Raw genomic sequence first — 138,145 nt, 5'->3', positions numbered from 1 at the left:
TTTACCAACAAAAATATATCTTTTCAGGTTACGAAATGTAATTTTCAGCTCAAGGGCCTTGACAACACTTGATATCGGTATGCTAATGCGTTGAACGACGTACCGCCAACCGCTTGGTCTTCTAAATGATCTTTATATTTTTAAATATCATTTTATAGTAAAAATGGATTGCAACCACACGAACAGCTTCAGCCGAATAATGTTCAAATTTTAGCCCTGTTAATGATGTTTTATTGGTAGGCAGGGGCAAATGTATTGACACATGTCCGTCCAACAGTAGTGCCCGAACTGCACACCATGAAATAAGGGTCATGCTGTCTGTGCATTTGCCGCCGGCTCGTAAGTAGTTGTCTTATGAGAATTAATTAAAATGTTTATAAACTATCATAGATTTCTCACAGATGGCGCGTGTGGCAAAAAGTCGTTAATACTAAAAACAAAGCTCTGCAGCAAGCATGTAGAAAAATTCGTGAGATCTGCTGGTTCGTTTCGAAGTTAGGTTGGGAGTGCGTCAGTCACGGTATAGTGAAGGCGCTGGTTTGAGTGCAGCCAGCGAATATTTTCGTGTGTTCGATTTTTGTATTAATAATCAATAGTTACAATTAAAATATTATTTTGGTTAAGTATTTACAAAAACCAAAAGTCACACTGCATCTGTACTTGTGAATATTCTACACGCACATCCCTATGTCGCTGCTTTTAATAAACCGGCTTCTGATTTTTACCAAATTGACGTGACAGGTGCAATAATTCTTCCAATAACCCTATATTAATGTCAAGGCAGCAAATAAACCAACAAAAGCAGATTCCATATGTATCAGAGTAGCTCAACTCAAACAAATGAATCTAAACTTTATACCTTTCATGTTATGCTCTTTAATCGATTGAATTATTTTTTTAATTTCAGATGAGCGCTATTAACCAAATACCTTATTACTACAGCATAAAGTTTAAATTCTCCATGATCAATTTATGGTACCTACTTCGTAGTTTTATATTGTCTTTAGTAGTTGTATTTGAAATCACTGTGCCTTATTTCTAAACCAATAAGTTCTAAATTGGCGCCTATGAGATCATGAATGCGACCACCAACAAACTCACAGTGTGCAATTAGTCGCCCGAACGCAGTGCTTTTAATGTCTTTATGAACCCTCTTATCCTTAGGGCGGCAATTAAAATACCAATTGAGTTCTCTTTTCACCAATTTGGTATTTTAGGCCTTTGTCGTCTACCTGCAGTTTAATTGACTGTTTGACGATTTTCTATCAATTTTATCATCATTGACCCATTTATACGTCCCGCTGCTGGACACGGGACTCTTCTCAAGAGAGGATGTAGGCCATAGTCAAGTAGAAAGCAGGCGGTGGACTTTACACGTTTTCCGAAGGTTGTGAACCTTCTTCGACGTGCAGGTTTCATCAGGATATTTTCCATCGCCGAAAAGGTCATGGTAAACTTCAAATATTTTATTATTTTATTACATTTGGCGAACTGGTAAAGAAAAAGTATATCATGCAAGATTTTATTTTATAATAAAAAAATCGAGTGACGGGATGAGCAAGGCGTGTGGCTGGTGGAAAGCTACACTGTGCCTGTTTCACTGGAGCTGAATTAGATTCCTTGCAGATAATTATCTAAATTGACGAACGAAAAAAACGAGGCTCATTTGGGAGGTAAAATATCCAATGTGGATTTAGCAAACGTACTGTGTGTTCGTTAGTTGTATCCTTTCCATTCACATCGTTAGCATCTTGAGCCGTTTGCAATATTATAAAAATTTTAGCGTTTGTCATGTTTGATTTCACAGTTATTGTAAAATGAACCAAAGCGAACATAAATGAATTAAGACATAATGTTAAATTTAGGAGTCCTTAAGATTTTATTTAAAAAAATTCATATTTAAATCTTACAGTAAAAATAATTTATTTCATTACTAATTGACAAGAATTTTAGAATGGCATTTTCTTGCCTTAACACGTGATGAAAATGTTGTTACCATTTTAAATAGTGTTATTTGATCCTGATTGACTTTACTGTTTTTTCCCTTCTCGACTACGAGAAAACAACTATCAGAAAAAATCCCAAAGGCAGCCAGCCATAAGTATTGTTTAAAGGTCGTTTCTACTTTTCTTCCCATTCGTTTTTTTGTGAGTGAACATTAATTTTATTTCAGAAAGGCCGTTTTATCTCAATCTCACCTGACGGAAAGTGTTGATGAGAGCTGGGATACTTGCATATAAGATACCTATCGCGTTCTTAGGTTTTCGCGAATTTTACACATTAGAAATTATACTACTTTTTTCGGAACTAAATCGCGTATTATTCTTACCCTTGGTATAAGGGTACATGTGACCAAATATTACGTCCATAAGTCCATATAAATAATACGACCCACATGAAATGTGGGTCTATGTACATAAATATGTCCTATTTAAGCATGAAAAGTTATACTAATTCCGTTCTCAGACTCAACAAACCTCTCTCCTGCAATGTCGTCAATTTACAGATATGGCCTTGTGGCACCAAGGGAGCGATTTGTTTTTTCAAACAAACCAACGACGGGACCTTTACAGTTCCCATAGCTGATCGACTTTAAGAAAAAAAGAATATAAGCGATTTACATCGTATAAGATTGTATAAGTTATCAACCTGTTCTCTTTGCTCTTGGATCTAAGTATCTCTGACCTTGGATCTGATTGGCATGTCTCTGATTGTTGGGTATGCTTTTTTCATGATACTCGGTAACGGGATGAACAAGTCGTGCGTCTGGTAGTAAAAGACGCGACTGCTGCTTCAGAGCTTTGAATCGCAAAGATTTGAGGAACACTGTCACTGCCTCCGTCACCCTGAAACATAAGTTGGAAAGTCCTATGTGGCTGTAATTTGTATTTAATTGTTATACGTGTTACTTTGATTGACTATAACTATCATACCAAATAGGCTATCATACCAAAGGTACGAATTGTACTTTTGGTATGACAAAAGCCAAATCGTCAAACGTGCTCTTATCACACGAAAGTCATAAAATCAATGCCAACTACATGAAATAAATCATGTAATATGTGAAATTGTACAACTTCTAGTTAAGCGTAAAAAATCGACTAATTTCGTTTGTAGAATCTTTTAGCCTTTCTCCTCAAAAGTGGTAATTTCAGATAGGCTTTTATTGCAAGGGTGTGATATGGTTCAAGAATTAATGTTACATCTGTAAAAAGGTAAGTAATGAATGAATTTAAGAGCCGTGATGATATGGCAATATTCTTCGCGCTCAGGTAGGACACACGATGCGTAAATGGGGTATTAGGGATGCTAGTCTAACCCAATGTGACTGCGGTGCCTCAACACAGTCCGTGCAGCACTTCCTGTTGTGCCCTTTGTGTCCTAATACCTGTACGAGGGAAGATCTCTAGGCAGCTACGGATAGCGCAGTCAAGGTAGGGACGTACTATTCAGGGTCAATATAGTCCTAAAATAAAAGAAATATCGACAGTATAAGAACAATGGCAATATTTCAATAAAATAAGAATATTCCCCACATACATGAATGTGAATGCCCCTATATCCTATGCAAATAAACCCCAGCTGATGTGTCCTTATTACACCTATGATGCGAATTATTTTTTTTAAACTTAATTTAAGGGGCGTTACTAAATGGCCACGTTGCTCCATAAAGTTATGACACCTATGAAGAATTCAAAGTACTTACGTATGATTGTATGAGTATTTACATTAAATTTCGTAACATTTGTGCTACTTTCGACGAAGTAACAACCAATACACTGCCACAACAGACAGTTTAGTACATTAGTAGAACAAAATCAAACTACGTAAATTATTTTCAAGTACATATTTATTTCATATGTAAATTAATGCATTTCTTTTAATATAACTACACGCACTTAGTTTAATATCACTTTATATTTCTTAGACATTATTTATAGACGGCAAATTAAATTATGTAAAACTAGATAAATAAAAAAGCTAGATAAATGTGCGTAATAAGTACTATTATACATGAATATGAAATGAGTTGCAAAAGTGCATTACATGGATACAGGATGCGCACTTACGCAATTAATTACACATTTAGAAAAAACTTGTGAAAGTATATGAATATATATTTACTTTGTACAATATGAATTACACACAAGGCCCATCCGTGTGACATAGTTAAAATTAATTACTCTGTACTTATGGGACATTAAAAGTAAAATATACTTAATATAAATGATAAAATTACTGTCCAAGTATGGTAACTGGCTATGGAAGACTGCGACTTCTGGTTTTAATGGTAACAAAAGCTGTTGCTCGCTTATTTTTATTATCATAAGAATGTTTAAAAAAGAAATAATTGAAAAAAGGAACGTGGATGTAAATGACTACAGAAATACATATTATGTACTCACAAAATACACAAAAATATTCATTGTTTCGTAAAAAATAAATTAGGTAATTTGATGCGAAAGATTTCTCTCTTTACACAAAGACTGGACAAAAAAACATATTTAAAAAAACAACGTGGCTATATGTGACTACAGAAATACATATTAAGTACTCGTAATATACACAAAAATATTATTGTTTGGTAGAAAATAAATAAGGTAAGTAGATGCGAATGATTATCTTAAAACAAAGACTGTATTCATCTTCAAATAATATCATCAAACATTTAAAACCTCACCTAACTTAAAACCTTCTTAAAATTAAAAGGAAGACTAAGGATTTTGCTGTATAAGGCACAAAGAATTCTTTATCTCTATTTATACTTTCTTTCATATTACAACAAGTATACATTACCTATAATATGAATTTCAAATTATATATTTACACAAGCGAAAATCTAAATGGAAGTTACATGGTGACTCTAGGTAGTTAAAATGAACTCTACATGGCACTAAGTCCTAAAAGAAATTAATATAATTTATTTCATTACAATTATATACTGTAATAATTATTGGACATTGTCCATTTACAAAACATAGTATACAATACTGCCTCAGATGTCATACGTAAAATGTACATGAATCTTACATAAAAGTAACTTAGAGCTAGGGCAGAAAACACACATAAAATAACCTCAAACAATACATCTTCTCCTTACCAAAAGTTTGTCTGGAAGAAATCATCACTTAACTGTAAAACCACCTGTTTTATTGTATTTGTTTGCTTGTGATTTGCCGGATTTTGCCGGTTTCTATTATAAAATGTATTTAAAGTAATTTAATTGAAAAGACATATTACAAAATTGAAGACTACTTGTTAGATAAAGATGTATAGAAAGACGACATGGCTCTAGATTCCACACCTTGATTCAAAGTGCGTCGCATTTAAGATTATTTGAAAAGAGCAACCCATAGAGTTTCTTGCTCGTTATTCTCAGGGAAGTCAACGCAGTGAATGAGCAGTAGGTTGAAAAATTACGTTTTCAATTACGTGTAAAATTATTTTGCCTATTTTATATTTTTTTTTTTTTTTTTTCGACTTTGAAATACGATATTGGGGACCCTTATGGCCCACAGTATGCAAAGTGGGCGCAGGATAAGGATGTCTAGAGTTTGATTCCCGGGATCACCAATTTGGGAAATGAACTTTTCTGAATTGATTCTGATTTGGGTGGTCTGATCACTGGTCAGTGACTAGGTCTGGCACATTATTACTATTGTGTTATTATTCAGTTTGCCTGCTTGATACTTGAGTGTTTACCGCTGCTGGACACGGTGAATGGCATATGTGTTTTCCACCTAAACGTAATGGAAACCTTTCTCTTAATAATATTTATATCACACATTTAAATGTACTGACCACGCATCATCTCCTATATATCCATGTATACCTGTTTACAATTTATAACTACGCTAGGAACTTCAAATACTCTGTTAGCATTAGACAGCGACATTAATCTATATCACAGATTCCTTATAGAGGAATGGAGAAGTCGTCACCAAGGCCTCCAGGGTTTATCCTCTGGTGGTTGCTTTCTAGTCACTAAGGCGAGAGGGGCGGGCTCGTCTGAAGGTGGAGGTGGGGTGCCCCACCCTGAACTCGCAGGAGAATAACACCTAGGTTCTGATGATGAAGAAGAGGATGCGTCCCGAGGAGAAAGAGGGACGAGCGTGGGGACTGTTCCTAACGTGCTAGCATTAACTCCAGCAGGCAGCACAAGAGCAATGTCGCCGTTGGATAACCTTGTTGGGACCAGACGCACTCCTGAACCGGGACCTGCTGGGAAATAAGCTTTCGTTAGCTATTACGTCAATTACTGGACTATCCCAAAAACAATATACAGAAACTTTTAAACAATATGTTTAGTTTAAAAAAAACAAAAACGCCTCTTGTAATACATTTAGCATTAGGTAGGTGCTGACCAAAAGTATCAAAATGCAGTACCTAACAAGTAAGTATAGTAAAAGAAACATAATATCACACACGTAACGTATCCTTAACACATACGTACCAGATATAAAGATAGTCGAATGCTGACTGGGTGGCTGTACGTCTTCATTATCGGACGGTGGCGTAGGTGCCCCGGCAGGTCTTCCCTGCGTATTCACACAGGCTTCTAGGTGTCTCACCAATCGCCTTTTCAATCCAGCCTCTAATCCTTGATACTTGGAAACTTCCGATACGCAATGTCGGTACCCAGCTCGAAAACGGTCAGGAGACCCAGCGCTTTCTGATCTTAGGCCTTCTAGGTGTTTCACCGTCATTTCTAGTATGTCAGCTTTTTCGAGTTTCGAGTGGCGAGCCGGCTGCAATAGGAAAAACTGTTGTAGGATCTTACACCTTAATAATTACTACTTTTTTTTACAAAAAAAAAAACAACCTCAAAAGTTTGTGGAGTTACATCTATTTGCCAAGTTTTGTTGAAATCTGTTAACGGAAAGTGGGTGAAATCCAATAAATTTTAATCCCCTAATTTGCACTCTTGGAAGTGGAATATTTTCTTCAAATTTGAATGGGACCACTATTGAAGTACCCCCTTTCCAATAAAGAAATAATCCTCGAAATCCGTTCACAAATATCGGAGCAATCGTGTAACATACACACAAAAAAAATACAGTCGGATTGAGAACCTTGGCCTTTTTTTGAAGTCGGTTAAAAAGTTGTTTATAGTCTTTATTTTTTTTTGTTGTTTTATTTTCTAATATACTGTATCAAAAGTATGAAATATAATTTACTGTCCATTTCGCAGACTTTCTTTTTTATGATAAGTACAAAGTGACGATATGACAAAGTCGTGCGCCTGGTGGTAAACGACACGCATGTCCATAACAGTTGGAATGCCACTCAGAGCTTTAAATCGCAAAGATCTGAGGCGCGCTGCCCGTCATCCTGAGCCATAAGTTGAGAATACCCGTGTGCCTTTAATTTCACCAGCACCTAGAGCGTTTCTGAGAAATGACGGTTCAAAATGTCACATCATTTTATCTCTAGGTACAAGCGATATTTGTATTTCCTCGCATTCGAATCGGATTTAGTGCTGAAGCGACATTCGAAGCAGGTCCGAGTTTTCTAGATTTATATAGTCTCGCATTTGAAACGAATACGAATAGGATGCACTGCGCGAACATGCTACCCGTCAAAACCTAAATGCAGCAATGCTCACATTCCCGCTTGGCGGCAGAAATTGGTAAGACTTTATTTTTATAAATTATAACAAAAAAGTGAGCATTCTTGTTTAAAATCTTTAAGCAATACCCGATTGACGCACTACAGTTAAATACTATACAATTAGGTAATCATCACACTTGTCGATAAGGAATCGCACTAAGCTCGCTTTACCTCTACAATAAGAGCAGAAAAGACGTCGTGCGTTTAACATAAGTGGCATGGACATAAAGCTTTTTGTGACCAACTCAAGCAGATTTTGCATTACTATGTGTTGACTTATTGTTTTAATGATGTTGCTATTTCAAAATCATGTCTATACTGACACATAATGTAATAAAACAAGTCCAATTGAGATACAGATTTTTTTGTAGCACTTACGTCTTTCTTCATAGCGTCAAGGATTAGCGCCTTGAGCTCGTTGAGGCAATTGTTGATGCGCGCGCGCCGTCGCTTCTCCATTATAGGCTTATTGCTCTGTAACAAAAAAAACGGTCGATAATTTTTTCAATTACTTTCATGTGTTGACTTTGCAAGGCATAGAATGTTTGTCTCTTTGTTGCAATATGGTCGTTCAAAAGGTTTGTTACGTTAAGTATTTTATACTAAGTATTGCTTCTCTAGTATTTCAAACACTGGAAATACGACCCTAATGGCAGGGACTTGAGTATGATTTCGAGTGCTTTAAACCATACTCAAATACTGACTTGAACATTGAGTAGAGTTCTAGAATACGACCCTTAGATTCCAGTTTCCGAATGTTAAATACTCCACGGACGAGAATAATTAATATACGAGTACACTAAACGATAGATTTTGCTACACATTCAATAACATTTTCTATAAGTGTCTATGTAACACAAAAACAAAATACTACGTATCGGCTTCTCGTATATATCCTTGACTTTAAAGTCCCTGCTCAAGGAGCCAATTTGTAGATACGCAATAAACAAAAGAGCATCGTTAACAGTTCCATTAGAGGCGGAACTGGAAACAACAAAAAAGCATCAGCCACATTGTCACGTGCAAACACATGACATCATGGACCTGTGTCGCGTAGCTAGTGTCTGCTAGGGCTGCTCTAAAGGTTAACCATGTAGCTTGCTGGCACCGACATTCTGTCTTTGTCTGTTACACTTGAAATTGTTAAATAGTAAGCCGGAAAGCATAGTCAATGCCTGCCTATTAACTCTAGCCTATTCTGGGCCGTATATAAGTAAACGGCCCTTTTGGATATGAGTAATTTTTATATATAAAATTAGAAAATCAGCTATTGACAGTAATACAAGGTGTAAAAAAAATACGTAAACATACAAAAGACATGCGCATCCAACTTCCATTTCACCTGATAGAATAGTACCTACATTGTAAATTAAGGCCAGTAAAGAAGGTATTACGAACGAGGCTCTATTAGAAGTTTCCGACCGAGTGTTTTATTTAGGGCATTACAGTCAAGTTAGCCTGCATGCAATCATACTATTTACGTGCAAGTGTGATGAAAAATAATGATAAGATCGACGATGGAGTATGCACACACATTTTTTTTAGTAATAAAATAACTGCGCATTTGGCTTCCATCTCACCCGATAGAGAGTGACGATGAAGCATGCGCACCAAAACAATACCTATTCACTCCCACCCTGTGCTGGCCCAAGTTATACCGGTCAGGAAATAAGTCTGCAGGCAAAGAATTCCGAATCTTCGAGGAAAGCCGTTCGCCATATAAATGTGGAAGCGTAACGCTTCCTGCGAATCCTTGGAATGTCCACGACATAGGGGTGGAACCCCAATCTACATCTGGTCCTCAGACGATGGAAAGGGTAAAGCGGAAATATATACCTATATAGACTAAAAAGTCGTTGAAAAAACCAAAGACAAAGACACGACGCAAGCACATAGAATTCGTGAGATCCGCTGGTTCGTTCCGTGGCTTAGTAGGAATAGCGTCTGCCACGGTAAGCTAGAAGACGTCGGTTCGAATCCAGCCGGCTCGAAGAATTTTTTCTGTGTGTTCGATCTTTGTATTAATAATTATAACAAACTAATGGAGCAATTTCACAAAAAATAATTGAATATCAATTCAATAAAAATTTTATATACCCACCTATATAATTTAATTTCTACTATAATACGTGTACTGCTTACAAACTTATTTGTATAGTGATTAAACAGGCTAAGATCGCATAACAAACTCTACGGGTAGCTTTGAGTAAATAGGTACATATTTGCTCATAGTTGGAGATATCCTTCATTAGCCAGACTCAAGATCCTTACATCTTCACTTGGCGGGGATCGGTTCAAATCGTATCAGAAATAGATATTTTGCTGCTTGTAAAACGGCATTGATTTAATTAATGCTCTTTTTATTATAGATCCGTCGCATGCGTGCGTCAATGGTTTTAAGCCAATTCTCTAATCTATTTTGGTTTCAAAACCAATCGTGTGTCAGCCCTAAAGCCGGCCGCATAGCCGGCAGCCAGTAATTTGCATCCTCTACACGTGTACGTCCGTCTCAGATCTGCGCAAGAGGAACGACCGCTAATCATCATAATTTGTCCCCGTGCCACTGAATTAATCAGTTTTTTTCTAGCTTAACATCCATTTAATTCAGGTGTTAATATGCTATGTCTCTAATTTCAACATACCTAAATCTAAATAATCTAAAATAAATCCTTATTATAGATTATCGTTTTGTATAAACCAATTAGACTGTTCTAGTTCGCGTTCATTCTAATTAACCGACTACAAAAAAGGAGGAAGTTCTCAATTTGACTGTACGTTTATTGTGTGTTTTTTGAAATATATAAATATATATTAGATAACGTCACTGACGTTGATCTGATCCCAAAACAAGTAGCTAAAGCACTTGTGTTATGGAAATACACTGATCCGGATGGGGATCGAACTCGGGACCTCTGAGATGGCGATACCATGAAAGCCGGTATGCAAGCCACTCGACCACTGAGGTCTCTCTACGGTATTTGTGAACCGATTTTGATTATTCTTTTTTTGTTGGAAAGAGGGTACCTCAGTAGTGGTCCCATTTAACTTTCAAGAAAATATTCCACCTTTAAGGGTGGCAAACTAGGGGATGAATAAACATAAAACTTGGCAATAGATGTAATATCACGAACTTTTGAGGTAGGTTTTTTATATTGAATATTTTTCGTAAGAACTTATGACACTCGTCGATCACCAGAATTAAAAATTATGAAGATTTTTTTTTTTGATAATTATCAAAATACTTATCCGACAATTATATAAGCTGGTGTCTCTTTAATTTATGACTAAAAATGAGAAACATTGAAAAAACTAAATAAACACGAAGAATAATGTTAACGAAAACGATTATGTTTGTGACTTTTTTGAGATTGACATTTAACACTTTTGAGTAAGTCTTTAATATACAAATACATAGCACGCCATTGGTAAAGGTAGCAGTACAGCTCCTTGTGAAAGAGTCGTCCAGGGCAGTACTGCCACCTTACCTATTTCTGTCGCCAAGCAGTAATGTTAACATTACTGTGTCCCGGTTTTGAAGGGTGTTGGTGGATATTACAGGCACATGGGACTTATGAACTTATTTCTCAGGGTGTTTGGCGCAGTGCCCCTCAGATCTTTGCGATTTAAAGGTTTGAGTTTCACTGCAACTGTTATGGAAAGGCGTGTACCTTACCATCAGGCGCACGACTTGTTCGTCCCGTCACATACAAAAAAAAAAGAAAATAAAGCATTTTTTGTTCCAATAAATTTTATAAATAACAAAAAAATTATGATAGTCATTAGTCATGAATGATAATGATCACTTCGAACCCTGCACATGACTCATTTTATTATATTTTTAATTATAGTTCCTAATTTGCGTGCTAGTAGTCAGCACTGTCGCTCGTAAGATGCAGTTGGTTCCACTTGGGTTATCATTTGTCACCAAATAAGACGCAGCGGTAGTCATTAGCTCGTGATACACCGGTGCAAGAGCGTGTGCCGCCCAAGGTGAAGGTCGCGGCGTGATCGCGCACGATGGCGACGTGACGCGTCGTCACGCGTTATGCCACCACGTGACCCTATCACGGTTGCTGCAGCGATACTGTTGTTATACATGTTTTGGTATTTGCCGATATGCTACTCTTATCTTGACACTCTAGTGACTCTAGTGTTATTGCGAGTTTCAAAACATTTATGATGAATTTTCGTAAAGTAAAAAAAAAGATGCGTGGCCTTAAGTGATAATAATAATAATAATAACGCACACACTCAACATAGCCGCGCACTAAGGAAACCCTAAGTCGCGGGTGCATTGGACAACCACAAATTACACCCAAACTCACGAGAGAAATAAATGTCGGCCATACAAATATTTCTCCCGGTCCAGGAATCGAGCCTGGGACTTCTGCGTGGCAGTCCGGCATGGTAACCGATCGGGCACGGAAGCAGTTAATAATAGTTGTATTGATATTTATTGTATTTGTTTATTTTATCTTATAGGGTACAAACAGCTTATAGGTAATACAATTGAAATTAAAACAACAATGGTAAGCTATCCAGCACCGCCCAGACAAGCTGAATTTTAGGATACGATGGAACTGACATGTAAAAGGTGAAGAGTACGTCAAGCTTGTCACTTAAGACTTAAATCCAACTCTATGCCGCTTACGATAAGAACGGTCCAAAGTACAAAGTGTCAAGCTTGATATGATCTGTACATTGTACAAAAGTTCGTAAATAAATAAAGAAAGAAGAAACAGTTCCCCGCTGATAGTTGAATAAAATACGCATTGTTAACACAGTCAGTCAAGACTAATAAAACAAGACTAAAATTAAGATAAAAAACACAAATTCGAAATTCGACACTTCAGACAGTTGATAAGTAGGTAATACATGGTAATACACTAACTACTATACTCTGTCCATCCATTTATTTAACTTTTAACATATGTATGCCACCGAAGTTCCGTAATTATTGACATACAACCATAAACAAAAAAAATGCAATACTTCCTGACTTAGACTATTTATTGGCAAAATAGGCACCTTGACGTCGAGTTGCGGACACCAACCCGTTACACCAAGTATCAAGTAGACTATTTTTTTCTATCCTCTAAGCTTCCTGGACTCTTTAATTTTTAAATTTTAGAAAAGAGACATGCTCTTTAACTCCGATATTTATCGAACCAACAGATTATGTAACGAAAGATTATTCAAGTTGATAAATTTTGGTACCTGTCTAATAAATTATAATTAAATTAAATAAATTAAATTATAAATAATTATAATAAATTCTTATTGTTTATTATAATGAATCGTTGGATTCTTCTCCATATGAACGAGAATCATCTTGAGTACACAAATTGTCAAACGCAACATCACGATCCTAATCAGACAATATCTTCTTTTTTGAACTAGCTCACATGCACGATTAAAAACTTCTTCATAAATAAAATCGATTGTTATAAAAAAAATCAGGGAAACGCATTAGAACATCACTAATTGATTAGAATTCGAGCTGCCAAAACTTAAATAAATCGTTGGACGGAGTATAACTGTATAACTACATAAATATGAAGTGCATGTACCTACAGTCTACAGTAAATATAAAATTTGCAAGAAACTTCTACAATAAGGACTGTGCACTTAAATAACTATAGTCTACCTACAATGTTTCTGTAACACAATTCCGATTATTCGCCTTCAAGCGAGGCGGTGGCGGCGCCAGATCGCTTCGATAGCGTACTCGTACACAGCTTAAGAATAGCATCACTTTAAAAAGAAGGCACATACACACATAGTATAGTGTGCTTTATCATAACCAATGATCGGAATAAGGTGTTCCTAATGAGTAGATAAATGTCTATCTTAAAATAAAAGAAATGATATAGAGTAGCTAAAACCACCAAATGTATTACTTTTCGAATTCCGGATTTTCGGAAACAGTTTTACTGCATCGTAAGTTTTACTCAGGAAGCTGAAGTCGGATTTTAAAATAATGTAGTGTTTAGGTTTAAGTGCCACGTAAAATAAAATCTCCTTGTGAAAGAGTTCGACCAGCGAAGTACTCCCACCTTACCTATTTCTACCGTCGCTAAATTACAGGCACGTGGGACTTGTCAACTTTTGTCTCAGGGCGACGGGCGCAGTGGTAGTGCCCCTCAGAACTTTGCGTTTTAAAGTTCAGAGTTGCACTGCAACTGTTATGGACAGGCGTGTTGCTTAAGATCAGGCCCATGACTTGTTCGTCCCGTCACGTAACAAAGGAAATATTTTTTTAATGAGCTATATATAAACGAAAAAGTAATTAATTAATATTAGATGGTTTTAACCCCTCCAAGTCACTCCTTGTATCTATATATCGACAATTTTATCTACTCATTAAGAATATCATATTCCGATCATTGATCATAACAAAGGTTTTATTTAAGTCATCCTGCATTTTCACACAATGATCGTTTTAATGCAAGAGATGTGCGATGTGCATAATCGGCGGTATCAAGTAAAACAATGGCTGGAAAACTTATCTCGCATTCCCTATTATTCATACATACGTATCTTAATGTCCTAAACCCTTACATGCATACGCAGCCATATTTATTTATTATCATTGGAATAGCGTAGATATCGTATCACGCAAAAAGTCGATGACATCATAAATACAATCCTTAGAGCTGTAATTATATAGCTCTAAGCATCATACAGCTCTATTTAATAAGCTCGAGTAGTTCAAGGCAAATGTTTATTTATTGTGAAACGCCCTAAGAAGTTTCCCAGTCGCACTATAGGGTAGGTACATCTAATCCTGCTACATACCTACACTGAGCTTTATACAACACACAAAAGAAAAGGGTCTACTTTAAGGAAAGTGTGTGGACTCCATTTCGTAGGGCTCTTGTACGTGATAATCTATTAACTCCATAAAATAATTTTATACTGTGGACGGGGTTATTTATAAAATACTAACCATCTCAAAAGACTTCATAAACAACAACCTTTATTCCCTGACTTTTTACAAAATATCTTTTGTTTTTACAAATATACCAAAAATAAAGTTTTAACTTTTTGTTGTGCTATCTGACATTTTTTAGATTTGTATTTGGTATTAATATTAAGTTGAAAAGTGCTAGCGTCCTCCCCGATGATTCCTAGCTCCTGCATTTTGTATTTACGCTAGTGTCTTCTTTTGTTATCGCACAGAGTTATCTATCATCTTTTAAAGCGATCTATTTAAATGTTTTTATTTTTCTACGAAAATAAAATCTGATGAATTGTTAAATACCGTAGAACAAAAGTACTTGTTTGTGAAGTACGAATAACCCTGTATATCTATGTACCTAACAATATTAAGCACGTTTGACGTCCGCTGTCCTCATAAATTCGTATAATGACATCGAAGAGCATTACACCGTCTCGCCATACCGTCGTCTTCACTCTAACTTTACTCCACACTTCGTTTACGTCACATGCCATTTTCACCACACGCTATTTGCGATACACGTCGCCATTTCCTTCGAGGATGAAGGCACGTGGACACGTACATAGGCAGCAACCTTTATTTCATGTTCTACCCACACACACCTACACCTAGAGAGTCGTGGGCTTAATATGTTATGAGAATAAGTACTGACGTCACAGCATATTTAAATTCTAAATCATCCTTGGAAAACCTTAGAACCGAGACTAATATAGGTAATATTAGCAGTAGTCATAGAAAACTAATACAGATACTTGCCTACATTTTAGAGTTTAAAAATTGTATTTGAAATGATGCATTTTTTAAATCTACTTATTTTTTATTGAGGCTTTAGCCACCTTGAGCGACTATGTCAGCCTCATAGGAGGAATACTGGATTCCCTACTCAAGAGACATGTTCAAAAACTTGTACAAGTTTAGAGCTCTAATACATACAGGCTCTCTGAGCCAACAATTAATTTGTCCATTGCTTAAACTTACATTCCCAAATATTGTATCTGTCAGGGTGACATAGGGCAGAGGGAATCCATTGGAGCTTTAGACGCACACTTCTGCGGTGTATGTTGTGGATCAACTGGAGAGCCTCATAGGCTATCGGCATACCTCTATGACCCGAGACACACCGAGCCAAGTGCTGCAGAGTACTCTTTGAGTCAGTTAGAATAACAACTGACTGCTCATTTGACAATTGATCAACTACATACCGTAACGCTTCTTTGATGGCAATAATCTCTGCTCTCGTAATGCGTATGTCATTGTGTGCCCTCCACATGTAAGATGAACTGAGCATCCAGAAGGGCAACTCCAACACCACGTAACGACTTAGAACCGTCTGTATATATCTTATATTTTAGAAACCAGTATAATCTTTTGATAACATAAACAGTGCGGAATTTCTTAGTTGGTAATCATAGGAACTGCGCTTGGTTTCTTTATTGTAACGGGTTTTATCGACAATACAACTATTATCCATGGCAGCAACCCAGAACTCCAGGGAATACATTCCAAGTTTTGGTTCTTCAAAAACTTCTATGTCTCCGAACTCAGTGTAACTTTTGGCAACAATGGAAAAGTTGGTTTCACTGAAGCTATTGCGCCGTGCTATTAAGTTTTGAAAAACCTTTACAATATTTTTATTGGAACCATTATGTAGTCCGGACAAAAACCGACAGCCTAACCAATAACGTTGAACAGATAGGGGCGGCAGAGAGAATTCACTCTCCATAGCGTAGACTGGGATGCTACATATAAATCCTCCGCAGATTCTAAGCGTTTGATTTTGTAATATCTAGCTATCTACTAGATATCTAGCTTTATTAAGTGGGTTTTGGCACAACCACCATATATGAATCCACCAAAATCTTATTTACTTCTAAGAAGAGAAATGTATAGTCTACGTAAACATTGGATTTGGATTCTGAAATAAACAGCCCAATACTCTCTAATATAGTCACCATGAGCTTAATAGCAGATTCCAATTTATCAACTGCATTTAATAAATTACCTTTCTCTACTGTCTTATAGAATACAAAATCATCTGCATATTGAGAAATACTAACATTTTTAATAGTATTTCCAATGTCCATGGTGGCTATATTAAATAGCAAAGGATGAGTAGGGTCTATCTGAGCCAGTCCCCTGTGAGTGTGCCTGATGTAGAGTTCTTTCTCGCCTTTTAAGTTAATTCTACATCTTCTATATGATAAAAAGTTCCATAAACATCTACATATGTTTGAGCTGATACCTACTTGTTTTAAAATATTAACCATAGAATTTACATTTATGTTATAATATGCGTTATCTATGTCCATGAAACAAGATATAGTGGGTTCTTTCTTACTAAATCCTAGCTGAATGACTGATGAAATAACGGCTAAATTATCCAGACAAGACCGGCCACGTCTGAAGCCAGTAGCTGCATCAGGTAATAAACCGCGGCTCTCCACAAACCAGTCAATTCGTCTCATAAGGACCAGCTAAAAGATTTTACAAGGGCAAGACATAAGCGATATAGGACGCAGAGATGATGGAGACCCAGGATCCCTTACCTGACTTAGGAATAGGTATTATAAGAACATCCCTCTATTGTTCTGCAACTACACACTTCTTAAAATTACATTAAATATGTTAACTAGCATTGCTTTAGCAACCATTAGCAAATTAGAAATCATAGAATACGAAATGTTGTGGACAAAAATTCTTTCCATGCCTTAGAAGATGCACATTTGATTAATTGATCGACTTGAGAAATTTTATTTTGCAACATGACAAGGTTATTTGGAGTAGGGTTACGTCTCAATGTGGCTAATGCCAGTCGTATTCAAGTCGTATAGAAAAAAAAAATATAGTTGCAATTATACATTTAACATCCCATGATGTTCGTTACATTACATGACTACGCAGTCAATTCCCAAAATGCTTCGAAATGCTATCGATAACAGCAAAATCTCGTCGGTGTTTTGGGCGAAAAATTAAATTTTAAAAGTTAAACTTAATTAAAACCTAAATTAAATATTAAAACTTAAACTTAATTAAAACTAAAATTTAATTTTAAATCAGGACAAAAATATTTTAAAACTGTCGTGAAAAAGTAAAACATGCTCCCCTGAATTTTTTTTCAAAATAGCGCTTTCGCCCTTTCTACAAACCGACTTTTTGCGCGTGATGTACGGCACTGTAAAGGCCTGGCTGCACAGTGGTACAAACTAATAAACGTGAAACGATGTGTAAGGTAAAACGGAAACGTAAAATAGTAAAACAATTACGCGTCTGGCATCCAATCGCGTGGTTGGCATATTCACTATCAATAAAGTTTGTCTGTGTAGATGAGTCTTTAGTCATCAGTGATGATGTAGATTTTACGTAACGCTTGGCGGACGAATTTGGCGCCTGGCGTCTTATCTACCGCCGTCGGTCGCCACTGGTTTTGATGACACGTGCCCGCTGCGCTTTTCCAACCGGTGACACATTTTCCGACACAACTATCGGTACCGAACACGTATAAAACACATTTACGTAATTTGCAGTGAAATAAGTGGACGATATTGTCAAAGTCGCGGGCCGTAGTTGGATGCGACTAGCATAGAATTGTGGTAGATGCCACAAGCTACGTGTGGTCTATATTCCGCAATGGATTTGTAGTTAGAAGATCAACCTTCAATACAATAATACAATACAAATATACTTTTCACCTTACTAACTCGGAAAGGCTTTCTTTTTCATTAGAAATCTGCGCGCAAAAGCGCTTCTTGCACGCCTAGCGTGGAAGGGAAAGGTTTTTGAAATTCGAAACTGACGATGGAATGTGGTGCACCCTTAGAGGATGCAAAAAAAAACTAAGGTGCTCCTAACTATTTCCTTCGATGAAAAAAAAACATAATGACACGTTCAACCACGCGATTTGTCGTACATTATTAATTAAGTAATTTAGATCCGTTGGTATATTTTATTCTTAATTATGGTTGATATTAAATTGACCACGATAACTAATTATGTTTATTAAATTATTTTAATTCGTCGAAGAATTAAAATAATTTCAATAGTCACTCAAAATTATAACCACAAGTAAGAATAAAAATTGATGAGATGCAAATTCAGAACGCGTCCGAAGATATTTTTTTTTGTTTTGACTAAAAAAAATAGTGGTACGTTCCAAAACGCGATTCGTCTTATACATAAGACGAATCGCATTAAGTATATATATATATATATAATATTAATCCGTTGTTATATTTTATTCTTATTATTATTGACTTTAACTGACAGCGATAACAATCATTTTGTTTTATTGGATTATTTTATTTAATTTGTCGAAGAACTAAAATAATTTCTTTAACCTATCTTTAACTACATAAAATTATAACACAAAGAAGAAGAAAACGTATGTGGTGTAAATTCAGAACACACCCAAAACTAAACTTATTTTTTTCAAATTTTCATTATAACCATTTCAATTCCAATACTTTGGATTGAATTGTACTATAATAAATTGAAAAGAAACAAAACATGAGCGAGTCTAAGTCTAGCGGAGATGAAAAACTGATTTGTTATAGTTAAAATTATTTTTCTTTCATTTACCATTGTCCTCGCTATAGTGAGGTGAAAAGTTGTGTGTTTCGCTCGGCAGCTAAGTTGTTTTGCATCTCGTGCCTTGAAACCCTCACTAACCTCAGGATACAATTTTTTAACCAATTTCAATCTTGGACTCCTTGGCTTGCTCAAGTATCAATACAAACACTCGCGCCAAACAACAACTTTTGCACACAAGAACAAATACACAACAGACAAAGCCAACGAATTAATTTAAAGATATACTATATATATATGTTTTACAGAAAGGGTGTAAGCGCCATTTTGAAAAATTTTTCAGGGGAGTGTGTTTCAGGTTTTCACGTTTTACGTCCCCTTAAAAATTCAATTTTAAACCTTAAACTAAAAACAAGACGTAAATATCTTACAACAGTCGTGAAAATCTAAAACATAAAAAATGGCGCTTTCAACAGAACACCAGCGACGAGGCCGCAAAAAAATGCTGCTAAATACGAACATAAATCACAATATTTTTTAGACGTGTGGGAAAAGCTTAGGTGATCGTCTTTCTCTTTATTGATATTTATTGTGAACGAATGGATTTTATAACTCTGTGTTGTCCGCCGTCTACCCTTTCAGGGCACCATTTAAAAAACCACGTACCCAAATTCCTTATATAGTCACACGTTTTTCGTGATCATTCAAAATGCATGCAGGTGACTTGCTGAATATGGACAATTACAATCTAGCCTTTTATGCTCCCTAAAACGACTTTCATATTAGCAAACAAAGTGCGCTTTTATTCTTTGAATGTCTGTTGATATATATTGTTGTCCTCATTATTATTTACGAAAGTTCAAGGAAAATATTGCGTGCATATAATTCACATCCAATTAGGTGTCGTACCCATGGTAGGGGAACAAGTCCAGACGGTTATTTTCCGCAGCCTGGCACGCGCCCAGCCCTGGTGCCCACATAACTCTCAGGCAGCTGTATGTAAATGCATGCGTTAAATATATACGCTGGTATCTCGTTTGGAGGACATCCACGCCTATCTATGTGCCGTAGCCGCAGCCGCCGCCGCTCCTCGCAATTTGATTAACGAGAATGCGCCCTTTAAATTAAATTACACTCTTCGCATTCCCTTCTATAATTTCCTACATCACAGAGCACGACAACTAGTGATTAGCTTCAATGCTCTACAAGGAAGCATTTATTAGTGATGATAATACGTAAACACCTACACGCGAAAACAACATGCAAACTGATACAAGTTGCCGCTTATCGCTATCGCATCTAGTGGCTACAGTTTATCAATTTCTGTCAAGTGCCACTTCCCAGTAGTTTAGTTGGAAAATACGATTTTATAAGCAAAACAGGGACGTTATGTAACGATGCTAGTTTTGCATGCCAACGAATGTTATAGCTGAGTTAACTATCATGTGTTGTTAAATGGCTACGTAGTTAATTTCCTAAATACTGTGTAATGCAATCGATAATACTAAGATATTAATTTAATGAGGATTCTTAAGGAAATATCATCAGTATAATTTATTAGAGAATATTAGCAAATGTGGCAGTGCGTCTACACACGCGTGGCAGACCGTCGCGGCTCGCGTGGCTTGCCAAAGCGTGGGAGCGGACGGCGCACTTCCGGCACGCGAGCTATCGCACGTGAGCCAATGGATACGGCATTATTATGACTAATCTATTGTAAGAGCGTTTTTGTGTCAGTCCGGCGCGTGATACGATAGTTATCACGTAATCAACAATTACTCTCGTAACAATATAAATTAACACGCACAGTTTAAAACAAGAGCATGTTGTGGGTTGAACAGTCAAGACAATCGTGATTACAGCTCTAGACGTAATTCAAGATATGATTTATCTTGATGATTTCCATATTCGATTGCTAATTGCTTGCCAGCCCACACCGATCGGTGTTCGATCTTTAATCTTAAGACGATAAAGCATCGAGTCTGACGCCTTAGCTGCTGGGTTGTGGGCGCATGAGTGCATGGGCGCTGGCGGCGGCGTGGGCGCGTGGGCGGGTGCCGAACACGCGAGCCGCCGCGACTAATCCGGCGGCAGCGATGTTTATCATTCGATGATGGATCGTCGGCGTCTTAATAGCTTCCTCTAGTCGCCTGCGCCGCACGTTTGTACATTACGGCTTGCACAGACACGAACATTCATCTCTACCTTACGCTTTGCTATCAGGTTTTTACAAGTTTGTATAATTTAGTAAAACTTTGTTTAAGTGACCAATGAGATTATGACTTAGAAGTCTTATACGAAATCTTGTACTATATCGATTCGAATTCGAAGTCAATTACGATTTGCAAAATAACATATCTCGCGTTTGTAACTTTCACCTTGACGATTGTCGATTTTTCCATCATGAGAATGTCAATCATTGCGAACAGATTTTGGTTTGTTGATATCAACAGAACGACATGACTTTGTAACAACGTCGTAATTTCTCTGTCCAGATGTTCCGATTGTAATCAAAACCGCAGCTATTTCGAGCGTTCTAAATTGAAATTCGAGTGTAATTTCAACACGATGGAATTGTTGAGGATCCTCAGGGCGCTCGTGTGGGTGGAGGGGCGCGTTCCCACGACAATTAGCTGGTGCCTACGTTCGCCCACGCGCCCCGCCGCCGCCGGCAGCCATCGTCGCCGCTTGACTCACACCACACCGCTGCCGGTCTACGCAGCGCGTCTAGACTGACAGGGCTGCCAAGCGCTCAATTTAACAAAACAAATAATAACAAAACCCCGACATAATCAACGTCCCATCTAGTCAAAGCGATAATGTCATAAAATCTCGACTTTATTAGCTTTGAAAAGAATTAAAAGTGAATTTCCCTTACATCATCCGTCTCGATATCTCTTAGGTGACTTACAATAATAATCAATGTATTCTTTTTATTTTGATAATGTTACTTTGCACTGAGACTTTTCTATACAAGGATTGGTAGTTTAGTAATTATAAACGGGATTTGTCGACCCTATATTTTGCTACCTACATCCATAATTGTTAAGTGACCACAATCGGTTAGATGGAGCAGTCGCCGCGCCGGCTTGATCCGCGAAGTGGGTGGCAGTTTATTGGACATCATTTGGCATTACTTACTTGCTGACGGCTGTACCACGCCAATTGAAAGTGTTCACTGACTTGGCTGTAGGTATATATACATTGCTTGCTATATACTACTGAGAACATCTTGGCTGCATCAATAGTTAACAAGTCCCATGTCCCTGTTGTTTCATCAGCACTCTTAGCCTTCAAAACCGGAACGCAATAACGCATACATTACTGCTTGGTGACAAGCTGTGAAATAAATACTCTACTTTATGCTGAAATATTGTATGCTTGCCGTCGTAATAAATGGTGTACTGGATTAAGAAAATTTTTTATTAGTATGTCGGTTTTAGTAGCAGTAGAGCTCCTTGTGAAAGAGTTCGTCCGGGGAAGTACCCCTTACCTATTTCTGCCGCCAAGCAGTAATGTGAGCATTACTGTGTTCCGGTTTGGAAGGGAAGGGTGCTGGTGAAATTACAGGTACATGGGACTTGTCAACTTATGTCTCAGGGTGACGGGCGCAGTGGCAGTGCCCATAAGATCTTTGCGATTTAAAGCTCTGACATGGCACTGCAACTGTTATGGATGGACGTGTCGCTTACCACCAGGCGCATGACTTGTTCATCTCGTCGGTTAGTATTACAAAAATTAAAAACAAAAAATCTAAAAACTGACTATAAATAATATACATAATATAGTATCGATGATAATATATGCAATATAACATTTTTCACAACACGTTAAAAGAATTGAAAATGTCTGGCTCAGAAATGCACAAATTGTAAAGATTGTGTTAGTATATTATAAAGGATTTACAAATACACAAGAAGAATTTCTCTCACGCGGACAGAGTCGTGACCGTTGGATTTGGCAAGCCGCTAAATAGTCGGCTCGACGTGGATGCATTATCAGCGATTGTGCTCGTTTCTTTGTAGACTTACATATTATACTGCAAAGTGATCTTTATTGCTCAGATAGTAATAGATATAATGTGTTTGCAATCTACGTATATACTTCTATAGGATAGACACCGTTGTCAAAAACACCTGATTCGTCAAAATGATTTAAAAAAGAAACTGACGCGTATCTGGCGCACACAGACGATTGTACTAAATTAAATCTCTTTTTTTTACATTTTACACAAATTATAATTAAAAAAATAACTAATATGTGTTTAGGTCACATTATTATTGATAGACAACCCTTTTTACACCTTACAAACAAAAAATAATGTCTCAATATTTTTATTCTTTACTATATTACCACGTCTCACAGAAAGGTTATATGCTAACAAAATTATATTCATTTCAATTTGAATTTATACGCAATGTACCTACTTACCGATCGACCGTCACCCGATACATTTCAAAATTTTTCTTACCATCATACGTTCATGGAAAAACGTTGTCTGTGCATACTTGTATTCATTAATGTTGTAGAAAGTAATTAATTTACCTATTTTATGTCATTAGTAGCAAAACAAAATTTAAAAATCTAAAGATATTAATTGCATCGTCGATCGAGTTGCTGCCGTACGTGCGGCTCACTCGTTAATGTCTTTTGTATGAAGAAGAACGCAATTAATTAAAATTTTACTAGAATCATAAATTTGCCAAGATATTTAATTATTTTTAAAAAATGTGTAATATTAAAATAATTATTAAATCGACCGCGGTTACTTCGTTAATCTTAATCTGCTATTTAATTTAATGACTGGGGAACAAAATTAATAATAGTCTCGTAATTACTTGTAAATTATTTATTAGTTTCGATTATGCTAATAAAGGTTAGAAGATAATCTGGTTTAATAATTCAATTAAGTCGGACTTGACAGGTATGGAGGTTGAGAATGAGAACCTATGGTGTCATGATTTTTTTTATATATTTAACCCGGGAACCCCTCATGACGGTCCTCCTAATGGAAAGTATTTCAGTTATCCATAAACATTTGCGATGTTATAAAACTATCTATATTGAGATTTATCTCTTTGCATAGCCATATATGAATAGGAAAAGCATACATAATAGTGGTTTGAATCCAGAACACAATACTTTAGGTACAACACGGTACTTTGCGTTAGAACTTAGAGCGATGGTATTTTTATACCCAGGCGGGTTCTACACAGATAACTCACCGCTATATATCTTTTAAGTCAAATAAAACTAATTGCAGATATTGCGAAAATTGTATACTGCACTGCGCAAGATTTCCCTTAATCTAACCATACAAACAATAAAAGAATATAATCAGCTTACCCTTCGGCTGTCCGCCGGCGGCTTCTTCTCCGGCGCGCTCATATTCGCTCCCGCCTGCGGGCTACCCACACCGGTCACCATGTTAATGCTACACACCTCTTCTGCTAACAGTCACTGCATAATCAACTTCCTAATGTTCAAATAAGTATCTTCACTCACTGTCCAAAAAATACAAAGTATCTTAATTTTTTAATCTTAATATTAAAATTGTTGACGACCTCGAAGCGAAAAAATATAGAGATGAATTTGATTTAGATGTAAATGAGTTTTTCAAATAAATTCGCCTAGCCGGCTCGTAATATTGAGATGTAATAGAGCCCGCGTGTCAGGCGAACGACAGGCGTACGCTGCGGTCGGTAGTCGTCGCGCGACTGTCGCGCGGTCGGCGGCTCGCGTGGCTTGCGGCGGCGCCGCCGCTGCCGCTAGGCCGGGGCGGAGACGCTGTAGCGGCACGCGACCGCATCACGAAGAGGCGGCGGCGGAGGCCTGAAGTGTGCCTCCTATGGGGTTTCCACGCTTGTTCATTTCAGTGCAGACTAGATGAGACACTTCTTTAAATCGCGTTTACACTTTTAGTCATATATCTCTACAATACATCAACAACGAGTTGGAGCAGTTGCGAAATCTGTATATTAGATATGTTTTCGTACGTAAAAAGTACGACCACACTCCCCGGTAATCCATTCCTAAAGAGACAACCTAAAAATTCTGCTTATTGGTCTCCGTAGAAATAATACTCGCGTTCTATGTTTCGTTTATAAAATCCTTTTTCATCCCTCTTTCCCGAATTATCTTTGTGAGCATTTTAAATACCGTCTAGCTATAGGTGACTGCTTCCGCTTCGGCATTAATTTGTTTCTCATCCTTTAGCTTCAAATATGTATGGATAAATAAGTGTATGGATATACATATTACAAATTATATTATTAAATTTATTGTACCACAAAGTAAATTACAAATTTTAAGAAACTATTTAAAATATTAGTATACAAAGTCGAGCTTATCCCGCGAAGGGATTTCTTCTAACTAACCTTTGAAAAACTGAGAGGAAAGTTGGTTTTTGAGGTTGACATTAAAAATTAATAAAGAAATTGAATGCTAATTTGTGTGTATTTAAAGAGAGAAAAAGGGAAAGGACTAAAAATCCTTTGTGATCGTATGGAACGTATTTTATCGCAATTTTGTTACAAAGACAATTAATAACTAAAACAAAACATTAAAAAGAATACAAAATTGAAAGAATAAATAATTACGAATACAAAAGTATATAATATAAATGAAACGCATATTGAATCCTCATCAAAAATAATCATTTGAGAATTCATTGGAAATATACGTGTACCAAGGTTTATTGAAATTGGTCAACGGAAAGTGGGTGAAAATTAATAAATCGCATTCATCCCCAATTTACTCTTAAAAATTGAATATTTTCTTCATATTTGAATGGAACCACTACCCACCCCTTTTCCACCCCAAAAAAGAATCATCGAAATCGGTTCACAAATGTCCGATTAATCGCGTAACATACAAACAAAAGATAATAATTAAAAATACAATCTAATTGAGAACCTCCTTTTTGAAGTCGGTTAAAAAAGTATATCAAAAAGAATGTGCTGCTGCCATATATACCTCAGTACTTTATGTCAGAATAGATTCACAAAATCCATCCTCTAAGCAAAAGTGTCAAAACTCAAAAGATATGTCAATCTGCATTAGGTACCTCAGCACGATAAATTGTGAATAATGCCCTTTTCTTACGGGTAAGTATATGAAATGAATAATAGATTCCTAAAACTGAAAGTCGCATGGCGACCGGCAGCGTCGCCGCCGCTTTATTATTATTCAAATAGCCGCTGACATCACCGCGACGACGACGACGGCGGCTCTAATGTATTGACACTGCGCATAAATTTGCTCGTCTCCTCTCCTCTGTTCTCCGCCGCCGTTCGCGCCGGTACTTCAAAGCAGCGTGTGCTGCTATTAACATTTATGAACGAGTATCACCCGTAGACATGGACACACTATACTGCACCTTATTAAGTGTCGATACTAGCTCAATTCGAATTAAAATTATTCCCAAACCAACACGGTTCAGTTTGCTTGCGTCGAACAGCAGGGACACTGGCTTTATTTTAGAATATATTTTTTTACAAACGAAAGACATTTGAAAAATGTATATCGTGTAGTACACGTGTTCCATATAGTTCAGTTGACATAAAAAAAATCGTTGGTATATATGGGTCAATCAACTTTTACTTGTCCGACGACCAACTCATTGTGTCCCAGACAAAGTGAGACCACTAACAAGAATTCTTTAAAACTATAATTGTTTTATGTATAGTTTTCTTAAAATGAATACTAAAATAAATATATCATTAACCAACATCTTTACTAAATATACAAATTTATCCATTATTTAATGGTTGTCCGAGTGACCCAAAACTTCGATCCATAGTATTAACGTTTGTCCCCAAGTAACGTCGCACCATGGTATTTCATGCCACGAAAAAAATCAATATCCAGCAGGTATTTGTAATTACATATTTAAACATTATGATTATTACTGTTGTCAAAAAAACGTATCGATATTTTTTATTTTATCCATTTTAGGATTTTTTTGCATTCAGTTTTTGTCCCCGTAAAATCTTACGTGGCTTAAGTCTATCGGACAACCGGTAAAAAGTTCTAGCAACAATACAGAGATGGCGCGATAGCTATAATGACAAAAAGCTATTTATACCAGTAAGCGAATAGACTTAGTCGCCATCTTAATTTCGGCGAAACCGTGGCGTCAGTTGATCGAGGTCCGAGTTCGAACGTGGGTGTGTTTATTGCGTGTCCCCCGGACCACCACAAGAAATAGGTAAATAGATTGTTATATTATATTAAATTATAGTGCAACAGATTGTATTTACTCTTGATTTTATTGTGAGAGTGATATAAAAGACACAAAACCTCACTTCTTGCTCAGGTAGCTTAAATTTTAAAAAAAGTCCCTTGGACAACCTGTCGTCTGGACAACCAAATTGGTTGTCCATGGGACATGATTGGTTGTCCGTAGGACCAATTCGTGCAGTTTGATTCTTTGTATAATAAAACTACAAATTTTATTAATTTTCCTAGCTTTACATGTTTAAAATAGTTGTTCTATATGATTTTTGGTATTTATTTTATAGAATGGGAATGTCTGAAAAAGAAAAATCGAGACGCTATAGAGAAAAACTCAAAGCGGACCCAGAAAAATATGCTGAACGAAAAAGAAGAAAGAGAGAAAGCTATCATAAGAACAAAAAATTGATTTCAAATATGCAGCCGAGCGAACAAAAACATTGCAGGACTATTTGGAAATTGCGAAAACAAGAACAAAGAAAACGAATTAAAACAATTGAAAACGTACTTGCCGTTACACCTCCAAGCTCCCCGTCCATTCTGCAGGAAATAAATATACCCCTAGCCCAAAATGTACCCACTCCGCTTCCAAGTCCCGATGTGTTTTCAAATCATAAAAATAAAGAAAACGGAAGAAAAAGGGTTTGTCGAGATAGAACTAAATTATATAAAGAAAACTTACGATTACTGAGCGAAGCTCAGATGTGGAAGAAAAAATATGAAAAATATAAAAAGAGAGCTGCTCGCAAGGAAAAAGAAATACGTAAGATTAAAGAAAAAGAGTCAGAAGAAATAAATGCAGGTATAAGTACTGAAGGATACCACAACAAATATAAAACTTTAACAAATACCATTAGAGAAAGATATAAAAAAATTAAAATCCGAAAAGAGAAAACAATATTGAAAAATATTTTTAAAGACATAAATGCATCTGAAAAGAATAAAATCATAAAAGAGGGTTTAGGTTTACAAGGAAGAATGAGAACAACTAAAAGTGCATGCAGTGGAAATACGGACCTGAAAAATAAGATAGCATGTTTTTTCCAAAGAGATGATGTATTAAGAAATACTGCCGGCAAAAAAGAGACCGTTACCAAAAGCAAAGAGAAGGCACAGAAACGGTTCCTCTTGGACTCCATGAAAAACCTATTTAAAGCGTTTAGGTCCGAGAATCCGGATATCAAATGTTCCTACTACTATTTCACTAAACATCGACCCTTCTATATAGTTAGACCAACAGTGGATGGCAGGGATATGTGTCTCTGTAGAACACACACAAATGCAGCAGTTAAAATAAAAGCTTTAAAAAATAGAAAAGTAATCGATAGCACTAACCTAAGTACACTGATTTTGGAAACTGTTTGTGATATTAATAAACATGATTGCATGTTAGGGATTTGTGAAGACTGTAAGAATAAAAAAATCAAAATAAACGTAGATGCTGTTAAGGATAAAATACAATGGTTTGAGTGGGTGAGAGAAATGGAAACCTACCTGAAAGAAGGGACAAAAATGAAAACTGTCAAGAACGTAAAAAAACTGAAGGAAGACACAGTAGAAAACATGGTGAGGGATTTTAAAGAAGAAATGAAAACTCTAAAGAAACATGTTTTTAATATGAAAACCCAGTACAGGAATTTTCGACAAAGTGTTGATGAGATCCGTTCAAATGAAGCTGTGATTTTAGTCGATCGTTCCATACGTATGCATGCATTGCACAAAGCGACATTGAAGAGGACGGCGAAATCAAAGTGGTATTCTTGAAGTGCGTAAAAGGCGGAAAACTGTTTGTTACAGATGAGAAAGATGTATCATACATAGCGTATGAAGATATAATTAGGAAACTTGATTGTCCAGAAGTACAAGCCAAAAGAGGGGTTGATTACTATAAATTTTTAAATAATATTAATGTTTTTGAAAAATAAGTTTCTTAACGTACACCTATTGATCTCTATTATGCATAAGAAAAAAGAACTATGATAGATTTTTAAGTAAATGTTATTATTAAACTTCAGTACCTGGATATAGTAGTCCGTAATGATTGTAACAATGTGACTGTTTTTTAAAGACTGCAAAGTTTAGTTTGCGTAGAGTAAGTTATTTAAATTAATATTGTTTTTAGCGACGTTGATTATCTTCGAAGTTAGTTTTAATATTATTGATAGCGTAGATTTCATTGCTTCTTATTGTTCTGTTAAAAAGTCTGTTATTATTTTGTTTGACAAGTTTATTGTTTCATGTCTAATTGCTTCTTCATTGCAATGGACTATTGCGCACAATGTTTTCCGTAGTGATAGTTTTAACGAGACTGTTTATTAAAATCTCAAAGCGTTCTTTGCTTAGTCTAAGTTGTGTAGTTGATTATAAGACTAATTGTTTTAAGGATGTTGATTGCTTCTTAAGCACTTAAAAACTTCTATTATTATTTTATGCAAGTCATACTTTGGTTTGTATTAATTTTTAACGTAAATTTTTCTTTTTGTTCCTTATCAATATTCATTTGAAATAACACAAAATGTAGGCATTAGAAGTTAATATTTCCTTTGGACAACCAAACATGTCTATTGGACAACTCGATTGTCCCCATGTTTAACAATAACATTATCCATCTTTTTTTTTATAGAGCACAAAAATTTTCAGTAAGCTTTAAGAGATAAATAGCAAAGTATGAAAAAAATTTGTTTGTTATTTTTTTATAACAAATAATGTTCGATTTACTATTTTAGTGAATAATTCCACTGAGTGATAGGACAATCGTTGTCCAAGAGACACTGTTAATGGTGATATTTCTGAAGTTATGTATCATACCGCTCCAACAAATATAAAAAGTTATAATCTATTACATATTTCATAAAACTGAAGTGTTGGTTTTAATTTTAAATAAAGTTTACATGATTAAAAAATATATTCAACTAGTGGTACAGGGGACAGATGCTATTGGGTTCCTTCGGATTTTTAAGTCAAAAATTATATTTTTTTTGACGATAAGTGCACTGCTAATCGCGGAATCCTATAAAAGAATGAATTACCTAGCGTATAAAATAATAATGTGTATTAAAATCTTCAATCAAATTAAAATTAAAAATTTCATGAACCAGGACACTTAAAAGTTGATTGACCCATATGTAAAATACCTATTGAATACAGCGGTTTTTTTGTAAATGTTTTTTTCAATCGTGAAAATTTTTAAGAATCGTGTCTTCACACCGTATACTAATCAGCTATCCTCAATTGTACACTATATTTTTTCCAAAGCGTTTCACTGTTATGCAGAATCAACCAAAGGCCATTTGAGGTTGTATAGACACTTGAAAGTGTTGATTAGATTGGTTCATTCTTTGTCCGACAATAACATGAAATAAGACTTTAACATCAACTTAGTAGTGTATTGTGTATCGAAGACCTACCTGATAATGTAAGAATACCCTTGCAAAATTGTATTATTTTATTATGAGAGTGCTGGTAGCCAGTGTGAGAAGATTGTTTCTCAATTAAAAGGTCACTGGTTCGAATCCCTGTAGCAGCATGTCCCTATGATTACGTCATTTGTGACTGCTTAAAAGCTTCTTCTAAACATCGTGGTGCAACTTGCTTGTGAAAATATAACTCTTGGAAAACGTGTGAAGTCACCAACCTATTCCTGCCGCCGAGCAGCAAAGTGAGCATTACTCTGCGTTTCAGTTTTGAAGGGCGCTGGTGAAATTACAAGCATATGGGACTTGTCCACTTATGCCTCAGAGTGACGGACACAGTGGCTGTGCCCGCCAGGTGTTTGTGATTTAAAGCTGTCGCTTAACACCAGGCGCACGACTTGTTCGTCCCGTCGCTTGGTATCTTAAAAAAACCTGCATTAAGCTCCGAGGCCACATCCTTTCCTTTTTTAAATATTACAAATTAAAATATTATAAATATTTTACTAAGTTCATGTCATCGAATATTTCTCGGATGCTTTAATTCTTTTATTGCTTATGATAAAAAAATACCATTGCTAAGTTTTAAAATTATAAATAATATAAGGTTGACGTTGTAGAACATGTAAAACTAATTGCACTTCAAGCATTTCACAGACATTTAGTTACACTCGTATTAAAACTTTTTGTAAGTCACAAAAGTCGAAATCAATGATAACGAAGTATTTCGTACATATTAATACGAAATACGTACTCAGGTTGCGGCTCACCATTTTGCATTGTTTAGAGGGATCTATTCAAATTTTCTTTGTACGGACTTCCTTTCTTCATACCGCCGACTTTTCTCGGAACAAATTGCGTGAAACAAACTACGTACTACGTTGTACGTACATGGAAAGTTGAATTTTATATTGAATTTTTGCTTAGCTAGAAATTTCACCAGCACCCTTACCCTTCAAAACCGGAACACAGTAATGCTGAAATTACTGCTCGGCGGCAGAAATAGGCACGGTGACAGTACTGCCCTGGACTAACTCTCTCACAAGGAGCTCTACTGCTACCAAAATTGCCACTTTGTAAATTGTGGTATTGGTGACCTGTACAATAACAGAAAACGAATCATTGTCATTTTGTAGGGATAATTTATTTATAGGACAAAATAAAAAAAAATATAGTAAATAAAAACCGTCAAACGCCAACTTTCAAGTTTTTAGTAAATCACACGTTCTCAACAAAAGACGTATCGTAAAATAATATAAATGTTATTATTAAAAAAGAACTGTACTGTTACAATTAACGGTCTCAATATTTTTTCATCTTTAAAACTATTATGAGTTGTTTCCGCCGCCTAAAAATATATCCCAACAAAGGCATTGCTTTATTTTAGTAATTTTTACGACCCGAAAATAGAGCAAACACCATTGTAAAGTTTTTTCTTTTAAACTGTAACATTTTTTGTTATACTTTATATTTTCCGTTTTTTTCTTTGTTTGACACAAACTAGACTACCGTTATGGTTGCGTTTGGTTTATTTTTTTATTTTTGGACCATCTAAACAATAAATGTATGATATAATTATGACAAACGAATAAATATTGCAAGACAATTAATACTAAGTATATAATCTCCCAGGCCACAAAACTGTAAAGAAAATTTTGAGCTGACAGAAAAGAGATGTCGTAGCTGAGACTACCGAAACTTCCTTTATTTTTTCCATCCTCTAAGAGTAGATACACACGGCGACGTTTAGCAGCGATACAAACGCGCGTTCGTGAGAAGAGCGATTGCATCGCTACAATTGCGATTTATAGGCGATTGCATCGAAGCAAACGCGCGACTGTATATCCATGCAACCACCTATAAATCCCAAGTGTAGCGAAAGCAATCGCGCATTTGTATCGATGCAGTCGCGCGCTTGCATCGCTGTTTAAAACCGCGCGCGTGTATAAAGGTAGACGATTAGCGACTGCATCGCGTTTGCATCGCGTTTGTAACCGCTCTAAGTGTCGTAGGTATATTTTTTTATGACCCATATTTATTATAGGCATAGCCAAAAAAAAGCAGTTCAACAAAAAACTTATCAATATTACACACGAGTGGTCGGACCAGTCTCCGTAGCATGCCTACGCGTGATAGTCGCGAACCGCACGGTAAAATTAAATAAGCGCGCTTTATTGGCTGTCTCAATCAGATCTAATTTAGATAGCCAATAGCGCGCACTTATTTCAGTTTTACCGCGCGCGTCGCGACTATATGCCATGCTACGGGGCCAGAAATCTATTATTTGTACGATATATACAATACATACTTAAACGAAAAACATTGCTGTAAATGACTTAAATGTTTAGGATACTAAACAAACCTAATGAAGACATCTTTAGAAACTGAAAACAATGCTTTAACTTTTGGCGGTTTCACAAAATTCGTCTCCGCAAGGGCGTGTCGGCGTTAACCGCCGTTAATTTCTTTAAAAAAATCTTCACAGTTTCACTCCCGTATTTCGGAGAAACGCCAAAAAGGCGTAAGTTAACTAGTATTACCACTTTCAATTGATCTCTGACACTTAGTGACAACCTTAGCCTTAGACCATTATATCGTTGCAAATACTTATTATATTCCACAATATATGTATATAGGTAATCATGCCGTGCTAAACCCATTATCGCCAAGTGCGATTGCTGTCGCAAAAAATCTTTTTCCTAATATAAACGGAAAACCCTGCTCCTATGTTCTGAAGATATTTATTCCTTAAGCGTCATCTACGAGACTGATCCATCACTCAACTACAAATAAATGACTAACTATTGTTATTTAATACATTACACAGAATTTTAACTACAATGATACGATGATATCAGATATCGTAACAGATATCATATTAAAATGGCCAAAGCAAAGGTATACACAAAGAAACCCTTTTGTCCCTTACGTTTTGGTTTTATAGCTACTGCACCGACGACGACGGACGCTTTGGCGAACCGCTGGTTAATGATGTTTGAACATTAAAATATTTGAAGGATACCTCGAAATTTACTTCTCACAGTCGGAGAAATTTTATACCATGACAAGTTGCGGAGACAATAAAGGTACGTTACAGCTTGAGGTTGTAACTTGCAACAAGAGACACCTTATAAAATAAAGAAGTTGTGTTCTTTACAGTGATTACCGGAGTGAAAAAGGTGTGAGGAAAGTTTTTATCTCAAAATCCATTTTAAGCTTTAAGTAGGTATTTTTGTCTCTCTTATGTATTGCACTCTACAACAAACACGTATTTTTTGTATTCTACATTAAGTCCTAACACATAACTTTTTTATTATTAACTGCCTCCGTGGCCGAACGGCTACCATTGGCCGGAATGCCACGCAGAGGTCCCAAATTCGATTCCCGTGCAGGGAGAAATATGTGTATGGCCTACATATATGTATCTCGTTGGTTTGAATGTAATTTGTGGTTGTCTGTGTGTGTGTCCATGGCACCCGCGATACAGGGTTTCCCTATTGCGGGGCTATATCAAGTGTGTTCGTTATTATTATTATCATTATTGTATCGTCGCAAAGTGTTTTGTAACATGCCTTTTTCTTCCACATTCCTTAAGTTTGAACTAATATAAACGCAAAAGTAGAACTCCGATGCGACAAATATGAATTATATACTTATCTATGTTTCAGAGAAAACATTTTTTGAAAATTTAGTCATTTTCGTCATGATAAAAATAAAAAAATGTACAATTCATCATTTTTTCAGTTTTTTTTATGAAAGTGACGAGATGTGCGAATAGTGGTAAGCAACACGCGTATCGATAACAGTTGCAGTGCCTCTCAGAGCTTTAAACTACCAAAGATAAGGAGCACTGCCACTGCATCCGTCAGTTTGAGACATAAAGTTGACAAGTCGCATGTGCCTATAGTTTCACCAAGACCCATATCCTTCAAAACTGGAACGCAGTAATGCTCACATTACTATTTGGCGGCAGAAACGGGTACGGTGGCAGTACTTTCCTGGACGAACTCTTTCACAAGGAGCTCTACTTCTACGAACCAATACTGCTATTAACCAATAGTCTTCCGATAAAGCCACACGAGCCACGCATTTTAAAGTAATCAGGCACGATATAGCTTTTTTTTATAATATTAAGTGACGGGACGAAAAAGTCGTGCGTCTGATGGTAAGCTACACGCCTGTCCATAGCATTTGTAGTGCCACTCAGAGGTTTAAATCGCAAAGATCTGAGGGGCACTGCCACTGCGTCCATCACCACGAGACATAAGTTGACTAGTCCCACGTGCTGTAATTTCACCAGCACCCTTACCCTTCAAAACCGGAACACAGTAATGTAAGAATTCATTAGATTAGGTTGTTATAGATAGTATAGAGAGTTGATTGTTTTTCTTTTCTCTTTTTTTACTTCAACAAATATCAAATAATCCGCCATATTACTTCGTGATTTGTACACAATACTTTAGTTCGAGTAACCTTCTTCGACAAGTAGGTATAAGAACATAGTCATGTTAACCAGATGCAGATGATGGGGTCTTCACATTATGTTCGTATAGTTTTCAAAAAGAACATTACGTATTTCAAGCAAAATTTTATTAATTATTGTACAAGCCATCTGCTAATTTGGTTTCCCGCAAACAAGAGTGGAATAATAAGAAACAAGACGGCAGGGTACCAACCTGGAATTTTGTCGTAAAATTGTTTTGTGTAGCACCCTGGACTGTCGTAAACACATTGGCGCGGCTTTGTTTAGTTATATTCGCATTACGCCTTTGCTGGCTCGTAAAATGCTATAGGGATCCATGGGTAACACAACTGTTACTACCTATCAAATAACTCACTAAAACTCGGTAGGTATGGTAAAGTGCCACCTAACTAAAAAAGTTCTATTATGTTTATAAGAAAAAGAATGGCACGAAATACTAAGCTATAAGGTAAATGAAATAAGTATTTATGTAGGTATCGAATACTTAGGTTTTCGTGATTGATGTTGAAATGAAACAATTTTTTCAGATCTGAATCGCATATATTTGATTTTTCAAACTAACCAACGTTTTGAGTCCTTTACAGGTTCCATGGTCAAGGTTTACGTCGGCTTGTTTGAAAAAACAAATATACGCAATTTAGATCCGAAAAACTTGTTTCAATTCCTTTAAATATATCCATATCTTCTTCTTATCATATCTATGGCACACACTATATTATTGTGGTCCGGACGTTCTTGGTGCTACTCGCATCACTAGTAGTAGCGGCCATGATGAAGTGTGAGACATGTTTGCCAACGTGATGGAAGGATCTCCAAACGTATAAAGGACATGAGTAGTACCTCATTGCGAGGAGACCTCTTTTGTGCATTTCAGTATCTATATAATATAGATATATTGAGATAAATTCCAACAAAATCAAGGTGGAAGTAAATTACGAAAGGGTAGATTCGCTGAGTTGCAAAGTGTTTACTTCCATTTTGATTAAAATCGATTTCTGCAAAGTAACCTGTTTATAGATCATCATAGTAACATTTGCAAACGGGAATAAACGCGTTTACATACGAATAGGTATTTTTCACACCTACCTACTTTCCCGACGTTTCGGCCAGGTTGCACTGGCCGTGGTCACGGGCTGACTGAACGCGTTTATTTCCGTTTCCAAATGTTAGTACAATGCAACGCGAGTTTAAAAGTATATATCATCGTAGTAACCAATTTACACGATCAAACAATTGGATTGCCGTATTTTTATTAGGGACAATAAGAAAGCATTGTTTTTGGTAGCAAGTGACGGGACGAACAAGTAGAGCGCCTAGTGGTAAGCCACACGCCTGTCCATAGCAGTTGCTGTGTCACTCGTAACTTTAAATCACAAAGATCTGAGGAACACTGCCACTGCGCCGGTCACACAGAGACATAATATGTCCCACATGCCTGTAATTTCAACAACACCCTTCCAAACCGGAACGCAATAATGCTTACATTACTGCTTGGCGGCAGAGATAGGTAAGGTCGCAGACTTCCCTGGACAAACTCTTTCCCAAGAAGCTCTACTGCTACTATTATTTACTACATTATTTGAGCCACAAAATTTAACTGAACCCGAATAAATATTCAAAAGCTTTCTCTTTACAAAGTCTTCTAGTTACCGCTTTTATCCCTTTACGATGGGTTACACGACAATAGCCTAAATATTAGTAAACACGCGCCCGGCGGCGACACTTTGTTCCTAATTGCAAGGGTTTGTTAGCTTGGAACCATTGTCCAACGACGAATTTTACGATCTCGCAGAAAGATATTTTTTAACCACTTTAGTATCGAAATTCGAACGCTCTTTGCAATTTTTATTGCCGTTTTATTGACATAACGGTGAAGCAAAAGAAAGGTTTGCGCAGCCCGCAGCCAATACAATCGAAGTAAAGATAAAACAGTGTAAAATTGCTCGCAATAATACGAAGGCATTTTACAGCACATAATTAGATATTACTTTTAGTGTTTTTAATTAAATACGGATTTTTTATAGGTTTTTGTATAATTGTTTCGATTTTTAGAGCCTTTAGGAATTGAAGTTAAATATGCATATATCTACATACTTCCTATCTATAGTCATCTGACATGTATGTGTACAATAATTGATTTTAACTAATGGTAGGGTTCTCTGCACGGAACCCGCCTGTTGAGGCATCAACACCAGACCTACTGATACACTAAAAAGATAATGTGGATGAAATAAACAAGATGTTGTTCAATAAATATAATAAACGTCAATTCGTTTACACGTCCCACTGCTGGGCACGGGTCTCCTCTCATGGTGAGGGTTTAGGCCATAATCCGCCACGTTTTCTGAGGGTTGTCAACCTTCTTCGACGTGCAGGTTTCATCACGATGTTTTCCTTCACCAAAAAGCTCATGGTAAATTTTTAATTAAATTTCGCACATAAATTCTGAAAACCCAGATGTGCGAGCCGGGATTCAAACCCACGGCCACTGCTTGAGAGGCGGTAGATCAAGCCATGAGGCTACCAAAAGTATTTCGTCGTTTTACTGACGATTAATTTATCTCTAACTCATATGTTACGTGTCTAATATAGTTCGTCACTGTTTAGACATAGGTACACTTAAATATTATACAGCCTAAAGCATACAAACGTGCCATGTCTTATGTCCAATTATCACGACGACGACACCATAGGCACCTGCCCGTTTTTGCCGCGTTAGGTAATCGGCGATCTGGCCGAACATAATTATACGGCATGCCATCTTGTTACCAAAATCCTGCCCAAACCTCTCGGAGGCGAAAACAAATATTAGCATTGGTTGCTCTCACGCTATCTTCCTCTGCATTCTCTTATACAGGGTGAGGCTTTTAGTACACAATTGGTACCACAAGTCCCCTGACCAATGTGGTAAACAGTGCGCACATATTTTAATGTTATCAGACAACATAAGTTTTACCACATCAGGAACCCGAGGACGCAAATAAATGCAGTGTTTTTTTTATTGCAGGATGATACTTAAAAGGCAAAAACGCACCCACATACGTTATTATTTTACGAAGTACACAGATATTTAAGTTGAAAAATTTAAGTTTAACAAAGTTCAACATCAAAACCCACACACACACACACGTATACACTTTCACAAATAACATATGCACTCACACTCAATCAGACACGTAGTTTTATAATATTTTTTCTTTCTTTTTCCCTATTTTATATAATTGTTTCCATAGATTTATAAATATTGATCAGATCTTCTGGAGGTGGAAGCCTGGTGACCTAAAACACCCTAGTGTAGACTCCAGCCTCTATAAATTTTCTTGTATACACTACTATTATGTAACTTGAAATTGTTGCAAATTTGTGAAGAAAATAAAGAATTTACTTACTTACTGCAAGTCGAATTATCATATCTGATATGTTTAGCACACCCTGTACCCAACAACCTGTAATTACGCACCAAGACCGCGGGCGAAGCGTGTCGCCTACAGTGTAAAGATTGCCGCTCAATGTGCACGCACCCTTATTACGATACAACTCATAATAATTTTCTCGCCGAAACGTGAACTTAGGACGCGCAAAAAACTAACCGATAATTATTTTAACACCGTCGATTTTTCGAAAATATTTAAAAACCAAAATATACGCCGCACTAAGTGCAATTTGAATTTTTTGGACGTAAATATTATAACAACCGAAGTTCGTAAAACACACAGTGCTTTGTATATTTTTGTCAAAAATATGGATTCAAATGTAACTATGTAGCAGTATTTGCATACACTGATAACCTCACGCTAAAGCACACAAACTGTTAAAAATATATTGACCATGTAAAAATTCAATGTTATGACGTGTCACATAATGGATTATGTAGTGAATAAACTAGTATCAGCTTTTTTAATTCACCAACATTGACTTTTGCAAGTCAATGTTCACCAATGTGTTTTAGCCCATAAATAATATTTAACATCGAATTATTTTTCGTGTGTACTCACTACTTACCTAGGTATATTATATACCGCCAATCCGTTATTCAACATCGTCATCCACTCATTATACATCCCATTGCTGGACACGTCTATTCCAGCAAGACATGACACATCATTTTTTGAATCTGATTAGTCAGGTAAAAAGTCGCCATTTAGTCGGTTCTAGTCGTAAACAATGAGACTGAGTCGGTCATCCTTTAAATTTTTTTTATAGTGTTTTACTGGAATATGCTTATTCCAACGGCACCATTTCTCAATCTCGAGAACCAAAGCACCTTAGATCTTATTTTACAAAAACCGTTGTAAATTTAGTCGGTTCTAATCGTAAAATTTAAAGTTATCGCACACGAAACCAAACACTATCGTAACTCAAAATTGTGAAATTGAGAGTAATTAGATTTGAAAATTTTAAAAAATACTGAATGAAACCAATGTATATATACTCGTATATAAACAGATAATTAATGTATGTATCATAAATAAAAGTAATCAAATTATTCGCAAGAATATTCATTCAGTACCTACGTATTGTTTTTTTAATTTTTCAAATTGTGTTGAACTCTCTTTTCCGCAATTTTGAGTTACGACAGTATTTGATTACAAGTGCGTTATAAGTACGTTTTACATCCACGCCGGAAAAAGCTTGTTCCGGAGGCACTATTTTTCAATTTTAGCTAAGATCTGATTGCACCCAAAAAGTCATGAATACAGACGGTTCTAGTCGCAAAATTATATAATTACCAAGTCGCCTTCACAAGTTTTTCAAGAGTTGTGAATCTTGAATTGTTAACTCTTAAAATCGCGATGTTTTCCTTCACTGTTTTAGCGAGAGATACAGATGGGAAAAACTGCTTATAACTTTTAAAAGTACAAGAAGCTTACAAAATCGTTTAGATAAACGTTTAAGGCCATAGACTTTTTGTAAAAAAAATGCTTCTAACATTGTGTTGTTAGTTAAGAGCGAGAGTAATAACCACTAAAGGTTTTCAGATTAAGTAAGTTTATTTGTAAAGCACGGGTTTTACTTTTATTTATATTCACATTGACGAATTAATTTACTTAGAAAACATTAATGGCGGGACTTCACACTAGACACGTTATTGTATAGGTAACGCTTACTTTAAGCTTGCTTGTGTGCTTATACTAAAAAGCTTACTTCTGTGTGCATTTCGTTGAAAAGCCGACCTCCAGCAAGAGGTATTGCTATTAACACACAAAGTACCGAATAGTACATTCGAACTATCCAAATAGAGAATCAATCGTTCTCGCAATTAGCTATCTCCATGGAAGAATGAAAACAATGGAAGTGCCCTAAGCCTCGTGACCTCGATTAATATTAGAACCGATGTCGCCAAAACTCACACATTCTTAATTTGAATCTGCGAAATCTTGATAATCATTGGTCGTGGTTTCAAATTAAGAAGAAATAACAAATTCTGGATTGTTAATATAATTTAAACTTTACCCTGTTTGCATATCGTTTACAGTCCAATACCATCAATACCTATTATTGCAAGTCACGACATTTGATATTATATTGAAATTTCAATCAATGTGCTGCCATCTAACGGTTAATTGCTGAACGACGACGAATTAGAGTTATTTATTCAGTTCTTCAAAAAAGGAGGTACCATATTTTGTTTCTTGTAACAAAAAAATTGTTTCGATAACCAGAAAATAGAAAATCCACCACGGTAATATTTTTGGTGCGGCTACCATTTTTGCACTCCAAAACAGCACAATAACGCCTTTTTTTTACGATTTTAGGGAATTTACGCGAAGGATTTGACACAACTATTCCGTACGAAACCAAAAATGGCGGACTGAACTCAGGTAGGTCTAACAAGGCCCACTGTTGGCATGCGTGAGACGCTAACCACTTCTACTGTATTTTATTTTTGTATTTATTGTTCTGTGGCTATCATAATATATTATAGTATTATTTATGTAAAAAGTGATTTCAATGCAAAAACATTGTACGCCTGTTCGTGCCTAATACAATACGAGTAAAAGAAAGCACATTCACATTATTAAAAGGTTTATTTTCACTTGCTACAAAAATATAATTGATGATAACTTACTTTAAATATACATAATGTACAAAATAAGCGTACCTAGGAACGATACTGGAAGGTTTAGATTACCTAAAGCAATAATGGCGTATAACTCCTTAGAATAATAACGCATAGAAACCTAGTCCGCAAACGCTAAGTGAGGCAAATTGAAGCGCGCCCAAAGGGCCTACACGAGCGGGCGGGCCTTCAGTGTTCAAGGTCAACTTGCACCGCGAACAGATCAAGAATTTTAGCTAAAAATGACGAAATGTGCGGTAAATGAGTGAAAAAATACGTCAGACAAACATAAAATAGATACTAACATCACATTCCACAAGGAAATAACGCGTTTCAACTTGTATTTTTATATAAATATTCACTAAAACCGAAAATTAACCTACTACTAAAACTAGTCTACATGAATTTAATTTTTGCCTCACTTGTAACAGTTCCTTTGATATGAAACTATCATTCTATGCGTTATTATTCTAAGTATAACTCAATAATAGTTTATTATTGTATAATACATGATATTTTGTAAAAAATCACAGGAAGATAAACAAATATTTAAATAATCATGTAAGAAAAAACAAAATGTTTTTTCATGTTGTTAGGTACGCTTTATAATAGAAATAATGAAACAAGAAAAAATAAATTATATTTCTTAAAATAATATTCTTTTAAGTTCAATGTACCGGACCAGGCATAAAGCACCAGCAATACAGTACGTAACCTAGTTAGTGAATGATGCCTAGTATTTTTACCTTTAGCTTTTGCTGAGGAGGCATCAATAAAAGCAACAGTATAGTGACAAGGCACTGTTGCAGTATTTCCAAACTAGGTTAGAGTCAAACAAACAAACATGCATTGATTTATCTTCACAATTCATTTACAATTCAATTCAATTCAGTACTTTTAACAAATTATTTAATTTTTTCTTATTATTAAAATAAAAGAGAGAAAAGAAGAGATTCAAATAACTGCATATGGAGTATACGAAATAGTACAAGATGTTGTTAGTGTACGGAGTAAACGTATCTCTAGGCTCAGTTTAAATTGTCGCGGAATAGAATTAAAGCGATTTTTTGTATTTTGTCAATTGTTTAACGTACGAATTAGATACAAGCTAAAGAGAATATTCGCGCATTGCTACCATATCGTATCTAGTTTCTACATTACACAACTGTGTAATGACATAAATTGCATTATGCTACGTACAATTTCGTTACTAATATTCCCTTTCGTTCCGTTCCACTGCAATGTAAATTGAACCTTAGGATAGATAAACATTTCAGGAGACACAGGACGTTAACTAAACACGGTTTTTTTTTATCAAATCTCTGTGACTGTAGCTGCCGCGTTACATATATGTATCTGCATTCATCTGTCTAATTCAATTGACTAAGTGTGGCAACGTCAAACCCAGCGCCGGCGCTAGCCCATGTAGCGCCCGGGTGCAATCAATACCCTGGCGCCCTTTTGTAAGCAAGCGATCAAAATGGAATACTTATACAGTCACTTACAGTTCCCTTTTCCCCAATTATCGAAAATTCGGGTGCAAATGATGCAATTATAAATTATGTTGAAAAGCCCATTTACTTCGCGAGACTTGCGAGCGGTTCTCGCCGCCCCGTAAAGGCCGGCGCAGAGTGACGTCGCGGCATGGCACGGCACGGCAAAGGATTTTATTTTTGATCAAGTTATTTTTATCCTTATTTCAACGAGGTTAGAATTCATATTACTTTATTTCGATACAATTATACCGCGGCATGTCGTGGCATGCCGTTTCATTCCACAGACGTCCCGCAAGTCACGTCGGTCACAGAATTATGACAATTAAACTAATTGAAATAAGGTTTGAAACTAGTGCGGCGGCGATTTCGGCGAATGGCGCGCAGCGAATGTGCCGCGGCATGCCGCAACGCGCTTCGGCATGCCGCGACGCGCTTCGACATGCCGCGGCATGCCGTGCCGTGCCGCGACGTCAGTCTGCGCCGGCCTTAAGACTCTGAGCCTGAATGCGCCGCCCACCCTGCACCGTAGGTAATGCCGGCACTAGTCAAATCGATGACGTTAGTATTTTTCGTTAGTAAGGCGTTTCGCGCGTAGCTGTCACGGTAGCCTTAAAAAATCAAAACCAAAATAGTCTACATATTACACTGAAATCGTCACATTGGTTAAACTCTACCGCTCATTCGTAAGGTAGATTCCCCTGAGAAGAATGAGCAAGAACCTCTATGGGTTGCTCTTTGTAAATAAACATGTGTTATGCTATCGCGGCGCGCGTTGCCACTCATATCTTATTGTTACAGGCGTGGTGGCATGGTCTCTGTTGAGATAAAATCCCAAGATCTCGAAATAACTGCCAACTAGAATTTGACAGATCGATGTAGATATATATAACAATCAAAGCAATCCTACGGCTACTAGTCTAAATATGGTATCTAATTTGTACATTACAAAATTGACATAAGTTCATTATGCTATGTACAATTTTGTTACAAAAATTCCTTTTATTTCCGTTCCGCCGCAATGTAAATTGAGCCCAAAGAGACGTGTCCCTCCTTATTATAACAACCTGTATAGTTTTAAACATTGTTTTGTACATTTTTATCTTAAACAATTTAACGCAACAGAATATTAGGAGCTGTTCTAAAACACTTTTTAATTACAGAATAAGATTATAATTAACATCAAAATAAAACATGCTCAACGTTTAAAAAAAATGATCACATATCGAATACTGGTTTCATCCATAAAGTTTCACGTTATGAGTAATTGCCATTATAAATTTGCGATCACAAGACACTTAGCAAATAGCACTGCACAAGTTGAAAATTAGATGATTTTTACTTTTGAAGTAATAAATAAATAATCAATAATAAAGCGCAAGATATAAAGAGATGTAGCCCTAACAGGTTGCCAGTGACGACAGGAGAGGGACAATATGAGTTACTACCAAAACCTCAACCAAAAAATTTGCTCTCAAATGAAATTTCAATCGATGCACTGTTAAATTCGGCTTAATTAGTTTGCCGAGCACTGATATAAAGATACAGGAATGTAAATAGTGTGTAGGTATGAATGAAAATAGTTAAAATGTAGAATTTATTATAGAACGTTATAAATGTAATTAATATATTTGGCCCCAAATATCTTATCAATTATTTTCCGCATTGCTTTTTCAACAGCGGGGATCGAAATTTATAAGATCACAAAAATATCCAATATATTGTGAAATGAAACCATTTTTTTGGATCTAAATCGAGTATTATTTTTTTATCAAACAAACCAATCCAACATATGTGCATGGAACCTGTAAACTTCCCGAAACGCTGGTTTGTTTGCAAAAACAAATATACGCCATTTAGAACCGAAAAAACTTTCATTTACAATGTGTAACAATCACGAAAACCTAAGAATACAAAAATATATTATCATTTAACAAAACCTTTGCATTGGTAACAGATACACAGCGAATTTTATCGCTGCGTCATACTAATAACGGCGATATCCATAGCTTCTTGTCCAAATTAGTGCGGGTAATCAGAGTTTCTTTTATACAAATAATCTATTTGAAGTTGATCCCTTACTTTAATAACAATAACATTCTACAGATCTAAAATACTTCTACACTTACTTATTATAAAAAAACTATATTTATTCAACTTTCTGTTTTTAAATGATGTGCCAAACTTTTTTAGTGTACATTAAACTAACAGAGTTTTTTTTTAAACAATGGCGGACACGGCACTCTAATATGTTGACGTCGGTATCGACTTTGTAAGTAAAAAAAGAAATCTCTAAAATTCTAAATGTAACAATGCGATGTTAAGTATGTCCGCTGCGTGGTGGGCTTTGGATCTCGTTTTTCTAGCACATATTGCACCTCCAGTGAAACACAGACTCAACGACAAAAAGATCTAAAAATAACTATTTTATAATTGCAAATGCAAATTTTTAGTCAGAAACATGCATTCCTTCATTTTTCCATAGAGGGCGTAATATGTAAATAGAGGCATAATAATATGGTTGGTTCGTGTATCATTTGTAGTTTGGTATAAAAATGTTAACCGGAATTTCTATCAAAATAAATAGAATATAAGTGTGCGGTGGGTTAAATTATATATTTAATTAGAAACTGCATACTGCGGTGTCTACAGCGATGAATATTATATACAAGGTGAAGCCTGAAAACCAGCAAATTGCTGAGGCTGTTACCTTTTCTTCAACACACCCATTTATTTTAAGCCACTATTTTAATTTTTTTATGTATCGTAGTGTTGAATGATAGTTTTTTATATTATTTTTTATTTATAATAATTATTGAAATAGTACAACATTGAAAAGCTCTTAAAAAGTTGCTCAGTAGCCGCATTTTCTGTCACTATTTCACCAAAGTAGCGATATGTAGGCTCGATGAAAGTTGATGACTTCAATTGTCTTAAGAGTTATAACATTTTCCCCAAAAGCGACCTGTGCCTAATGGGACATATACGTGATGATTAGTAGATAGGGCCTTCACATAACTGACCTCCTTATCATAACTAACGTAATCGACATTTTTAGCTAAATTGAGTTATAAAACACTGGAATCAGCGAAACGAGGTCTATACCCCCCTATAAGCGGTTTTTTTATATCTTAATTATTTTAAGTTTATTGTTAAGCAAAATTGCCGTAATTGACATTTTTTAAAGAAAAGAAAATACTAGGTGCCAATAATCAAAATGCACTGTTCTGTGTACGTATTTTTCTAATAACAAACCATAGTTATGGTTTATGGATATACGTACGTACAGTACGTACTTACCAAACTTATAAGTAAATAATTGATATGACCGAAAGATAGTACGAATGTATACATTTTTATTTTAATGATATCAATCGATAATAACTACGTTACGTACTTATTTCTTAATAAGTAATCACAGTCCATATAATTTTTTTTATCTACGCAATACAGTTCTTGTTCTCTTTATACAGACAAACTACAACACAGCCATTCTACCGCCATTAGTTGAAAGGGCGCTTGTGACATAAATTCAAAACCGAGAATATAATGTTTAAAGAAATTAAATTTAAAGAATATAGACATTTATCTAGCACTAACTTCATGCGTTATCTACGAAAAAATAAAAATATAGACAGATTGTGAGAATATAGACTTTTTTTACTTATCAAGGTAGTAGGTACACATAATATTTTTTTGAAAATATGTCACACGCGCCCTTTAATTAACGGCGGCAGCATTCTTAGCCCAATACATGATTGCTTTTTTTTATAAGTACTCCGATAACGACTGCAGGACGTTCATAAAGTAGTAGTAAAATGTTGTCGTCTGTTGGGACAGCCTTAGGGCGCCTTCAAATAAGACGCTTATAGAAGTGCTACAGTAGTGCCACAGAGGCGCTGCAGCCGCGCCACTACTAGTTTTCATATAACATTTAAAAGCGCAGTTTCGTGTCACGCGCGCGCCACTTCTGCAGACCCAATTAGTGAACTAAAAATAATTATTGAAACCCTACAGATATGCGGCTGACCTGCCACAGTCGCGCCACTTCAACAAGTGTCCAATTTGAAGGCGGATTTGCCAGATCTTAGATTAAATTTTTGTTCGGGCATTGTAGATATCAAATGTACAAACGTCTGCATTTTTTTTTATAACTCCTATACTCCGTCCAACCATTTATTAACTTTTGACATAATCATGCCTCTGAAGTTCCGTAATTATTGACATACAACTATAGACAACAAAATCCTGGATCTTATGTTTTAATTTTAATGAAGAGATTTAATTTTAATTTTAATTTTAATGAGACGTGCTATTTAGCTCCGATATTTATCGAGCCAACAGATTATGTAGCGAAGATTATTCAAGTTGATATATTTTGGTACCCGTGTAATAAATTATAATGAAATTAAATAATTATAATATATTCTTATTGTTTATTATAATGAATAGTCGGATTCTTCTTCGTATGAACGGGAATCATCAATGTAATCCTCATATTCATTATTAAATCCCAATCAGACAATATTTTCTTTTTTGAACCCGCTCACATTCACGATTAAAACGTCTTCATAAATAAAATCGATTGTTATAAAAAATCGAATCGGAAACGTTTTAGGACATAACTAATTGATTGGAATTCGAACTGTCAAAAGTTAAATAAATGGTTAGACGGAATATAACAATGTCACACTATCCACTTGGCTCCCGAACGCCAGTTAATTTAGTGTACAATTTCGGAATTTTTAAAATGATATTGGCCTATGAAATGCAATCTTTAAAATAAATGAGATTTATTTTTGTCATAATAATCTTTGGCCATATGTCACATAGCTGCACTCGTAACAGCACTTTGTCCTAAGCGCCGTTGCAAAGTTCTCAAACTTTAAACCCATTTATAGATGTTATGTAATTTTTATTTTTTTGCCACTGGTTAAGAAAAGTTTGACGACATTTCTGATTGTTAAATTCTCATATGACATCTCTAACGTCGCATTTCTTTTATTTCTTTTGATAACTTTTTGTCTAAAATTATAAACACTTTTAAACTACGTTGATACCATTCTTACATATAGCTTATGTAATTAAATTTTGGTTTCTAACTGGTAAAAGCTGTATGGTATACAAAATGTTTTGACAATTTTGAACAACACAGAATGCAACATAAACAAGTAAAGCGAGGAGTTATCGTATTGTTTTGTATAGAGTTCGAATTGAACAAAACACTGGGCAAAGCACTTCCGTAATTTTGCACTAAAATATGCCTTTTTACTTTTGCCGTGTTACGAGCTATTATTGTCGGTTTAGCACCTCACTTTTATCTACCAGTTTGTGCATCATAGATAATTTAAGACTACTTGTTTGTATTATACAGAGCAAAATTCTTGTGACAGAAATGTTAGGCAATGTTTGAGTAGCTTAACATTAATGTGTATTTCTTTTCATTATTAACTTCTTTGGCGAAGCAAACAATACCTTTTTTTTATTATTATTCCGTGGTTACTTGCATTGAGTTCAAAAATTGTTCTTTTAGCATTATATTCACTACGCAATTGTAATATGTATTTAGAAAATATTAAATAAAACTTAGTTCAATTATAATAAATCTCTTTGTGAAAATGTTTGTGTTAAGTTGTGTGTCTGTTTTTTTTTTTCAATCGCCCATGTTTGTTTACCTTTTTGGCCTAATCGAAAATTACCTAAAATAGTAAGTTTGAAGACTTTTCTCTAAAAATGATTATTTTAAAGACAGTCAATTAGACTATAAGCCATATATTAAATTTCAATGGTTACGACTCGTTATAGAGAATACTTTCAACTGGAGCGTCTGCGTCTAATGATCCGTCGTCGGGCTGCGACCAGTCCTGAGAAAAATACATTGGAATGTTTAAATTAAAATTCATTTCTTTCTTTAACATATTTTATCACAGGTGAAACACATATGATTCACTATGACCCGCCTTGGGGCACACAATGTTTTCGTAATTTTTGAGTGTTCGAAGTAATCAAGATTTCTTTTGAGAATTATCGCGATAATTATCTGATAATAATCCGATAATTATCCATTTTGATTCATAGTTTTGTCCCTTTAATTTTTGACTAAAAATTACAAACAGTGAGAAAACTAAATAAACACGAATATAAAAGTTTGGGAAAACATTCGACACGTTTGGATGCGGCTCTAATACAAACACTTGACACGACATTGCTAGCGGCAGCGATTTGTTGTTCCAAGGCAATAAAAATAATTATCATGAAAATTATCAATGATAATCATCACTTCGGACCTTGTAATTTTTATGTAGATACTCATAAAATCATTTGCACCCTATATTTATGCTGTCGAATAGAATTCAGTCGCGATCCAAGTTCAGTCGGCGGACATTCAGTATTACGTGGCCAAAAACTTCAAAGTTATCACGGACATATAAAAATTGTGTAGAATATTACCTGTTCTTCAGTACTGGCGAAGAATAAGTAGAATAGATTGGCTCCTAGATCGATGGCTGCTGCCAAGTAGAACACCTCGCGCCACTGCCCTAGTGTTTGCTGTAACAAGGGTGTGATGTTTATATTTAGAAAAAGCTTCAATGTATCAGACTTGATCATCATTTGCTCAAAATGTCAACAACTAGTCTATACAACCGCAAATAGCTTTGGCTGATTCCGCATAACTGTGAAAATGTTGAATCAAACACTTTAGAAAAAATATACAATAAAATTGGGGATATCCACTGATTACTACACGGTGTGAAAATATGATTCCTAAAAATTTTCACGATAGGAACAAAGCACAAATTTACCTCGAAATTTTACAATAAAACCGCTGTATTCATTAGGTAGTGTACATATACCAAAAAGTGTTTTTATGTCAACTGAACTAAATAGAACACGTATACTATACAATATACATTTTTCAAATGGCTTTAATTTCGTTGGTAAAAAAATAAATTCTGAAATAAAACTAGTGTCCCTATCGCTCGACCCAAGCAAAATGAACCGTATTAGAACGGGAAAAATTTGAATTCGAGCTGAGGTAGAATCAACTCTTACGGTAACAAGCTATAGAATGAATGAATGTATGAATTAATGAAATAATCGTTATTGCACATTAAAATATCATTACATTGACAACACAGATATGTATGCATCACAAAATAAGTTAATGTACAACAGACGGCCTTATGACTAAATAGTAGATTTCCAGGCAACCTTAGGATAGAAATTTAAAAGCAGGAAAGCAAGGTGCAAATAATATAATACACACACACTTACACACATGTACACTTGTAATGGAAGTGTTTCAAGACTCTGAAGTTCGGTCACGGAGGCAATTTCTATGAAGATGCTAGGCTAGAGTAAGGTGCTAGGGAAGGTAACACAACATCATTGACCCATTATTAGACCCACTGTTGGGCACAGGTCTCTTCTAAGGAGAGGGCTTAAGCCATAGCCTGTCACGCTGGCCAATGTTTAGACCACCTTTTTATATTATTACCTGGTCAGAGCTTATAATACGTCCGATGACGTATGGTGCCATGAAACCGCAAATATTGCTGGCCGCGTTCGTTATGCCGTACATTGTGCCCGCCAGCTGCGGGGACAGGTCGATATGATTCATTTGATACCCTAGAACAATGTTAAGTGAAAATTGTTGGAACATCTTTACATGTATTAGGGCAATGTTCAGTCAAGTAATTAAGTACTACCACCATATCTATTTCTGCCGCCAAGCGTAATGTGAGCAATACCGCGTTACCCTATACTCTTCAAAGGGTTTTGGTGAAAATATAGGCACATGGGGCTTATCAACTTGTCTCAAGAGTGACGGGTGTAGCGGTAGTGCCCCTCAGACGTTTGCGATTTAAAGCTCTGAGTGGCACTGCAACTGTCACGGACGCTTACCAGGCGCACGACTTATTCGTCCCGTCCCTTTGATATCAATTTTTTAACCGACTTCAAAAAAAGGAGGAGGTTCTCAAATCGACTGTTTTTTTTGTATGTACGTACGTACCTACATTACGCGATAACTCCGGCATTGTGAACCGATTTTGATGATTCTCTTGATGATTTTTTTTGAAACAGGGTATCTCAGTAGTGGTCCCACTAAATTTGATGAAAATATTTGAACTCTAAGGGTGGCAAACTAGGGGACGAATCCAGTTTCGCGCACTTTCCCGTAACCGATTTCAATAAAACTTGGCAAATAGATGTAATTCTACAAACTTTGGGGGTCAGTTTATTTAATAAAGAATTTACAAATATTTAATATCCATTGTTCAACCTAGAATAGAGTTTCGGGAGACAGTTTTCGTTCATCAGCTCATTTTAATATCCTATTATCCGAATAATTCGTAAAGTGCAATATAGTTTATATTAGGGGTTAAAGTATGAAATTGCCGTTTTATTGCAATAGGTTCTTTGAATTTTCATAGAATCTTCATGGTTTGAGGTTTTCGAATGAAACTTTTTTCAAATGGTTTCTGTGATTTTTTTTTTTTTTTAAATTTGAAACATTTGAATATCGACTTTCAATTGTTTTTGTTATTCAATTTAGACAAGAAAGATGGATACTGCGAAAATTCGAGTGATTTTTGAATACGAGTTCCGACGCGGAACTAACGCGGCAGAAACAGCCCGCAATATCAATGCTGCGTTTGGAGAGGGGTCTACTAATGAACGCACCGTGCGATTTTGGTTTAAACGCTTTCGTGATGGAAATTTCGACTTAAAGAACGAGCCACGAGGAAGACCGCCCACACAGGTGAATAACGATGAATTAAGAGAGATAGTGGAAGCCGATTCTAGTCAAACTACCCAGGAATTAGCGGCATGGTTTAACGTTACCTTACCCACAATATTGACTCACTTGCGTCAAATCAATAAAATAAAAAAATACGAAAAATGTGTGCCTCATGATTTGACTGATCTGCAGAAAGAAACGCGTGTTGAAACTTGTGTTGCCTTGTTGAACCGGTACAGAAATGAAGGAATATTGGATCGAATTGTAACATGTGATGAAAAGTGGATTCTTTATGATAACCGGAAAAGAAAAATGCAATGGCTGACCCCAGGTCAAATGCCACAACAGTGTCCTAAAGCAAAACTTACCAATAAAAAGGTAATGGTAACTGTTTGGTGGTCTCAGCATGGTGTTATTCACTATAGTTTTCTCCGATCTGGTCAAGCAATAACGGCAGATGTCTATAGTGCCGAACTCCGAACCATGTTGACAAAACTAGCAGTAAAACAGCCCCGACTCATGAATCGATCTTCACCATTATTGCTCCACGACAACGCGAGACCTCACACAGCACGAGAAACCATTTTGACCCTTCAGGAACTGCAGTTAGAAACCATTCGTCATCCTCCGTATTCACCAGACCTTGCTCCAACGGACTACCATTTTTTTCGTGATTTGGACAATTATCTACGTGACAAGAAGTTTTCTTCCCAGGAGGCAGTACAAAATGCTTTCACACAGTTTGTGCAGTCTAGATCGTCGGAGTTCTATCGCAAAGGCATTAATAACCTTCCCATTAGATGGCAGCAATGTATAGATAATAATGGCAACTATTTTGATTAAATAAATTTGTTAAAAATTTAAAAAATAAACAATTTAGATTTTCAGTACAAATCGGCAATTTCATACTTTAACCCCTATTATTTTTATAACCTTGTCTAATATTTAAAAATCTTACCTGAGTAAGCGGCACCGCCGAAGAAGGAGGTAATATTGAGAAGCAGCATGGCGGTCATTCTATCGCAGCCTACCCATGCAATGCCCAGCAACCCGATCGCCGGAACGAACGCCCCTGCAAATAGTACAACTCTTGAAAGTATTTCTCGAGTTCTTAGGTTTTCGCTACACATCGGAAATGAAACAATTTGTTTGGCTCTAGAACCCGTTGACTTGTTCAATTTTATAATGCAAAAATTAATCTTTACTCGTTTTTAAACGCTTAATATGAAGTATGCAATTATGTCACCATGTTTTCTTTTTTACTTTTACTCTGTGCTAGGAGTCAAACCGTAAACCTTCCTAGTGATAACATTAACGATAAAATATAGTGATTTAGTGTTATTGAAAAGATTAATTCAGAGTTTTCTTTGCACCTATAATCCAATTTACAACATTCTTTAGATGTTCCATGGTCACGGCGGAGTCTATTAATATATAGAATACACAAGAATCATATCTTAAAGGACTGTTCACAATAGAGCTGGCCCTGTCTGAATACATGTCGAAAAATATATTTTCTATGTTTAGAAATTAATTCGTAAACCTGTGTGGATATACAGGCTGTCCTATTATTTAGTAGATAAATCGAAGGCGTGAATATTTAGGTCGAAAAGCAACAATTTTTGTTAGTAAAATAAAAAAAAGGATAAAATTTTTATTGAATTGATATTCAATAATTTTTTGTAAAATTACTACTTTTATTATTACTCCATTGTTATAATTATTAATACAAAAAATTCCTTCGATCCGGCCGGATTCGAACCGACGTCTTCTAGAAAACCGTGCCAGACGCTATGCCAACTACGTCACGGAACCCACCAGCGGACCTCACGAATTTTTATATGTGCTTGTTGCTGGATCTTTGTATTTGGTTTTCAACAACTTTATATCCGTAGCGCCATCTATGAGAAATCGCAGAAAGTGTTTCGTCGCCCACTTAGATATCTTTACAGACAGATCGAAGGAATTTTTTCTAAGTGTTCGATCTATGTATTAATAATTATGAAAAAAATTAAGTTCACAAAAAAATTATCAACATATTTATATCAAAGCATCATTACAGTTTATAATATGCACAAATTCCTCACCAACAGTGTTCCAAAGCTTCATACTATTAAGTCGCGAGATATTTCCTCTTGCGAGCAGCCAGTCCGCGAAAATACTGATACCGATACCACCGATCCAGCTTGTTAAATACGGCATGGCTGAATACCATGCATTCTGTAAAAAAAATCAATTTCATGAACTCCCTTTAATCTTCTTCCGCGCGACGGAATTCGTGTTACTTGACCCTTATCGTTATTTTTTTTTATAATACCAAGTGACAAGACGAACAAGTCGTGCTTCGCTTACCACTAGGCAGTGGTAAGCAACGCGCCTATCCATGACAGTTGCAGTGCCACTCAAGAGTTGAAAATCGCGAAAATCTTTTGGGTACTAACCACTGCGCTCCTCACCCTGAGACATACGTTTACAAGTCCCATGTGCCTGTAATTTCACCAGCACCCTTACATCAAGCTACACATTGACCTTGGATTGGATATTTGAACAAAAGTAGAAAAATAATAATGTAGGCTTAAATCGCTGTTGACTGTTACACTATCTATCTAGATTTATTTTAGACAATAAAATTAAAAAGGACAATGAAAAGCAATGAGCGAGTCACTCGACCGCGGAGGTCGTCGAAAATATATGCAAGTGTGACGTCAATTCTGCGTGCAAGCTGTTGTCAAGGAAACACTAATGTTTATAATTTAGTCAAGATTGGCATCATGCACTCACGGATATAATATCAAAGTGTAATATATTGTGCATGTAGGTAGGCAACTCCGTGAGCTGTGTGTAGAATAGCCACGACTGCCCGCACTGTGCGATCAGTATGGCCCATAGAGGTACACATGTTAGGAACCTCAGCCACGGTATGGATACTCCACTTTTGTCCTCCTGAAATTAAAGAACTTTAGTAAATATTAAACGAGACATAATACAAACACGATTTAGATGACCTCAGTGGCCCTGTAGTTAGCGCTTAATGAGTATATCCGTGTTTGATTCTCTGTAGGGCCAATTTATGAAATTTTAAATTGGTTCTCTGAGTTTTCGGGGCAATGCCTCCGGAGTTAAATTCGTTACTCTGGTGTAAAACCAGGTATTTGGTGTAACATTATTATTATAACTTTAACGTCTTTTTCATTAACGCAGAACGAACGCTTGACTATTTTATTCAATGAGACAAGCTGTCATCGTTGAGTTCACTTGCCGTAGTAAAATACTGTCTCTTTCACTCCTCTGAAAAATCGATTGTTAGATATAATAGTAACAATAATTCGTTTATTTGCTTAAAACATGGTATAACAGTTTTCCAGTTTAGTTCTTGGTCAATGGTTACTCCAAGAAATTTTGTGTGGGATATTTCTTGAATTGCATCGATATTTAAATTGAAATTATATTTAGTATGTTTAGATTTATTAAATTGTATATGGTTTGATTTGCTTATCTGTTATTTGAATGTAGCCAATCGATTTTGTCAAGAATTATATTGTTTATGTCTAGTTCATGGTCTCTCATTGTTGTTGTCTTTCTACTAGAAGTTACAATAATAGATATGTCGTCAGCAAATAATATGCTTTGATGTTTTGTTCTGTCTATAATATAATTTATGTACAGCAGGAACAAAATCGGCCCTATCACACTTCCCCGTGGAACTCCATGAGTTTTGATTTTAGGTACTGTCTTGAATTCGAATAATTCATTATTTGTAATTTTGGAGACAACAACGCATTGTTGACGGTTTACAAAAAAAATGGGTCCTCTTATGTGAGTATGTTCCACCACCATGATATTCAATTAATTTTTGTGAAATTACTCCACTCGTTAGTTATAATTATTAATACAAAGATCGAACACATAAATACAAAAAATGCCTTCGATCTGGCCGGATTCGAACCGACGTCTCCTAGCAAACCGTCTCAGGCGTGCCAATAAAGCTACGGAACGAACCAGCGGCCTCACGAATTTTTCTATGTGCTTGTTGTTGGATCTTTGTATTTGGTTTTCAACTTCTTAGTCGTAGCGCTATCTATGAGAAGTCTATGAAAGTATTTCGTCACCCCGTTAGGAACCTTTACAGGTACCAGCCCTGGCTAAACGTAGCTGTAGGTAAATTATCAAGTTCTAGTTATCTTGAATACCAATAATTTTAGAAGCCCGTACATTGCTAGTATATTATACAACCTACGTTTTATAATTCATAATCAACTTCTACTGCCCGATTTTACCCACCGTTAGGTAGCTATATGTCCCTTAGTTTGTAACATTCACCAGGATCCAGTGTCAGTCTCACTTATCAACGCCCAGCGATTTTGATGATGCCATCTGCCCACCTCGTTGCAGGACGTCTATAGCTCACTACGTTATTTGTTTATGTCTGTTTTCGCAAAGTACGATAAGAGCCGAGATCGAAATGCTCAATTGAATAGCGCAACAACGGTGTGCTGTTTTAACTCGAAACCAATGCCAAAAAATTGAACATAAGTCCTTATATTAATAAAAATAGCAGGTGCCATTATGACATTATAAACTAATGAAATAGAAACAATTTCTGTATCATATAAATTATACAGTCAGAGTTTAATCAATACAAATACACACATCTGTGAGATCAGCGCGCGCGTGTATGAATCACCGACACAAATTCACGATAATGTATTCATAATACCTAAATACTGAACTCACTTCTGTGGACAATGCTTGTGAAGTATCTAATGCAAACAAGCTTTATTATTTGCTGCTGTTTTGATGATCTAAACTTTTTTAACATGAAACATTAGTGTCTACAGTCACTTAGTTAGAATACTGAATTCGCATAAATCACTTAGAGGATGGAGTCTAAGATAAATCATCAATCAGATACATCAATGTCATTTGAGCTGTTATTTTCCAAATTTAAAATGGAATAAATAAATAAATTTTAACTAAGTAACTCAACATAAAAATTATTCCAATTTTTATAAAGGCATATTACGTTTGAAAGCATTATAATAATGTAGTAGTAAATATGACAATTTTGACTTTTGTACAACATAACAATTTAAAATAATGTGTATTATATTAACCACTATAAAAGAAAACTACAGACATATTTTAAAAAAATAGCAATCACTTCACGCATTTCAACAACAATAGTAACTCTAAAACGCGCATCTAATTATAAATTCCTTCAAAATCGAACAATACACTTAGTTACCTGAGGTCCAATAGCCAGTGTGATATATTCCACTTCTTTTGGACATATCCTAGGATGACTCTGTGGCGTGTCGTACACTAAAAACATCCATGCTATGAACCATATAATGCCCAGTCCTCCAAACACATAGAAGCAAAGTGGCCAACCATTGTCCAACTGCAGAGTACATAGCCACCCAGACAATGGCAGAGATATTACCGTTCCTATATTTGAACCTGTAATATAAAATGAGTAATAAGTACAACGTGCCTGACAATCACACAAATTAGTCAGTTTGAAACTAAGTCACACTATCACTAGGTACCAGAGTAAATATCTCTAATTGCACCACTTCAGATGCTTATAAATTATGACTCAAAAATGTTTTAACACTTCAATCAGTTTGCATGTATTTCTTGAAATTGATTTTGATTTCTTAACTAACAACGGCAGAGACGTGCTCCGTTCAAGTATGTACGTTGTATAGTTCCGTAAAAGTTGTAATGTCACAAACAAATTTTTGGCAAATATTTTGTCAATACTTTTTGGTTTAAATTAGATGCCTTCAAATTAGACGCTTCTACAAGGGTCTAATTTGAAGGCGCCCTTAGCTTTAATTTCTTTAATTAATTATGAGTATTATTAACTACTGTAAAAAAGACTAAAGTAGATTATAATGGACTTAACAATTGTATGTAGGCATAAATTCAAATAATTTCATAATGCTTTCAATTTATAGTCTTTTTTGAACATGGAGTAAAATGACATTTGTAGGGTTGCCAGTTTTCATAAAATTTTAAGTAGTTATGTAATTGTTGTTGATAGTAATATATTGAATGAAAATTAAAAACTTTAAAATATTGTCTCCATATTGTATTTTTCATAAACATAGTTCTACAGTGCATGTATGTAGAAGCATTCTTTAATTCATCAAAACATCTCTAGAAAAGGTTGGTGTAATCCAACTAGAGGTCTCTCCGTATATAACTAATTTGACTAAAAATCTTACCAGCATAAACATATGCAGCAAATTTAGACCTCTCCAGGGGAGGTATCCATCTGGCCAACATAGCGTGCATAGCTGGATAGGTGACACCTTCTCCTAGGCCTTCTAATGCACGCACAGCAATGAAAAATGTGAAATCAACCCTTGCTGCTATTGGGCTAAGTAGGGTGAACAAAGCTGTCAATAATACTCCTACTCCATAAACTAGTTTGCCTCCAAATAATTCAGCTATTCTGCCACCGGGCACCTGAAAATATTTTTTAATGTGTTCTGCCAATTACAAGAAAATTAGCGAATAACTTTGGAGGTACATGTTATCTGTCAAATTGTAATATGATTATGGTTCTTAGAGAAAAAATATAAGCACTGTGCCCACAATATACATACCTGTGTTAAAACATATCCATAAAAGAATGATCCTAATATTATACTTTGTTGTTCTGCTGTCCAGTTGAATTCACCTGGTCTCTGTAAAGAGGCGACTTGTAAATATATATTTAGGCATTTCATTAAGGTGCTATACCAATATAACACAGTAAAGAAAGCCTATTATCTTAGAGTGTGGACTCTTTTATTATACTACTTTTAAAAGACTGTACAGTCAAGAGCACTTGAAGCTTAATATGTTGGATGTTCTTTTTGTAAGCAGCATAGAGTTGATTTTACCCTGTATCATGAGTGAGTACTCAGAATAATAAATACTTGTTTCCAACAATGTTTTTGGTTCCTGAATCTCTTTGTTAAGATATCAAATGATGGGACCAACAAGTTGTGCCAAGTTGTGTGCTGGTTGTAAGCATGTGCTTACTCATAAGAATTTCAGTGCTACTTATATTTTAACACAAATTTCCGGGGCTAAGCCATTGCACTATAATGGACAAGACCCATGCACATGTAGTTTCATCAGCACCCTTACTCTTCAAAATCAGAACAACATAAGGTATAGTGGCAGTACTCCTCTATGCAGTGAAGTGTATATTATATATTATTGCAGGGATTTCGAAACTTCCAAAACAATTGCCGTGACTATCTTACACTATTATAACTCATACTTACAACAGGTGTAGAACTATTATCCGGAGGACTAACTGGACAGACATCAAGTGGAGTAGCATTAGATGGCAACGGATTATTGCCCGTAGAGTTCACCATAGCTACAATTGCAACAGACAGGTTGACTCGCATTGCATACACGTTTGCAAATCCCAGGAAACCCATAATACCGAGTACAGTGCGGCATTTGATCCATCCTGCTGTTTGTTCAACTAGAAACAAAAGTTATTAATATTTAAAACTTTTTATAATGATAATTCAGCAAAATACAGATGAAGTTCAAAGAAATGTTCTTTGTCAAATAGTGATAACTCAAATTCAAATACTATTGTCACGTCATCCTTTATTTGTTTCATTTAATGACTAAACAGAGAATTTAAAATGTATACTCATGTCTTCCATAAATATTTTACTTTGTGTTTGTTATTTTTTCAACTTAATTAATGTAAAAATGATGATGAATATGAATTTGTATTCAAACAACTCACAAAGTAATAAAATTTACCAACATAATAAACAGAAATGGACAGAACACTTTTATTATTTCTAACAGGAAATAATGGCAAAATCGTTGTTCTCGTAATGCGCTACAGTCCAGAACACCGTTATCTAATATTTTTGTTGTCATGGCCTTCAATGACATTGATAAACAAAACCAACTGGACGCACTGTACTTATATGCTTATATATATAGTACTTGTTACTCACTAGGCTCATTTTCGACGAGGTTCCGAAGATCACTCGTAACATTAGTCTCAATGTCCGAATTGATGATGGGACTCTCCTCCATGCTCGATGACATTATCACTTCACAAGACGTTACGAAAGCACCATACCGTATTCCACTAACTTCACACGAATTCTCATTCAACACACCGTGAAAGAAAGTAACAAGAATAATTCAAATCTCATTAATTTGGGCCATGAATGAGTCACACATTACCTAGTATTTTCGCGTTCAAATAGAGTACCAAAACAAAGAAAAATCCACCTTCCAACAAACCAGCTGGAAATGTCAGTTTGATATTTTCAACTGACAGCTGTCAGATCACATAAATTCGAATACACTTGCAATTGACAATTGTGTCTTGACTCTAGTCACATTATGACGACACAAATTTTAATACGATTTTTAAGGTCGGTCATATTCTAAAACTGTGCTCAATACTCCAGTCAGGACTTGAGTATGATTCAAAGCACTAAAAATCATACTCAAGTCCTTGCCATTAGGGTCGTATTTCCAGTGATTGAAATCATACTCAAGTATAACCAGCAATAACATAAAATTATAATTTGTTCGTCCTGCTTATCATACTTACCTACTAACATTTGTCTATATATATTGTTCTCTGTCCCTTTCAGGTAATTCAACAGCTCTGCAACTTAGATTACTAAGCAGAAAACTCGATACTGGCGAAATCTAAAGGGTAGCGCCATTAAGCAAAAAGAAAATTATGAAGACAACAACAAGTATTTCTATAATACGAATGGTGATAAAACATAGAAATAAAATGATACGATTAATACAGAAACAGTCCTTAATTTTTTTTACTTATAGGTAGACAATTTCGTCAAAGGATAGGCACAGCAGTGCCTAAGGGTATCATGCCTAGAACTCTGGGAACTTTGGATGGGGAAATTTATTATTTAGTGGAAGGAGCTGAAAGCCTTCTATGGACGCTTCAAGGAGGGCATTGACCACTCCTTAGCTTTGATCAAGTTGAATGAACAATGTAGGCATACAAACCCAATGTTTTTTAACTACCAGTATTTCTTATTAACATCTCAAAAATGAAACAATTTTAATTTTATCACTTTATTCAAAAATAATAAATTAATATTTCATTACTATTTTAAGTACTTTTTCTTAACAAAATCTACTAGGTTTTATTATGATATTTATTATTTGATCTTTTAAAAACAACAATTTTGTTTGTGTTGAACATTTTAGAACAGATGCCATAAGCTTCTGCTTATCGTAGGCATAAGCAGGCCCATTACTACAGTTGATATGAGGTTTACACTGTGATTGTCCAAAATACTTCTGCCACTCACATGCACAGTAGTTTGATTTGGATGAGATACTATTTTCCCTTCGGTGTCGAGACCTGCAACCAGAAATCGTGATATAAAAAGATATACTTTTTTCAATCACAAAATAAGAATAGTAAAGTATATTTACCAGAATACTGAAGTGTAGCTCCCATAAAAGAATCTATCAAACTACCCAAAAATCCAGCAAACGCTCCAAACACAATCATCGGCCACTGAGGCGGTGCATACATAAGCATAGTCTTATCAGTAAAGTACAGCATAGTTAAATACTGAGACAACCCAATGACTAGACCTCCAATGGTACTGCACAATGTGCCAATGAGTGTTATCCCTCCATTTGTACCCTTTGGCACTCTCTTGAATGAAGTGACTAGAAATGGATCAGACTTTGACAGAACAGTGCCGAGTTCTGAAGCCCAGGTGTCGCCATTGCAGCATGCAAAAACACCTGTGAAACATAAAATAACTGCTTCATATGCATTGTAATAACAAAGCATATGTCTGAATACTTTAAACATAATATTTCATGAGTTATCATGTAAATTGAAGAGGTAATTGTATCAAACAACAGCTTTGACTATAGGGATATATGTATAAACCTACTGGACAAAAATAACATAACAAAAATAAATAAAAATTATCGAAAATATTGTTAACATTAACTATTTCAGTTAATATTATTATTGACGCAAAGATCAAACAAACAAAAATGCCTACGATCCAGCTGCACTCGACGACTTTTTCGCCATACTGGGGCTATCGGCCATACTGGGGCTATCGGCCTCCCAATGAGCTGTTATTAATTAATTAGCAGACCCTACGAATTTCTCTATGTTCTTGTTACAGATTTTTTACCGTAGCGCCACCAGTGAGAAACCTTTTTCTTCTCTCAGTAAGGGCTCGTGCTCGGCGATATTTCGCGACTGCGGTCGCACCGAATCGCTGCGACTTATTTTAACATGTAGGCTACTTCGAGGGGTCGCGCGGCAACTAAAAAAGTGATCGGCGACTCGGCGATATTTAGGCTATGTTTGAAATAAGAAACGACGATTATAGATGTCTGAGGAATTACAAATTTCATTGGGGATTTTGTGGGGAATGGAGTTGTAAAATAACTCATTTGGGAGTTTGAGTATTTCTATGTGTGGGGAATTGAGGAAATAAGAGAGTTCATATTCCCCAATGTCCAGCAGCAAGCAGAATTGTAGAATTGTTTTCCTTGATTTTTAGGGATTTTATGGTTTGATCGTATATCGACTACTTAACAAACATAAATTGGCGAATTAACTTCGCAAAAGTCTGGCAACACTGCCCGCGACCGGCGACCATTGATTGGTCGTGAGACTTACAGCGATCAGTCGTAGTCATTAATATTCCTATTATTATTAGATTGTTATAATTACATACCTACTATAATTATAATTTTAATTACTTCTGTAAGTAATTAACATTATAATAATAGACCCATTCATTGATGCAGTTCGTAATCGGCGCAGAATATTAATTGGATGCATATTAAATCTTCTTCCTATGACACGGACCCGTAGAACAGAATTTTCCAACAAAAAAGTTCTGATCCATATGTATTTTCTCTGCAAGCACGATATTTATTCGAAAATTCACTAAGCTATGGTCAGTCACTGGTAATGTTACGTCGCTAGTCGCCCGCATGCTGCACGAGCCTTTGGGTACCTTTACAGCTACAATACAGCTAATTATTGCAATTAATAAAGCGCCATCTCCTATCAGCCATTGGTTTGGCGAAAAAGTGACTGGACAAACATTTCTTCGATCTGGCTGAACTTAACAGCAAGACTGAAGAAATTTTTGTGTTTTTACAATGTTTACAAACAAAAATCAATAATAACAAGAAACTATTGGAGTATTTACACACAAAATAATAATTTCATGACATTCAATAAAATAGATATAGTTACTATTATTATTTCATACCAATATGTTTCAAGCTTTTAAGAATATATTAAAACACACTGTTTCACACACAACATTTCAAGATGTGAAATTTGTTTCACACTACATTTATTTCTTAACACTGAGTGAAGAATATTGTTGAATAATTGTCTGGTTCTTGTCATCTCATATCAATATAAGAAAAACCAACAAACAACCTACTCACCAAGCACACTCATAGATAGCCAGGAAGCTCTGTAATCCTTTCCAAAGTCTATTGGTCTCTCAGAAGCTCCAACATCAAGTAAATATAGCAGCCCAATTTGAGTTGCCATTCCACCATTACAAAGAACTTGTAACCAGTTTCTTTGGCCTCCTGAAATATTTAGAAAGGATTGTGTTATTATAAAAAAAAGACAGGTGTGATGGTGTGTACACATATTTGTACTTAGATAGTTTTAATATTAAGTTCATTGAATATCACAATTTTTACAACCATGAAATTCAATAGTTGGCTGGTATCAAACCAGCACCTTCAACATACTGTGGCTGACTCTCTCCCAACTGACCTATGGAATTAACCTGCATATATTACGAATTTTTCCTGTTATTTGTTCCTGATTTTTAACAACTTTTTGCTGTAGCGCCGTTTGTGAGTAATCTATGAAAGTTTTTCTTCAATCAGCCAGGTACCTTTACAGCTATCAGTCGCTGACAAGATATGACTTATGAGATGGTTTAGATAGTTTTTTTTATTGTAGTTGAATCAAAAATCAATTACAAAATTTGAATAACAGTCAGCCAACTTCAAAACAAAAATATACTTTGATAGACACACAGAAACAAAGTCTTTATCTTTAGATGTTTTAAATACATTTGTATGCCTATTTGCATTTCCACTGGTAGCAATCAGTACTCAAGATAACCATTGACTCTACACTGCATTAACCAATATCAACAACATTATTATTAACATTCTTCTCATATAAGCAATTTTGAATACTTGTGAAAAATATTTACTACTGACTACTTTAGTCAACTCATTATTTTAATAAGTTTAAATTTGTTGATGAGTCGGTGTTTTGCTTGAGTAACATTCAAATACAGCTTCATAAAACTTCAATGTAAAAAAATTATGCTGTAAAAACTATAAAAAAATCATATACCTTCTTTAAAATCCTCTTCAATCTTTCTTTTTAAATGTGACCGGAATTTTGTAGCTTTAGAGGAAGACAGGAAGAAGGTGAACAGAGATGCCAAAAAGCTAAAATTGCTCAATGTGAGAACAAATGCAACCAAGATACCCAGTAAAGCACCACTGAGGTTTACGCTGCCTTTTTTATAGCCATAAAAAGCTATTATTACGGGAATAAAGCAGGACGCGAGCCATCGCGCTGGTGAGATTACTACAGGTTCTGAAAAAAATACAAAATCTATCAAAAGTGCAATTAATTAAAACTGATTCTGCTTATTGGTAGGTGTAGAAACAAAGGAAAATATATAATAATGTACTTACCATCAAGGCCTTCATGCTCCATTAAAAACTTTGAATAAATTATATTAATTATCCACAGGGACATGGATAAAGGTATTGCAAGTGCACAAAGTAAGACTGTTACTAACTGATCATTTTTCAAATGCCTCTTTTTATTTATTATGTTCTTCTCCGCTACCATTTTGCGATCTGATTTGAAAATCCAAGGTAAACAAGTTCCGGTTTAAAAGTTGACTCAAAGAATGAGAATATCACACGCCAACATGATTAAAGCAGCCATGTAAAATTCACTTCAAACTTTCATACAAACAAATAGTTTACTTAACGAATGTAACACTATTAACCATAAAATAATATTTCTTATTGTGTCTTTTATTTGAAAAGAAATATGAAAGAATTTACGAAATAAGTACTGCAACTAAAAAACTTTTGTTGTTTTGACATTGACATATATTTTTTTTTAATTTATTGCTGGCCATGGAAGCAAAGTTCTTCAGCCGAAACATTGACATATTTGACTCCAGTGCTGCCAGATCCTTGCGTAGTTAATTCGCCAATTTATCGTGTTACAAAGCTGAAATTCGGCCAAACCATAAAATCCCTAAAAACCAAGGAAAATAATTCTACAATTCTGCTTGCTGCCCATTTCCCACACGTAGAAATACTCAAACTCCCAAATGAGTTATTTTACAACTCCATTTCCCACAAAATCCCCAATCAATTTTGTGATTCCCCCACACATTTTATTAAGTAGCCTAAAATCGCCTTTTCCTATTTCAAACATAGCCTAAATATCGCCGAGTCGTCGATCACTTTCTTCATCGCCGCGCGACCCTTCGAAGTAGCCTAATTGGCGAAAAATCGCCTAATCTGGCAGCACTGTTTGACACCCACCTGATAAAAGCTTTTCTTTATAATTGTTCCGCTAATTATGGATTGAGGATAATTTTTTTATGAATAAATTATATTTAATTTATTAATTTTTAACTATTTTTAACTAATCCTGACAAAAGTTTAGGCGTCAAACATTGGTGTCAAAGGAAATATTTTTCAAATTAATTACACTAACCTCTGTTTAAACTTTCGGATACACAAATATATTGTTTGTTGTAATATAGTTTGTAGCATACTGGCAACATTGAAAATTAGCTGTCAGTTGGAGAAGAGGAAGGTGGAAGTGCGGATTTATTGTTCGGTGGTAGAAAATGTTGTAGACAATTATTTTTCTTATCCCATACTCTTCCAGCTAGCGTGTCTGTAGTGTTCACAATGAAGCCGTTAATTGATTTTGATGAATGTCTCAGAGATTCCCCTAAATTCAGGTAATATTAGAATGAAGGAAAGTTGTGCTTGTTTTTTATGGGTAGAAAGTGAATTTTCGTTCGTGTTGTGTGTTCAATTGTTGTGTAAACGGCCCTTATTCGTTGTAGAGAACAACTGGAGACTGAGGAGGCGAGTATTGACTCGCTGGAACTGAAATTGGATAAAGTTTTGAAGTCATGTTCTTTAATGGTGGAGTCGGGCAAAACGTACATGACTCATAGAGGGTAAGCACTGGTCCACTTTCTTTTTTATTAAACTTCCAAGTTCCTTTTTTTTTGTTTTTATGCCTAGTTAATAACGCATATTATGTGTAGTATTTTTCGTATATGTTTTTTAAGTGCTCGTACATTAAAACCTATGGCTACAGCAAACGGAACAATGGAATAACCGAGTTCTTTTGTATTATTAATAATGAATTAAATTATTTATTCCTCATTGCAATACAACCTGATAAAAATATAAACTTGGATTTAAAATTACTTTATTCCTACTTTAAGGGCTAATATCGGTACATAGGTTCAAAAATATGCACAGTTCGTACATTTGTGAGTGTAGTTGCCTTTAACTCTTAACTTGCTGAAGTTAATTGGCCGTCCATAAGAACCGGAAATAGGTCTGTCTCATATCCACGGTAACCGCAAATTAAGAGTTAATTCTGAAAAAAATGTGTGGTTGATCACATTTTAGTTAGGTCACACATAGAGCATTGGTACAGAAACTGGTAACTCACATTTTAACTTGTTCTTCTTTAAAGCCAAATGGTGATTTTTGTACATTTCTATGAATAATTTATCCAACTTGAACTGCAGCTCCTAAGTCCTTATTCAAACTACATTTCAAATGCACAGTTCTGAACTCAATCATAAATCCATTCAATGAGACTAGACAAAGTTTGAATTAAAATTTATCAGATTTATCAGTTTTTGTTCTGAAGCTCCTCAACTTACCATATACCATGGTATTCTTATTTATCAAATCTCTGTCATTCATAGGCAAGCAAATTTCACCTTGGAATCATGTTTTTGTTGTACTCTACTACTTATTTGAATTAATAAAAAACAGATCAGATGCCTATTTTTTGTATTGTACAAAAAACATACTATTAAGTAAAGTTTTTTATATACCTTAGTTCTTTTTTTTATCACTTTTAACACTTATAAGACATGGGTGGCGTCAGCGTAGTTATGTTTAACCAATTGCCTTTAATTCTACCTCTTAAGTCACAGGATTTAACTCAGTTTGACTATCAAATGTTCTCTGTTGCTTTTGCCATTCAATGTGAGCAAATCTATACCTAGATTGATAATACACCTATATGTAAAATAAAGAAGTCTGCAAGTATTGTTGCAAATCAAAGCACATAGTCGCAGCCATAGTCATGAAAGACTGGTGTGATACTATGTATGACAATTTGTATTCTTTCATGTTCCACTAAAGTGTTAAAAATTTTGTAGCACTTTTGCAAATGCCCTCTGGGACTTAACTGGCAGTTTCTCCGAGGACCCCACTGTGATGGCAGCCTTAAACCGCATGATTCATGCACTGCAGGAGATGAATAAGTACCATTCCATTCTACTGGACCAGGCTTCTAGGACTGTCTTGAAGAATCTCACAGCTTTTATTAAAGTGTAAGTTTTTTCAATGTTGACATAATTTTGTAAAACTCAATCTTCTTTCCTAATCTTATTATTTGCAATAAATGGGCTATAAGTAAATAGCCTTACATAACAATTGCTTTTACTCAGCCATAATAATAATATAGGGTAAATATTAAAATAATGATTACCAGCCTTCATAAACAAAGATTATAATTTGATACTGACTGAATGAGGTAACTGTTGTAGGAATATTAGCGCATGCAAAATTTAACACTAATTGCATACATTTAAAATAGTATCTACTATTGACTTGTCAGTGAAAGGTTTGAAACCATTAACTGAATAAACAACATGAGAATGCTATACATTTTGCACGTGCTCAAAAGTCTATAAATGTTACATCTTTGATCCCCCATTAAATACACATCCACGTCATTAATTATTCCTCATTGTTATATCTCTCACCTTTTGTGTTAGCATACAATAAGCATAATGTTTAGTTTTGAAATACTGTTAATATCACAAAGCATTTATATATTTTTATTTTTACTAAGTAATTTTTTAAGCTTAATATTTATCACTTTGCTGACCATAAGCTGGCTATGGCACAGCAAATCTACAAATTAACTAAACTACAGTATCGGCTGTTTTGAAACTGCAATAGCTGTTGACTACTTTTAAAATATTGAGTTCTTAGGTTTTCGCGATTGTTACACATAGGAAATGAAACTATTTTTCCGGATTTAAATCCAAGTCAACCGTGACCATAGGACCTGTAAAGGGCCCAAAACGTCGGTTTGTTTGAAAATACAAATATACGCGGATTAAATCCGGAAAAATAGTTTCATTTCCCACTTTTAAAATATTAATATAAAGATATTATATAATAATTCTTTTGTTTTGTTGTTTTATATAATTATATAAAATATTTGTAACAATGGAAAATATACTTGTAACATTATAATACTAGCTAATAGCCACAATAATAATGGATGTTTCACCTTATAACTTTTTTATAAAAAACTAAGCTCAAAAGTTTACTTGTCCGCTTTCACTGTGTTCGTTACCGCATATGAAAGTCCCCCGACACGAGGGAGTACTGTCTAAGATACCTACATTGAAAAATTGTTTATTATATGAACCATGGCCCGTCAGGGCGGCAGTTAGAGTGCGAAGCTCTTGCCTTTAGTGTTGGAGAAATTTTCGAGATAAACTGGTGTTGAGCATTGGGAGTGCTTCTCGAACCTGTCTACAAACCATCAGGATTGTCCATGTGCTATTATGGGAAGTTTTTATACCTTTATGGAGGGTTATTCTTGATATGCTGTACACTGTCGAGGGTTTTTCATTTTAATTCATTGAAATTACATCTACTGAAATTGGTTAATGGAAAGTGGGTTAAATTCAATAAATCCCTTATTTGCTACTGTAGAGGTATATTTATTCTTCATATATTTTCTTTTATATCTTATATATAGTTATATTTTCTTCAAAAAAAGAATTATCAAAATTGGTTCTGAAATCGGAGCCCGGAGTAATCATGTAGCAACACACAAAAAAAATTAGTCTAAATGAGAACCTTTTGAGAAGTCAATTAAAAGTACTAATAATTACAATGCCAAATAACGAAAGCAGGATGTTGGTCCCAAATTTGTGGTATTAACACAAATTAATTTATTGCAATAAATAATGATAATGATGTCAAGATTACAAGTCTTTATATATTTATAATTTATATATCTATATATAATTTGTTATAAAAAGTATTACTGATAGCCAGTATAATAAACTAAATAAATTTCTGATAGATTAAATTATTGGAACATGTTTTTTGCCTACAATACAATACAATACAAAAATTCTTTATTGTACACCAAAAAAGGAAACAAATACAATACAATTAAATTAAAAAATAAGCGGTGGTACAATGGGCGGTCTTATCGCTTTAAGCGATTTCTGCCAGACAACCTTTGTATGGAAGTAATTATATAATTCACAGGAAAAAGACGGCGGTGTATGAGGAATTACTAATCAACAGATAAAAATTGATAAATAAATGCAAATAAACATATATTTATAAATAAGTAATGAAACCAATACATATATATGAATATCGTAAACTACTATATATTCTTATACCTATAAATATGAAATATCTAAAACGTAATTTCAAAACATAACAATACCTAAGCAGTCCAAGTCACACTAAATTAAGGTAGTGTATTTTTACCATATTTTTGAATATATTCAATGATTTCGCTTGTTCCTATCTACTACCTACTCTCAAACTCTTAAAATAATATTTACGCAACTTCATGAATGTAAACTATAAATCGAATTTAACAAATTGTCGGGGATAGTGCAATTACGCGTAACTAGCATACGTTATGAAGTTGCCACTTCGGTAAGTTAGTGGTCAAACCAAATCCGCGTAGACGTCGTGCAACCAAATTAGCCTTATTTACTGGAATCTATTATCAGTCCGTAAGTAACTTAAATTAGTGCTTACTGTGCAAAAATGAAGGTCGTAGCCATTGAAATAACAAAGTAATAACGTTTAAACCCTCTCCTGTAAAATTTGATCTCGTGAAGATACGCGCCTTTTGCCAATGCCTCGCGCCTTTGCACTATCCCCGACGAAATAAGTAATAGCTTGCCTGTGACTGAGATTATTAACTAACTAATAACTTTATAAGTAACTTAATTTCAGTGCTGCATGATAATATAAGTTTGGTTTTCTTTTCGACATTCAGTCAGATGGTTCACCTGATAAATAATGGTAACATTGGACATTTGCAATACAAAGAAAGTATCCTTATCATCGCAATAGTATTGCCGGATGTGGCACAATCGGAACACATCAATGCTGCTTGGTGGGGATTTATTTCTACCGCAAATTTCACCACCCTCGATGGCACTTACGTAGGTTCCAGTCCAATAAAATACCAACAACCAAACAAACTGCGTGTAGCAATAATGTGAGCATTAATGCTTTTCGGTTTTGAAGTTTAAGGGTGATGCAGAAATTATAGGCACATGGGACTTGCCAACTTATGTCTCGAAGTGACGGGTGCAGTGGCATTCCCTCTCTGATCTTTGTGATTTAAAACTCTGAACGGCACAGCAACTGCTATGGACAGGCGTGTCGCTTTCCACCAGGCGCACGACTTGTTCGTCCCGTCTCTCGGTAACATAAAAAAACAAAAAAATGATATATTCTGATTTAACAGAAGCATAGTCGTGTGACAGGACAAACAAAAGGTTATATTGGTTGTTTTATCTAGAGAGTGTAATCTGTTTACAAGTTAGGTCAACAATATGAGTCACAATGTACCGAGTACGTACAGACGTGTTTATGACGTCTAAACATAGTGCCATCCATGTTCATGTTTAACCTGAAGCCATATTGTTTTAAGAAATTATAATTAATTCTGCTGGTTAAATGCTTTAGTGCTCATAATCGCTTCAGAAAAAAATACTTTGTAAAATGAATTTTGGTGGCATTGTTACACGTACTTATCAACCTTTGTAAGTAATATTAAATAAATAGAAATTATATATTAACTTAAAGATTATATTGTCATAAGTGTCATTCAGTAGCAGTAGAGCTCCTTGTGAAAGAGTTTGCCCAGGGAAGTAGGTACTGCCACACTCCCTTTCCTGCCATTAAGCAGTAATTTCTGCCATTAGGCAGTTAAGTATGTTTAGATCTCACAAATGAAACCAACGTGACATAGGACACACATTTATCATCATATTGAAAATTGTCGTATGTCAGGATCGTGGCAATTGGAATGCTGTAGTCTTTGCGGCGTGAAGTCTATGTAATATATATAATTCTTCTACAGAAATACTGAATATTCCTAAGTAAGTTACGGCATTTTAACTAGAGATTCCTCACTGGTGTAGATTGCCAAAAATCTTACATTATATCCACTGATAATAATATTCCATAATCACAAGTAGACTAATTAATTTACGAGAGAATAGGGAAAAACATGTAAATATAAAAAGAAAAACAAAGAACATTATTTAATTCAAGTGATCGGCAGCAAAACAATGTTTATGTCATGTAGTTAGATTACAGCGCCCACGGAAGGTGGAGTGGTCATCCACAAAACGATATCGATAATATCGTATCTGCGTCCGAAATGTTTTAAATTTGCTTGCCTGGAATTTTAGTTGCTTTAGTACAGTCAAAAGCACATCAAGCTTGACACTTTGTACTTTGGACCGCGTTCTTATCGTAAGCGGCATAGAGTTGGATTTAAGTCAAGTGTCAAATTTGACGTGCTCTTGACCCTGTACAAGCACTCATAAAACAAACTTGGGAAAATCCAAGGAAAACGTAGTCGAGGCGTAATGAAAACCTTCTGGTTGAAGAATCTGAGAGGCTGGTTCAACCTTAGCACACTTGCCCCTTTCGTGCGGCAGCTTCAAAAATAGGGATTGCCATTATGGTCGCGAACCTTCATAGAAAAGCGCCACACTAAGGTGAAGAAGATGAAGGATACTTAGCACAGTGGTTAAATTCTTAATTTGTTTGTCCCTGGGGTAGTAACCTAAGGACCTCTTAAGATCAAGCGAATATATTACAGACACCTTGTTAAAAAGACTACCAATTAAAGTAGTTTATTGCAATTGAATATGTTAATTATATTTTAAGAAACGTTGGTTTATGGAATAGAATACTAACACTCTTTGTTACACACAAATATAAATTGCAGAGACAATCAAGACCAAGACAAAAGACAATACAATATGCTGCGTAATTGCCTATACATATCTAAGCATTCTTCAGTGATAGGATGGAATAACTTGCGAATCGATAAAGTTACCCACAAACAAACCTTTTACTTTCATGTCTGGTACTCTTCTAACTCTTGTTACGGAAATTTATGATCATTAGGCACGAAATAGAACCGTATTCAAATACAGAAATAGTATATTTCCATTTAAGAGCGGTTACACACGGCTACTTTTAGCAGAAATACAAACGCGTGTTTATGTAACGCGCGGTTGCATCGCGGCACTAGCAATTTATAGGTGGTTGCATCGATGCCTTCGCTTATGTTGAATAACTAAAAACGTGCATCGTATGTGCATCGCGATTGTGTCGGCGATTACCGACGGAATCGCTGGAGACTCGCTGCTGAAAATCGCCGTGTGTAACCGCTCTAACTTTTTTAAACTCACAATTAATTTGTTATTATTTCTTACAGAGACATTAAAGGTGTTAAGGAAAGCAAACATCACTTCGAGAAAATCTCAAATGATCTGGATATAGCTCTAAACAGAAATTCACAGGTAACTTCTGCATAAGTAACAATTTCGACTAAACGAACACTGAGTAGAAGGAATAAATCACGTGCTTTGTTACGTTTAGGGAATTTTTGCGTACATTGCCTTCTAACACGAGGCTTTACCACGCACTTTAATTGAATTAATAGGAATACACGTTACATATGTGCAAAACGATGTACATCTATTACGGCGATGTTGTTTACAAAAAATACTAATTTAGCCTTGACATTATAAGAACTTGTATAAGTATGATATCTGCTGCTCATTTGAGGAAGCCATCTTCATTTATTTTTTCTGTCTAATTTACTTAACTACGTCATCAATGAGTTTTACACTGAGGTCAATGCACTGGCCAGTGTTTAAAGGTAAATAATTTGTAACAGGTGTCTCGTCATAAACCGCAAGATGCGGAGGAAATAGTAAATCTGTTGCTTGCAACGAGGTCATGCTTCCGGCACACGGCGCTCGATCATGTACAGAAGATTACGATGCTACAGGCCCGCAAACGACATGAAATTCTTGCCACTGTAAGTGTAAATATTTTACTGTTTTATACTAATATTTTTTAGTTTTAGTAGTCCCTATTTACCGACCCGAGAGATAGGGTTTTCCGGAGAGACTACGGGCTCGACGGCAAGACCAGGGTACGGTGGGCGTCCGGGCCAAGCCCTCCGCCAATGATACGTCTTCACGGGCGTCTCTGGCGGACCCGGACTTGGGTATGGACTCGCCGGAGTTTGTGGTTAGCTGCAGGGACGAGCACGATCGTCTGCCCCGGTAGATGGAGACCGGGGCGTTCGTCCCGCGCTGGAGCTAGCGCATCTTAGTAGCGGTCTAGTTGAGGGCCTGAGGCGAGGAGACGCGTGAGTTGCCCTTTAAGTCGGTGGCTATGTCCGAACATTGTCGCAGGACACTACCACTTGGCATCTCCAGCACTAGCCCGAAGAGCTAGTAGAGGATGAGCTAGACGTCTTCCGGTCCTTCTGGCCGCATAGGAATTTGGGAACTGGAGAGACGCCGTTCATTCGGCGACGGGAAGTGAGCGTGCCTACAGCTCCGATACCTATCTGGAAAATAGGGAGGGTACTTGTACGTGCACTCGGGGCGACTCACCTAAGGCACTAGCCTTACAGAGAACCGGATGAAGTGCGTGCAAACGTGCTGATCCGGGGTTAGGACCTGACTTAGATGACACAGGGACCCCTGTGCAAGTTCGCTTGTACAGGTCATAGTGCCCTTCCCGCATAACCAAAAGGTTGATAGGGAGGGGCACTATAAACAAAACTTATGTAGAAAGATATAGGACTGTTTTATGCTAGACTGAAAAGAGGCATTAGCTTTGGGTCTTTGGGTGGGTGGGCCATAGAACATTTAACGTTATCATTTAGGAACATTACACAAACTGCACGAATTTGAATTGATAACTAATCACAAACCCCTTGAGGTTTTTGATTTGAAAATAGAATATAATAGAAATTTCTTTATCTCATATTGCACATATACAATATAAACCAAACTAATATTAGAAATGCGAAATTAACTCTGTCTGTTACAAATTCACATCTAAACCACTGAACTACTATTGATGAATTTTGGTACAGAGATACATGTAGAAGACGTGTGTCTAACATTTTTACACATAGACTACAATTTTTCATAAAAATAAATGTTAGAAGGGGTGAAATATGGGATGAAAGTTTGGTTAGGCTATTCGAAGTACTTACTTACAGACGAAGTCGCGGGCACCAGCTAGTTTAATATAAATGCAATACATTAAATATATTGCTAGAAGAATAAGTTAGATAAAACAAAAGTCAAAGACTGAAAACCTCGATCGGACAGGATTGAGTTAAAAAATTAAAAAAAGGGGGCAACATTTTTTTATCTAGTGTACAATATAGAGTATCTGTGTTGTATGAAATCCTAAATTCTAAGTAAAAAACTTTTTAAGCCGTGGTAGTCTAATGGTTGGATCTATCGCCGCTCAAGCAAAAGGCCGTGGGTTCGAGTCCGGGCTTGCAACTCTGAGTTTCGAAATTTATGATGTGCGAGATTTAATTTAAAATTTACCGTGAGTTTTTCGTCGAAGGAAAACGTCGTGAGTAAACCTGCACATTTCTGCAAAGCAATGACTGTGAAGTTCCCAATCTGTATTAGGCCCATTTGGGAACTACAACCCAAACTCTCGTAATGTCAGCTAGCACTAATCTAGAAATAGTTGTAAGTTATCGTTAAATAGTTATGTAAGGTGAATGCTAAAATACGTGATTACGTTGAAAATATTCACTGTACAATAGATTATAAAAAGTGTTCCTAAACACCGGGGCGTAAAATTCGTTATCCTGTGTCGAAATAAATATACTGTTTACGACCAGACCATTACCTTGTCACTACAAAAAATCGTCCGTCATCCTCACTGACCTTAGGGGTGAAGGGGTAACTTATTATTATTATATTACTTACAAGCTTGCTTGCTATAAATTGCTATAAATTTAAAAAAGTAAAACTTCCTTGGATTGTCTGTCAACGAACGAAAATCAAATAAAATATTTACTATAAGTTGTAAAATTAAGTTAGCCGCTTATTTGCACTGGGTATTTGAGCGCTATGTATTAGGTAAAATGTTCAATAAATAATTTTAACATAGTATGCGTGTGCCCAATGCACTATGAAACATAGTTAATATATAAAAAAGTACTCCTGAACAATATACCAAGTAATATGTTTTACAATCATGGCCTTAAATTATTTTTGTGAAATTAAATAAATAAATATAATAAAAAAACATTTACATCACAATCAAATCACAATACTTAAAAAATACTTTACTTAGTATGTTGTAATTTATTATAATTTTGGAAGCACAGACTGACACAGACAAATAATACTTTGACAGTTATTTGAATAACTGTCGCATCTACCATACAGCGGCCAGGATGTTCCCATTGAAACCAAGCAGGTTTAACATAATTATTAGTAGATAGATCGAAGTTTCGTAGACTTCTCACAAGGATGGCGCTACGGAAAAAATGTCGTTAAAATCACAAACAAAGATCTCCATGCAACAAGCAGATAGAGAAATTCGCAAGGTCCAGCCGGATTGAAGGAATGTTTCTTTTTGTTCCATCTTTGTAATAAATAATAATATACCAAGCAAGTTATCAAAAATATCTACTAAATAAAGTGGTCTTCATTTTCGTTAAATTTCCTACGACACCACTAACTTCAGAAACACGTTTTAGGACTCTGAAATTAACTAGTGTAGTGCCTTTGACTTTAGCAGCTTTCCCTCAGTCTGAAATAAATTATAAATAAGTAAAAAAAATACAGCTTGTTTCTACATAGTAAATATTAACATACAGTATTTGTAGTAGTCTACATTTATAACTAAATTCAATACACAGGGTTATTTGTAAAATTCATACAACCTCACAGGACTATAATAGTCCTGCAATATTGCTATCATCATTTATGTAATTGAGAATTGAAATTAAATTAAGATTTGACATTTGGTAATTAGAACTTAGTACATACTGTTAAATTAATTACATTATGTAAATTGTATGCGGTAAAATTGGCAATACGTACTGACACAAATATATTCTTTAAGACCTTGATTGATTGATCATAAACTATAAGTTTTGTTCCATGACTTTTAATATAAATACATTACATTTTACTTTCATTCAAAAATAAAAATATTTAAATAGATCACTTTATACGGCGATAACTGCGTGCGGTAGCAAAAGAAAGCAACCCAACACAAAAATTATTTTAATGACAGTATACGGGGGCGTTGCTAAAAATACAGATCTCAAAATTGTCAGATAGTACAACAAAAACTTAGAATATTTAGCTTCGATAACAAACACACAGGAAAATTCATGAGGCCCGCTGGTTCGTTCCGTGGCTTAGTAGGTATAGCGTCTGGCACGGTATGCTAGAAGACGTTAGTTCAAATCCGGCCGGATCGAAGGAATTTTTTCTGAGTGTTCGGTTTTTGTAGTAATAATTATAAAAAACTTACAAGTTTGTTTTTGGTAAATTTATTTTGTTTTGTAAAAAGTCTTGAAACAGAAATTATTGTTTAAGGTACTGGTAATATTGTCCGACAAAGTTGTTAGTATTTTCCAAATAATCCCGTGAATCGGACCCTCAAAAACATTTCCTCAAATTAAGTAAGCTACTCTGTGTATATATATACTTTCAAGTCGATTGAGTGCTTCCTGTATGCACCAAGCGCAAAGGGCAACTGATTAAAATCCGACGACAGCCAAAACACGAAAACAGTTGTACTGTCCACATTTATACGTACTGTACCTACTTCACTCTTTTCACATTCATATATTGCATACAACTATGCACATGACACAGAATTTAAGTAGTCTTAATAACATTCTCTCAATCGTAACGACGTAATTAGTCACTCGGCCTAATCAGCGCCTCTAGGTTATCAATTAGATTTGCTCAACCTACGAATTAGGGTCTCCTTTTGAAGATCATCAACCCGTTTATACGTCCCACTGCTAGGCACTAGGCTAAGCGTTCAGGCCATAGTCACATTGTCCCAATGCGGGTTGGGGACTTCATACGTTTTCCGAGGCTTGTGAACCTTCTTCGACGTGCAGGTTTCATCACAATGTTTTTCTTCACCGAAAGGCTACCTATCTCAGTCACTTCCATACTCTGCAAGACTATGGAACGTGTACTCAACAACCGTCTCCTGTCATACCTTGAAGACAATGACCTCCTCAGTGATCGCCAGTATGGATTCCGACGAGGGCGATCTACCGGGGATCTTCTTGTGTATGCCGTAGTGTATGTGAGGCTATAGAAAAGCAAGGCGAAGCACTTGCAGTGTCTTTGGACATTTCTAAAGCTTTAACAGGGTCTGGCACGCAAGCCTTTTAAGCAAGCTTCCATGTTATGGGCTTCCCATTAACCCTTGCAATTGGATCTCGGATTTCTTGAGTGAACGTTCCATTCGAGTGGTCTTAGAAGACTAATCTTCCGAACATATGGCGATAGATGCCGAGTTCCTCAGGGTTCCGTACTGTCTGCAACTCTCTTTCTGCTGCATATCAATGATATGGTAATTCCAAATACCTTTGCGTATGCTGATGACAGCACAGTTGAAGATAGGTACTTGACCAATGCAAAGGTCAGAGGAGAGGAAATCCAGTCTTGTCGAGAGTCCATGGTTAGCCGTTTAGATTTGACGCTCAAGGCAGTGTCCGATTGGGGCGATGCCAATCTTGTCAAATTTAACGCTACCAAAACCCATGCGTGTCTAGTCTCTACCAAACGGAGTCCCTTTGAGCTGACTCCGACTTTTCGTGATATATCCATGCCAATAGCCGACCATCTCCAACTACTTGGAATGGACCTGTCGTGCAATCTGAACGTCGGCAGATATATTGAATCCATGGCCAAAAATGCAGCTAGGAAGCTTGGCATCCTTTCCAGGGTGAGGCGTTACTTCACACCGGGACAGTTGCTTCAGCTGTATCAAGCACAAGTCCGGTCGTGTATGTAGGCTCTGCTACATATCAACTGGCCACCTTGAATTCATTTGACAAGCGTGTCAAGAGCCTTATAGGTGACTTGGAATTAGTAGAGTCGAAGCTGCAGAGCCTTGAACACCGCCGTAAAGGTCCTGCTTATCGGGATTTTACAGGATATATGACGGAGAGTGTGCGATGGAATTACACGATTTAATTCCGCCTTCGCCTTTCCATCATTGGGGGACTAGGCGTAGGCATGGCTTCTACCCCTATGTTGTGGATATTCCAAAATTCGCACGAAGCATTACGCTTCCACATTTATATGGCGAACGGCTATGGAGTGGAATTCCCTGCCTGCAGACTTGTTCCCTGAACGTTATAACTTGGACCTTTTCAAGGCGAGAGTGAATAGGCATTATCTAGGTGTGCATGCTCCATCGTCGACCTCATCGTCACTTTCCATCAGGTGAGATGGAGGTCAAATGCACACTTACATTAGAATTTGAAAAAGCTTATGGTAAATTTCAAATTAAATTTCGCATGTGAATTCCGAGAAACTCATAGATTCGACCGAACCCACAGCCTCTCTCTGCTTGAGAAGCGATAGGTCAAATTATTATTAGCCATTAGCCTGGCAGGGCTATATTTGAAGATAAACAATTATACTAAGCTTAGCTGGCATAGCGTCTGGCACGGTTTGCTAGAAGAAGTCGGTTCGAATCCGACCGGATCGAAGGAATTTTTTCTGAGTGTTCGATCTTTGCATTCATAATTATAACAAACTAGTGGAGTAATTATATAAAATAAATTTAATATCAATTCAATACAAATTTAAGTTATTATAGCTGAAGACGCGCGCATATACATACTTAAGTTCACCCGCACATTATTATTATGTAAAACGTTGTATCATCATCCTTAATAGGTGTGGATCGAAATAATGTAAGCCAAACTTACTATTATTTTGTAACTCAAAACGTGGTTCACATTATGATGACGATTTACCCGGTGTAAAGTAATGGCGATCATAGGATATAAGATATTAAGTTTCTTCATTCTCCAATCCGGCACACAGGAGTGTAGTCTTGCGGAAGATATGGTTGTGTACAAATATCATGCATAACGCGCTCTGAATTTGAAATACGGAATCTTGGAAGTCGAACAATCGAGTGGACGAGACAAGTAGATGATTCTAAGTTTTTTGCTCTTGATGTGGTGTGGGGTCTTCAAGTAGTAATAATACCAGCGTCAATTACACCGACTCGATTTCGGCCTTCGCCTTCCTGTGATATATTTGAAGACCCTTAATTTACTACTTCGTTTGGAATACTAAAACATAATGAATTAAACATAATTTTAAAACATAAATTATTACTATGTTTTAAAATTGTTTTGTTATTAAATTTAATTTTATATAAATGTGGATGTAATTATAATACACTTATTATTATATAATATGTACGTATTTATTTATTTATTTTATATCTGACGTTACATCAGGGTATTTCTATTATCGAGATAAATAACTGAGTTTCACGCCTGGGAATATTCAGATATAACGACAACTAATTCTTAATATATATACTGTTAGATGAAGATTGACAGATTCTATTCTATTAGTACTTCTATTCTTACACATCCTTATTCTAATGGGGATTTTTCCCCTTACAAGCCTCCATAACCACCCCTTACAGCTTGCCCGTACCACCATATCGTTTCTTAGTCTCCAGTCATTCCCTCAGAATGAGTGAGGTTCAGTTCTGTTCTGATACGAGTTCTAGTTCTACACTCACCTCCGATTGCTCGATTGGAACTGCCGGAGCTTCTTTCTATACGTTCTAACTTTTCCTCTCTCATCCTACATCTCTTAATAATGTTGATTGGACTTACATGATTCTTATGTTCGATGTCGCTTCTCCGAGTTCATCACTTTTTTCACCTTTAATAAACTTCCGCTCTCCCGCCAGGCACGTGCGCGCTCAAAATTCCGGCTTCTCCTGTCACCGTCAATTTTTTAAATTCACCATTATATGATGTGGCTGCCCACATTGACGTCATTGATTCTGTTCAGAAACTTACCCGATTTCATCGAAACTAGCTTTTGTCGCGACACTATCTTTATGTTTATTTTCGGTTACAAAATCCTAATTTCTACCGTCTTTTTAGTATCTGTTATGTAATTACTCCCATCCGAAGGTTGACTGGCAGAAATCGCTTCAAACTAATTGTTTGACTTTTTACATTGGCATCAATTTCCGTACCGATGGACACTTGCATGCACCATAACTTTGATTAGTTTTTTTAAAATATGTGCATAAGCAAATTTCTAAAAAGTAACTTTTGCTTACAGAGAAGTAGATGTAATTTGTGAGGTTTTTAGACAATTTTGTCAATTCACGCTAACGTAAAGTAAATTTTAAATATTATTTCTTTCTTCCGTTGTCGATAAGAGAGCAGATTTACCCTTAGAAATGTAAGACCAGTTTACACTCCTACTGGAGTATATATAGTATATATATAAACGGATATATTTATATAAATGGAGAACATAATATGACCTTTCCAATTGAAACTGCATCCATGGCCGAACGGTTACCATAGTGGTCTGACACGCAAAGGTCCCGGATTCCATTCCCGGACCGGGATAAATATTTGTATGACCTACATTTATTTCTCTCGTGAGTTTAGGTATAACTTGTTGTTGTGTTGCTTGTCTGTGTGTGTGTCCACCCGCGACACAGGGTTTCCCTAATGTGGGTCCATGAGTGTGTGCGTTATTTTATTATTAATTATATTTTTCCAATTTTTCAAAATAATTTCCACTATTTGAATTTTTTCGGAAATTTTCCCAACAGTAGTGAACACTCGATTTATATGTATTTGTAAAGAGTATATTAGTGTTATAATTGGCAACTCTAAATTTAACCTGACCTTTCCTCACTAATAAGGAAAGAAACAAGTACATGTAACTTAAAATAAGTATAATTTGCATTCGCGCGAATGGATACCGCTAAATCATAAAACTTGTTATGCCTGCCACATTTTCCTATAAAGCTAGTTACCAACACGCACTAGGTATAATTACAGCTGAGTGTCGATGAGAATAACAATAAGCTAGATTAATTGCCGCTACAAGGTAACGCACGACTACTATTGCTATTGCTATTCTGTGGGTATCCATTTACATGGGCCATGAATCCGGTTTCTGATTACACTCCAAAACTAATTAAATCTACACAAAAGGATCAAAATTTTCAAGATAGTTCAAGATTTTCTATAGATCTTAAAAAACCTTAACCCTAGGGAAAATAATAAATTGGAAATAAAAGTATTCCTTTTTTTTTCTATCAAAACAATGTTTCGGGACCTTTACGATCATAATCACGGCTGACTGATACAAATTTTAGTAGCAGCAGATCTCCTTGTGAAAGAGCTCGTCCAGGGAAGTACTGCCACTTATTTCTTACTTATGCTTTCAAAGAGACCAAAACAACATCCTTCGAACTATCAGTGGCGGTACACCAAGAACACTGAAATCCCCAATACCTGGAGATTCCAGCGATTGTAGAAGTGATGGACGTATATAGACGTAAACACAAGGATCGGCTCAATTATTCATTCGAATCCTCTCGCTAAAGCACTGGTTGACGGTGGCAACATTAGGAGACTGAAATGTCAGCACGTGTTCGATGACTAGGAGAGGCTGACACGGTGGCTTCCTCGCTCTCAATCGCCAAAAATCTCTCAATATTTTTTTATTAAATAAAAAAAAAAACCTTACTTATTTCTGCCGCCATGCCGTAATGTGAGCAAGTGGCACATAGAACTTGTCAACTTATGTCTCAGGGTGACGGGTGCCGTGGCAGTGCCATCTTTTTAGTTTAAGCTCTCATTGACACTGTAACTGTTATGGACAGGCGTGTCGCTTACCATCAGATGCACGACTTGTTCATGTGTTCAAACAAATAGTTTTTTTTATATAATATCCCAGTGACCGGACGAACAAGTCGTGCGCCTGATGGCAAGCTACACACCTGTCCGTAACAGTTGCAGTGCCACTCAGTGCCTTAAATCGCAAAGATCTTAGAGGCACTGCCATTGCGCCTGTCACCCTGAGACATAAGTTGACAAGTCCTATGTGCCTGTAATTTCACCCTTACCCTTCAAAACTGGAACGCAGTAATGCTCACACTACTGCTTGGCGGCAGAAATAGGTAAGGTGGCAGTACTTCCCTGAACGACCTCGTTCACAAGGAGCTCTGCTGCTACAAAATAATTTGTCAATCTTTTCGTTACAAAACGAAACGTTAAAACAAGACGCTATAATAACACATTAAACATAACACAATCTTTATAACTGTTGAATAAACCATCGATGCAATCTCAATGCTTCGTGGGAACCACTAGCTTCGTACACTGGTGTTTACCGCTCATTATCGTGAGCAAAAACGTGTCCACGTTACATACGATTTGTTTGTTTACATCCTGTATTGTGTAACGGCATAATAAGACATTGGAACGATGTTAATTGAATTATTTTAAGATAGATTGGAAAAAAGAAATCCTCATAAGACCCAGCAAACTGCAATGGGAAAATCCCTAAACACCCAATGTATATTGAAATGCAGTAAATATAATAACGTAACACTCCTTTTATTGACACTCCTGTTGTGCAGAGGAATTTCTTTCGAAGGAATTGTAATTTTATTTTAATTGGACGTCGTTGTACTTCGACCATTTTTTGTGTTTTTAGTTATACTACTTTATTTTATAATAATTTCATTATTATAATTGCCTCCGTGGCTGAACGGTTACCATGCTGGTCTGCCATGCAGAGGGCCCGGGTTCGATTCCCGGGCCCTCCTGCCGCCAAGCAGTAATGTGTGCATTATTGCGTTTTGGTTTCGAAGGGTGAGGGTGCTGATGAAATTACAGGCACATGGGACTTGTCAACTTGTCTCAGGGTGGCTGGCGATGTGGCAGTGCCCCTCAGATCTTTGTGATTTAAAACTCTGAGTGGCACTGCAATTGTTATGGACAGGCGTGTCTCTTACCATCAGGCGCATGATTTGTTCGTCCCGTCACTTAGTATTTTAAAAAATCCAAATGATACTAAAGTACATAATTATTTTATATTCGGAAGCTATTTTCATATGTAAAGAATTATTTAATCATTAAATTTCTTTTAAAGTAATATATTAGAAAAAAAATTATATGTGAGTTACACCACTTTTGCGCTGATAGCCTCAATTATATATTTAAGCAAAACTTTTAGTTTTGCTTGAACAAAAATCAGTAAAAACAGACTATATAAAAAAATGCGTATGCGAGGAAAACCTCGTAGTGAAAACACTATGCGATCAAAAAACAGAGAAACAAATCGTTTATATGTGTACACTTGGTAACAGTTGGTATACAACCGAAAGGATCTATCTATTAACAGCTATAAACCATAGTCCTACACTAAAGTATAAAAAAAGCGAATACTTTATATTGTTGGCGTAAGGTTGATACGTGGGCAATTTTTGTTCACGATCGTTTAAGAATTATTTGCCAACTCGCCGACAGACATTGTCATACAATAGCATATTTAATGGACGAAACTGAGAATATTTTCACTGGGAACTTCACACGACTCATACTCATTGTTGAGTCCAAATAAAGCTACCGTGAACTTGAAACAAACATTACGGCGCGTGTACATTATTAGAAATTCGTTGTGTCTCCAACAGAAAAGACGAGAATGGCCTTGTACACAACAAGAATTTTGTCGGATCTAGGCACGAAAATATTTTGTGTCTGTTGTAGACCAGAAAATGATGAGTATGTACACGATACGAATGCATTCGGGCAGACGTATGTAGGGTAAACGTGTCAGTGCACTTCCAGGTAGCTGTCGTTTTTCTACCGACTGTGTGAAGAAATATGTTGACTACTAATAACAAAAATGGTGATTGCAAATTATATCTGTAGAATAATAAATATTTCTCTCCATGCCTCAAAAGTACGTCGTTTATCGTTATAAATCTCTAAGGTTTTGTCCCACAATACGGTCGTTCCTCTACTAACCTTATAAATAAATCATGCATTTTATTAGTCGCAATGAAATTAGTAGTGCAAGATTGGTACTTTGCAAAATCGGTCCACGCGCATAAACGTTCGTTTACTGACATTGCACCCTATGCAATAGCGACAGAGCGCGTCGCGTCGAGAGTAGACAAGATTTTTTTCTTGTCCGACGCCTAGGCTGTGTACACAGTTCGTGTGTAAAAAACGACACGAATTTTTGCATAGACCCGGCGACTTTTCTTAGCGTATACACGCGCCCTTAGGGTTATGTAGATAAATTAACGTTATTTTCTGTAGTGCTGCGGGATATTCGCTACTGGACAAGCTATTTTTCTGTTGTTATTTTAGTATTGCCTGCTATTACCGCCAATCTTCATTCGACTTGCGTCTATTTAAAGAAATGTACGTATATGCCTTTTCGACCTGACGAACCTGGGGCCTACTCCCATTCTGTTCGATGTCCGTCCGAAACAGTTACTGTCAAATAAGTAATACTCGACCGAATAGAATAAAAGACGCATGTTGCGAATGAAGCTTCATACGTGGCATTGTCTTTTGATTTGGTCTAGATTACTTACTGCTCTCAGTCGCACCTTACGGTTTTCTCTTACTCTTTCTTTAAACAGCCCTATCCATTCTTCCAACTTCTATTCCAACTCCTTCAAGGTCCTGCCTGAATCGATCAGACGCGCTAAGTCTGTTAAGTCTTACACATATCTACTCAAAGCTCATTATCTTACACTCTAATTATCATTATTTTCTCCTATTCTTACCTGTTTTGCCAGTTTTAGATCGCCCGTGTTGTTATTATTATGTTCCATATAATCCTACTTCGTTTTGTGTAATCATATGTATTTTTTCTGTTATTTATTTATTTTATTTATTTAATTATTTCATTATTTATTACTATTATTTTGGATATCTGTTTTAGACTTTTTTTCTCACTTGTGTATGTGCAATATGTATTTTAAATACGAATTCTATTGCGCCCTCAATTAATTATTATCTCACAGTTTTTCCTGTAACCCGAAGGTTGCCTGGAAGAGACTGCTATATAGCAATAAGGCCGCCTGTTGCACCTGTTTTATTTTTATTTTTTGTATTATTTTGTATTTGTCCTAGTGTGCAATAAAGAATATTTGTATTGTATTGTACTTATTTAGCAGTAATTATTTCGGACGGATGTTGTACGGAGAACGGGAGTAGACACCCTGGTTGCAATAACCATAAGGCTCAATTTACATTGGCGTTGAATCGAATGCAAGCTAATTTTTATAACCGTAACATCTTAACACTTTATCTTAATTATGTAACGTACAAACTAGATACGAACCAAAAATAGGCCTAATTTGTACGTTACTCAATTGACGTAAAGGTATTATGGTATGTACAATTTCGTCACAAAAATTCGCTTCCAATCCAGCCTTCGGCAATGTAAATTGCACCTAAAGATTAACTACTAAGGCATCGAGATTATCTATATACATGAGGTTGCTTCGAAGAAAGTGGTACTTGCCAATAACTCTGCCTACTTTACATTGTCTGATTGTAATATACTAACGTTATTTAACTTTTTTTTGTAACATCAAGTGACGGGACAAACAGGTCGTGCGCCTGATGGTAAGTTATTGTCGTTGCAGTGCCACTCAGAGCTTTAAATCGCAAAGATCTGAGGGGCACTGTCATTGCGCCCGTCACCCTGAGACGTAAGTTGACAAGTCCCATATGCCTGCAATTTCACCAGCACCCTTCAAAACCGGAAAGCAGTAATGCTAACATTACTGCTTGGCAGCAGAAATAGATACGGTGGCAGTACTTCCCTGGACGAACTCTTTCACAAGTAGTTCTACTGATACTAAACTTTGTGTTGTCATTCCATTCATTAACATTGCATAGACACATGCAAACGTTTTATTTACTCACACATTTATACAAAAAAACACTATATCAAAATATATGTATATAAAATATAATAAATATGAGACAGAGACAAAACACTGGTTTCAAACTAGAGACGCCTCTGTACTATGAGTAATTGTGTATAACGTAGTGTTCTTGGGGCCACTACCCATAACTCCCGCAACCGCAAGGAATTGATTTATAACTGAACCCTGTAAAGAACCGCGAAAATCGTCCTTAACTTGTGTCATTGCCGTTTCACCATTGCCTAAGGCCTAAACAAACCGAAGGCGAGGTGGTCTAAGTATCATTTCGAATGATTCAACGCTTACAGCCCGACGTTACCGCGTTACATAACAAAATAAATCTTTAATGTTTAGGTCACACTCGACTGGTTTTTGTTCAGTGATTTAGTGACAATCTAGCTCTTACGGACGACGGAGGACTTCGGTAAGGTTATTTAACTTTTAACTGTGTGTCACTTGTTTACTTTTTTATTAAAACGTGCATTAAATTTTGGCCAAATTATTTTTGTAAAGAAGTCATTTAAGGTTCTTCTTACATTCTGTAATGCACAGTAAATTTAATGTTAATGTTACCAATTAATAATGCACGTCAATCATATGGATCTTGGATCACTTACATTTCAGTTATAAAACCTATTGCAATGATTTTGAAGAGATAATCGAACATAATTTTGATAATTTTAAAGAAGATCGTAAAAACTGTGTACCTATATAACATTTTTTAACTATTAGAGACGAGTGGTCTATTTTTGAATAACAAATAATTACTTACGCATTAGACAACATCACATACGGTGCTCTGATCCCAAAGCACTTGTGTTATGGAAATCGAAAACAACGAGACGGTACCACAAACACCCACCCCTGAGGTAATATAGAAACGTTAGTTTCTATATTGACCCGCCCGGAGATCGAAAACGGGACCTCAGAGACGGCGACACCATGAAAACCGATGTGCAAGCCACTTGACCACGGAGCTCGTCTATGTCAATTGGATTTTTTTTAATAATAATAATAATAATTATTATTATTATTATTTATTTCTCAAACAAATCTTACATTAGATAGACCCAATGTTAAATATAACCGCTATTTGTGTGAGACTGGAGTCTGTACTAGGTGCTAAACCTGTATTACAGCTAAAGGTATATGTGGTACATGTGTTAATTGTATCATTTTCATTGATATTTACGTCTTACTTCCATTCAAGTTACGTTCAAAAATAAAAAAACGCCTATTTTCGACTTAAGCCGTATTGTTTTCTAAGCGATGACACGGTATCTAGCTAACACGTGACGCTTGTTTCGGCAGTGAGTAACGATGAGTAAGTTTACTTAGATTTTTTAAATGATAAAAACTATACTAATGTAGGACATAAACTCGTATTTAAATTCTCTAAGGTTTGTCGACAACACGGAACGCACGTTATTCGTCATGGTAGGTAACGTCACGGTTGCTTTATACATAAAAACCTCCACTACATAATGTTTTACACACAAGTTTGCGATATTATTTATAAAGATTTCTTAACCGTTTACTATGCAACTTAATTCCCAACGAATCTGCATGATAATATTGTGTCATTTAATTGATAGAGCAGTTTAGTAGAGCTCCCAAGCAGTAATGTCATCATTACTGTGTTCGGGTTAGAAGGGTAAGGATGCTGGTGAAATTACTGGTACGTGAGAGTTGTCAACTTTTGTCTCAGGGTGACGGGCGCAGTGGCAGTGCCCCTCAGACCCTTGCGATTTAAAGCTCTGAGTAGCACTGTAACTGTTATGGACTGGCGTGTAGCTTACCATCAGGCGCACGACTTGTGACGAACAAGTCTGTCACTTCCTTTTTTTAAAAAAGACTTTTTTTTAAACTGAGCATGAAACCAAGTACTCCCAAAGATATCCCATGTTTTGATTGATAACTTTTAGGCGTTATGACAAATCCAAATATTATGACAAGTTATATTCTATTATTAAAAAAGAACAGCGTACCCTATAACAAACACGGAAAAAGAACATTATCCGAATCTTACCCATTAATGTGTCACCAGTTCCAGATATCTATGTAGATATACGATAACATTATTGTGAGTGTCGCAATTATCGCTGTGTAACGATAAATTTATCGGCACCTTCACACCTTAAAACTGTATCGGCGTTTGTAGGCAATTGACTTGCGATTGTATATTCACGATCGGCTGCTTTATACAAACAACTGCAAATGTATTCTTTACATTCCGCGCAGTGTAAAAAAAACTATTTACTAATGCAATGCGGTATGTTTTTGTTTTTCAATTATAATACTGTTATATTATGATAGTTGTTTTTATTTCATGCATATTGTTTTAGTTCCTGTCGTACGTACAAGCCTGCTGCACTTATTATCATCAGGGTGCGGACTTGTCTGAGGATTTGGAGCCTTTTTTGAAGTCTACTGCTGAGGAGGCAAGTTATTATATTATTATAGTATTAATAAGGAATTCCTACTTCCAATAAACTCCTTTGGATGTGGGTGAATTACGTTACATTTTATCACATTGATTTAACTCTACTATTCATTCGTACGGCAGATCCCCTGCGAAAAATGAATAAGAAAGTCTGTGTACAAATGTTTATTTCTCTTTGTAAATAAACATTTGCGTACATTTATCATTTACAACATTTATTTTAAATATTATATGATAGATCAAGACAACCTGCAAAAGCTAATCGGGTCACTACCACGTATATTTGTCATCCAAGTACGCTGACGGTGTATAAATAATCTTTTGTGTAAAGTTTTTGTTTCACTATAGTTTCAAACCTCGTAAATGGAAAGTTTTGAATATCAACCGGGATCTTATTATAGAAGCGTAGAAGTATTGCCCCTTATGTATATGAATTTGTGATTTTGAGATGAACAAGAACAGCCTGTTTGAAATGAACCTTACATCCTGGCTCAGAATATTATTTTCATTCTGTTTCACAATATGTAGATTACTTGGCTACAATCTCAACTGATTTTAAACGACGGTGTTATGCGTTTGACTACTAAATACCTATGTACCTATACCTATGCCTTTATAAAAGTTTCTTGGGTGAGTCTTTTTAGACTTTTGCTTATACAGGGTAATTTGTAAAATTCTAACAACCCCGCAGGGCCATATTACTAACATTAACTGCCTCCGTGGCCGAACGGTTACCATACTGGACTGTCACGCAGAGGTCCCAGGTTAGATTCCCGGGCCGGGTGAAATATTTATTTATATAGCCTTCATTTATTACTCTCGTGTGTTTGGGTGTCATTTGTGGTTATCTATGGGTGTGTATATGGTACGCGCGATACAGTATTTTCCCTAGGGTGGGGCTATGAGTGTGTGCGTTATTTATTAATCATAAACAACCAGTTTTGTTCCATGAGTTTTAATTCATCAAATTGTACCTTTGCAAAACAATTAAAATATTTAAAAAGATAGCCCTAAACGGTGATAACTCTGTGCGGTAGCTAAAGAAAGCACCCACCACCAAAATTATTTTTATCAATGACACACGAAAAGCGTTGCTAAAAATACAGATCCAGAAAGTGTCAGATAGTGCAAAAAAAAATTAAAAATTTATTTTTAATCGTTTAAAACCACGTTAATGTCGAAACATTTTTATCGTGACGTTTTATGTATCGTCTGACGACTGTCATTATTGATCTTCCCATTGTTACGACAGTTTGTCGTCGTAACGTCGAAAAAGTCGTGAACAACAGTTAATCGTGTTGTTCTATGTGTGAACAACTTTATTTAAATATACAAGCCACGACACTAAACTGCACGACTATCTGTCGTCGCGACATAATGGGAACGCGCCCTTAGCAGAATACCAAACGTATAAGATCCTGCCACTGACACAATTGACACATAACTGAGATGATTTAAGATTAGCGACTTGGTGCCCTGGTTCATTAGACTAATAACTTAAAGATGATAAATTGAACCTATTTATTCCTCAATTAAAAAGGGTAACATCTGTAATTTTTTGCTCATTATTTTGAGGCGATTTTGTATGACGAATACATTTATTAATGAATAATAGAGTTAACAGACGAAATTATACTTTAGTGTATCGAGTACTTAGGTTTTCGCGATTTTTACATATAGGAAACGGAACTATTTTTCCGGATTTAAATCGCGTTTTGTTTTTTCAAACAAACCAAATCCACAAATGAGACAACCATGATCACGGTTGACTTAACCGTGACCATGGGACTTGTAAAGGGCCCGAAACGTTTGGTTCGTGTGGAAAAACAAATATACGCGATTTAAATCCGGAAAAATAATTTCATTTCCTATACTTTAGTGTGTTAATATTTTGAGTTTATTTACATTACGATGTGTATTTCCGTTAGTCTTCTAATCAAATCCGTAAGATATAAACTCAATGATCTTATTAGCCGCATAACATAGTCCCATTATCATCAGTCATTAATGATGAAAGTCGCAACTATCTGCTAAACAATTATAACAAGACTAAAAAGTATTCACTAACGAACATTTGCAGATTTCAACAATGCGTAACGACACAAAAATACTCGACAAGGAGATGGAAAACCGACACACGATCGTCAACAGTAAAGACACTGTGTTGCCAAGCTGTAATACAAATGACAATGACAGCGATTGCAAAGACGGACTTCTGAGTACACCATGTCTCAAAAACATGCCTCGTATGCAAGGATACTTATTCAAAAGAACGTCAAATGCTTTCAAAACTTGGAATCGTCGGTGGTTTTACTTATACGATAATCGACTTGTCTATAGGTGAGTTTATATTGAAGGCTGATTTATGTAGGTCGCTGTAAGGTGATCAGATCGTCACGGTCTTTAATTTACCGTTAATTGTGTTTTGGTTTGATTGTTCCTATTGTTTATATTAGCAGCGGTTGGCAATTAAAAAACATTGACACTTAACTGTAATGACATTCTGAAGTCTTAACGGAATCGCTTTGGCACCGAGATACCTTGGACGCTGGAATATTTTTTATGTTCTAAACAGTTTACATATACTGTAAAATAAGAATGATGAAATAAACTTACAATTCCGCTAACCCAGGGAAGATAATTTCTTCGGCCGAGGGTCGAACAATTAACAACCCGTGAGGAACACGTATAGGGTATAATTTTTGGTGGCAATGGAGACTGTAGCTGGGCTGTTATACATTTTGTTAATTTTATGTGGAGGTAGGGTGGTAAAATTAACTACATGAAACAATATTCAATACAAGCAGAGTTGCCAATTAATTTACTTCCATTTTTACATTTTCTGTTGAAATGACAGGCACATGGGACTTATGTTTAGCGCGTGACGGGCGCTGTGGCAGTGCCCCTCAGATCTTTGCGATTTAAAGCTCTGAGTGACACTGCCACTGCTCCATAGCAGCCCATATAATATCCCATACCATATCCTCCTGTCCCTCATGTCGCTTACCACTAAGTGCAGGACTTGTTCGTTCCGTGACGTGGTATCATAAAAAAACGTTTTAGTTAATCGGTAGGTTCCAGACACTTGTCTAATATTTACCTTCTTCTTCTTCGCGTGACTACTCTGACGTTTATATTTGTGAGGACTAGTACTCAGCGATTGACACAGCATTATCAGTAGCTTCGTACAGATCCTCGCGTGTGCAGGTGTAGGAGCATGCAGGACAACACAAAAGATGTGCCATAGTCTGGGAAGAGACACCCCAAATACATGCGCTCTCCCAGCTATAACCTATAAATATAAAAATGTGCATGCTCTCCTTGCTTCGGCCAACTTGGGTCCGCAGTCTATTTAGTTTGTGCCAAGGTAGATTATGCCCTGGAGGAAGGTGCTCTGACAGCGGAATGAGTGACGTCGTGAGGTGTCTCTCCGCCCAGAGATTTATACGGACTTGGTTAGTTTCTCCGTCCAGAGGGAATATTTACCTACTGCACTTTTAACGAATGTGGAGCAATATCATAATAGCGTTATTTATTATTTCATAAGTTCGATCATATTTGAGACGTCTCATGTAAATCCCGAACTGTGAAATTGCTGTGGCATTGAGGACGTCACCTTTTGACACGGCAGATATTGTTTTCCCTCACCTCCGCGCTTTGTCTCACTGTTTTCAATAGAATTTTTGTCGAACATTGTTATTGTAATATTTTAGAAAAAGAACCGGTGAACTTAACGTGACAGTGATGGAAGAAGACTTGAGGCTGTGTACAGTGAAACCTGTACATGATGGAGAAAGGCGGTTTTGCTTCGAAGTTTTGTCGCCATCCAAGTACGTAATAAACACCTTACACTTATTAACTGATTACAATGTCTATAAATTTCTTTAGATGCGTTAAATTATCCCGATCAGAGTATTTCAAAATCCTTTACGATTATGTTTGCACGATTATGGGACAAACTACCGTCTGAAATTGGATAGTCGGTCAAATCGATTCCTATTTTTTAAACTGGATTGCGTAAGTATTTGCTGGCACGGTTTAAATCTGCAACATAAGTATAAGTATAATTTCTTAATAAATATATATAATGTATGTAGGTATACAATATACTTTTTTGTTATTTTGATAATAATAGAAACAAAGAAAGAAACATTTATTCGGCTATTACAAATAAATATACATAAAGTAATAATAATATTAATCTAAATTTAAATCAAAGAGTAAACAATTAAAAAAAACGAAAAATGTATATATTACTAAATATATAATAATATCCGAAAAGGCTAGCCAGCTCAGCTTAATGCTGGGCAGGGTCACAGCGCTGATTTTCAGCTGGAGCCTGAGAAGAGGTAGATGGCTATACCTATCAAGTTTTCATCAATGTCCTCCTCCTCCATCTCTGTTTAGTTTTCCTCTACCTCAAAGATTGTCTAGAAGACATCATTCTAAGCGCTATGGCCGCTTTAGCCCACATTATTGCTAAGTTGTATATACCTTTTTGTTTTTGTGCGTAAGCAAAACTGGCGTCGTAAAAAAAAAGGTACAACTGTGTATACTTTATGCGACTGTTGTGCCCTTTTCGTTCCGAAGGCAGAACATATATATATAACTGCCTCCGTGACTAGACGGTTACCATGCTGGTCTGCCACGCAAATGTCACGGGAGCGATTCCCGTACCGGGAGACATATTTGTATGGTCCACATTTATTTCTCTCATGAGTGTAATTTGTGGTTGTCTATATGTGTGTCCGTCGCACACGCGATACAGAGTTTCCTTAGTGCGGGGCTATGACCGCGTGCATCTAATGCTCTGGCCACAAGGAGGCGGCCGCAGAAGCGTTTAGGACGCGGAATCTTTTGTAATATACGAGTTCATATAAACCCTGCCACACTGAAACGCGCGGCGGCCGCGCGTCGTCCGCCTTTGTGTGGCCTGAGCATAACTTTCATGGCAAAATACGCTCTATTCATTTAGCTTTTACGTTTTAATTAACGCCGGCACCGCGCCGAATCTGTTGGCGGTTGTATTATTCCGATGAATTTAAATGTTGTTGCCTAGTAGGTAGAATTCAGATTTGCCATTAATATACGTGACAGCGTGTTAACTGGGCAGTTGTCGCTTATAATTCTAGAAGCCACATGCTCCAAGCGGACTCCGAAGAAATGCTCAACTCGTGGATATCAGCTTTGCAAAACGGCATTCGATCAGCGATCCAGCAAGGGCAAAGCAGAGAGAATCCGGAGTCTCAACTAGTACTAGTACCCGATGACACCAGACACAATGACAATCAGTATTTGACCAGTGGACCTATGAAGAAAGTCAGGTATATTCCAAACTGTTCGTTATTTATTAATACGAAAACGACGATACTCTTTGATTGTTCTAAATTTATTTATTCATTTAAATCAACTGTGACCCATATAATACAGGGTGTAATCGTTAAGTGTGCCCAGGCGATTATTCCGTAAATATAAAAGATATTAAACACTTTTATACTGTTATCAAAAGTACATTACCTAATGTGTATAACCAAATCAAGCACACCCACACATTTAATATGACATTCGTATTAGTATAAAATCGTAGATGTAGATGCTAAACAGAACTACAACTTCCGGGGACAACTTCTTTGCCTTCCTAAAATACCTGTTAAACCATTTTTGTGATAAGAACTCAGATATTCGGACATGTCTAACGTACGTCCTGACTCATCTTTCCAGCACGTCATTGCATCCTATAGCCACCTAAGGACATGAGCGACTAATAAAGAATCCGTAAAATGTGAAATGCATTAAGTTGAATGTAAGATCTTGAAAAATAATTGTGCTGGCTCATATATTACATTCATCCGTTCGTTTATTCATTTATTGAAGGCCATTTTAAATAAACACTGGTTAAGTCATGCGCCTGATTTTTGCTGATTTTTTTGATAGATCTCTCAGATATCACTAATCGTCATTCCTATAGTGGGTACTATTTTTATACATGTCGTCATACGCCTGTGGCGAACGGAGGAAAAGTATTTTAAATATTGTAGATGGGAATTATTTACTTCATGGAGACATTATTTTATTTTTAAAAGGAAGTAATACTGCATTCGGAGATATTTAAAAACGTGCTTGCCTCATCTAGGATTCGAACAAAAGAAATAAATGTGCAAAAAAAAGCACCTGTATTTTTGTAATGCTGATCGAAAGGCTCAATTATAAGGATTATTTCCTTATAAATAACATAGTATCTTCATTTAAAGGAATATCATTCTATTATACAATTTATTAAAAAAAAGAAACAAATGTCTCAATATAGTTATTACTATTTCAGGATATGGGAGCAGCTGCTGAGCATTCCGGGCAACAACAGCTGCTGCGACTGCGGCAGCGCTAACCCGCGATGGGCCAGCATCAACCTCGGCATCACGCTCTGCATAGGTTCGTGGCCTTGAAATCTTTTGAAATAATAATAATAACGCACACGCTCAACATAGCCTCGCACTAGGGAAACCCTGTGTCGCGGGTGCCATGAACACATACATAGACAACCACAAATTACACCCAAACTCACGAGAGAAATAATTGTAGGCCATACAAATATTTCTCCCGGCCCGGGAATCGAACACAGGACCTCTGCGTGGCAATTCGGCATGGTAACCGTCCGGCCACAGAGGCAGTTAAAAATTTAAAATAATGTAAATAATGTAATAATGTAAAATGTAAATACTTTTAAAGGAAACACCGGATGTTCACCACTCGATTATTGAAGACTCGGCCGAACAGTAGAGCTGCTTATGAAAGAGTTCGTCCAGAGTAATACTGCCAATACTTGCCTTTTATTCGTAATTTTCTATTAAGAATAAAAATTTTGAAATTACTCATACGAAACCTTCCTTGATCGTGACTGAACTATTCTGACAAGTAACAAATACACTGCTTTTTATCGTGTCTAAATAATGTATTTGTAATGCAGTTGAACTTGTCGCGATGAAACGTAATCGCGCGTAAAGTCAGTTGGCGAAGTGGTCTTAAGAGTTTGTTATCTTACTATTTCACTCTATATGTCCTACTACTCAGTCAATCTAATAGAAATTGTCTTTCACAGAATGCTCCGGAATACATCGATCGTTAGGCGTTCATGTGAGCAAAGTCAGATCATTGACCTTAGATGATTGGGAACCTGACATTATAAAGGTGTAGTATACATTTTTTACTTCTCATGTTCGTAATGTTAGTCGTATCTGGGGGTCTACGCTATTTCTCGGACCGACATCTGTCTGAAACAATTTCTGTCAATTAAGTAATAAGGTCAGGTGGGATAAGAGGAACACCGGGTGAAGAGGGACTAAAGTCCATAATACCTAAAGTAAAGCATTTAGCACTATAGTCTCTCAGTCGATAAAACAGACAAACAAATTAGTTTTAACGGTTGTAAAGAGATGTCGCTACGATGTTCCAAATTTAAGAGAGAGAGAAAAAAATTTACAGTTGTGTAGTCTGAAAACATGAGATGGGCGCGTAATTTTTTCTTTGCTGGATCTTGGTGAAAAAAATTGCTGGAGGTTATTTTTATAGAAAAATACGTAGAGAAAACGGTAAGTTTTACTTTTTATTAGTTATCTCAGACCAAAATCAATAAATAATACCATACCTAGTAATACTATACCAAGTTTCATTGGAACCAATCCTAACCGTCAACTAACGTAACATTGTTAGGGTACGAGGGTCTAGTACTTACGGGGTAAGGGAAACATATTCTGTTTCTCTAAATAAATACTTACATTATGTGCCTCTTTCCCCGTGTCAGGAATGGCAAACTTTTTGACGAATTGTCATAATAGAATATTGTCATATTCGAACAAACACAACTTTATATCCATATATATTGTATATATAAATTATTACATGTATACTTTTAATAAATCAAGTTAAATTTACGTTACAAGTACAAGTTAATAACGTTTTTGATAGTAATCGTAAATGTTGGTAAAATTTTAGTGACTTCGTCCACTTGATGTTAATTTCTGACGATGTTACAATCATTACACCACTTCAATTTTATGTGTAAACAATTACACATCTTAAGGTAGTTTTTAAGGCCAGCAGCAAAATTCTGCTAGAACATTTTTTCCTTCAGGAATTTTTATCGCTGCTTGGTGCAATACCTTCAATTATTATTTTTTCTTTATGTTCGATATATAAAAATAAAAAATTCAATGGCGCGAAATAGTTCAACTCAATATTTTAACTGCCTCCGTGGCCGAACGGTTACCATGCCGGACTGCCACGCAGAGGTCCCAGGTTCGATTCCCGGGCCGGGAGAAATATTTGTATGTACTACATTTATTTCTCTCGTGAGTTTGGGTGTAATTTGTGGTTGTCTATATGTGTGTCCATGGCCCGCGACACAGGGTTTCCCTAGTGCGGGGCTATGTTGATGTATATAGGTTGTATTAAATATATATATATATATTATTGTAGCGGACTGTATCAATGGGTTAAAGGGTGGGTGCTAACAACCAGTGAGCAAGGCCAAGCAAATGTACTTACAGTTTATTAATTTTGATTACAAAACACCACGTAGCAAAACAGCAAACCCTAGACAAAGTCAAGAAAAGGCCCAAAAACAAACACATTTAAATTTAGAATTTAAATATAAAACTAAGCTTAAAAAAGACTATATTATAAAAATATATAGAGAGAGATTTGTAGCGATTCGCTATAATTATAATTTTATTAAATACCTCGCTGCTGCTTAAACATTGGCGTTCTTGATCAGTATTCACCGACAACTTATTATGTTCATCGGAACTGACATTGGCCCAAGCCTAATGGCCGCCATAAACAGAGTTCTTAAAAATCCCTTAATTCAACAAGGGTGTAAACCTTTATATAAAACTACTTTACTTTATATACATATAACTGTACTGTTACTTTATATATAACTTTTTATAAAAAGTCTTGACAATATGATTTATTTCATCTTCAGGTGATGGCAGAACTAGGTAATAAAGTAGTGAACCTAATCTATGAGGCTAACACTGAAGGCACTACGATTACTAGAGCAACTCCTGACTGTGAGACGTAAGTATATACACGATATGAAATGAATTAGAAAAATAAATGTTGAAAAAGTAATGTTTCCGTGGTAATTTTTCTGAAGCACAAATCGAATGGAATTTCGAACCATTTGAATTCGAATTTATGTGCACTTAAAAAAATAGTCATCATAAATAATTGAAATCTATGAATGAATTAATCTACTTCGCTTCTAAAACGTGTAGTACTGTTTCCTAAAGTTCAGGTTTCGGAACTTTCGACTTTCACAAAAGTTGACTATTGCATTGTTAACTATTTCATTCAAATGTGTTATTTGACATTATAGTTTTTTACTGTTGATTAAGTTCCTTTCTGCCTTGGCTCTCCTGGCCTCTAATTTTTTTTTTATTTATTGGTTTTTGCAACAAGGCCCTAACAACCTTAACCAATTTTTCAAACACATAAGGGAAGACTTAAATAACTAAAAAGTACTTACAAACAAAAAATAAAGTAAAAAAGATTTTATTACTAATATTTTATTATATTTTTACGTAATTAGGAATATATCTGTACTATTCTAAATGCTTCAAAAGCTCCTGGGTAAAACTGGGTACATTACGCTATTGATCTCTCTAGTGTTCCTACCGTCTGATGTTTATTTTTTATATAATGGCACAAAGAGTACTTTGTCTGCCATTATATAAAAAAACTATCATTCAAAAATGTACCTTAATCTTTCAGACAGTAGGTGAATATTTACCTTTGTTAAAATTATACAGTGACATTCTATTTTCGAATATTTTATTAAAAACGCATTTTAATCGGCATTTAACTAATCAATTAAACGTCTAACTTAACCGTTCAGATAATAAGATATTTGAAGTGATATGTTACCAGATTAAGGAGTTTTCGATAATCACATCCTGTTTCCATAAAACTCATATGATAATGAAAATAGTAGTTTAAAAAGAAGTACTTTACTGGATGCTGGATGACTTGAATTATACCCAATAGTGGATTCAAAAGGTGGATTCATATGCATTATCATAATTCACAATTCATTTATTTGTAAAAACACAGGTTGTTTAAAAGTTGACATGTAACAAAATAAGTCTAGACAAACATTAGGCATACAAACATATTGAATGTATATTATACATTTACTCACATGCGCTTCACCAGACTAAACTAGGAGTGACATGTTTTTTAATAACATCACATAGGCAACATATTTAATTCCGTCATTAATGTCAGACGACTCGCGCGTTTAATGTGTATGGCGAAAGAACTTCTACTTACTCTGTTCCCCGGCTAATAAACGAGTTACCGCTAGAATTATGTAATGCTTTAACAACCATTAATATAAAAATAAACTTAAAAATTACTTTGTAAACAGCTTAATCAACAGCGATAAATTTGGTTGTTTATAAATGTATTCATCCAATGTCTGTATAATCTTTTTGGTTAATGTTAGATTATTTTTGCAAATCACTCAAATATTATATAATGCTTTTCTGTTGGCAAATTGAACTTATGTATTGTGTGGATACAGTTCGCATTACCACTTACCAAAGTGGTTTAAAATGTGACTAGAAACATTGTTTTGTATTACGTTTTAAATTATAAATAAATTTTAAGAAAAGTTAATTTGGTCAATTTCCATGAAAATAATAGTGAAATCTAACTAAAAACAGAGAAAAGGCGTTAAAAACTGAAAACCAAGATCTGTAAGAACATTCGTAAAGACTGTTGGTTTGTTCCTTAGCTGAGATGGAGCGTCAGCCACGGTATGATGAAAGCGCTGGTCCGAATTCAGCCAAAATGTCATGTCAAAATAAATATCGTGCTCTAAGTATATTGAGTTTAAGTTGGGATTATTTTCAATTCCATTTTTTTTGCATTCATTCATAATTTCGCAATGGTATACTTATTGCTAGGTCGGTTCGCGAAGCGTGGATCCGGGCGAAGTACGTGAACCTATCATTCGTGAAGGACCTGGTGAATCCCTCAAGCGTGACTGACGCAGCCAATGGTGCTGGGGCAGTTTCGCCGCTCAGAAATGCAAGGCGGTGGTCGGTGAGGAGGACACGACGCAGGTAAAGTTCAATAACGTTAATTTGAGTCCACGTGCTGACAAAACACTACAATATATACATATATATTTATATATATATGAATAATAATTATAATTTCTAATATAGACTTGTCCTTTATCCCAAACATAAACTCCTCGTTACCAAATTGTTAAATTGAAAAGTGCATAAACGTAAATTGCGGTTTGTACACTGTTCACTCCTACACAAAATACCACTTAAGAGTAATAAATTGCATTGAAAAATGAATTTTATTCTCTAGTCTTTGTCAGATTCCAGCACATAGTGGCAAAACAAATGTAATGTAATTTAGTACAATGTTTTCAGAGTGCGTGCACCTTCAGTGCCTGAGACGATCAACGACGAAAAAAGTGACAAAAGTGATGTCAACAGTAACTCTAGTGGTAAGAATCGTTTCTCAATTTCACTAATGTTATAAATTGAAAGATTTTTAATAGATAATTACTTAGTCAAAATGAGCGACTATAGGAGAACGGAAGATCAGCTATTTAAAAATATGGACAGTTTTTAAAGATTTTGTTGATGTTATTATTATATTGTTAGACGAACTCGGTGCTCTGCGCGTTTGCGCATGCGTCCGATTTGTATGCGTTCCGAATCCGAGATTATACAAATTCAGAAAACTCGGACCCACTTCGGATGACGCTTGTGCATTAAGTTCGATTCCAATGCGAGAAAGTACGAATATCGCTTATACACCTCGAGATAAAATGACATTTCGGACACCTGTGAAATTTCGTACCATCACTTCTCGGATTCTCTAGGATTCATATTGTAGACGTTGGATGTGTCCCGGTTTCGAATTCCGGTAGTGCCAATTTGGGATGTGACTTTTCTAAATTGTTTTATTTATTTATTGCAATTGCAATATGATGTATTGGACATTTTTAATGTATATAAATAGGTAAGTGATAAATCATACTTCGCCAACTATAGTACAATATGACGCCACGTAATGGCAATTTTAGCGGGGACAGTCTCACGCTATTACATTGTAAGTACAGACGGCAGCATATTAAGCCGGAAATCGACGGATCTTGTTCTATTGCACTGGAGGCGATATTCGAACAAAAATGCTGAAAAACGCTGTTGACTGAAATTAAATTTAGTTTACTCATTTACATTTAAAATTACGCACTCGCACTGAGACATATTAACGAACACATGCATTACATTTCTAATTACGACTATCCTAATACAATAAATTATTTTTTATGGTTCTGGTTCTGGTCTGGGTGTTCTGGGAAGTGCCCCAGAGTGAATTCCTTTGCTTACTCATAGTACAGGAATTTCCCTAGTTTGAGACCTGGCAATTGGTATAGTTGTCTGACACATTATATTATTAATGATGACGACGACGTTACTAATAAGAAAATATTTTATATTGTGTATTATATTACAGTGGAATGCGACGGCAAATCACAAGGCAGCCCCGTGTTGGTGATTGGTGCTGAGTTAGCAAGCGAACGTGAAATTGATCTCAGTCTGCCATCTGACCACGACTCTACAGAGGGAGAGGATGGAGATGAAAGAAGTTAGTTACATTAAGTAATATTGTTTTATCTTTATGTTATTCATAAAAACAGCACAACTAACAGTATAACAGCAAAATGCTCTAACTTGGGCCTTTTCAAAGCGAGGGAAGAGCCTGCATTATTAACAAGTTTTCAAATGGACACAGTTTATAAAAATATTTGATTTCCGCGTATTTAATTACCGCGGTAATTACTTTACTTATTGATAATTAAAACGGGCAAGACATTAACCGTTCGGCTAGTTCTGATTCTATTGACTGGTTACTAGTTACTAGAACTACAGACAGAACAAATATAAGCGTTGTCGTGCCCGTGCGTTACAACAGCACCCCACTCGGCTGGGGTGACGCAGGTGTGAGCACGAACCGTGTACCGTTGCAGCCACCGAAGACATGTCGCGCCTGTCGCCGCCCGCGGTGCTGCTGCTGGCTGCGCGCGCGCACAACGTGCCGGTGATGCGCGCGGCGCTGGCCGCCGGCGCCGACGTCAACCACGTGCACGCCAGGGGCCGCACGCCGCTGCACGCCGCCGTCCTTAGCGTCAGTATATCCCTACAAAACAGACAGCCCCACTCCTTTATTTTCTCTTTACAAAGGTTACCAAGTGTTATAAGTTTTTTTAAGTTTATTGAATGTCACGATGTTTGTCCACCATGATATTCAATTATTTTTGTGAAATTACTCTACTAGTTTGTTATAATTATTAATACAAAGATCGAACACTTAGAAAAATTTCCTTCAATAAGGCTGTATTCGAACCAATGTCTTCCAGCAAACCGTGGCAGACGCTATGCCAACTAAGCCGAAATACCTTTTTAAAAGACTGGAGAACATACTAGGAATTAACCTGTGTGACATTTCCAGGCTCTCACCCAAACGTAACGTCTAACGTGTAACGTCTTTGAAAAGGCATTACACAAATTTTATAAGTATCAAGTTTTTAAAGACTGTAAGGTACAACAGAAAAACAAAAGCGATGATAATGAAGTGCCGTAAACACAATAAAAGTAAAATATGAAAACTAAATATAGTTACGTGCCTGTACGTGATGTGGTCTACCTCATACTAATTTTAATTAATTAATTAATTAACTATTACTATTTTCATAAACTCAGACAATATTATCCTCCTAAGACCCAGCAAAGTATCTACAATGGGAAAAGCGCTAAACGCCCAATACGTATTAAAATGTACTTAATATATATATAAGCTCCAGCCACTAGTTTTATACGCAAATCGCATTTTTCTAGATACAGTATGGTCATACAGAATTATAAGGGCTAAATTTGAATACGATATTTTCTTTATAATGTACACTGGGCATTTACTTCATTATAAGACTAATCTTTCCATCATTCTCGGACTAGTGTTCACTACCTAATTTTCGTGGCAATTTTTATTAATTATTCGATTTTTTTACCGTGACCCGTTGTTTAATATTCGCGTATTGTATCGTGAAATATTATTTAATAATTACACGATAATATACTTGAATATTTCAATAATAAAAATTGTCACGGAAATTAGCTAGTGAACTTAGGAAGTGAATAGCCCCGCATTAGGGAGTCGCGGGTGCCATGGACACACACATAGTCAACCAAAAATTACACCCAAATTTACGAGAGAAATAAATGAAGGCCATACAAATATTTCTCCCGGCTCGGGAATCGAACCTGGGACCTCAGGGTGGCAGTCCGGCATGGTAACCGGTCGGCCACAGAGGCAGAGACCACTAATCCGAGAATGATCGATTTATGGTCTGGGTCTGGACTACTTCAGATATTATGTAAATTTTGATATTCACAGGGCCTTACGAGGTTACAGAGACTACCACAGGAGCTCGTATTAACAAATCTTAGAATTCTAAATTCCGCTTAAATAAATACGAGCAATTTTAAAGGAGAGTGAAAAAGCTATCTGTTACTGTATAATATAAGGTTTTTTCGGCTATTGATAATAACAGGTCTTCTATTTATGGATAACAAATAGTTGTATATGTGATGGTTATATCAATTTTTATGGTTATATCAAAATGAAACGAGTATATCAACTCGTTTCATTTTGACTTCAGTAACTTTAAAAAATAAAAACCGCCAATTTTCGACTTCAGCGGTATTGTTTGCTAAGCGATGATATGCAGTACTGGCCTAATCGAATTTGATTGGAACAGAGTATTTCTCATCCGAATACATGAAAATGAAACACTGAAAATGAAAACAAAAAAAAACAAAAAATCAAACAATGAAAATGAAAACAACATTGAAATCTTCATAAACAGGGTTCAGTGATGGCGTGCTCATTTCTCCTGCTGAACGGAAGCAAGCTCAACCTGCAAGACGATGACGGCAAAACGCCATTGCATCTTGCCACAGAAAGCGGCCACACGGGACAAGTAAGTTCTAAACTTACCAAATATGAGACTATAAGTCTATCTTTTTTGAAGACGGAGTAAAATGACATTTGTAGGGTTGCCAGTTTTCATAAAATTTTAATAGTTATGGAGTCGTTGTCGATAGTTTTATGGATAGATAGTGAAAAAGAAGATAAAATTTTGCCAATTTTTTGTCTACTAGTATGGAGATCAATTTTTATTCATATACATTTTAAGAAGACTAGCCAGATTTGATTATCTATATTGAGTTACAATGAAAAACTTTAAAATATGTCTCCTCTTTGTATTTTTCATAAACATAGTTCTAAATACAGTGTATGTATGGCTTACAAAACTTGACAATTCAAATGAACTTGTGCTCAGTAATTGGATGAATAATAAGTCGACGATGATTCAAATGAAACAATTTTGGCTATTTGTTCCATAAACACATACACGTGTGTTGTTAACATCGAATCTTATTAATTCACCTATACCCAATATTTTTTTTTATAATATTTTTTTTATTTATATTGGATTGAAGTCGTAACTTAATAAGCACCCTTGGTGTAATAAGGCCACATTTGCAAAATGACATCTTTCAATTGAGATGTTTTAAGATTCTACGAACTAAATTAGTCGAATTTTTTAATAAAAATATCACATACCTCATTTGTTTCATGTAATTTGTGTTGTTTTAATAACTTTCATGGGATAAAAGGACTTGACACATGTGTGGCTTTCATAAGATCAAAGCATCTGACGTACGATCATAATATGACTTTATTATACCAAGGGCATGAATTGTCCCCAATCACTTACTTAACAATGTCGTAGTATTTTATGAAGAATTGTTTATATTTTACGAGGAGTTAATGATAATGCTCTGTGCTAAACAACCACTTGTTATTAATTACCTGGTCTCAAATCAGAAAATTAACCATACTCTGTATACCGGAGCAACACACGCACGTGACGTTGACGTACTCAACTGATTTAATTTATGTTCTTCTATGATTACTTTTTGTCATCCCTACATCTATGTCGTCTTTTTTAACCGACCGGTAGTTGTAAGCCGGATGTTGGAGGCCACGTGACTCATAGCACAGGTATAACCTAGTTGGGATCCTGTCTCCCAACCTTTCACTTCTCATTGTATTACCTACATCTTGTACTTATTGGAAGAAAATAAACGATTTATTATTTATTTATGTGCCAACCGTTTGACCACCTAATATAAATATAAATATAATAATAATATAAATATAAATAAAAGGCCTTAGTTCTAATTCTTAGGTCGAGGTTTGAAATAAAGTTGAGTTATTTGAAAATGAAATTCTATCCTGCAGGTATGTCTATTACTACGGTACCGCGCGGACCAGTCGATCGCAGATAATGAAGGCAACACGCCTTTGGATATCGCCGTGAGTCACGCTAACGCTGACATTGTCACATTGTAAGTATATTGAACTACTAAATATAATATCCTCAACCTGGACCACCCTCCCGCGCAATTATTGAATTGTTAGCCTGTACATTCTATATAACCAGTCGAGTATATAACCAGAAATGTAGACGAAATGTCATTTAATTTGTTTGAAACCTATTCTGCCAAATCGTTTCGTTACAACTGCGCTCCATTTGGCCAGCCCGAATTCGAAACAATTGACGGGTGTCGTCAATTGTTTTACTTCAAATCGATCAGTTTAACTCATTGACTTACAAATAAATGGACGACGGGTCTAATACAAAAACCACGAAAAAAAATGTCCCAAGTCAACCTATTCGAAATTTAAATTGTAATGTCATCGCAGTATCGCGCTGTCAGTAGAACAAATGAAGACTAAAGCGGAGTGTCGCGCTCTGTATACGATTTTAGCACCTTACAAGTGCGGACACTTTTTAGCGCGGACCCGACGTCCATATAATTGTAAGTCAATGGTTTAACTTGAGCTTTTTTACTATACTGGATGAAAATTGAAAAATTACATATTTAATATTTAATTACCGATGAAATGTGATTCCGTTCGTTTTGTAATTAGATGTTTCGCTGTTTTTCCCACACCACCGAATGGAACAGCCCCCCATTGTTAGAGATGTTATCTTTATTACAATAAATACAGAATATTTTTGGAATATACACAGGTCAGTTGTTGACGCTGTACTATTTCAGATTTCTAATTTATGATTTGAGCGCAAACGAAAGTTGATATTTAAAAGTGATATAAGGTCCATTTGCTTGATGAGGTGCCAGGGATGGATGACCCTTATTTCGTCTTTATTTCTGGTTACATACTTGATGGCACTGGCCTTTTCTCACAAAGGGAGGACTGGGGCTATTTATATTCCCACGCGGACCCAATGCGGACTCGGAACTTTACACACATCATTAAATTTAATTTGCACATGCAGGTTTCTTCACGGTGTTATCCTTCACTTAAAAGCCCATGGCAAATTTCAAATAAAATTTCGCGTATAAATTCCGAAAAACTCAGAGACTAACGACCCTCTGCTTGAAAGACGGTAGGTGAAATCATTAGGCTACCACGCTTTTTAAAAACAAAAAATTCTTTAACTTTCTGGAATAGCGGTTTATCTCAAGAACACTTAATTCATCACGTAGAGGCATTGACCATGCGTAGGGATTTAAAAAACTTAGATGTATTTGGCGCACGAAACTGACGTATCACTGGCCCAATGTCGTCACTGGAACATCTTGGCCAATGAAAAGCTTGATGTTTTATTCACAGTAGAAGAAGAATCACTATTTTTCAAAAGCAACGATATGTGGAAATAAAATTTTACTTGTTTTTTCATTATTTAAAATCTTTTCTATGACGTATTGTCTGTCTTTTTTGAAGATAGAGTAAAATGACAGTTCACTGCTCAATTAAGAGTTGCCCGCTTCAATCGATAAAATATTCTATCGACTGAATATTGATCAAAATAAGAATAAAGAAGGCAATAACGCAATTAGTAATCATTAGAACGTCTGTCGTAACATTCACAATTCAAAAACTTTTGGCAAAATTTTTCCTCCTTTTGCAATTTTTCGATAGAACTGTCGACAAGAACTACATGACTATTTAAAATTTTATGAAAACTGGCAATCCTGCTAATGTAATTTTGCTACGTTTTCAAAAAAGACAGACTATAGATTATAACATACGACAATAATATCCTTCTCTTAGAAGAGACCCGTACACAACATTGCAACGTATATGTATGTGTAAATAAAGTACAGAATAACTCGTTTTTTTGCAGACTGCGGCTAACAAAGCTCAACGAAGAGATGCGGGAAAGCGAGATGTCGTCAAACGACGATACGTACAACGAGGTCTTCCGCGATTACACGCAGCTGGCTCATTCGCACCCTGAGAGGTTATTACGTCACCGCCATAACAACAACGAAGGTCAGTCCGTCTTCTATCTCTCCACACAGGTAGGTTTACATTAATATGCATGCTCATGGGAAGAAGTAAACTTACAACTAGTAAACTGTCAATTTTAAAACCATGTATGCGGTTTATTCTCCATAATATTGGCACTTATATGGCGGAATGGCAAAGAATTGCAATTCCCTACCTGCAGACTTATTCCCCGAACGCTATAATTTGGGCATTTTCAAGGTGAAGGTAAATAGGCGCCATTTAAGCGTGCACGCTACATCGTCGCTTTCTTACTTATAAAAAAATAAATAAAACACTTTGCTAACTTAAAACACAATGTTTAATTTGAAGTTTCGTTATAATTTCGTAACATGCCACGCATTGCATGGTTCAATTATATTAATAAGGTCCATAACTTGCCATTTTAATTTCTTTAAGCTGATTTCTAAAATTTCATAATATGACCTATTAACATAGTATAAGACAAATAGGGCAACTCCCGCTTGTTTGGCACGTACATGCCTACACTTCACTCCGAGCGTAGGGCTGTCACATTATTATTTTAGTTGTACAACTAACATCTGAGAAAGCAAGTTTATTTACACGCATGAACAAGATGCTTATGATTTATTTAATACGTATCCAGCTGTATGTTGTAAAACATGCTTTAAGTGCACGCGCTGTGAGCTGCATTGTTTATTTTAAATATATAAGTTGTGTCGTTCATTGTAAAAGTGAGTTAAGTCCTTGTAAATATAATGAGCTTTTAGCACATTCATGTGTAGTAATTTTAGTTATCTGAGTAAACTAGTAATGCCATCTATGAGATGTTAGTGCAATTATTGGAGTTGCTTCACTTTTGTAATGAAAGATATGACTGAATATGGTACTTTTAAGCAAAAAAATATGTGTTCTAAAATTTGGACTTACACCTTTAAGGTTAGGTGTGTAGGTTGAAAAAACCTTTGTTAAATGCAATACTTACGTACTGATATTTGTATACCACCATCGCAGATTGGTATCGAGATTACGGGAGCATGATAACGAAATGGAAATGAAATACTGCACCATTTAGAATTTGAGACACTCTTGTCCAAACAACCATAAACACTTTTACTTTTTTATGTAATTTTGTAAACACCGAGCGGACGCTTTAATTCTATAGTAAATGCCGCGTGAAACGACCAGCACTATGCAACGCGAGTGTATCGCGAGTGTTGCGGCCCCATCAACTCCACTCCACTGAAATCCATAGTCCATATATCTTGTCATGAACCTGTCTTGACTGTTTCCGTGAAGCTAAAGAAAGGCAACAGCGCCTATAATTTTAAGTAATTTAGAATGTACAAAATTATATTTGCTATTAGTTTTTTATCAGGCGTTTTTATGCATCAAATGTAACATGCATCATTCAACTTTAACCTTCCATAAAGTAAAGTTGTTATCACACAGCCTTGGTCTTTTATTCAATATGTTAGGTTCCATTATGTTCTAGAAACAGCGAGGTTATGCGAATGTGTGCTCACATACAAGACACGCTGCTACATTTGTAGGAAGTTACCATGCTTGTCTTATACTATGCTATTAATGTAACCAAAGGTTCAATTGTTTATATTGGTTCTATACACTTAAGCACGTATGTACCCTTCCGAAACATACGAATTTAATAAAAACGTTGTTTATTTTGTCTGCAGGTGAACCACCAAGCGAATGACGAAGCGAGACCACGCGGCGGTGGTGGCTGTGGTAAGAATACGACTAGCACTGGCGGTCGGCACTGCGGTCAATCTTTATTCTATGGTTAGTTTTTCGTACCGTTTACATTTTTGACATTGTTCGCGTAGTAATACAAATTTGAATTTGTATTCAATTGAGGCTACTATTAGGGCGGGGGACAGATGTGACGCCTACAATACGTTTTAACTTGTTACGATGGTCTATTCTACATATCCCCATTGGGAATGCTAACCAGTGCTACTGACTACGGATTTGTGGGGATAATTTAGCCATCACTGCCACTGGGAGTGTTCTCCACATTGTCAGTAGAGATTTGTGGAAGAAACCGATTTGTCCCAAGCCTTAAAACTGTGCTTTGTTAAAGTTTTGTAATTACGACGATTATTGTTTAAAGGTGTCACGAAAAAAACTAATTTTAATGACGATATTTTTGCTGATATTTTAAAGTAAGACCCAAACTGACTTACAATCATAGTATAATAAGAACAAGTAGTGCAACTCCCGCCTGTTCGCGTATAAATGCCTACGTTTCGCTCGGAGCGTAGGGTTGTTACATTATTATTTTAGTTATATCTATAGGCTGTAAACATCGTTTAAGAAAATCCAGAAGTTGTCCATCACAGTATTCTTGTGCTATATTGAAATAACCTTTGTTAAACGCAGTAGGTATAGTTGAAGAAATATTATTTGCACCGATGAATGTTATCTCTTGGAACGGCTTATCCTGTCTATTACAATAGGGTAATAAAATCATTAACACTTCTTTTGCTTAAAGCGTACACGGATTTAACGATCTTGGTCCATCGTACCAGTCATGGAATCACTAAATCCTTTTTCTGTATTCTAGTTTTCAATTATTTCGTAAAATACCGACTGCCGACCTTTTCCTACTAATTCAACAAGTTATTTACGCATAAAGATGATCAAGTTTAGAAGGAATGCGTAAAAAGCACTATACAGATGGCACGTGCGTTACAGAGACCGTTCAGTCTTTTGTTCTATTGTACTCTAAAAATTAAGCGATAAGAAGAATCGGTGCAAATAATATTTCGCCAACTATACTATACTTACGTATTGATATTTTGAAATGCTGAACAATACTCAATTTGAGACACTCCTGTTCAAACTACCACAAACATAACAATAAACACGTCTACTATTTTGATGTCACTTTCTAAACTTCGATCGAAAGCTTCAAATGTATAATTAATGACACTTGTGACGACACACGCTATGCAATGTGAGTGCACCGCGAGATCATGCGAGTGTATGCACCTGTACACGGCGTGAGACGGCCATGCACACATACAAGCCGCGTTGCTACTTTTATATGGACTTACATACTTGTTTTATTATACTATGATACAATGTATTTTTTCAGTTTATTCCATTATCAATATTTTGACAAATCTGAAAGCCACTACAGCAAAGACTAGGTCACGCTGTAATTTACACTATATATTCCGCGTCATTTTGACGAAAAACTTTTTATTTTAAAATTAGTAAGGCTGTCTTCATTCGTCTTTTAAATGGCTTAAAACTTTTTACACATTTTTTTTTATTTGATGTAAGATTTTACAATAATGATTAGTGACATATTTAGTCTAAACACGATTTTTTTTTAAATTAGCCATTATGCTATTTTAAATGATTTTTTTTTATAAATAAGAGTGTAATTAAAATAATGAATTGCAGTGATCTCTATATTTCGGAGGCTTATGAAAAAATTAAAATTTTTAGTAACATTTTATAAGGTAGTCTATTGATTAAATCTTCCAGAACATTAAACATAGATCCATAATAAACAAAAAGTATCATGTTTCAAATTGAATTTAAAGGAACTGTTTACTTTCAACTTCAAACTTTCTTTCGGCTTCAAAGCCTTTTGTGGGAATGTAATTGACTACACCCAAAGAAGCAGACCTCGACGATTTCACTTTTAACCATAGACAAAAGCGCCGCCGTTTTGAATTATGTGTGGTCTAAAATTTAATAATCACATTATATATTAAGGCCATATTATATTTTTACAAGGTGTGATTTTTTTTGTAATTTTCTATTAATTTTAGTATACCAAAGATTTTGCAGCGGTATTATTTGGATCGTGATAATGTTAAAAACACTTGGTGCTTTTTATTCACATTCCTTTGATGAAGAAACATGCCAAATCTGTATATAAAATTGACCCCCTAAAGGTCTGTAAGATTTTAAGGAGGGAAAAAAAATTCCAGGTGACCAAATCTTCGACTAGTTTTCCATATTAAATGTTTATACTCAACTCAACCCAAACGTATGCAATTTTTCCTCGATTTCAGTGTGGATTCCCATAACAAAAATTTTTCGTTGATAAATAGAATTGTGTAGACTTTTTGGGGTCATTTACGTAGATCACGACAAATTTCTTGACTATAAAGAACCCTGGAAGATATGTGAGTCCTATTTGAGTTGAGAAGACACCGGTTTACTCGGATAACCATTTATTGCAGTATTCGCTAGCAACGGCCTCAAATATTTCTATAGCAGTATTTTTTACGCGCCATACACCAATGGTCGTTTGACAGGAGATTTCCGAGGTTTTCGGTATTTTCTAAAATACACATTTAAATGAAAAAATTAAATTTATTTTAACATTGTTATTTACTACATTTGCAACTTGTTTCGTCTAAAGATATTGTTTTTTGTGACAAATTTTGTAATAGAAAGATCGAACAAAGAAAATGTCCTTCGATCTGACAGGACTACGTCTGTGCTATATCAGGGCGATTGCTTTACCAACCGAGTTACAGATCGAGTCATGCTTTCCTTCATCAGATCATTGTTTTTTGTTTTAATGCATTTTTGCCCTAGCGCCATCTATGAGAAATCTATGACAGTTTTCTTGATGAAATTATGGATGTCGGAGACGAAAGTGTCACTTACCGGGAGGATGGACGATGTTAAATTGACTGTTGTTAATTGCAAATGTGAAAGCCAAGGCTGCGGCGACACCACGTCGTTCGTCGTGAATTTCTTCCTACACTAAAAAAGAAGCTAGAAAATTTTTGCAAATTTATTCCGTGGCGACAACTAAAAAATTATGTCTTCCATAAAGGTTACTTTTACTTTACTTTACTACTTACTTGACTGAGTGGAGAAAATTTCATAAGTTCTTACAGGTGGCATTACCGCAAACAGTTTAAAGTCAATACAAAGATCCGCAACAAGCACATAAAGAAGTTCGTCATATCTGCTGGCAAGATCCGTAGCTCAGTTGGCAAGAACGGTAGCAACGTAGCGACGTTAAGGCGACTGACACTGGTTCGAGTCCAGTCGAATCGAGATAGTTTTTGTTTGTGTTTATTCGATATTTGTGTCAATAATAATAACCTTAAAAATGATTTTAAGAAAATCAATATAAAAATCCACTTCCTAAGTATAGCCCAGCCCAAGGAAACTTTGTTGTAAAAGCTATTTGCACTTTTCTTGGGTGAATCTAAGATATTCGCCGTGATCTGCATTAACTAGATCATTCCAAAATAACGCATTTCAATATAAAAATGTTAATTTTAAATCTGGCTCTGAAATTCAAGTTAATCTCAATAGTTTAATCTTAAGATTTTAGAATAATTTTAGTTATTTCTAAAAAGTAAGTAATTATTACATAATAATAATTGTTTTTAAGTGTCTATTTAACTATAATCGATTGCCAATTTTTTTTACAAATGTTATTCCAAACTTTAATGGACAATACCAGAATTGCCCCAGCCAGATTTAAATTTACAAAGATGATTTCAAGTAGTATGACTTTTCACTTCTACTATAAAAGCTTTTATCTCTTTAGAACTACCATGAGTTCTATACGTCCGTGTTTTGTAAAAAGGGGTGTAAGCGATGTTTCGTAGATTTTCAGGAAAGCTAGTTTTAGGTTTTTTTAACGATTGTTTTAAAATATATAATCCTGTTTTAAAATTTTGAGTTTAATTAAGTTTAAATTTGAAAATTGAATTAAAATTTTTCCACAGAACACATAAACCTTATATAAGCAAACAATTAAAACAAAAAAACAGTAGGTATTGCTGATTTTCAGTCTTCACCTATAGCTATTCCTTTACTGCATCAAACCGGCAAGCTGAGTGTAAACACCAAATAATTATATAAGGCTGTGTGTGTTGCACTATATGTAAAAAGGTATAAAAATTGAGAAATTATAATAAAAAAATTCAAAAATATAGGTAAATAAATAATAATAATTATGAAATGTCGCTTATCCCCCAAAATCTTCTACAAACTATCGACCATTATGTAGTTGCACGAATATGAAAGTTTGCACTTTTATTTATTGCTAGAATAGTAATTGTCTACAATGTTAATCATCTTTATACATTACACTATACAATTGCGGGGCAGATTCTGGTGCCTGTTTTGTTGTAAAAAGACATCGAGTATATAACTAGAAATAGAGACGAAATAAGGGCCCTCCATCCCTTGCAACTCATCAGGCATTTGGGCATTATATCACTTTAAAATATCAACTCTCGATTGCGCTTAAATCACAAATTAGAAAGCTGAAATAAATAGTACAACGCCAACAACTGACCTGTGTGTATGTCTCCGTATAATCCAAAAATATTCTGTATTTATTGTAATAAAGATAATATCATGCTATTCCATTCGGTGGTGTGGTAAAAACAGCAAAACATCTAATTACAAAACAAACGGAATCACATTTAATCGGTAATTAAATATTAAATATGTAATTTTGTAATTTTCGTCCATTATAGCAAAGCTCAAGTTAAACTGTCGCTTTGAAGTGAAACAATGTATCGAATTCGGGCTGGCTAATCGGAGCACAGTTGTCACCGTAATGATTTGGCAGAATAGCTTTCAAACAAATTAAATGATATTTCGTCTCTATTTCTGATTCTCGATACAAAAAGAATACTTCTTGTTACACGTGACTTTCGAGCATTATTAGTTTTCCAATAGATGTCTCTTTTTGAAGTTTGATAGTTTACTTGCTTATTGTTGTGCTTTTAGGGTTATGTTATTATTGTTCATTGTATACAGTATTGAGCTCTTACTATATGACTATATACATATATGACTACTATAAAGTATAGTACTTCAAAAAAATAGGAGGATCTCAATCGGACTGTATTTTTTTGTTTGTATGTTATGCGATTACTCCATTTGTGAACCGATTTTGATGATTCTTGTTTTGTTGGAAAGAGTGTGCCTCAGTATTAGTCCTAAGGGTTGCAAACTAAGTGGCGAATCCGGTTTCGCGCACTTTCCGGTAACCGATTTCAATAAAACTTTGGCAAATAAATATACTTCTACGAACTTTTGAGGTCGGTTTTTTTGTTAAAGTTATATTATTTTTCATCAATTCGTGTCAAAATTTATCATAGCCCTTAAATACTGCGTTGTGTTTTTATTATGTGCCTATGTTTTAAAGTACGACTGTGTAGGTAACCTTAGCAGACTCTAATTTCGATGAAATAAAAAAAAACTTTTTTAGCATGAATCCAAAAATTTGAAATAGTAAGCCTGTGTAACGAATCTTTTTTTATGATATACTAAAGAGATTTAGAAATGTTTTTACATTAGATTCTTGTATACCATAAGCAATACTCTTTGTTGCATACTCTCTATCTATAAACGTTGTAACTTTTACATCATATTTAAATGTCTATGTACTGCTATAAAATTATATGTGATTTATACATATATGTTATTAATTTATAATGTACAATGTTATGAAACTACTCGTAATTAAACTGTTCGGGACCTTGATATTATACATTGTGTTGTTTTAAGTGTCAAGAAAAAACGAAACGTATTGGCGGAAGTTGTTGTACACATTTTTAATCCCTACCGATAATTCTCTCTCTCTCTCTCTCAAAAATGATAATAATAATACTTAGCCCTAAAAATTGTGTGCAACAAAATGTACGTTAATATAGTTTGTTTTAGAATCTAAAATCGAATCTCGCGAATTTATACGGAGAATGAATAAATAAATATGTGAACATTTATTTATTTTATTTTGCAAGGCAGTCGAAGAACGATTGTTTTAAAAAAGGAATATTAAAAAAAATATTCACAATTTACTCTGTGGCATAGTCCGATGACCTATTGGAAAATCCACGCACTTTCGAGAATATACAATATCCTGGTAGTGCCATTAAATAGTAACCAATTGCTTCATAGATACACAAGCTTGATTGCTATTTCAGAAATATTATATAGAATACATAACATTTTATACAACGAATAATAACTGTTATTCAAGCATAACAATCGGTGAAACTAGATGGTAAATCCTTTATATAATTGCACTTATTCCGATCTTTAATTGTAGGAAAACATTGTAAAAACATGTGCTGGACAGTCGATCATACTAAATTTGCCAACTGGGGCCTTCAAATTTGACGCTTATAGACGCGCGGCAGCTGCGCGTTACGTCTTACTTCACTAATTGTTACTACTAAAATGGCGCGTTTCACGGCAATGACGCTGCGACTGCGCTTCCAGATATTATAATGAAAACCGTTAGTGGCGCCACAGAGGCGCCACTGCAGCACTTCTATAAGCGTCTAATTTCATGGCGCCCTTAGGCTGGAAGAACGGTGTACAACGTTTTACCTATTCAGAGATCACGTTTTGTATGAGAACACGTTTGCATCATACAAACGCGCACTTTGTGTAAAGATAGAATGCTTTGTGCAAGTTCTCAGCAACCGCTAGTGCTCCTGTAGTCTCAGCAGTTTTGCGTATTGCACCGATGCTATATAAATGTACTAGTAACCGCCGATGAGTATGACTCAAACTAAATTCGTTCGATTTTGTCCAGTTTTATTCTATAAATAATGTAAATTAGGATCGGAAGATAAAAAGTGTACTCTACAATCTTATGAATAACATTTTCGTAATATTGCTGAGCCAATATATACAACATATCAATATTTATATTGAGGTCGTTTTCAGTCGTGCGGATTATATCGCAATAAATCGTTTTACATGCTGTGCAACAAATTTTAAAGATGCTTGTCTGATTTTCGTATAAATTAATAGACAGACTGGTATGTTGTAGTGACTGTTTTGTATTAGGCTGTTCTGCCATTGTGCTGCTAAAGTTTTCTAAAGAGGAAGCTTTGAGACTCATATTTCAATCTAAAATTTGATGATTATTTGTAACCTTTTTACAAAAGGTTTTAATAAACTGTTGGTAAATTTATAACAATATTTAGTTTTAATGTCACTAAGGGTCGTATTCTAGAACTCTACTCAATGCTCAAGTCAGGACTTGAGTATGGTTTAAAGCACTCGAAATCATACTCAAGTCCCTGCCATTAGGGTCGTATTTCCAGTGCTTGAAATCATACTCAGATCCTGACTTGAGCATTGACTAGAGTTCTGGAATACGACCCTAAGTTTATATTCCGAAAGACACTGAAAACGTCCTTATATACATATAGTAAAGCCAAATATTCTCTTTACTCATGTTAGAATTAATAAATACCAATTGTAACTATAAAGTATTTATAAATTGTCTATGTACTTATTACAAAACTAGTTTACTGTTAGCGATTACAATTTTATAAATATTGCAAGTTGATGTAAGTTGAATACTCTCGTTACTGTTGATTGTATTATCGAGTTAGTTATATTTGAACCATGCCTTGTTCCAGCGTCATCTTAATCTTTTATTTAAAATTTTAGCGTCGAAGTAAATAGTCGTGATGTGTTCGTCGTTTTGAAATTACAAAAATCCTTTATTCTCCATAACTCCGTACTTCAATCTCGAGAACCACATCACCTTGCTTAGGACGCTTTCAAATTAGACGCAAAGTAGAAGCGCTACAGCGACGCGACATAAGAATAAGAATATATTTATTGCATAACTATAGGTAATTACATATGGTCTTAAAATATTACATTGGTTTGTGCTTTATAGTTTACCAGATAAGGTGTACAATATTATTAAATGTCACAGATTACATTACAATATGAAAGAAAAAAAAACAATTATTAATAAACATGTCACATCGCTAGTCACCAAATTTGTCATTGTCGTCAAAAAACTCTTGTACACTATAATAAAGTTTAGTACTCAACCAGTTACTAAGAGCATTTTTAAATTTTACGTACTCGAAATTTTTAAATTCATTCGGGATGCTGTTGTATATCTTGACCGACATTACGTAAAAGCTTCCGTGGTAAAATGCTGAAGTATGATTGCCCGAGTAAACCATTCTATAGACATCGATATCTAAGCTAAGTACTGAGGTTCGTGAGGTCATAACGCTGGAACAATGTTGTTCCAGAGCGAGTGATATAGCAGCCTAATACGTAATGACAACGCTAAAATTTTAAATACTCGATTTTGGTGACGCCGTTACAACGCGCTCGTATTTTAATAAACCATTGACATTGTATAATGTGTTTCATTTATTTATGACATGTATATTATACATATATTTAGTAGCAGTAGAGCTCCTTGTGAAAGAGTTCGTCCAGGGAAGTACTGCCTGCCACCTGTACTCCGGTTTTGAAGGGTAAGGGTGCTGGTGAAATTACAGGCACATGGGACTGTCAACTTATGTCTCAGGGTGACGGGCGCAGTGGTAGTGCCCCTCAGATATTTGCAAACCTTACCCATGGCCTTATTCAGAGTGGCGACATGCGCGGTTAGAAATTGGCTCGGTTCGCTCGTACCTTTCACAGTACTTGGTCTGGAACACAAATTACTACAGCCAAGCAGACACTTACATACAGAGTGTAAGGTACAACATGGCAAATTGACATCGCAATAAGAGTTGGACTCGATTAGGGGAAAACTAAAATCCATACAAAATTGCATTATTAATACATTTAATCACCCAAATCAAATTAAATTAATGATTATAAGTTTTGTAATTAATTAAGTACTGATTGATTCGTACTGACATGGAAAACGGTACTATTTTTTTATTGATTTTTAACTCTAAAATCTGTTTGCGATACCTTAGTCTTACCGAGCGACCTGACGCCATGAATCATTTCCAGCTGAAAACTCTGGAATAATATCCAGCGTGATCATAGTCTAATTTTTTATATTTCTTTAGTCAGGTAGAGGTCGTTATTTAATGTCTTCTACTCGCAAAAACTAGAGAGATCTGTCCTAGCGATGCGCGTCTTTGAATGATACTAATATTAATCATTCGAATGGGCAAATCATTCGAATAAGTCGAATCCAAGCACAATCATTCGACTCGAGTTGAATGATTTATCCATACCGAATGCCTTATAGTCGGTTGGGTGCACGAGTCGAATATAAATATAAATATCGGAACACCTAATTCATCATGTCCATGACAGAAAATATCCCTGTCCCCGTCACATTTGCAGTGTTTACCATATGTCAGAGAGGGCTTGATGATCACGAGCAGAAATGCTCTATGGAATCTATAGATTAATACTACTAATTAGCAATGAATGATCGTTCGAATACTAAAATTAGTAGGTTACTAATTTGACATTCGAATGACAGGATTAGCGATTACTAACGGGTCGAATATTGAAATCATTCACAATCGAGCATCGCTAATCAGACCACCGCTTGAAAATTATAAGGATGTTTTACTGTCCACGCTGGAATAGCTTATTTCACCGGCACCATCCCTCAATCTCAAGAACCACAGCTCCTAGCTCGAACCGAACTCGCAACGAAAAATCCGCGAGTAATTGGGCCCCGATTTTACGAACACCTACCCACAAGTCTAGAAAGTGTTACAAATGACGAAGTGTTTTGTTCCCAACTGAAAGACCATTTATTGCATAATGAATTCTACAGTGTAGAGGAATTTCTTTTAAAGAAATTGTAATTATAATTTAATTTTTAAATTTGGATTTATATTTTGAAAATATTTAAAAATTTAAGTCTGTTTTTGTATTTTAGTAGTTCGTGTTTTTCTTTATTTCTCTTTTAATAATTTTATTTTATATTAACAATAAAATTATTATTTGCATTAATGACGATCATGTTATCCCTTGACATTATATTTCGAATTGTGATATTATCAAATAAATGATTCTATTCTATTCTACGAGTATTCTATTCTTAGATATGATTGCACTCGTAAAAGTCGACTAAACGACAATTTTTTATCCGGACTAGTCAAATTTCAAAAACTTGAGCATGGTCACGCTGGAATTAGGAACGCAACACTGTTTATGACAATCAAATTATATTCATCAAAAGACTACAACGGTAAAGTAGGAAACTTTGGGTCAACTCATTACCTCTCTATTTTGTTGAGCACCCACAAAATAAACTTTTTGATGTCTATGCAGGCAAAGGTCTGAGTTATATAAATAAAAATCAAAGAAATGCTTCCGAATTTATTTTTAAAAAAGAAGAAACCCACACCCTTAGAAAGAATTATTTAACACCTTAATTAGAAGAAAACATGATTTTTCATTGGTATAAAACTGCAGCAATTCATTATATTATAAGCTGATTCTAAAATGCAGAAATGATGTTGGATTTATTATTACATTTTAATTATTAGAAATGAACAATAACAATAAAATTCTTTAAAGTTCAGAATAGTAATGATTTAATTGTATAATGCATGAATTTGTATGATGATTGATGATCGAATCTAACATAATTCATTAAAAAATATGGTTGTGAACTTTACATCCCTGAATACGTATTAAAACCCAATGAAAAATTTACAAAGAAATTATTATTTACGTATGAAAGAAAACTAACAAGCAAACGCACATACGTTTTGTATACAAATAATTTTAATAAGAGATACGCGTTTTAAAATGTAATTGGTTGAAAGCATATATGCCAGGCCAACGAAAAGATCGATATGCTAAATAAAACAATGAAAATGGTTAAATGAATAAGTGAAAGTATTTTCAAGTCTACGCGGATCTGTTATTTGAACATTATAAATATTTTTTTTATAAGCCCATTCTGTCCCACGTCGCAAATCTTTTTTACGAAGCTATATTCTAATTTCAGTCTATTCTCTCGAGTTTTGCAAATTAAGTATGACCAGCATATTTATTTGAAATAACTAATTTCAAAGACTTGCTGTTTTACTGTTCATTTTTCTACGTCAACTGTAGTAAAGTGAACAACCAGCCTTAGAATATAACACAATACGTAATGTACTTAAGGTACAAACAAATACGGTGGTAGTTATTAGAGCTTCAATAAGTGTCTATGTAATAGCGCATTTTTTTAAATGTCCTGTGTATTATTTAATAAAATGTCGCTGTACTTTTTGACATTACGACACTCAATCCTTTTAACTAGTTTAAATACAAGTTTACCTCAAAATATTTGGAAATTTGTCTTTTATGGGCAAATCGCTCCTAATTCATTCCAAATGTAGACCAAAGCGAGGAGTGCGAGAGCGGGGCAGTAGCGGGTTGCGGGGAGGGCGCAGGGGGACCAGATCCACCTGGCTGTGGGGTACGAAGACCTGCCGGTAGACCATTCTGGCCCATGCTTGCGCCACTCAGCAGTAGAGATGCCGGTGGTTGCACTCGGCGGCGAGACGCTAGCCCCATACGGTCCGACCCTGGAAACAAAAAGTTAGGAAGTTGAAATTTAAATCGACTTCTTATTGCTTTGGAAAATGTACGAAAGAAATAAATGTGAGGCACACAAATATTTTACCCGACTCGGGAATCGAACACGGGACCCCTGTATCAGCATGATAACCGTTCGGCCACTGAGGCAGTTATCATATCACCTGAATTTGTTTAAATTGCAAAAGCAGCCACAAAATGAAAAACAAAAAATACTAGTGAACTTTTTTAAAAATACTACAAAAAATATCTGTTCTTGTATGTGAGCAATAAAGTGTATATCTGTTTATCTAAAACACGGGATAGTTCTACTTTTGTTGGTCAGCTCAGTGTTTGTTAAAACATTTTCAATAGGATTTTAAATATGGTTTAAAGGTAATAACCAGCTTCAGTGTTGTCGGGACAATACTTGATGGTGTGCGCGCGGTCACCGGTGGCGCCGCAGCGCGGACAACGGAAGGCGCGCAGCACGGGACAAAGCACGCGCCCGCGCCAGTCTTTCAACATATGCGTCGTATAGCATTCTTCGTTCTCACCGTTGTTTTTGCAGAATGCACACTCCTGGAAAGAAATCTTACGTTACAATGCTACATATTATTATAAATCCTCTAATAAATTGACTAGTGCAACGTCAGTCGCTTTTTTAACCGACTTCAAAAAAAGGAGGAGGTTCTCAATTCGAATATATGTTACGCGATAACTCCGCCATTTGTGAACCGATTTTGATGATTCTTTTCTTGTTGGAAAGAGGGCGCCTCAGAAGTTGCCCATTTAAATTTGAATAAAATATTCGACCTCTAACGGTGGTAAACTAAGAGATGAATGACTTTTGATTTCCGTTATTTTAGTACTCTGTACTGAGGTTAGGTTATGAATGTATGTTTACATTCAAATAAAATACAAGGTTTCATAGTATTCAGCAACGGTCAACCTTGAAGGTACGCGTAATCTGTCTTATTAAAAATAAAATTCATTACCATCCCACCAATAGACGGCCCCTGATTTCATGTTATATAACAACGACAAGTGCTTAATTTTCGATAAATAGGTATAGAATTTAATTTAAAGAAATTGTCACAATATTATTGTAGAAGACTTTCAGATAAATTACATACACTCACATTGGGCAAAGCGCGCCGCATCCGCTTTTCGCTGCGCAGCTTGGCGACCTCTTGCAGAAACTCGTACAAAAGACCGGGTCGGATGGACCGTAGCACCGACAACTGTTCACGCGTCAGCATCGATACGTAGTTGTTCGCCGATGTCAGACCTAAGATCACGTGATTGGGCTCAATATCGTATAACCGCTTTTGATATAGTTTCGGTCCTTATGGCGACTCTTGAGTCTTGTGATTCATAGAAAAATGTCAAGAAAAATGGCGAAGAAACTAGCGTATCAGAAAAACTCACAGAACATTTTTAAGATTTATAAAGACTTCTTTCCGAGTTGTAGCCGCCAGACCCAATTAGAAGATGTAATAAAATTAAAAATGATTTAAGTTGACTGTAATATACTGGCAATAGGTTACTGGTGTACAGAAGTAGTGCCATTAATCGCTAAATAGTGGTGGTTTCTTACAGAAGTACAATTCAAAAGTAAACGTTCTTTTTAACCTTTTTTAGTTCGTATAAAAAGTTCGTTAAATTGTGGTAGGGATGAAATAACACGTATGTGGTGTTAGTTGATTGGTTCAAAATAGAACTCCCGGCCTACGTAATGTTCCCTCGACGAGCGTTTAGTTAGTTACTGCTTCGAATATTAAATATTATTACAAAAATTCTGTTGCGTTCGCAACACGAGTAAAAAAATGGGTATGTTAATTTGCGATTCTGAGATTACCAACAAATTTTTGCGATCGACATCCGCCATGTTTTTCGAAATTTCTCTCCAGTAACTTCTCCATTGAAAATCGGACAAAATTAAATAAAACAGAAACTAACTTTTGACAAGGAAGTCGAACGTATCAATGGTTTCATTGTTCCTGCCCGATGAGACGCCCGAATCCGTCCACATGTTGGTGTTTGACGACACTACAGATTCTGCTCTGCTGCCACCTATGAAGATTTATTAAGGTGTATTATAAAAAAGTTGCCACGACTTCGCAAGTTCAAGTTTGGAATTAGATCTTTCCAGAAAGGGAAAATTTGCCATACATCTCACGCACCTTCAATACCCATTTGGTAACGTAAGGAGACGCTGCCCGTTTCATGAGTTTGTCTCTCACAATTAATGTGTGTCAATGAAAAACACGTGCTTGTGTTGTATGGTTTGTCGAAAGGAACTAACACTCAAACATTGGTTTTTTTTTTAAACAAAATCCAAAAAACAAATTAAATGATTGTAAGCATTCTTTCGACAAGAAAGACACGGAGAAAACACAATGTAACTTACCAACATAAAAGTTGTGAGTGCTGCCAACGTCATCGAACATCATGTCGGAGCCGTTCATTCGGAAGTTCATCATGTCGATATCCGCCGTAGATGGAGCTGCATATATCAAAACTTACTAAAGCACATACCCTGGTGAGACACTTATCGGTAAACATAATAAGATACCTACTACCTTATGTTGACAAAAGTAAAGAGTTGTGTTTTTCAAATTGATCAGACTAAGATCACTTCACTCACATGTTCATTGGCATGGTGATATTAGCGAGTGCTCGGAATTGCTTAAATAGTGTTGTGCCGTTCGCTTATGAACCACAAATCCAAAATCACAAATACAACGACAAATAATTCTGTAAACACACACATACTGAGCTCTCGCTAATGTCACTATAGTCTACACTTAAGTATGTATGTCGAACTACCTACAAGCTCGTTTCCTTGTTAAAACTTGTACCTTACGTAATTTTGCATTATTGAAAAAGTGACAGTTTGTACTGTACCTATGTATAAAATAAATAAATAGCACATAATCACATTCTTAAAAAGAATAGAATGATATCTTTAAAGGAATAGCATAACATACATTCTTAAAGTAATCAAATAAAAGAGGACTTTGCCATGCATCAAGCCAATTAATGTTATTTAAACTTGTATATAGCTCTGGTCCTTATGCTATGTGTATAAAAATATATAACAATCTTCTTTTAAGCATTAAAAATAAGGTCAACAATAAAACCTTCATTAAAAAACTTACAAAATACTTGGTCCAAACACTTTTTAAACGTTGCAAGAGTGTTCGAAAGCACAGATTAAAATAATATGATGACCTATAATTTAAAAACAAAAACGATGTAATAGTTTTGTTTTTTTTTTTGAATAGGTATTAGAACAATGCATAATTAATTTTTTTAATTTAACTCATACTATCAATACTTTAATTATTTAAATTACTTTTTTTACTTAATTTAACAATCATTATATAAAGTATTTAATTATTATCATTATTTTTTTTTAATATTGTTTAAAAGGATGAAATTTATTTTAAGTCATACAAATTGGAGTGGCTTGCATTGTTACATGGCTGTACGAGTACTTTATATTATGTTAAGAAATTATATTGCCCATGTAACGCAATTAATAAATGAATATGAATATTGAAGGAAAATACTGTGCCACCATTTCAAAGCAGGTTAATAAAGTTTTTTAATTTTAAAAGTGTGAAGTTCGCTTTAAGCTGTTTTTAAACCTCTGTGAGGACTAGTCTCCGGCAATAGGACTTCTAAGTCGTATACAAAAGTTTACCACAAAGTAATAAAGTTACCGGTATCTCCCACGCGCGGCTCCTGCTGCCCCATGAGAGTAAGCAGGTCGTTCTCATTGCGGTCCTGGTACTGCGCTCCCAATTGTGAAAATACGTTCTCAGACTGACTGGTTATAGTCCTTGTGTCTGATGGTGGTGATGGTGCAAATGTCTCCTGCGAGAGAGATTACTACCCTAAAATAGAGCGGTGAACCCGAGCTACTAACTGCCATGTTAGATATTTCCTTGTACTATGAGTGCCAGAGTAAAGCCCCTTATCTAACAAAGCAGAAGAGAAAGAGTTGTGATTCAGCAACTAATAATATTTTAAAACGAAATGCTATTGATTGACGTAACACACGCAGCTTTTCTGTTCCTATTGTTAGATGACGGCCGCCAAGTCTCTGAGAACGGAAGATTTCCAAATTGTTTAACCGGCAATCGAACCCGGTATCAATGCTCAAATATTGATTGTCCTATCACCAGTCAAAAGACCTGGACTTATCTCGAGCTCCACCGTGCCTTTTCCACCAGTCGCGTCGTCAGACAAAATAATTAGGTGAAACTCCCCGGAAAGATAAGTTTCGATATTTCATACATAAATACGAGTATTTCTAGTTTACATAGTTTTCTAATTTTGTCAAATAATTCATATATCACTCAATTGAAAGTATTAAGCATTTGAAATAAATAATAAATTGCTTACCGTTGTTCTTGTCACTTTAGTATCACTGGCAGTCGTAAAAATAGGTTTTTGCTCGTCCATATTAAAGTTATACGACATGGAATCCATAATTAAAGTAAAATTTGGAGATATTGCAAAGAAATAACAAGCAAACTTCTCTCCCTCGCGTCTGCAGTTGAAAAGAACATTCTCGTAGCAAACATCACAATTTATACAAATAAACTGGTTCTAACATTCATACACATATCGCTGCTTATAAGTACTTTCAAAGACGGATATTGAAACTACCCTCAAAAGGCATAAATTTGGTACGGACATGATGCGTAAATTCATATAAAAAGTCATTTACAAAAATATTTGATAGGTATTTGCCTTGGCTTTGTTTCTGTTCAAAACATACAATTCATGGTCAAATACGACAACAGCTTTTCTCAACTCATCGTCAAATCCACCAACTGTTGAGAATTTTGTGAGCAGTATAGAAAATTGTACTTGTTTATATTATATTATATTATTTATGTGTGTTGTTTGTCGTTCGACCTTGGCATATTAAAATTTATTATAGCTCTTAGGGTTTCGCGATTCCACATACACATTGGAAATGAAAATTTTTTTTTTATTCTAAATCGCGTACAATTTGTTTTTTAAATAAGTAAATAAACGTTTTGTGCTCTTTACAGGTTCCATGGTCACGAATGTGTATAGTTTAAGGTTACAAATTCTTTACAAGTGGTAGGTTTCCTGTGTGGAATGCGTCTAAGTAGGTACCCAACCTATTTCTTACGCAAAGCAGCACCGATTCTTGCTTCAATTTGAAACGTATGGTGAACCAACGCAATCACAGGTACAGAAGACTCAAGATATGAAATCGCAAGACGTCTAACGCATATGCGATATTTAAGGATATTTTACAACCTAGTCTGCCGCGGGATCCTGTTAGCGGGTGCAGGTGTAAGTAGGGGAGTCCATTGTCATGGTTCATCGGGGCTTATCTTTAGTTATATAACGAGGAAGTTAATTCGCGTGACTGCAATTTCGCGTAGAGGATATAGGTATACCATGTGATGTCGGAATGGGCACAATTCGAGACACGCGGGAGCTAGTTCGTATATGCAGTTCCATACTCTTGAACGCGATAATGTCTATTACGATGTCCTTTATCACCCGATTATATAAAATTAGTAGATAGTTAAATTAATAGGTTATGCAGATTATTCTATTGTTCTGTTCTACTCTGTATGATTAAAATGCATTATGTATGCCTATAAACTGGTAATCAATACACCCATTGGAAAAAATTATCATTAAGTACGAATTGTCGAAATTTTTTTTAACCATTCTTCACTAATACTAAAAATTGTAGGCAGATGAAGCGTTATTGTTTCAGTTCTTGCATATTTCGTAGACTAAAACTTTACTGTAATAAATAATCCTTCTTCTTTATAGAAAGAAATTAATAGTATTATATCCTCCTTGGATAGCCGAAGATGGAAGGCGACGGTGGAGATGGCCGAGAAAGCGTTGGCGGGACGATCTTGATGGGTTTGAGGAACATTCCTCAGGAAATCGCCAAAGACTGGGAGCACTGGAAGATTTTGAGGGCGACCTTTGCTCAGCAATGGGACACAATAGGTTAATAAAAAAATATTATTATCTATAAATTTTTATAACAAAAAACCTACTTCAAAAGTTTGCATATCCGCTTTTGCTGTGTTCGTTACATCTATTTGCCAAGTTTTATTGTAATCGGTTAGCGTAAAGTGAGTGTAATACAATAAACTGGATTCATCCCCTAATTTGCCACCTTTAGAGGTGGAATATTTTCGTTAAAATTGAATGGGACTGTCTACTACTGAGGTACCCCCTTTCAAACAAAAAAGAATCATCAAAATAGGTCCACAAATGTCGGAGTAATTGAATATAACATACACAAAAAGAAAACGGTCGAATAGAGGACCTCCTCCTTTTTTCAAGTGGATTAACCGATTTTTAACAACGATCTTTGGTTATCACTTTCCAAATTTCGTGATTTCGGACTAATTTGTTTATTAGTCGAAAGTGTTTTTAAATTTAGGTACCTGTTCCATGTCAAAAAAACGTAATTATTGTGCGATCAAAAATCGTCATTTTGTTGGTTCAGTCATTACAACAAGTATTTTGAATTGCAATAAAACAGGAACAGCGATTAATAATAATAGTTTATTCGAGCTTAAAAAAATTATAATCCATAATTAATTGCGATCTCTGAACAGTTTGCAGCGGTATTCGATGTAGCCTTCTTGAGGCCTGCTCTCGTGAGCCTGGCATTTAAGTCCGGCTTTACAGGAACAACTAAAATAAAACGCAACAATTAAAAACTTTAAAAAGTCATTATAATTTTGTTGTTAATTTTAATGACAATAAAGTAGAAATTGTTTTATTACAGAGAAAAATATAGAAATCATGTTTTCTAGTCTGCGACATAGCTTTCCTTTAAAAGCATAATACACGAATGACATATGACGAAATGTCATTTAATTTGTTTGAAAACTTCTGCCTAATCATTACGGTGACAACTGCGTTCCGATTGGCCAACCCGAATTCGAAACAATTGACAGGTGTCGTCAATTGTTTCTCTTCAAATCGACCGAGCTTTACTATAATGGACGAATTTGCAAAATTATATATTTAATTACCGATGAAATGTAATTTGTATTTGTATTTGTGTATTATATGTGTATATGTGTATAAAATGTATTTTTTTATTAGATGTTTTGCTGTTTTTCCCACACCACCGAATTAAATAGCCCCATTATTAGAGATATTATCTTTATCACAATAAATACAGGTTATTTTTGGGATATACGGAGACGTACACACAGGCAGAGAACAAATAAGTAATGAGAACGAACACTCCGCCGCTCCCTAGCTTTAGATACCGCACCACACTCCGCATATTGACGGTCACATTAACTGAACGAGAACAAGGCTGTCGGCGAGCCGTTTTCGCGCTAAAACGGCTTTGACATTTGAATATAGTTTTCATTTATTCATTACGAAATTTGTACGTTAATATATTAGGGGTTAAAGTATGAAATTGCCGTTTTATTGCAATAGGTTCTTTGAATTTTCATAGAATCTTCATGGTTTGAGGTTTTCGAATGAAACTTTTTTCAAATGGTTTCTGTGATTTTTTTTTTTTTTTAATTTGAAACATTTGAATATCGACTTTCAATTGTTTTTGTTATTCAATTTAGACAAGAAAGATGGATACTGCGAAAATTCGAGTGATTTTTGAATACGAGTTCCGACGCGGAACTAACGCGGCAGAAACAGCCCGCAATATCAATGCTGCGTTTGGAGAGGGGTCTACTAATGAACGCACCGTGCGATTTTGGTTTAAACGCTTTCGTGATGGAAATTTCGACTTAAAGACCGAGCCACGAGGAAGACCGCCCACACAGGTGAATAATGATGAATTAAGAGAGATAGTGGAAGCCGATCCTAGTCAAACTACCCAGGAATTAGCGGCATGGTTTAACGTTACCTTACCCACAATATTGACTCACTTGCGTCAAATCAATAAAATAAAAAAATACGAAAAATGGGTGCCTCATGATTTGACTGATCTGCAGAAAGAAACGCGTGTTGAAACTTGTGTTGCCTTGTTGAACCGGTACAGAAATGAAGGAATATTGGATCGAATTGTAACATGTGATGAAAAGTGGATTCTTTATGATAACCGGAAAAGAAAAATGCAATGGCTGACCCCAGGTCAAATGCCACAACAGTGTCCTAAAGCAAAACTTACCAATAAAAAGGTAATGGTAACTGTTTGGTGGTCTCAGCATGGTGTTATTCACTATAGTTTTCTCCGATCTTGTCAAGCAATAACGGCAGATGTCTATTGTGCCGAACTCCGAACCATGTTGACAAAACTAGCAGTAAAACAGCCCCGACTCATGAATCGATCTTCACCATTATTGCTCCACGACAACGCGAGACCTCACACAGCACGAGAAACCATTTTGACCCTTCAGGAACTGCAGTTTGAAACCATTCGTCATCCTCCGTATTCACCAGACCTTGCTCCAACGGACTACCATTTTTTTCGTGATTTGGACAATTATCTACGTGACAAGAAGTTTTCTTCCCAGGAGGCAGTACAAAATGCTTTCACACAGTTTGTGCAGTCTAGATCGTCGGAGTTCTATCGCAAAGGCATTAATAACCTTCCCATTAGATGGCAGCAATGTATAGATAATAATGGCAACTATTTTGATTAAATAAATTTGTTAAAAATTTAAAAAATAAACAATTTAGATTTTCAGTACAAATCGGCAATTTCATACTTTAACCCCTATTATAACATCATTTTACGTTACTATTAAAATGGTCGTGAATTGTGCTGTGTATGGCTGTTTATCATCATCTAAACGGGATAAAGAGAGGAGTTTCTTTCGTTTTTTGAAAGATGAAACGTAGTAAGTAGATAAACTTATGTCTGAGACTCATTCAGTTATTGTTTTCTTTAGTGCAGAGTATATAATACGGATTTATTGTATCAATATAATAAGACGCCATAACTTCGTGAGCTAGACAAGGGTTTTCGGATTTTCAAGTTTTATTTCCCATAACTATTACGTAGTGAATATAATTATTAACTAGGTAATGATAAAGTTGGACACGCAATTCAAATACTTTGGTTACCTTTTTTAAAGGTACCTGTCGTAAGCTTTTAATATGTTTTTTAAATAAATCTTCAACATTATTCTAGTTATTAAATTAATGAAAAATATAACATTATATCGATATAAATACGTAATGAACATGTGTAATTATTAGGATTCTATAATAGAATTATAGATAACAGATTCGTGTTAGAATTTTCGCTATGTTGCCGCTCTGACCACGTAACGTAATAGTACGAGCAAGTGATAGGTAACCCTGCCACTTCACGCGTACATTTGCGCGTGTGCAGATAGCGCCTTGCTGTATGTAGTAGTAGTAGGTAAATAATTTTCCACCGTTGTATGGAGTGTCCGGGGTGTGACACAGGTCAGTTGTTGGCGCTGTACTATTTCAGTTTTCTAATTTGTAATTTCAGCGCAAAGAAGAGTTAATATTTAAAAATGATATAAGGTCCATTTGCCTGACGAGTTGCCAAGGATGGATGGCTCTTCGTCTCTATTTCTGGTTATATACTCCCTGACGGAAAGCTTTTCGATTTTTGGCATTTGAATTGAATATCGTCAATATGGCGTGGGGGTCTCTACTCTCATTCTCCGCCCTATATCCGTTCGAAACAATGATTGTCAATTATGTAATACTCGACCAAATTAAAAAACAATGTCAAGTGGAATGGAGTCATCTGCCTGTCACGTATATAAAAAAGAAGTATGAAGCTTCATTCGCATCATGCATCTTTTTATTATTGAATATACGTACTGTATATCGTTTCCCCGAAGTTTAAATGAATGTACATTGCCTGCAGTGTTGCCAGTAATCAAGGAAAGCAATTTTGCTTGCTGCAGGGAATTGGGGAGTATGAATTACCTTATTCCTCCATACCCCACACGTACAAATACTCAAACCTCCAAATGAGTTGTTTTGAAACTCCATTCCCCACAAAATCCCCACTCAAGTTTGTAATTCCCCACACATTTTACTAAGTAGCCTAAAATCGCCTTTTCCTATTTCAAAAATAGCCTAAATATCGCCGAGTAGCCGATCACTTTTTTAATCGCCACACGACGCCTCGAAGTAGCCTAAATGGCGAAAAATCGCCTGATCTGGCACTACTGGCTGCCTGTTCCGATCATCTCTAAGACAATTGTCAGATATGTGGCAGAAACGGTCGTTTACAGCAACACAGCCAAAATTCAATAGATTTAAGTAAAATGCAATGCCTCCAAATGGCAACACTATCAACATTTTGACAGAAATCTAGTTCAGTCTAGCGGTGGGACGACTTGTACTCGAGTAACTCGAGTTGACGTGCCTGCTAACTCAAATTAACTCGACTCGGTGTCTGACAGAACAACTGCGAGTCACGAGTAGAACTCGAACCGTCGATTCACCGAGTTGGACACGATCGGCCGGCCGACACCGACTCGAGCGTGCTTCGAAGATCGCCGAACCGACCGAGTGAGAACGAATAGCCGACCAGCTGTATGAATGAAGTATTCGACTCGGCGGGAACCGAACCGAGCTAGCTCGAGTTCACAAAAAGTAGTTCGAGTTGACTCGTTGTGGGAATACTCGAATTAAATAACTCGACTCACCCATCGCTCACGACTCGAGCGATCCGACCGAGTGAGAGAGAACGAGTAGACGCCGAGCCGAGTATTCGTCTCGGCGAGGCGAATACTCGGCGTCCGAACCGAGTTAGCTCGAGTTCATAAAAAAGTAACTCGAGTTGACTCGCTGTGAGTGTAACTCGAGTTAATCGAGTTAAATAACTTGACTCGCCCATCGCTAGTTCAGTGATACATAACGTGAGCTCGGAATTGCATAATATGTAAGAGTTGTGCCGTTCGCATAAAAACCACAAATACAGAATCACAAATACAAATTCTTCTGTAAACACGCAAATACCACTAGATATGCAAATCCGAGTTCTCGCTTAATCACTTTAAACTGTATAGTTAGTCGGCAAGACAAAACATAAACTTCGGAATTTCTTTAGCCTTACACGGTTACCCTGCCTTTTTTGCGTGGGGAAATCCTCCTAGGTATCCTAACCTCTCCGCCGCGGGTACAGCGGGAGATTATATTATGACTAGATATTATAACGTCTACCGGCTAAAACCCCACGGTGGCCTTCTCGGGTGCTCTAGTGGGAAGGATCCGGGATCGACTTTGCGCACCGGAACCCCCCCAGCACCTAGGAGGAGCTACGTCCTCCCCCTCCTCTCCTCACGACGAAGCGGGCCACACCGCCCCGTCGTCCTCCTCGCGGCTGCCTAACTTACTGGCGAACGAAGCCCCCGCTCCGATCGCCCGCAGCCGAACGGTTACCCTGCCTAAACCAACATAGAAAATGTTGATTTTTCCTAAATCGATCCTAGATCGAAACAAGGGCCGCCAAATGTAGGGCTAAATATTTGGTCATCAAAGTCGTCAAATAAATAATATTTACTAATCATTTGTGAGCTTGATTTCCGGGTAATCCATGTAGTTGTATATCTTCCATCCACACGGCGTCTGTGGCTGGCAGTAGCGAACGGTCTTGGCTGGCGCCTTACTCTGTTTGTCTGTCTGTTCGTAAACATAAATATGAACGTTATCAGTGAGTCATTAGTTTAAACTACTTAATTAATTTGTAGATAAACTGGGTACGTCACAGACTTGGTATTTTTCTGTCTTTTTTTTGCTGGATTTGATACTTGCCTATTAATGAAATATTATTATATACGAGCATTGTTTTGGTAAACTATTTTTTAACGGAAAACGGAGAGAAGAATATATTTTTGAAATGAATCATACAAGAAGCTTACTATACAACCAGATATAACTGCTCAGAATCTAAAGGTGTTTTTCCACCGATGATGAGAGAGGAGGCGAGACGAGAATTGAAGTCTCGCCAGCCTGTTTCTGTCAAAAATTGCCATTTATAGCTTTAGTAGCAGAAGAATTCCTTGTGAAAAGTACGTCCAGGCAAGTAGGTAGTACCACCTTACCTACTTCTGCCAAGCAGTAGGTGATGTGAACATTATTGCGTTTCGATTTTGTATGGTAAGGGTGCTAGTGAAAGTACAGCTATATGGAACTTGTCAACTTATGTCTCAATGTGACGACCACAGTGGCAGTGCCTCTCAGATATTTGCAATTTAAAGCTCTGAGTGACACTGCAACTGCTAGTGACAGGCATGTCGCTTACCACCAGGTGCACGACTTTTTCGTTCCGTCACTTGGATTATAAAAAAAGTTTTCGCGAGCTCGCGGCAATGCGGTTTAATATTACGCCAACAAATATTTCAATTCTCATCTCACACATCATCAGTTCTCGTCAATTCAGACCCTTCCCACCTAAGGTGCGCTAGGAGATAATTGAAATTTTGCCACACAAAATTTCAATCCTCGTCTCGTCTCGCCTGTGAAAAAGCACCTTAAAGTGTAAATTCGACCTGTCCCTGATTGTACAATAGAGATTTCATCTTTTAACAGATTGATCAAACCTTTGCTTTGTAACTGGTCTTTAAATGCATCATCAACATCTAATGTTACTAAAATTGTAGATGTGTATATAAATAGTGGGTTAAAACCTATATTTCTTTTTTCTTAAGAATACGAACCTATCTATAAAATAGCAGAAATCGCATCCTTTGTAATAAAGCTACATCTGCAAAATGACTACTTTTAGATTTATAGACCCTACGAAGTTGTCAAACTTTCGTAGAATCTATAAATCTACGCTTAAATAGGAAAGTTATTCAATTCACATATGAGTACATATTTCTTTTAATGATGCCAAGAAACTGGACGAACAAGTCGTGCGCCTGATTGTAAGCGACATGCCTGTTCATAACAGTCACATTGCCTGTAAATGGCAAAAATTGGAGGGGCACTGCCACTGCACCCTTCCTCGGGATACAAAAGTTGACAAGTCCATTGTTTCATGTAGTTCATGAGATAAAATCACGATTGACGTATGATCATATGCAGCTTTATTATACGTAGGGTACAAAATTAAATTTTCCGGAAACAAAGTACTGTTGCTATACCTGCATTAGAATGCTTGAGTTTATAAAGGCGTAACAAAAAGATTTGACCATATAGCACCCTTTAAGCGTGAATGAAGGTAACTTAAAATTTACATGGAAAAAAAATTGTTTACATAGTCGATTAGAATTTCTTATGGTTGTGATTTAAATAATTTTAGGGTCGCACATAGGAGTATTAGACTCTAAAATCCGGTCATAATTCAAAATCACAATTTTAATATAATGACACATATAATGCTCGTTTCATGTAGCCCAGTAAGCCGTTTATCGAAGGGGAAGCTCCCCACCAGCGCCCGCGCCGGCCCTCTGACTACCTGGTCAGTCGAAACTCAGTCGTTGTCGGAATCGCACATCTTTGTTCTCGACGCTCTCTTTTGTGACACTAAATTCTAAGTGAAATATGGCTTCGTGTAGTGGACTACAACAAAAACAACAATTAGACATGGAAGTTGGAGGTATGTACTATATTATTACACACATTATTATAGTTCTTTACTCGAATTTCCTATTTACTGAGTCAATATTGGAAACATCTTTTTACTACCTGATTTTTTTCACTAAATTTGAGATATCATAGTAGATTTGACCACGTGTCGCGTCTTGTCGCCCTTAACTTTTCATGTTAGCATATATTTCAGACTTTTGTCTACATAAATAAGCAATAAAATCATTCAACAACTTTCAACTTTATTTTGTACACGTGTTTTAAATTTTAGGTATACAATATTCAAAATATAAAAATTCACTAATTTTGCTTTCTCTTGTCTCAGATTCTCCGGAGAATGTAAAAAAACTTACTAGATTGGAACTGTATGATATATTGAAGGAGTTTAAAGGAAAAAAAATTGAAGAAAAATTTATTTTATTAGAAAAAAAGCTCGTAGGGCTCACATGTTGCCCAGTCGAGGAAAAGAGCGTTTTAAGTCGTTCGTTGAGGTTTTTCAAAACCAGCTTCAAGAAAAAATGGACAGAATCTCACAGCATAGAACATATATTCTTAAATAAGAACGCAGATTGGCTCAAAACAACAATTGAGCTGCCCACGTGGTGTTATAAACCGGGAAGGCCGCAAAAACAATTCCAAGAATTAAGTGAAAGGAGCAAGCGACGGAGAACAAAGGATTTACGGGACCAGGTACCCGTTGATGAGTTGACCTTCGCTGCTCATGTTAGTCACGGCACTTCCGGGAATACCGATACTTCCAAAGTTTTGAAAGAAATCACGGCTTCTCCGAATAGAGCTACAAAAGTTCGAAGTATCATATCATCAGCCAAGAAAGATAAGGCAACAATGAAATACACACCACAAGAAGCGTTGGCGTTGTTCGTGGAAGGTGACTTCACACGAAGACAATGGGAACTAATCCAAGGCGAAAGGAAAGATGTGTACCCTTGTTACACAATTATCCAAAAAGCGAAAAAGGAATGTTACCCGGATGAAAAATACATCAAAGTTACTGAGACCAGTTTTGAAGTGGATCTTCAAGCACTATTGGACCATACGACTTTGCGTCTGATGGATTATTTAAGTGATGTCGTAGACTCTTTGGCTGAAAATGAAAGAGAGAATTTAATTTTGGTGTCAAAATGGGGTTGTGACGGATCTCATCAGACACAATTCAAACAAAGATTTATCGAAACAATCAATGATGATTCAAATATATTCCTTAGTTCATTAGTTCCAGTGAGGTTGATTGTCTCTATTAACGGTGAAACAAAGAAGACAGTGTGGCAAAATCCAGTACCCTCATCAGTGAGGTTTTGTCGACCTATCCGAGCCCGTTTTGTTCATGAGACGAAAGATATAACCAAAGAAGAGATATCATTCATTGAAACTCAAAAAACACGTTTCAAAAGTACAGAACTAAACAAACAAGGTACCAAAATAAAACACACCCTACTCTTGACAATGGTAGATGGTAAGGTCTGCAATGCTGCGACTGATACGGCTTCGACAATGCGTTGTTATATATGTGGCCAAACGTCAAAAGATTTTAATAATCTTAAAAGGGTTGAAGCAAATAAAGAATCTTTAAAGTTTGGGCTTTCGATTCTCCATGCCCGAATCCGTTTTTTCGAGCAATTGTTGCATTTGGCATATAAAGCTCGTATCAAAAAGTGGCAAGCCCGATCTGAAGAAGAAAAGAAAGTTGTTAAAGAAACAAAAGAGCGGATACAAAAAAGTTTCAGGGAAGAAATGGGGCTACTTGTCGACATCCCAAAAGTAGGTTACGGCAACAGTAATGATGGCAATACATCCAGAAGATTTTTTAATGACCCAGAAACTTCGTCTCGGATCACTGGAATCGATATATCCCTAATAAAAAGGTTTCATACTATATTAGAAATTTTATTGAGTGGATTCAACATTAACCACGAAAAATTTTATGTATTTGCCCAAACTACAGCAAAAATGTATGTAGAATTGTATGGATGGTACCCCATGTCACCTACAGTTCACAAAATCTTAATGCATGGGGCTGAAGTCATTGAACAGGCCATTTTGCCAATAGGACAGTTGTCAGAGGAGGCCTCAGAGGCTAGAAATAAACATCTGCGAAAGTATCGCATAGATTTTGCTCGTAAATTTAGTAGGGTGGAATGCAATAGAGATGTGTTGAATAGACTTTTATTAACATCTGATCCCCTAATAAGCTGTACCAGGAAAAAACGAGCAAATAAGTCGAAGTCCTTCTCAAAGGAGGCAAGGGAAATGTTTATTTTAAACGAAGAATATGAGAGCTCCGAAGAATAAAATAGAGATTTTTTTATTGTTTATTTCTAAGTATCTTAGATTTAAGCCGTTTTTCTTTGTTAATTTTTATTTGTAATTGTTTTTTTTTTGTATTATCATGTACTTATAGCTCTAAAACATTTTTTCTGTATAATTTATATTGTATTGATATTTTTAATGTATTTAATATAAAATATGTACCTAGAAACTATTTTTATTGTGTTTTATTTCATCACAATGAAGAAAAAACCAATAAATCATTTTGACCGGATTTTTGAGTCAAATACTCCTATGTGGGTCGGCAGGCTAAAGCACATAAAGTCAAAAAAGTGCATTCATTTTTTTAATAATTATATTTTTTTTTTTGTTGTTTATAATGTTGGAAGATGTGAAGAGAAATGAAGAGAAAAGAATGATAAATTTGAAAAAGACCCCACTAGAATTTAAGTAACAAATTAACGAAGTAATAAATTAATTTGACTGTGCTTTAGTCGGCAGATGTAATTAATGATGTTGGTTTTTTACTTAAGTGCTTTAGCCTGTCGACCCTAGGGTTAATTTATCTTCGACAAAATTGTTAGTTAAATCTACAGTGTTGTAAGGGACTACATTTAACTGGCTTTCGCACTCACAATAACAAAGGACTTGCAACGGTTTTACAAATTTTAAATAATTTGTATACTAGGTAAAGTAATTTGGTTTTTTATAATATTAAGTGACACGCTTGTCCATGGCAGTTGCAGTGCCACTCAGAGCTTTAAATTGCAAAAAAATTGAGCACTGCCACTGCACCCGTCGCCCTGAGACATAAGTTGACAAGTCCCACGTGCCTATACTCACCAGCGTTTCTGACCTTAATTTTACAACTTGTACATTTAGTTACTTACCTATGAAATATTTGTATTATTTATGAAAATATCAATAAAAATACTTAAAATTATGGTATTGAGCGATATACGTACCATCTCTTCGGGGTTAGGCATAGCATCCACTAGAGTTACCACGATTATCAACAATAATACCTTGTACATTTTAGCGCCAACAAACAAAATACTGTATCACAAGAGCAGTGTTTTTTGTTTGACGGCCTTTATCTCGGCGACAGCCCTTTATACCTGTCCCTAATTCGAAGGCGTTATCTAATTCTCCACTTCAATAGACAACAAAAGCTAATACAGTCAAAAACAACTTTAGCATGGCTTTTTATTTTATATAGTTAATAAATCAATGTATTTTCTTAACCTCCTAAGTTTCCGTGTACATCGAGAAGTACATTATGTGAAGTAACTAAGACCCAGGAGAATATTATTCCAATGATCACGTAAATGTCCAGTGTACGCTATAATGAAAATATCGCATTCAAATTTAGCTCTGTGTTTTCTGTACGACCATGGGGTATTTCGAAAAATACGTTTATCATACAAAGCTGAGGGCGTACTTGCCTTGAGCCTTACTTGGGCCTTGTGAAAAAGTTTGTCCAGGGAAGTACTGCCACCATACATATTTCTGGCGCCAAACAGAAATGGGAGCATTATTACGTTCTGGTTTTGGAGAATAGATATGAGTGCTGGTGAAACTACAAGCATGAAGCGTTACGCTTCCACGTTTATGTGGCGAACAGTGGAATTCCCTGCCTGCAAAATTGTTCCCTGAATGGCATAACTTGGGCCTTTTGAAGGCGCGAGTGAATAGGCATTATTTAGATGTGCATGCTCCATTGTCGACCTCATCGTCCATTTCCACCAGGTGAGTTGAATGTCAAATGCGCATTCATTTTTTAATAAATAAAATTAAATAAAAACATGGGACTTGTAAAAAACTTGAGACTTCAAAAAGAAGTTGGTACGTAAATCGTTCTGTACCCTCATTTTAAATATGTGGTATGAAATAATATGAAATATGTGAAATGATATTTTTGATTAGAAAAATTTATTATAACAAATGTATGTATATAAACAATTATTGGTTAGATACAAAATATCAAGAAATCGAGGAGACAAAAATATAAATGTACTTATATAGAAACTTATAAAATAAAATTAAAAAATACGAACCGTAAGTTATGCAGTAACTACATTGTAATGTGTATTTTATTGTATCCTAACATAAATCCTTTTATTAGTGCATTCGATTGAAAAGAAATCTAAAT

At 35.8% G+C, this 138,145-nt stretch overlaps 5 protein-coding genes across 9 annotated transcripts; 1 reads left to right on the top strand and 4 right to left on the bottom strand.

Moving 5' to 3' along the window:
• Positions 1-5,392: 5,392 nt before the first annotated feature.
• On the bottom strand, positions 5,393-24,807 carry LOC113235627 (protein hairy-like). 2 transcript variants are annotated; one of them, XM_026471408.1, is made up of 4 exons: positions 24,443-24,807; positions 7,990-8,085; positions 6,455-6,749; positions 5,393-6,219 (listed from the first exon to the last, which is right to left on the bottom strand). In XM_026471408.1, exons 1-4 carry the CDS (start codon positions 24,521-24,523, stop codon positions 5,939-5,941), a joined length of 753 nt encoding a protein of 250 aa, XP_026327193.1. In that variant the 5' UTR covers positions 24,524-24,807; the 3' UTR covers positions 5,393-5,938. The 2 variants fall into 2 exon arrangements, with proteins under 2 accessions (XP_026327193.1, XP_026327192.1); XM_026471407.1 differs by having other exon boundaries at positions 5,393-6,222; positions 24,443-24,803.
• A 23,521-nt stretch (positions 24,808-48,328) lies between these two features.
• On the bottom strand, positions 48,329-59,720 carry LOC113235738 (sialin-like). Of its 2 annotated transcripts, none has more exons than XM_026471621.1 (11): positions 59,513-59,720; positions 58,808-59,016; positions 58,139-58,219; positions 57,755-57,998; positions 56,767-56,981; positions 54,303-54,464; positions 53,609-53,741; positions 52,480-52,593; positions 50,277-50,407; positions 49,229-49,327; positions 48,329-48,642 (listed from the first exon to the last, which is right to left on the bottom strand). In XM_026471621.1, the coding sequence occupies exons 1-11, from the start codon at positions 59,604-59,606 to the stop codon at positions 48,568-48,570; spliced, it is 1,557 nt and encodes a 518-aa protein (XP_026327406.1). In that variant the 5' UTR covers positions 59,607-59,720; the 3' UTR covers positions 48,329-48,567. The 2 variants fall into 2 exon arrangements, with proteins under 2 accessions (XP_026327406.1, XP_026327407.1); XM_026471622.1 differs by having other exon boundaries at positions 58,139-58,191; positions 59,002-59,016.
• Positions 59,721-60,619: 899 nt separating this feature from the next.
• LOC113235770 (transmembrane protein 19) lies at positions 60,620-64,537 on the bottom strand. The gene is made up of 5 exons (XM_026471665.1): positions 64,287-64,537; positions 63,937-64,185; positions 62,997-63,146; positions 60,987-61,307; positions 60,620-60,912 (listed from the first exon to the last, which is right to left on the bottom strand). The coding sequence occupies exons 1-5, from the start codon at positions 64,444-64,446 to the stop codon at positions 60,752-60,754; spliced, it is 1,041 nt and encodes a 346-aa protein (XP_026327450.1). The 5' UTR covers positions 64,447-64,537; the 3' UTR covers positions 60,620-60,751.
• Positions 64,538-65,534: 997 nt separating this feature from the next.
• On the top strand, positions 65,535-110,212 carry LOC113235628 (arf-GAP with coiled-coil, ANK repeat and PH domain-containing protein 2). Of its 2 annotated transcripts, none has more exons than XM_026471410.1 (20): positions 65,535-65,587; positions 65,696-65,812; positions 67,043-67,216; positions 72,409-72,493; positions 72,874-73,017; positions 88,334-88,429; positions 90,512-90,771; positions 92,145-92,261; positions 93,564-93,755; positions 94,754-94,860; positions 95,528-95,616; positions 97,412-97,506; positions 99,399-99,557; positions 99,882-99,958; positions 100,978-101,109; positions 101,492-101,649; positions 103,388-103,501; positions 104,830-104,936; positions 106,745-106,893; positions 108,564-110,212. In XM_026471410.1, the coding sequence occupies exons 1-20, from the start codon at positions 65,535-65,537 to the stop codon at positions 108,581-108,583; spliced, it is 2,445 nt and encodes an 814-aa protein (XP_026327195.1). In that variant the 3' UTR covers positions 108,584-110,212. The 2 variants fall into 2 exon arrangements, with proteins under 2 accessions (XP_026327195.1, XP_026327194.1); XM_026471409.1 differs by having other exon boundaries at positions 106,745-106,914; positions 108,885-110,212.
• An 8,820-nt stretch (positions 110,213-119,032) lies between these two features.
• LOC113235737 lies at positions 119,033-124,720 on the bottom strand. Of its 2 annotated transcripts, none has more exons than XM_026471619.1 (7): positions 124,579-124,720; positions 123,894-124,047; positions 122,576-122,671; positions 122,125-122,238; positions 121,299-121,453; positions 120,567-120,744; positions 119,033-120,173 (listed from the first exon to the last, which is right to left on the bottom strand). In XM_026471619.1, the coding sequence occupies exons 1-7, from the start codon at positions 124,663-124,665 to the stop codon at positions 119,965-119,967; spliced, it is 993 nt and encodes a 330-aa protein (XP_026327404.1). In that variant the 5' UTR covers positions 124,666-124,720; the 3' UTR covers positions 119,033-119,964. The 2 variants fall into 2 exon arrangements, with proteins under 2 accessions (XP_026327404.1, XP_026327405.1); XM_026471620.1 differs by having other exon boundaries at positions 119,044-120,173; positions 121,305-121,453; positions 124,579-124,719.
• Between the last annotated feature and the right edge of the window lie 13,425 nt (positions 124,721-138,145).

The sequence above is a fragment of the Hyposmocoma kahamanoa genome, unplaced genomic scaffold (assembly GCF_003589595.1).
Source record: "Hyposmocoma kahamanoa isolate Upper Pololo Valley unplaced genomic scaffold, ASM358959v1 88, whole genome shotgun sequence".
Classification (NCBI taxonomy): domain Eukaryota; kingdom Metazoa; phylum Arthropoda; class Insecta; order Lepidoptera; family Cosmopterigidae; genus Hyposmocoma; species Hyposmocoma kahamanoa.
Note: the sequence above shows the minus strand (reverse complement) of the source record. Positions and strands in the feature narration are given on the sequence as shown.

What these genes read in the sequence shown, in the direction of transcription:
- LOC113235627 (XM_026471407.1), bottom strand. Translation starts at nt 24,523, where the DNA reads ATGGTGACCGGTGTGGGTAGCCCGCAGGCGGGAGCGAATATGAGCGCG. An exon ending in TTGACGCTATGAAGAAAGAC is followed by an intron (nt 6,750 to 7,989) that starts GTAAGTGCTACA and finishes TTCCTATTGCAG; the next exon opens with CCGGCTCGCCACTCGAAACT. An exon ending in TTCGACTATCTTTATATCTG is followed by an intron (nt 6,223 to 6,454) that starts GTACGTATGTGT and finishes CTTATTTCCCAG; the next exon opens with CAGGTCCCGGTTCAGGAGTG.
- LOC113235738 (XM_026471621.1), bottom strand. Translation starts at nt 59,606, where the DNA reads ATGTCATCGAGCATGGAGGAGAGTCCCATCATCAATTCGGACATTGAG. An exon ending in ATGGATATGTTTTAACACAG is followed by an intron (nt 57,999 to 58,138) that starts GTATGTATATTG and finishes AAATATTTTCAG; the next exon opens with GTGCCCGGTGGCAGAATAGC. An exon ending in TCGCCAGTACTGAAGAACAG is followed by an intron (nt 48,643 to 49,228) that starts GTAATATTCTAC and finishes TATTTTTCTCAG; the next exon opens with GACTGGTCGCAGCCCGACGA.
- LOC113235770 (XM_026471665.1), bottom strand. Translation starts at nt 64,446, where the DNA reads ATGGTAGCGGAGAAGAACATAATAAATAAAAAGAGGCATTTGAAAAAT. An exon ending in GGAGCATGAAGGCCTTGATG is followed by an intron (nt 64,186 to 64,286) that starts GTAAGTACATTA and finishes TATTTTTTTCAG; the next exon opens with AACCTGTAGTAATCTCACCA. An exon ending in AGCTACACTTCAGTATTCTG is followed by an intron (nt 60,913 to 60,986) that starts GTAAATATACTT and finishes TTCTGGTTGCAG; the next exon opens with GTCTCGACACCGAAGGGAAA.
- LOC113235628 (XM_026471409.1), top strand. Translation starts at nt 65,535, where the DNA reads ATGAAGCCGTTAATTGATTTTGATGAATGTCTCAGAGATTCCCCTAAA. An exon ending in GAAGTTTTGTCGCCATCCAA is followed by an intron (nt 92,262 to 93,563) that starts GTACGTAATAAA and finishes TTATAATTCTAG; the next exon opens with AAGCCACATGCTCCAAGCGG. An exon ending in TCAGTCCGTCTTCTATCTCT is followed by an intron (nt 106,915 to 108,884) that starts CCACACAGGTAG and finishes TAGCCATCACTG; the next exon opens with CCACTGGGAGTGTTCTCCAC.
- LOC113235737 (XM_026471619.1), bottom strand. Translation starts at nt 124,665, where the DNA reads ATGGATTCCATGTCGTATAACTTTAATATGGACGAGCAAAAACCTATT. An exon ending in CTAAAGTGACAAGAACAACG is followed by an intron (nt 124,048 to 124,578) that starts GTAAGCAATTTA and finishes TCTCTCTCGCAG; the next exon opens with GAGACATTTGCACCATCACC. An exon ending in TCCCGACAACACTGAAGCTG is followed by an intron (nt 120,174 to 120,566) that starts GTTATTACCTTT and finishes TTTTGTTTCCAG; the next exon opens with GGTCGGACCGTATGGGGCTA.